Source organism: Paralichthys olivaceus, chromosome 5 (genome assembly GCF_024713975.1).
Source record: "Paralichthys olivaceus isolate ysfri-2021 chromosome 5, ASM2471397v2, whole genome shotgun sequence".
NCBI classification, from domain to species: Eukaryota; Metazoa; Chordata; class Actinopteri; order Pleuronectiformes; family Paralichthyidae; genus Paralichthys; species Paralichthys olivaceus.
In genome coordinates, this window is record NC_091097.1 from 18,512,995 (window position 1) to 18,652,703 (window position 139,709).

Genomic DNA, 139,709 nt, shown 5'->3' on the forward strand with positions numbered 1-139,709 from the left:
TGTTTACATCTTATTTCTCAATATGTGTGATTTTATTCACTTGTATCCTAATGTCTGCTTGTACCAGATTTTTCTATTTATTCTTGTACTTATATTATTACTATTTTTTTAATTTGAGATATTTTTAATACCTTGTTACGGCCCCAGCCCATGCCTGTGTCCTGTCTGTGTATGGTGTGTATGCTGTGTGGGTGTGTCTTGCAGGAAACATAGCATTAATAATTACATCTGTGAGCTGGATGCAATGTAATTTAATTCTACTGGGTCTTGTTTGAATGAAATTAGACTTGAAATTGACATTTTCTGATTATTTTACCTTTTCTATTTCAATGGCTGTGCTGTTGTCTGCCCCCATATGATGCAAACACTGCTCATTTACTGGTGCAGTTTAAATACAAATCTTACGTTTTTTCTTTATGTGATATTTTAGCAACTTTCTTTTCCAACTTAAAATAATTCAAACGAGGCTGTGCTCAGTGCTGCCCCTTCCTGCTGAAAGGCAGAACTGCATGCACACTGTGAATTCACCTCAGCCATCTTTGTTCTTCAGACCTGGAGGAAACTGAGTTCATTTTTCTTTCTTCTGCAGTTAGAATTGACTCCATGTTGATGATCCACACGTCCGGTGATGTTTCCAACCAATCCACTCTGCAAGGGTGAGTTAGAATCTGAAGTTAGGACATCAGGGAGCGAGGATACGATGTGTTTCCACCACAGAAGGCTCAGTTCATTCAAACATTGTAGAAGGACGTCACTGAACAACTGCTTCAAGGGACATTTGACATTTTAGGACACACATGCTACATTGATGAGAGTTAGATGAAAGTGAACTGGAGACAATATGTGTTTTTGTCTTCGAATCTTCACAAGCAGCCTCTGAAGGAGGCTGAAGATTGCATCACAGCACCGTAACTGAGCTGTCCCGTTTAGAAGCCTCCTCTGAATGATCCGTGTGATGAAGAATCCAACAGGTGGATCCTTCCCAGACACAACCTGTCCCAGGATTCAGTGCGCTTCGGGTTTTTCTAAGAAATAATGGTGACGAAAAGCAACTAGACCAAAACTATGTTTACACTTTTAAAGTATCAGACTTCAACTCAACCCAACAGCTCACGATTGACACGTTAAAAAAAAACAAGGGGCATTAAAACTTTCCCGCTGTCCAATTGCAGCTCTGTTGCTAGGCGACGGCAGTCAGAGCAGGACAAGCTGGTGACTCAGATCAAATCCTCCTTAGACCAGACCGTCTCAGTTCGGTTGAGCCTTCACGATCTCCGCAGCTCGTGAAGGTCGCCACCTTCTTGGGCCTCGTCGACCGAGAGGCGGCCCCTGAAGTGGGATGCAGCAGTAACTCAGTTTCTGCTGGTTGCCTGGCAACACGTCTCTTACATAAAAAAATGATGTCTTTTACACTTTGGGTTTTTTAAACGTATGAAACCAGGTGGAAATAATCATAAGGTGGATTTTGTTGCCTGTGGGCAGAGCCAGGCTAACTATTCCCCTCTGTTTCCAGTCTTTGTGCTAAGCTAACTAGCTGTCTGCCTGTAGCTTCATATTTGCTGCAGGTCACCAACAAATCCTCTGTTTTATGAGTTATGAGACTTAGTGTAGTGCAGTCATCCATAATGTGTGATTCTATTTTATAATCACAGGCCCAGCAGCTCAACAGAACCTTTCACATGATGAAGTTTCTCTGTGCTGTTCTCACATTATATAACTTCACCAAAAAGCTTTTTGTCCTTAATTGTTTGTGAGTTCCTCAAGTAGAAACTGCAGCCTGAAAATGTATAGGATCCTCTTACACACCCAGTGGAGCAGTGAGGGGGAGGATAGAGTCCAGGGAATTTTCTCAATGCAAGTTTTACTTTATAATTTATTCAAACAGCAATTTACTGCCCCCATCCCCCTCCCCGAGTTTTACTTATGAAGTTATACAAATGTATATTTCAGTAGTTCCCACAATGCACCTGAACGCAACATTCACATGTCACTAGTTTGTACATGGTGATTTGAAATGAGGTCAGACTAAGGAGGGGGAATAAAAGCCAGGACACACAAATACAAACACACACAGTCGATGTGTTCCTCTTCCTCTCAGCAACAATGATGTCTCTTAACACACACACACACACACACAATACAGACACAAGCACATGTTTTGGTGCGACTAACCTAGTTATCCGTGTGTTACCAAAGAAACAAGACAGTAATGGGACCGCTGCTTACTTTGTACTTTGTAACACACACACACACACACACACACACACACACACAGTGGCTCTCAGGGTGTCTCCTATCCCTTATGTAACAGCTGGGTAGCATGTTCCTGGTCATCATCTTACAATCAGATGAGCCAGAAAAGGCGGAACACCTCCTCCACTATCCTCCTCTCCCTTCTTCCACCTCAGCCTCCCCCTGTTGTCCTGTCGGCCTTTTGTCCACAGAGGTGTGTGTCAATCAATGGACAGAGAGGAGGAGGAGGAGAATCTAGAGTTAATGATTGAGGGATTAACGACGGGTCTGTGACTTAAAAGTCTCCTTAAAAGGCCAAAGAGTCGAGGAGATTACCTGCAGCCCTCGACCAATGAGTGAGCAGCAGGTTATCTCTACCTGCGAAAGTCCAAATCCTCTGTTCTGTTTTCTGAGCGAGCTCCGACACACGCACTGAATATCACAGGTGTTTGTGCAGAGATGGAAGGACATAGCTGCAAGTGAAGGTTTCATGAAGAACGTATATGTTGTGTCTTCCCTGCACATCAGCCGAGAAACAGCTAATGTTGTGTATCTTGGTTGCTTGGAAACCGAACTACACAAAAAACGTGTGTGTGTGCGTGCATGGTTATGCAACAGTGCAAGGAAAATACTGTGCCTCTTGACCTACATTTCAGAGTCTGGCTGTATCCCACCGCTCAGGGAATCCCACATGATTGGTCGTAACACATTTGCACAAATGCACACAGAATCACACTTTCACATACTCATGCACTCGCACACAGACACACAATATAGCTTCTTTTTACTTGTGCTTTCTTTTCTTTTAACTTCTTTTCCCCGCCCGTCTCCTCTTCCAACAGATGAAACCTTGAGCCCGCTCTGTAAAACAGCTGCTTCCACTTTAATCCCATGACAGGAAGTGAATGTGTGCACACTGCGAGGAGGGAAGCGGGAAGCGGGAGTGCAAATAGGCCTCAGCTTTGTGCAAATGGTCAGTGTGACAGAGCAGAGGGAGAGGGGATGGTCTGCAGAGAGGGATGAAGCTCGGAGGTCATGCTCAGAGAAACGACGAGGCCTAAAGTAGAAACTGTTTCTGAATTCCCTGTGGTGCAGTAGTGTGCAGCACATTCCTCAACATCAGATGACCCGTGGTTGAGGTTCAGAAAAAAACTCAACTGGTTTCATTCAGAGTTTTACGTCCACTTCCTGTCTCACCGCCGCAAATGAAGTCGTGTTTGTTGAGCCTGTGACATTAAACAAAGAACGAAGGCACCAGTTAACAAGATAAGGACGTAACAGTGAAGTGTGTGAGGAAATCTGTTCGATGAGGCAGACACAGCAGAGCTTTACTTCAAGGCTGTTGAGACGTCTCACTCATAAGCACAGTCGCACAGGAGCTGAGGAGGAGGAGCGGGTCAACCACTAAACAGAAGGGTGGTGGTTCGATCCCCGGCTCCTCCAGTCTTCATTACGCAGCAAGATACAGAACCCCAAATTACCTATGTGCCAGCAATGTGCAGCTAATAGTGTCTCTGTGTGTGAATGTGACTTGTACTGTGAAGAGCTTTGAGTGATGTAAATATATGTGTGTATGTAAGTCTCATGGTGGCACTGAAGGGAAGGTCGGGATCACTAAAGTCAGTACGGCTCGTCCTCTGTCCACACAGTCCATCCAGTAGTTATTGAGACAGTCTGCGTCAAAGTCTGTCGACATTAAAATTCCTAGAGCTTCACTGTTGATGCAGCTACAAAAAGAAACATTTATGCAGCTCTGATGAAAATTCTCAACTCAGAAAAAGTTAAAATTATGTGAAAAAGGGGAACGTTTTTCTGCTGTTGATCCAGTCTGGAAAAAACAGAAGTGATGTGCTGATGACAGCTGAACAGCGCAAAATTTTCTGATGACTAACACACACACACGCTGACAGTGCCACTAATAAAAAAGGAAAATATGGTTCCCCTGCTCCACCATTGCCAGCTTCTTGACTCGTGCAGACACACTGGTGTCTGTGTCTATACCTGTCAAATGTTAACCTTATATGGTCCCTCATAGTGAACCAAGAGGAAGTCCCTTTCTGCGTGCAACAACAAAAAAGTGACATCCTCGTGGTTTCAGTAGACGGGTGGCAGCTGCAGGAGGCAGCACCGAGCACCGGCCCACACACCGGCCGCAGCTTTAGGAAGTGGTGTAAGTGCTGATTTTCATTTCTACAGAAACACACACACACATATTTAGTACTGTTTCATGCTTAGCACCACGCAGGGCTGTGAAATAGACCAACGTGAATTAGGGTCTTTTATTTTGAAATAATTCCTTTTTGGGGTTATCTATTCAAAGCGTGAAGCCTCACTGACACACACACACACACACAAACACACACACACACACATACACACACACACACACACACACACACACACACACACACACACACAAACACACACACACACAAACACAGAGAGAGAGAGGAGGAAAATTAAATGTCCTCCTCTGCAGTTTCCAGTTACTGAAACATGACGGGAAGAGAAGTGAAATCTTTTGAGTTGTGAATTCCCCTATTTAGTCACAAACACACACACTGATAGGACACACATTTAAACCCCACAATACTTCTCAGTTCATCACTGACACATAGATGTAAGGTGCTGTCCTGTCACTGGCTGCTATTATGAAGACATGAGCACAAACACGCATCTATATCCACAAACACACACACACACACATAATTTCACAGTCCTTGGGGGGTGAAGCTGATTTCCTTGAGACTGCATCCCATGTGACCTGACTTGCATTCCTCAGATTGTTGTCATGTGACAAACTTAAAGATCTCCTTTTATGGATGTCAGTGTTAACAGGAGGATGTGGCCTCACTAATGCACACCCAGGTCCCCCCCCACACAATCACACACACATACACACACAGACACACACAAATGAAGAATGCACGTAAATACACACCTCACACTTTCCTGCCAACTCAAACACAAATAGTCATAGAGACACATAACAGTGAGGGAGTGGTGAAATGACTGGCAGCGATGTCACCCTCCTGGGCGTCACTGCTGCATCGAATCCTGATCACAACTCTGCTATGAAAATAAAACTTCAATTATCAATTCATGTCTTTGTTAAAATGTAAAATGGGGATAGGAATGAAGTCCCTGTGGTTAATATGTTAAGAACAGCATATTTCTCTTCTGTCAGTGTCAGACTTTTTCTCTCAGGTCTCCAGGTTCCACTTCCCTCTCTCTATCCTCAAGATATGTAGTGTAGACAATAAAATATCTGGGGTGGGGTTTGACCTGTGACCCAGCTGTTCCCCTCCCCTATGTTCCACCACATGGAGAATGCGAGGTTTATCAGATTTGCAGCCAAAACTTCCAGAAAGGAATCCTACAGGTTTTCAGGTTCACTGTAATTTACAGCCGAATGAACAACATAAATAAACCTAAACGTGACTCCTAGGAGGTTGCGGTTTTCTGATCGCACACCTGACCCTAAAGCTGCTTTCAGACATCAATCGACCTCCAGATGATCTCCTCACGTTCTCCAGATTCACCACAAGTGATTGAGCGTGTTGATGATGTTTCTAACACACAAAACACAAAAACACTTGAACACTCATCCTGATCCTTCTCCCCGGAGGATCCTTAAGTGTTCCCAGTGTTGTGGTTCTTCCCCGTGGCATCCTTACAGCTGGATGTGCAGGGAACACTGGGATATGTCTTAATCATCTAATAAAAGTTTACAGCAGGAGCACAGAGACCTTTATACTGATTGCCCCAAAAGAATGTAACTGTTTTAAATCCCACAACCTGCCCCTGAAACACCCAGCACATACATGATGTTAGCTCTTTGACCTTCTGTCTGCAATGGTAACCAGTGATCACCATCCCTCATAATGATTCATAAAGAAAGTAAAAGACTTGATGACACCAAGAAACTTTCTATGTCCACTTCTCTGTTAATAGGTTCCTTTTCGTTCTCTGCGAGTGAAAGCAAGTCTCACAGATGGACAGAGAGTCTCACACTGACACATTACATCACACTGCACTCATATAACAATCTGCTGCCGCGTAGCCCTGAGCGGACTTTGTCCTCTCTCCTCCTGTAAAGCAAAGCTACTCTGCTGCACTAAGCTGAAAGATCAGTGCTGCCATGAGTGATTAAGAGACTTCCAGTCACACACATTTTTGAATATGCTCGTGGGGGAAAGGATGCTAAGTCATGAGAGGGTGGAGGGGAGGAAAACAGGAGGAGAGAGAAGGAAAAGAGAGGGTGATGGATGTGAATAGTGTGGAGCAGATGATAGTGGCAGATATAAAGTGGTGGCAGAGAAAAGATGTATCGGAGGAAAAGGTGTGGCAGTTTTTTATTTTTTTATTTATTCTCTGCTGCTGGTCTCCAGGAGCCGGCTCGCTACTTCCTCTTTACCCCATTTCCTGCCTCTGCTGCTGCCCTATGTCCTTATATGGCAGCCACCCGCAGCCAATCAGAGCGGACCAGGCAGCTCATTCAAACAGCGAGTGTGAGAGAAGAGAAGGGTGGGAACTGCAAACAGAAAAGAACAGTGCCGCACCATACAAAACAATATAGCACACACACACACACACACATTATGCCTGCTGGCTTTGGAACAAAACAGGAGGTGTTACAATACAACAAAGCAAAGCAACGCATGCAAACTTTACTCAGCAATTCAGGCCACTGGGTGCAGGCTGCAGCACCGCATTAAAGTTGTTCTTTGGTGGAAAACAGAGAGGGTGGGCCTGGTTACTATGCAGAGGAGAAGGGAGGAGAGGAGAGGAGAGGAGAGGGGAGGAGAAGAGATTTCTAGAGCCGAGAGGGGGGTTTGGACAGAGGGATGACTCTGCACCCTTTTGAAATTCCTGTGCATGTGCTTATCTTTAACACCTAATTCAGTGGTTCACACCTGACTGATGTTTGTCGTGGTTAAACACGGGAAGAAAAGAGACAGAAAAATGTCACAGAGATATGAAAAGATACTGACAGGAGGAGAGGAGAAAGCAAGGAGGCATGACGGGCTGCACATTACGTAAGGAACGTTCAAACAGAGCTGAGTGCCAGGGACTATGCAGACCAAAGTGCATGGGCGTGTGTGTGGGTGGCTGACCTCCCTCGCTGCACAGTTGAGGTGGGGGCAGCGGCGGAGGAAGGAAAGTCAGGAAGTAAGAGCAGAGCCTTTGCCAGTCAAGAGGCTCGCTGCTACCAGACGAGCCAATCGAAAGGCTGGCTGCATGTGAAGTGAGCCAATCTGAGAGGAGCGAGCCCTCCCACTGAACAGAGACAGATGGCAGAGGAAAGATAAGCCTCCCTGGGTTCACCACCATGCAGGGGTCCGTGTGTGTGTGTGTGTGTGTGTGTGTGTGTGTGTGTGTGTGTGTGTGTGTGTGTGTGTGTGTGTGTGCATGAATGCGCGTGTGTGTGTCTGTGTGTGTGTGTGTCTGTGTGTGTGTGTCTGTGTGTGTGTGTCTGTGTAAGTCAGAGACTAGAATTAGATACAGAGATAGATAAGTCTTCTTAGCCTGACTGAGCAGTAAAGATAGATTAACTTCACATGTTAAATTAGTATAAAACTCTATACAAAAACACACTGTAACATAACACGGCGTCATATCGAGCTCACTCCATATGTACGCTGTGTGTCTCTACGTGGGTTCCGTTCTGAAATGTTACCATTAATGGTTAAGACCAGACACCTGAATTTCACCTCACGGCCTTAAAAGGCACCTCAGTCTCTACTTTGAGCCAATAGGAGGCCGGAACGCTGTGAGCGAATGAGGATGCTGCACAGGAAGGAGAAGAAGAAGTGCGGACAGTGGTCCTGGTGTGTGTTCACGAGGAGGATAAATAAAAAAAACATTTCTGAGAAGCCCCCTACCTCGAGCGCTGCATGTGGTTATTACATCAGTTTGGTCGTTATAGAGAAGCTCCCTTTGTCTGAGAGATTGAAAGTCTGGAAACTGGGTTAAAAACCTCAAGCTTCTGATCAGATAACCCAAATAACCACAGGGTTTTCAAAGAGCATGTTCCGATCCATTACCAGCTGAAGACCTTACACAGTAGTTTTAAAGCCGGCGCTAACAAGTCGCATTTGTTTCAGAGCTCCACACCAGGAACTGGAGTGAAACCAACATGAGTTGTGACACAGATCTGAAAGAGGAAGTGCAAAGCCTGAAAAACAACATAAATGTGTTGGGATCCTCAGAACAATATGTGCTTTGTGTTCTGAACGACTTGTTGTTCTGCTGTGGATGAACTCAAACACACAAAAGTTGAGTGGATTCAAAGGACTTTATGTTTTGTAAGGTTTGATAAATGATGTATGATGCTGCTCATGATACCGTGGCGGGCGTGGCCGATAAAGTGTGTGTGTGCAGAAGTGTGTGTGGGTAAAGAAGTGGGGGGTTGGAGTTAAGGATCCATTTGGGCCGTAAATGGGAAGCTAATCCAGTGTGAGCACAAACAGGCCAGCTGGCAGGCAAGACACAACACACACACACACACTCACACACAGCTGGTAACTGGCCTGTGCCTCGGAGTCAGACTTATCACCACGGTGACCCATGGATCAATGACGCTGCAGTCTAGCAATCTATTGGCTGTATCAGGTTGGGGGTGGTTGGTGGAGGGAGGAAGGAGGGGGTGAGGCAGGATGGGGTGAGGGAAGAGTGGTGAATAGTTCTTCCCTCTCTGAAACTACGAGCACTCACAGATGGCAAACAATTGGTCAGCCGGTCACTTTTCAACAGGCTGCATGGCTGGATGGAAGTGCCTCCTTGATGGGGGGGATGGACGAATGGAGGAAAGAAAGAAAGATGCTGACAGACGCAACATTTCAAAGCGAAAGTTTGACATTAAAGCACAAAAGTCCACAGTTTATGGATTTATTGTAGTTTGATGACGAGATACATGTAAAGATTAAAACCACAAAGCTGAATAACTTAGCTGAACACAAAGAGAGGAGGTCACAGCTGGCTCCGAACAAACCAGCCCTCTGGTCAGGAACGTAGACTCTAAATAAAGATGGACGACACTCACAGTGCGAATACGAATATCTTGCACATTTGTGGTTTGTCTTGGTTCGATTCCCGGCTCATCCAGTCTCCACAAGGGTCTTGGGCTAAATACTGAGCCTTCTACACACCAGTGATATACCAGTTATTGTGTGTTAGAGAAGGAGTGTATGTTACTTGGCTACTAAGCTAACGCAGAGAGCCACGCCTCAGCTTTATATTGACTGTGTTACATGAATGTGAAATCTGTCTCATCCGACAAACACGTGTTTCAATACAGAAAGTGTGAAACTAACCTAAGCATTAAATTCCCAACATTGCTTCATTCAGTTTGACATTATCACACATATTACTACACACGGCAGTGAAGCAAGAGTTAAACTCCAGAGGAGACAAGTGTGAAGCTTTTCCAAGATGACAGTAAATACTTCTCGTCATCTCCCTCATACTAATACACACACACACACACACACACACACACTAATACATCCGATGGGTTTCATCTCTTGTTTTATCCCGACACACACTTCTTGTTTTCCAGCCCCTCAGTTCCAGCACAAAGCTTTCAACTTCACTTAAGACTAATTGCAACTAATGTTCTTTGTATTGAACTGCAGTCCTGCAGTCTCGCAGTTAAAGGCTGCAGATGTTTAACTCCTTGTGTGTGTGTGTGTGTGCGTGCGTGTGTGTGCGTGATAGGTTGAGGGTTAGGTCAGTAGTGGTAAGTCCAGGGTTGCAAAGAGTTTTCATGAAATCATTGCAAGTCTATGAAATGTCCTCACACATGTTTGAGTTTGTTAACCTCGGTGTGGGAGGTTGCGTTTTCATCTGCGTTTGTGTGTTTGCTTGTTTATCTGTTTGTTCGCAGGATTAAACAAGAAACACAGGACGAATTACCATGAAAATTAGTGGAAGGATGTGGTCACTTTACTTAACATTCTTGGTGGAGGTATGGGCTGAGTGCTTTAGTATTCATATCCACCCCCCACAATAGACGGCTTTATCCATTAGCAACAGTTGTTTTTTGGATTCTCTGCCTCCCCCCCATTCAAATATGCCCACACACAAACCAAAATGAACCAGACTTGAGCCTCAGCTGAACACAACACGTGCACAAAATATACAATTCTCTTTGTGATACCAGTGACACAAAGAGGAAGAAGAGGAGACGCCGTAAATGAAGATGGAGAGCAGTTAATGGAAGTGAGTTGGACAACAATGGCCTTCTTAGGGTCGAGAGCGAAGAGAAACCTGTGGCATCTTTACTCATTAGAGGAACAGGAAGTCATGGTGGGGAGGGGTGTAGTAACGCAGGGAGGGGCGGTGCTGCAGAACAGACTGTTTCTTCTGTGGGGCTGCTGCTAACCGGCTGCTCGGTTGCCTTATTTGAAGAGAAAAACCCGAGCCGGTGACGTCACGCCAGGGCGTCACAACAGCTTCAATTCATTAGTAAACATTGAGACTACACAGGCACACATGCCTGCTCGAAGGCACACACGTATGAATGGTTTGTAAGGTTGTGTGTGTGTTTGGGCTTTTAAATGGTTAAAATCTGTTTCATATAGTTGAGTTGACTGGGTGGTGATATGTCAGCTAAGTGTCAAGCGTGTAGCCTGACCCTCACACAGACAGCCCCACACGTGTGCGCTCACTCAGATCACACAGCAGAACTTAGCGCTGAGCTCTGAATTACTCATACACACCTCCATCTTCATCGAAGATGGCATTTGGTTACGATTAGCTGCTGCCATTTCAGGTTTTTTGACATTTGAATCACACACACACACTGACACACACACTGACACACATATTAACTCACGTGTTACAGTGGCCGCTGAGTTACTGATTAACTTATCACATGGCCGTGGTGATTCCTGACTTCAGCAGGACAAAGGCAAAACATTCATGAGATCACTTGTCATTTATGCTGCGCACATGATATAACTCAAAGTGACTAAACACATGATTGCATAACAGTAAAAAAAAAAAAATAGATGTTTCAATAGATTTATTAGATTCGATTAAAAAGTTGTTATTTAAATAGAATAGTTTATTTTGGGGAATTACAGTTTTATGCATATTGAAGCTTTAGAGGAGACGACAGTACGTCAGTATGCTCAGAAGGAAGGAAATATGTTCAGTTGTTTTGGTGCATTGTTGCTTACAAACCAACCAATGAACAAATGGACAGGAGTGAAAACACAACTCTGGGGCTGACTCTGACAAAAATGTGATAAAGTTACATGGATATTTTAGGCACAAAACCCAACAATTCACCTGCTTGAAACCCTTCGTTCCACCTGACTCTGCCTCAGGTGAGCTGCTGAACACTCATTACGTAGAACCTGAGGCTCCAGGTGTTTTTAACAGCACTTTCACAGCGAAATTACAGTTATTTTCAGTTGCTCGCTGACTCTCCCTGACCACAAAGGACAGGTTTAAACTCCAAGCTCGCACTCGCTGCTGTTGTTAAAGTGTCACTTAGCTTGACAAGTGGTCTATTTGGAGAACTAACGATCAACATCTCAAGTGCATGTGTATAAACTCTTGTATGGAAGAGATCAAGATCCACAGAAAAATTCATTAGGTGGCTTCATGGCACTAAGGACCTTGGCAGCGAGGTCCGGCTAAAAACAGTTTGTGTCTCGTTGGCACCCAGGACATAAACACACACACACACTGTTATGATACATGAGAGGAGTCTTTCCAGGACAGTATTCCAAGCACTTGTCGTGTAAATTCCCCCTGATGAGTGTTGACAACACACCACTTAACCAGAGTCCTCTCACTTACTACTAGTGGACCACACACACACACATGTATGTAAATACATGCATGTCCAAAGTCCTGCTTACCTAAAATGACTGGAAACTGATTTAACACAATGAAACATATTTGAATTTTATTCTTTATTCAGTATAGACCACAAGTCCAGGAGTAAAGTAGGCTGGGCCGGAATAATGATTCACTCACCCTTGTATGTGCAAACAGATAGTTAGAGCCACACATACGTGCACACACCCTTGAGGCTGGATTAAACATTTCCCAGCCAATCCCTGCTCATGCCTTCACAGCGTTAACACAGAGAAAGTGTCCTCTCAGTGTGTTTCTGTTCAAATCTCTGTTAACAGCATCACCTGGGCGCACCTGTACTTTCCACATCATTATCACCAAATCTGACTGAACACAGGCTCACAGGTCACACAGAGACGACTGGGTGTGAGATCTGACTGTGAACAATGGGACTTGAGGCCTGTAAATCAATAAGTGAGCCCAGTGGACCTTCGACCATCTCAAGTGCTTTCCCTCCCGTCTGTAAACCCTCTAACGACGCAGGGTGTGTCACAAGAATCCTAGCTCTGATTTTTACCTTTCATTCGAATCTTTGTTTTCGTTTGGGACTGCGGTGAGATTGAACTGCATTTGGAAAGAACGGTTCTGTGGGATCTGAAATGTGCAACTTAACTTAATCAAAATCTGGAAGGTTAGAGCAATGAAAAGAGCCCTGTCTCACGCTGGAGAGTCACTGAGCTGCAGCTAAATCAAAGGGGTCATATGAGTCATGTGGGGACGACTATAATGTCCATTTAAAGCCAATTCTACGGAATGAATGAAGACAAGGAAGAGAGGAAGAGGCCCAAAAAAACAGATACACAGAATGTGATAGGAGAGAGAGAGAGAGGAAGAGGAAGTGGTAAAGGAGGAAGAGAAGAACTTGCTGCGTCCTCAGCGGCCACATGCAGTCATAACTTGAAGCGGCACTGAGGCCGTCCTGTCGTTCTACTAATGCAAACGCAAATGAATAAAAGCGAGTTCCAGGTGGTGTATATTAAAGAGGAGATAGATGAGAGGGGGATGTGGGGGATAGGGGAGAGAGAGAGAGAGAGAGAAATGAGAAGAGGTGAAGAAGTGTTAGAGAGAAGAGGAGCGGAGTAATTTATGATAAGACCACGGCCTGGTTGGCTGTGGAATGTTAATATGGTGAATCAGGGATGGAAATGTTACTGTCCTGCAGGCCCGAGGACCAAAAACCCTGAAATCTCAGTCTGAGAATGTGTCACATGGGCCTCATCAGTCTGGACATGAAAGAGGCGACTGCAGAAAGAAAGAAGGCCCCGAAATTTAACAAGTTCAGCCGCAAGTGGAAAATAAGACGATGTGTGTGTGTGTGTGTGTGTGTTTTATTTGATGAAGGTGAATGAAAACTGTGATTTTAAGGCACTTCCTGCTTCATAGTGACGAGTAGTTAGTCAACCCTCCCTTTAAACATTTCAGTGTGTGTGCTTGTCTTTCTATAGTTATTAGGGGTTGTCTGAGGGTTAAGACTTTACGGTTAGATTTAGGATAAGGGTTAGGGTTGAGCATTTACTTCCCAAATGTCCCCACTGTGGGACCGGTGAAGGATTATCTCATCTTATCTCATCCTAGTTGTGAAGGTTAGGGGCTGAGGAATGCATTATGTCAATGACTGGCCTCACAACTATAGAGAGACGTGTGTGTGTGAGAGAGAGATTTAGGTGGAGCCGTGTCTTCAGAGACCACGAATACTTGATCGATCCCTGCACATTATCAGCAGGCGTTGGCAGCACATGTGGAAGAGGAGGAGGAGGAGGCAGCACATACAATCGGTGGTCTCCCCCCCCACCGGTGTGTGTTTGTCATGTGTCATGTGTGTGTGTGTGTGTGTGTGTTGTGTGTGACCAGGTCGGTGGCTGCAGCTGCCTTGCAACGACAACACCGGCCATCGTCTGAGATATCAAACAGCGTCGGGAGGACTCCATGAAAAAGTGGAGAAAAACAGTCCTGGGCCTCTGCAGCCTTCACAGGGAGGAGCCCTGCAGCTGAGCTCTGCTGACAATCACAAGAATCACAATAATGTGAAAACCCGTTACAAAGAGCAGGTGCAGGGAGTTTCTCCTCACACGTTTAAACACTATTACACATCTGTATAAAACCCTACATTCAGACATTATCCTCACTAGGCCTCACTACGCTGACTCCCCCCCCACACACCCCCACCACCACCCCCCCTCCTCTCTTTATTCTCTCCCTCACTATCATCGCCGCCTGAAACTCGCGAGCGCCCAGTGCACCGCGGCGTGCGCGCGTCGTGCCCCAGTGTGTGACGCTGGACCAATGGGAGCGCGCCATTCCGAAAGTTTACCTTTTATGGCTCGAGCCGGCCGACTGACGCGGTATAAAGGCCGCGCGCCCGCAGCTAACGGATTCACTCTGAGCGCCGTCACACGCAGCTCGTGCGGGATATCACTTGCCTGGAACCGGTTCCCTTAAAGCGAAAAGCCCCCCCACCCAAAAAAGGTAAGAGGACCACCGCCAGAAAACAAATTGAGAGGAAGGGGAAAAAAAAGAGCGACTGTTTCCGTGTGTTGTGTTTCTGTGAACGTTTCACCGTCGACTCGGCTGCTTTGAATTTCTGCCCGTTTGCTGGTTTTTAATGTAAAAAGATGGCACCGACCACGAGGTTCTTTGTCCCGGTGTCACAAACAAATCCGCGTTAATTGTGCCGCACCGGTGGTTCGATTCTCCGGGTGGAAGTTGAGGTGATGCCCGGGGACCGTTAGGAAGTACAGGTGCACTTTCTTTTCTTTCTTTTTTTTTTTTACAGGAAGCCGGCTCCGAGGTTCTTGTGCGCTGCGGTCTTTGTCTCGCCCTCTTCCTGGTTGTGTGGCGTTTGCGTTTTCAGTGATGCGGGGGTTTTAGTCCCTGGACCCCGGGCACGTTGGTCTGAGAGACACCCCGGGTTCTGTGAGTCCAGATCCCGGCTGCTCCCTTTGTGCTCCCGATGCGGCGGGGTGTGACCTACTTTAGCTGACTAGCTTAGCCGCAGCAATGCTAACACACAGACTGGGATCGACTGCAGTTTAAAAAAAAAAAAAATCAAGATAAAAATGAATTCCCTCGATTCTTACGTGCACTTTAAGGGCGTGTCTATTATTTTTTTTTTAATCTGATTAATTACTAGACTTTAATTAACGCAGCACGAGGCCTACAGATAAAAGAGTCTAAATCTATTTTAAAGGCTTTGAGTTCCTCAGATTTCTCTTATAATCGCAGTATTCGTCGATGTGAACGTGACGTGAAGTGCGAATGACAAATCCGCTAATCCCAGAAAAGGCGTGGCCTCCAGGAAATGGAGTAACGGTCCACGACTCGAACATGACGTCGTTATGCAACTACGTCTTTTTTTTTTTGTGTTAACGTATTAAAAACGCGACGTTGTGCGGTGACTGCGTGAAAGAGTCTCGCGTGCGACGAATTGATGAATGAATGAGAAGGATGTGACGCAGTGACACTGAGGCAAAGGTTCTCTGATGGCGGACTCAAACTGGTGACCGCAGTGGACCAGCGGAGGGAGTGGTCCCGTCGCTCGGGGTGCGATCGTGTCGAATGTTGCGTGGTTTTTTTTTTTTTTCCTCGCTCTGGCCTCGCGCCATGACGCCGGTAACCGCAAAGCTGCTGAAAACCGAACCATGTCCTTATATGGTAATAACAGAGCGCAGCGCCACTTCCTTTTGTCTGGCGGGGTCGGAATGTGCAGGGCGAGGAGCTCCACCTACCGGCCAACGTGGCGAACTGCAGCTGGAGCGGTAACAGGAAGTGACAGCAGCGCGTCATCGGTGCTGCTGGGAAGTGGATGAATGACTTGAGAAACTAACTTTTTCTTTTCTTCTTCTTCTCTCTTCTCTGCAGTTCAGCCATGGAAGATGAAATCGCCGCACTGGTTGTTGACAACGGATCCGGTATGTGCAAAGCCGGATTCGCCGGAGACGACGCCCCTCGTGCTGTCTTTCCCTCCATTGTTGGTCGCCCCAGGCATCAGGTGAGCGACGTCAAACTAACTTTTGATTAAAAAAAATGCATTTTAATTTTTTTCATGCAGGTATAAGTCTTTATTGTGGCATTGTGAACTAATCTTATTTTCTGATCTGGTCTTCAGGGAGTGATGGTGGGTATGGGCCAGAAGGACAGCTACGTAGGTGATGAAGCCCAGAGCAAGAGGGGTATCCTGACCCTGAAGTACCCCATCGAGCACGGTATTGTGACCAACTGGGATGACATGGAGAAGATCTGGCATCACACCTTCTACAACGAGCTGAGAGTCGCCCCAGAGGAGCACCCTGTCCTGCTCACAGAGGCCCCCCTGAACCCTAAAGCCAACAGGGAGAAGATGACCCAGGTATAAACCCTTACATGTGCACACATAGTCATTCATTTGTACTTCAGCCAGACTACATTAGTGACCTCATTGATTTCCTCCTTGGTTTCCTCTTCTATTCCATTCTCACTTGCTCCTTCCTCCCCCCTCTCCTCCAGGACCTCTCTCCTATAAGATGAGCTATCATCAACAGGTCTCTCTTGACTGTGTGCCTTATCTGCACTTGTGTCTAATGTGTTAGCTCAGCCAGTAGATTGGCACCTAATGGGCATCTGACATGCACTAGTGTGAAGGAATGTTGACTTTCTACACCTTTTTTCTACTAACTTCAGTCTGAGCCTCACTCTATTGCATGTATTTGGTGCAGTGGCCACAAAAGCTGAACCCTTCTGATATTGGAAAACACTAAAATGTTCTCTTCTCCCCTTACAGATCATGTTTGAGACCTTCAACACCCCCGCCATGTACGTTGCCATCCAAGCTGTGCTGTCCCTGTACGCCTCTGGTCGTACCACTGGTATCGTCATGGACTCCGGTGATGGTGTGACCCACACAGTGCCCATCTACGAGGGCTACGCCCTGCCCCACGCCATCCTGCGTCTGGACTTGGCCGGCCGCGACCTCACAGACTACCTCATGAAGATCCTGACAGAGCGTGGCTACTCCTTCACCACCACAGCCGAGAGGGAAATCGTGCGTGACATTAAGGAGAAGCTGTGCTACGTCGCCCTGGACTTCGAGCAGGAGATGGGCACTGCTGCCTCCTCCTCCTCCCTGGAGAAGAGCTATGAGCTGCCTGACGGACAGGTCATCACCATCGGCAATGAGAGGTTCCGTTGTCCAGAGGCCCTCTTCCAGCCTTCCTTCCTCGGTAGGTTTCCAAACTGATGCCCAACATCATTACATGCTTTAAAAAAAAACATATTTTACCTTTGATGGGTGTTCTGCACTTCCACTAATGAAGTATTTCAAATCTTCTCTCAGGTATGGAGTCCTGTGGAATCCACGAGACCACCTACAACAGCATCATGAAGTGTGACGTCGACATCCGTAAGGATCTGTACGCCAACACTGTGCTGTCTGGAGGTACCACCATGTACCCCGGCATCGCCGACAGGATGCAGAAGGAGATCACAGCCCTGGCCCCATCCACCATGAAGATCAAGGTGAGCTGACCTGCTGCACAACCAGCAGAGTCTCCTGCTGCTTGCATCAAATTAGCAGAAAGTCTTAAATCAGAACGAAATGCTCTGGTATCCTAATGTTTGGTTCTGTCTCCCTGCAGATCATTGCCCCACCTGAGCGTAAATACTCTGTCTGGATCGGAGGCTCCATCCTGGCTTCCCTGTCCACCTTCCAGCAGATGTGGATCAGCAAGCAGGAGTACGATGAGTCCGGCCCCTCCATCGTCCACCGCAAATGCTTCTAAACAGACTGTTCCTCCTCTCCCTCCCCAACCAAACGCCCAACAACTTCAGCTCTGTGCAAAACAACCACACCACACATCTCTCATACACACTCAGGCGCAGAGCCTTGATGACCAACTCATTGGCATGGCTTCAGTTATTTTTGGCGCTTGACTCAGGATTTTAAAACTGGAACGATGGAGACAGTAATGTTTGGCTAGGTTTAAAACAAAAAGCACCCCAAGGTTCTGCAGTTGCATCTGGGGACTTAAAAATGTACATTTGTTTTTTTCTTTAGTTTTATTTTTTTCGAGTCATTCCAAATGTTTGTTAACTGCATTGTTCAGACACATGGTTCCAAATGTTAACTGCATTGTTCAGACACGTATTCGCCTCTGTGAAGGCTGCCCAGTGGTTGGCGCATACTTAAACATGGTTGTAGTATCGCTTGTATGTAAATTATGTCTGGGGTTTTTTGTACTTTCAGCCTTAAAAATATCTTGGTCCTGTTAATTTTCTTGTTTTTTGTTATGCAAAACCCAATCGTGACCTCTTCTTCCCCCTGTTGGAGGTTTCATCCCCGGGGTGGTGGGGCAAGGGGTCTCGAAGTGATGGGGTAACATGGGGTGCCAGACCGGTGGGGCCAACCTGTACACTGACTAAACAATCCCAATAAAGTGCACATGTGTTCCGACATGATGTTTGACTCTTGTCTGTCTTTTGAAATATTTTAAAGCTGCTGAAATGAGAATCTTTGAACTTTGCCAGAACAACACTCAAACATGACAGGAGGTTTTAAATAGGAGAATGGTTTAGTATTAATATGAAAATACTTTACTGTTGGTACTTCCAACACAATTATAAAATATGAATATATAAAAACTTTCACAAGCTAAGAAGGTATATTTCAGATAAAACAACCATTCCTTTCTTATTAACCTTTGGTAGTTTTCCTGAGGAGGTTAATGAACATTATGAAGAACTCTCTATTAGAAGGGGGGGAATCCTGGATTCACCCCCCCTGATATATATCAATAAATTAACAGGCTCTTCCCTGGTTGACCACAAACTTCATGAGTGGTCTTTGTGTAATCCTGCTAACAAACACAGATGAAACCTGGTATTAATGAGCTACTGTCTAATACTGTTCACACCACATGTGAATATAAACCATGGTCATATATAGCTTTAGGACTTCATAGACACTGCTGACCCCTGCAGCACTTTCTGAAGCGATATGACTTTTCCAGTCAGAAACAGGATGACATAACCCACTGTAACACAGGGGAGAGGTGATGAGTCCAGAGGTGTCATCCTGGATGACACGGGGATCTCAGAAATATGTCACAAGTTGAAATTTATACATGAATCAGTGACTTAAGGTTAAGTTATTCACAGAACATAGTTATGTGAAACCTCAGATTACACACAGTGTCAAAGTCAACTTTACAGTCAGTCCTGCCACAGTCAAAAGGCTCAGGGTAGATAAGATAAGAACAGTGCAAGAAACGTACATCCACAGGGTGAGTAGAACAGCAGCCGCTGTAGCATAATAGGATCAGATGCTGACGATAGCTTTTATCTTTTATTCTGTACCACAGTGTTTCTGTAAAGTGCTGGTTCCGTTTCAGGAATCAATATGTTTCCAATGCAAGTAGCAGACATACAAAGATTTCCAGCCTGATCAAATCAAATCTATATCTGCTGACCTGTTTGCTCTCAGCTGTAAAGTGAAGCAGTGAGAAGGTCAGGACAGGCCCTGAAGAGTCAGATCTCAGAACAGTCTCTGATTGTCACATACAAAAAATAATTTTATTCCCACCCTCGGGCCTCTTGTCATGACAGCACGAGATGGGCTGATCACGCTGTGTTTGTGGGGTCATGAGATCACAGGTTGTTTATCAGCTCGAAAAATTTCGACAGTCATGCATCTCCACTTTTCATAATTGCTTCAGTATTCTTTCAACTTTGCTCTGACTTGTAGCTACACAAAAGAATTCCTCTTCATAACCCGATGGTGAATTCACAGCAGTTGCACAGTGTAGACAGGAGATGGCGATGAAGGCCTGTGTTTGATTTCCATTCAAAGTGAACTGAGCGTTAACAACTCAGCTTCAGATATTTATATTGTGTGAGATTCTCTGTCTTTGAATAATAAAGTAACATTTACTCAGGGAATTCTGGGTATTATTGGTCTGACAGTGCAATGGGACATAGCAGAGTGCAGGAGTTTGTGTTCAATGCAGCAGCAAAGGAGCATGGGTAAAGGTTATAGCACAATCCTGATGCTGACATTTTATTCCAGCTTCCCGGGAATGGTGGAAGTAGATTCACATTTCCCCACCACATCTGCAAACAGATGTTTCTCACATTTGCATATTACAGAGATGATGGAGGATAAGATGGATGGTGCTGCTCCACCCTCATGTTCTATGCATCATATCCTGTTTCTGTGTATGACACCATCAGGTCCAGTAATAACCAAAGTCCTGCAGCGTCCATTAGTCTGGATGTCCCACTTCCATGCTGCATTCTGGAGGCTCCTCGTGATGTATGATGATGCTGGCCGGCTGTGCACATGCATACAGAAGTGTATGTTTGCACAGATATGAATTCATATATGCGTCCATTAAGTCAGGCTGCACACACACTTCCAGCTGCACGCATACACACAATGGAGATCAAGTGTGTTTGGTATTGGAAATTTATTCAATCTCACCGCAGCCCCCTGTGATTCTGCTGAGACTGCTTCCCTGTGATATCCATTTACTGCCAAGCCAGCAAAACACTCACTGCCAGAGTGTGTGGGTGTCTGTGTGTGTGTGTCTGTGCTGTAGCCTACTGTTTGTAACCAGGATCGAGGTTATCATGCATGTGTGTGTGTGAGAGAGAGAGAGAGAGGAAGAAAGAGAGATTGAGTGGGTGTTTTTGCTTATTGAGGTTATTGTGCATGTGTGTGTGTGTGTGTGTGTGTGTGTTGCTTGTCCAGGTGGGAGCACTGCAGGTGTTTGTGAATGAGCCACTCCAGCTCATCGGTTCAGAAATGTCTATAACAGCACATCGTCTTCCCCTGAGAGAGAGAGAGAGAGAGACATTGAGACAGAGCGGACACAGAGGGAGACCAGTTTGTCAGAGAATGATGCTCACTGTGTTCCTCCACTCACAACAGCAGAGCAGCTTCTCAGCAGCTCCATCACTCAGGTCACTGATCCACCAACAGATGGGGCTGCTGGGCTGCGAGGGGCTTGTAAAGTAGGTGAAAGGCAAACAGAAGGCTACTACAGCTGACAGAAGGAGGCCAGGGCAGAATAATAGATCATATTCTAATATTGCGGCTCATCCTTTTGCAGTCCGCAGAGTGATTTACATTCGACTGAGGGTGACATGTGCACTGAGGGTACGGCGCACCCACTCTGCTCTGTTATGGCAGTGAATAATATTCTGTTTGATTGACTCACTGCAGGTGGCGGGTGCCGACTGAGAGGAGGAGATAATAACTGATCACTCGGGTCATTGTTTAAAGTAGGTAGCAGGTTTTACATATCTCAGTCAGATCATATTTACTCTGGCCCCAGGATGGACGCTGCAGAAAGACAGTGTCATGGGTGCAAGGAGCTGCAGGGTGGAGGCCCTCACTGGGGCTTCAGTGGCCTCGACACATCAACACTGTACTTGGAATCTGTTGCATCAGTTTCTTTTAAGGTTGAGGTGTTTTTTTTGTCTTTGTCTCAAGAAAAACCTCATGATTTCATGAGTCATTTCACTACAGGAAGAAAGACACCAAAAAATTACAAACCCAGTGCATTCCAAGTTTACCCATGCACCCTACACACACAGTTGACTCCCCTCCCCATCCCCCATCGGGGGTTTGGAGCAGTGGCAGATGGGAACCTCTTTTTGGTTTTACTTCCTAGTGTGTCCTCGTCTCAGAGCAGTTTACCATAAGTAAGTTATTTGCATTTGAATCAACTTAAACTGCAGTTCACCTCCACCAAGAAGGGTATGTTTTCACTCCTGTCCATTTGTTTGTTCAAAACCTAATGGACGGATGTGGTGTGGGTCAGAATTACTTCTAGCTAAAGTTTTGCATGGTCGGTGGATAAGTATGAGGGCTATGGCTCAGGAGGAGGGGCGGGTCGTCTACTAACCAGAATGTAGGTGGTTTGATCCCCGGCTTCTCCATTCCATGCCAAAACCCCAAACGGCTGTGCAGGCAGTGTGTGAGTGATGTGTGATAGGAAGTGCTGCATATTGATGCACTGTATGAATGGACTGTTCTGCTATAGTATTAACCTACTGTGTGTAATGTATGGTAAGCACATGTATGATCGTATACATATATTTCTTTGCATCTCATTAACATATCTCACTATATTGAAACGACAGTAATGACCAGAAATGAGCAGCATCACCCAATTATAAAATCATAGTATTTTCAGTGACAGATAATCATGTGCAAACCAACAGACAGATTTTCTTTGTGCATTGGTGTCATCTGACTGCTGCACATTCAGCTGTATGACTGTCAGGGCGCTGAGCGCCTGTGGCCGGCTGTTTGTCCTCCAGCAGAAGGCTCCAACCCCCCACCTCCACCAGCCCTCCCTGCAAGGCACTGTCTGATGATTGGCAGGTACCCCATGAGGGCTGTGTGTGTACATGTGTGTGCCTGCTTCAAGTGGGGGGTTGATGTGTGTGTGGTACGTGCTCTTTCAGAGTCAGCTGCATGTTCATCACATGTGTGTTTGTCGCTGTTGCACGTTTGTTTCAGTCCAGCAGATAACATGACACTGCAATTAGCTTTCTTCAGCATCGTGTTATGGATTTGTGTTGCTGCAGTGCAGCAGCTTCCACAACAACGCAGTGCTTGTGTGGAGCATTGGACAAGGTATGATGAATGATTCAGCCCTGTGGCCATGCAGGCACCGTGTGGGAGGGGGCCCATAAAATATCTGGTTATTTATTACTGTTTGTCATTTATGGAGTATTGTAGAAAGTAGGTGTTATTGGGAACGTGGCCATGCATTCATGCTTTAATAACACTCCCAGTGTGAGGTGCTCAGGAAAGGGCTGCTATTGAAGGGTGGGTGCTTATGCAGGACCACATCATCCTGTATTTATTTATTTATGTATTTCTTTACCAGAGAAGAGTGGAAACTCCCCCTCCAGCTGAATTAATCAATGCTGTCTCTGAGCTGTGTCCCCTGTGGGTTAATGCAGCCACATGCCTGCCCGGGGAAAATCAGATAGTCTGGCCTCCAAATCAAATCATTTACTTGATCCTTCAGCTGATACATGGGACAGAAAGAGCAGCAAAAATATTTGGGCAGCCATGCACACGGCTGGTTGATGTGAGATATGGTGTTCGGACGAAGAAGGAAAAATAGATGGTGGAAAAATTTAAAACACAACTGCAGCCTAAACATGATCTCATTGTGCAATCTTCAGTTCAGTGAATTGGTGCAGTGACTAATTGGTGGTGGTATTATGTTGCGTTTCTTGGATGACAAATCGTGGTTTTCAGTACTTTTCCACTGCAGCTCCACATGAAGCCTGGATGCTTTAGACTGGACCGTCCTCAGAGAACCCAGTTGGTGTGTACAGGCTATAAAAAAACATAATCTACCAACTGGTCCCATCTGTTCCTGCAGGAAAGCGTCACAGCGAGATGCTCTAACCTAGAAATAAACAGATAGTAGGCAGATCTGTTATTACAGTTACAATGATGGAGGTGAGGGCCCCGCACACATTGTTCCACTCATAAACTGGTGGCTGTTATATGAGATTTTAAACGGAGAAATTTACTAAGATTCATTTCAGCAACAATAATTCAGAACTGATGCATTTTGTCATAAATTATTTAAATTAGATTACATTTTATTTAGCACAGATTAAAAATATACAAACAATAATAAAGTGAAGAATGAGGCATATAACTCAGTGGGCCTTACATTTATTTCATTTAATAATCTGTCTGATTTATTCCGTGCATTATGCTGCACATACGAAAGAGAAAATGCATAGTGCTCCTTGTTATCATGACTGAGCTGTTTCTATCAAATTGTATGAAAACCACCAGGACGCTCCACGACCCATTCATCCGCCACATACCCACCTCTGAGTGGAGATAACCCCCCCACCAGCACGGCGGTATCTGACATGAGACAACAACAACCTGAAGCTGAAACCTGCCTCCTGCTCCCCGGGTGAGGAGGCGGCTACAATGGGGCCTTAATCTGAAGCCATTGTCTGAATTCCCAGCCGGAGCGATTTGGAGAACAAAGGCCGGGGACAGCGCTCTGATCTCCGCCTGGTAATTCCCTTCCCGGGTCCCTTCAGAGGTGACAGCCGCCGCGAGCAGACAGGTCAGCGGGGTGAGGGCTGTCGCTGAGCGGCCACTTCTCTTCCAGCTCGGTGGTGAAAAATCTAATACACTCGCACATCGACGTGTCGCGACTTCACCCGGAACCGCCATGCTGCAGCGGGGCCTCCTCTGCGCTGCCGCATGGAGCTCATGCACCCGGCGGCGGCCGCAGCTCGGAGTACGGTCCCCCTGCTCCCTCCGCTCTCCCTCGGTGGTTTGAGCTGCAGCGCCGTCTCTCCCCCTACCGGAGCCGGAGGGCCGCCTTGAAACCGGCCCCCCGTCAGGAGGAGGGGTTGGAGGAGTGGAGGGGGCGGGAGAGGAGGAGGAGGAGGGGGGGGGCAGCTTGAAACAGCCTCGGATTTTTTTAATCAACATTTTTTGCAACTATGTAACACAGGGCGGGTCAGATCAAAGAAACAGATCCTGATCATAAAAGAGCAGGAGCACGGGGCAGGAGCAGGAGCAGGAGGTCAGAGCCCCAGATATTACCCACCACCCTCCTCCTGGAGCTCAACAGAATGGCTCTGACTGAACACCCCACTTTCCCTCCTCTTCTAATGCAAATCCACGTGTTTTCCTCGCTCGGCCTCGGCCACTTTATTGCACGGTGGACACATCCAGTGTTTCTGCACCTACAAGGGCAAACGAAGGCCCGGCCGGTGCTGCGAATCAAAAATGGAGGTGCGGCAATGAAAAGACTCCGTAACGTTCATGGCTTCTATGAGAGAGGGTCCAGGATAATTCCTGGTCCACAACGTATGTGGAGGTCCATTTATAAAATGGGGGTTAGGCCTGTATTTTATGGAATGAAGATTATTCATCCTGTCTCACCCTCTAAAAACTTGTTAGACTCAAAAGATACGACACGATGATCCTTTAACTGATGGAAGAAATTCCATATTACAGACTTGGTCCAGAGTTGTTCACATATGAAGAACACAGCAGGAGATCTGTTGCATATTATAGTTCCATTACATCTCTGAGCTCAGGATTACAAACCTCCACCTAATGCACGATGTGTTATTATGAACTGGTTTAGCTAACAGTGACTTGCTGGCTAACGTAAACATTGTTCCTGTGACACTGGGACAATATTAACTCAGGTAATTTGGGTGTGATGTCATTCCGAGTGTCGAGCTCCGAGGTGTACACCTCTTTTTGCCGCCCACCTCTCCTCTCTTCCCCATTTTTCTCCGCTCAGCCCAGCCGGTCGAGGCAGATGTGGCCCACACTGAGTCTGGTTCTGGAGGTTTCTTCCCGTTAATGAGGAGTTTTGTTCTCTCCACAGTTGCTGCTCCTTGTGGGAGCTGTCGGATTCCTCTATAAATTTTGAGGTCTGGACCTTATAATGCAATGGTTTGATGATTAGAGCTGAATACCTTTTATTTTAGTTCACTACTTTGTAAGATAAGTGTTTATAGATGTTTAGATAAGTGCTATACAAATAAAGTTATCATCAAAATAAAAGTTATTGTAACTCACCCACACCCTCGTGGTGAATCCTCTGGAGAATCTCCTCCCCTGTTTGCAGGCGGACTCCATCGGACATCGTGCATGAGAAACCAAAGAACCGGGAGAACGTCAGGAGATTCTCCGGAGTTCAGTGCTCATCTAACAGCTTTAAACTTCACAACAACAAAAAAAATAACAAGTGCAACATTCCTGCGGGGTAACAACTCGCCCACACTTTGTGCTCCCCCAATTACTGAGCGTCTGTGATAATCATCGTGGTGCTGGGTGGGGCGGTGGGCCGGAGCTTGTTGTCCCCTCTCGGTCTTGCAGGAGGAGAGGGGACCTTGAAACGGATCAAGCTTCTTGCTCCATAATTGGTTTTATTCTTCTGGCGAGGGGCCAGTGTTGTTTTTTCCTCTAACCACTAGGGACTCTTGATGGACACTCCGGGCAGCCAATCAGGGAGCAGCACCGTGACTCTCACAGGGCTGGGCGGTAAGTGGGAGAGTGAGGGGGGAGGGGGGCGGGGCGTGAGAAACAATGCTGGGCTTCATCTCTGAGTTTTCACGGACGCGTCGCGAGCTTTTCTCTCCCCCCCAACTTCTCCCCCACTTTACCTCCGGACCAGCCTGTGATGGGTCGCTCCGCTGCTCCACGCAACCTGCGCCCATTTTAACAAGCGTTTGCGTGTTTTTGTTGTTTTAACCTCCCCCCCCCCCCCCTCTTTGGTTTTCTCCATTCTCAAGTAAGCACTTCGACACGGTCGCTTTCTTCTTGTTGCCATTTTTCCAGCTAACTTGTTGTTTCCACACATGCTCCAGGTTGTAAATGTGCGTGAAAAGGGCGCGGAAGGTTCGCTTTGTAGTTTACAAAAAAAAAATTGCGTGAAGAAAGAAAAACACGCACTTCCGAGACGTTTCCTCTGCGAAAGTTTTGCAGCGTCGAGAGCGGAACCGTGTAAAAGTTTGAAACGTGGCTGAGACGCGGAGCTCCTTCCTCCGCCAACACCACCACCACTACCACCACCGCCGCATGGAGCTCCGCCGACCAGCCGCCTGGATCACTGCCCCGCCGGAGAGTCCCCCACCGCGGCCACAGGCGACACTAGCGTCCGGAGTGTTTTTATAATGGAGGAAAAAGGAAAGAAGGGTTTATTGTGATTTTGTTACCGAGGCTTTCTCCAGCTCCCGCCCGCCTGGATATCACGAGTCCCCGCTGTAACGCGCTCGCTCGCAGCCTCTCGGAGGTTAACTCGCATTTTCTCTTGTTTTTAAACTTAAAACTCATTTTGACTCACTTGTGTTGATTTTTTTTTTCTCGCGAAAATGCGTAAAAATCACTAAACCACTTGGATTCATCTCGACACACAACCTTCATCTCTTTGGATAAACTGGATGTTTTTCTTCCATAAAAGTTTCATTCTTGTGTTTTTCAATGTTGCTCGTGTTTCCCAGGATTTTATTTCTTTTTATCTGAAAACGACTTTTAAAAAAAAAAATCGACCTTTAAACAGATTCGATAAACCGAACCATCCGTCGATTAATGCTGTAAATCGTATTTAATCTTAACACCAGTTCACATCTTGGTGGATTATCTTGATTAAAAACGAGGTTCTCGGTTTTTAAACTCGAGTGTTTACGGGTTTGGTTTCTGGTTTCTGTCCCTGGGCAGCACCCATGTCCACTGGCGAACTAACCCGGACTAAATTCGCCTCTGCGGGCAACAAAACACCGCTAACCCCGCTGATTAATGATGCAGGTTTTTGCGACCTTATTTATTTTTAACCTGTTTGAAATTTATATGCGATGCGCCTCCAGTATTTATGGTGTATTGGTTTACAGCTCGGCCCATAGCCTCCATTGCTGGTTTACGGTTTGGGATAAAAATAATTTGATGATCAGAAATAATATAATAAAAGGTTGTTGTTGTTTTTTTTTCTCTCTCCACTTTATGCGGTTTTCATTGCGGGGTCGCTGGGTGTTTTGTTGCCGGGGCAGAGCAGCCTGCTCGCCGCCCCTCTCCTGCGTGTTTTCCCCGGGAAGCGGAGCCCCGGAGCTGCCGCCTTTGGTCGCTGTGCAGCCGGGGAGGAGGAGCGGTGCGAGTCCGCTGAAACACACTCGCCATAATATTGTGGCTTTAAGTTAAAAGCTGCATCGAGACCCGCGGTTTTGATGCATCGGGGGGAAACTCGCATGTTCTTAATATCGAGCAGATCAGACTCAGGTTTAGTTTTTGAAGTGGTTTTCCAAACTGCGTCATTGCGCGCACTGGGCCGCCTGTTCGCTGGAAACACGAGAAATCCTCCAAGTGTTCACAACAGTTTTCTGCGCCTCACGCTGAGATTCAACCCGTTTTGCTCTTGTGTTTTTCAGGTCAGCAGGATGGCTGAGAGGGAGCCCGGGTCGCCTGGAAAACTAAAGACATTATTATAGCCGCCACTGTCTTTTTTTTGGAATAGGGGGGGACAATTTCTTTTTATAACTTTCCCCTGTGTGGATAATGGATGGCAGAGATTTCGGACCTCCCCGATCCGTCCACGTACCACCTCCGTTGTTGGCGGGGCTCGCAATGGAGTCTCACCGACTCGGAGCAGCAGCGGCAGCCGGGAGGATCCCTCCCTCGCCCGGTCACTTAGGCGCGAGTCATCCGCCGCCTCTCCACTCTGGAAAATTCTTGCCATCGGCCATTAACCTACATCCACACCACAGTGAGTACAACACCTCACACCACACCGCTCCACAGACACAGACACCGAAGCACAACCCCCAGTTTATCAATGATTAACTTGGAATAACGCTGCGCCTAAAATGCGCACGGTTCGCGGCACAGTGTGCGGTCATCATGTCGATGTTGTTCTGCGGGAACCGAGCCTCGGTGCAGGAGGAGGAGGAGGAGGAGGAGCGGCTGCTCCTGTGGAGCGGTGACAAGTTTCACATGTGAAAAGTATGGCACCGAAATAAAGATCCTCGGCCTCAGCGAGGGGCACCAGCGGAAAATTACCAGGCAGTTTCCAACAACACACGTCGCCTGGTTGTCGGACACAACAGAGGGCTGAGTGTGGATGTTGTTGCGGCAGGTCAGGGTGCAGTGGTTTTGGATTGCATGTGGAGCATTACACCGTCAGTGCGGGTTGTGTTGTGTGTGTTGTGTGCCTGTGTTTGGGAGAGTGGGGGTGGTGATGTTGTGACCTTGATGACGGACCACTTCTTCCCCTGCTGGGGTAATTTGCTGGAGTGTTTGTACGAGTGAGGAATGGCTGTGGCTCCGGTATCTGGAGTGATAAACCTGCTCTTATGGAACATTTGGCAAATGCTCGGTGCTGTTTTTCGTCCCCCTGCGTTTATGAAAATTCAGTTGAACATTCACTGCTGCTTCAGGTGGATCGAGGGGATGTGTGTGTGTTTAAATGAGCAGATTATGTGCAAGGTGGATGACTTTGATATGTTTGGCCATTAAAGAAAAGGTGTGGCATAAAACATGCACTGGCTCCCTTAAGAAAACCCCCCATCTGTTTGTTTACATCACTCCACCTACACTTTGTGTGTGTGTGTCTGTGTGTATCAGCACATTAGGTGCAAGGTGGATGACTTTATTTGGCCATTAAAGAAAAGGTGCAACATAAAAAGGCAGAGGGGAAAACCCCCCATGTGTTTGTTTACATCACTCCCTACCTGAGTGTGCAGTCAGTAGATCATCCAGTAAATGTTATTCCCCGCAGAGCTGGTGATTTCTCTTTTACTCTACTGCCTGCACAGTGAGCTCTGCTCCTTTTTAGTAATGGAAGTCTTAAAATAACACTGTGCTGAAAAGATAACACTGAATGTTTGCATTCAGTTTTGTGGTCAGTCAGAGGGAAAGTCAGAACTTGTCACAGTTCAAATATGCTGTTTGCCGGCCGCCTCTTTTAGAAAATGGAAAGTCTGACAAACACCATCATCGAGTTACTTACATCCCAGTGAAGCTGCAGACAGGAATAAAATGACAAGATGATAATGTATCCAGCTCAGCTGTGTTCCCCGTCCTCACTGTCGAGCGTGGGTTCAATGCTGTACTTGTCGTTTGGAGCTTGGGGTACAAGAGGTCTAGTAAAAGGGAAGTGGTGCATGCAGGGCAGGGCTCTGATGAAGCGTTAATTTGACACACCGGCGGAGCCTTATACACACTCAACTCACACGTGCACATGAAAAGCTGTCAGAGATGAAAATCAACTCGCAGCAGGGAGTGTGAGGATGACTGACTGATGTTCCAGGGAAGAGACGTGAGAGGGCACCGTTCGTTGAAGCGGATTTTTGTGCCTTCAGAATAACATGGAGTCGTTTTCAGGTGAAGTGATGAGACGTTTGGGTTTCACCATGCAAACACCATTTGCTGGTAAAAAAAAATGCTTTGCAGCAGCTCTTCCATTCTCCCTCCTGCGGTTCTGAAACGGGCTGAAAACTGTGTGTGTGTGCGTGCAGACATTCATGTGTGGGACAAGTTGGTGCTGCGGGGGGAGTTGGTGAAGTGGAATTGACCCGGCCACTGTTCTGGCCCAGATTGGCAGTTTAAACACTCCTTTAAAAACGGGATGCATTTTATTCTGCCCACACACTGACCTTCTCACTCCCTGACTCCCATCGCCCCTACGCACACTCGCAGCCTCCACACACTGTACGACACAGGTCATTTAGCTTTATGGCGCTCCTCAATATCAAATCCCCACACATTACATTCATCAAACCCGGCTGAGATCTCGGTCCCATGCTTGTAATAACACTATGCAGGCCTTTTACATGATAATTACTCAGCAACCGCAAATGTTCATAATGTTCCGATTTAATTGCAATAAGCAGCACGATTCCAACGCTCAAGGAGCCAGTGTGCAACCAGAGGAGCTGAGACCGCCCTGCTGCTGCTGCTGCTGCTGCTGTTGTTTACATGTGTTCTAAAAGATCCAGACATTCTCTGCACAGTGGTGTTTGGCTGAGCTCTTGATAGCAGGGTTCACCATTAAAAGCTGCCAGCACACACCTATTTCCCAGGGCTCTCCCTTATTTTCTTTTTTTAGTTCAGTTTTAATAAGATTTCCACCTGATTTTAATGAAGTGAAGTCTCTCTTCTTATTTCCGCACCTCCAGATGTGTGTGAGAGAGAAAGATTAACATTTTTTTAAAAAGCCATTGTGAAGTTGCAAATAGATTGTGGACGTTTGTGCTGCTTGTGCAGTTTTCATATCCTCTGTTTAGCAAAGGTTATATATTAACACACAATAAGGTCTGAGTCTCAGTTTAGGGATGTAAAACAGCTATGAATGGTCGTCTGTCTACTGGAGGTCTGCCGGTGTCTCCATCACCAGATTGAGGCCATCTGTCCTCTTCCCTCCCTCTCACATCCTAGAGCAGCAGAGGAGACGAGGCCACAGATGCTTTTTATTTTTAAAACTGTACTCCTCCTATAAAAGGATGATGTGGTTGTACTTTTTTGAAACTGTGTATATGGATCTGGGTGGACAAGGAGTTTTTGCAAAATACTGCGTTACTTAGTTATCACTTGACGATCAAACTGTGTGCAACATCTCTTTCAAAGGATTTTGGACAATTAACTAAGTTGTTATTTCTGCAGGAAAAAGTAAAACACATAATTTCCTCCGTGCTGACAGATTTTTTCCGGGCGTTCAGAGCAGAAATGTGTGTGGGAGCACGCACAGACTGGCTGCACGTTGAATCCCAGTTGTGTTATATCCATTTGGGAATTGTTCTATGTGATTGCTTTAAATGTATATAATGACCATACAGGTTTGCAAGTGCAGTTTGGAACAAATGCATGCTTAATGAGGCAAAGGTGACGTCCGGGGTGGTGCCCCTCATCTGTGTGGCTTAAGGGATAAATGTGCCTGAACCAGCAACTTTTCTGCTCTTTTGTCTCATACACACCCACATGTGCACACAAGCATGCACCCAGAAGATGGGAGTGAGATGGGTGAGGCAAATGCAGGGGTCGTGGGGAGGGCAGAGAAGAGGAGTCAGCAGATAGAGATGAAGCTCGCTCAAGACAAATGGAAAAGGAGAAATAAATGGGCACAGTCCCAAAGGTGGAAAGCAGGGGTTTGTTTTCAAAGGATAAGCGCTGAGGTGTGTGTGTGTGTGTCTGTGTGTGTGTGTAGATGAGAGGATTGAGCTCTTGTGTGTGGGAATAGAAGCATGTGATTGTGCTTAGTGCAGTTAGAGCTGGGATTTCCCCCTGGGAGTCTCTGCACAGGGAAAGGAGGAGATGTATCCTGACCACAACACATTCAAACACTGCTAGATGAATGTGGTGGCCCTTCAAATGCAAACACACACACATATGCACACACTCACAGGAACAGGGGTGTATAATTCATGCAGTGTGCGGGGCAGGCCAGGGTCGTCTTGCCCGATCCCCATTTGTCTTCCACTCTACTTGGTTAATGTGTCTGTTTATGTTTACATTAATGTGGTTAGTGTGTGTTTATATCTATTCAAGACACAGACTCTTACGTGTGTGTGTGTGAGAGATGTGGCTCGGACGCATCGCCTCTCAGTTTAATTGAATCTTTCAGGAGAGAAAGCGGGTTCCTTTAAGAGAAGGCACCACTGCCCTGCTACAATAAACCTGTCAGAGGCAGACAAATGACACGCACAGTCACTCACACGCATGCACACAAACAATGTACACACACGCAGCTGTCAAACATAAGAGTGACAGATGTGTGTGTGTGGAAGAGCGTGCTGTGGCATGTTGAAATACCTAAAGCATTAGCCAAGTCGTTCACTCTGCCAGAACCTTCCTTTGACTCAAACAACACCCTCCGACACACAAAGGTCACACACTGCGTTGTCGGTTTGGCTGCACATCGCACTCGCTACGTGTCCCGTTACATAAGGTTTATAATATTCCTCCCCGGAGACTCGCATTTCAAATGCGCAGTGACACGAAAGACACACAGAGAGCAGGTTCGACGTGTGAGAGAAGTCACATTCGACTGTTTCTTAATTATGTGCGGGAGCCAGCCGAGCCGCCCGGGCGACCTGCACCTCTGACCGTTAACTGACATCTGCCATTTAGTTTTAAATCATCCTGAGATTAACTCGGCCGAATAATTTGCTCACTTAATTGTCCTTGCTGTGCTTTTTTCCTCTCAGCATGAACACCCCAGGAACAGTCTCACTGTTATTACTTATTTCTACACTTTTCTTTCCTCTGAATAGTTGATCGTCTTCATCACGTACTTCTTAAACCAGATTATAAATGTAACCAGAAAACTAGACACTAAAAAAAAATAAGCGACAGAACATGAAATGAAACGATAGATATTTATAATTATATATCACGCTGCAGTGTCCTGTGCTACAGGTTTAACTGGTACTTGTCACATGTTTACAAGTACATATGTGTGTGTTTCGGTGCACCTGTGCATACCGTCCTGTATGTGTGACACTGCATGATTGTGTGTGGGCTCTTCCAATTTGCTGGTATCGGTGTGTGTTAAAATAACAACTGCAGTCCTCACAGGAGATTTCAGAGAACATTAGGTGCATCCAACTGTCAGGACAAACCTTTGCACAAAGCTGAAACAGTTTAAACGTTACATGAAGTTTTAAACGTTGGTATCGTTAAGATTTTAATGGTCGTGCAACACTCGCTCTCCTTCTCTTGTTCTGTAGTTATAAATGTTTATGTTACCTGCTCCAACCATTTCAGACTGAAGTTATAAAAACACCCACAACAGTCATTTGGCTAATCGTTACTTTTAATCAGTAACCAGTGTTTGTATAGTTTAGTTCACTGTGTGTGTGGTCTCCAGGCTGTGAGCACACACAACAGAGCGGGGACAGTGACGGATGAACTTTCCGGTTAAACTGTACTTCTCCACATGTATGTGCTGGACTGATTCTGCATGTTTTCCAGAGACGTCTCGAGTTTCCACCCACCACAGAAGACCTGTTGCACCTGAAGCAACAAGCATTGTTAGCATTGACAACTAAGTCTCACTAAAAGCAGCACGGTGTGTGTGTGTTAGTACAGCGGCATGTGAGAAAGGCAGAGAGAGCCCCGCCCCTCGCAGAGAGAGAGAGAAAGATTGGAAACAGTGAAAATGCAGAATAGACAAATGTTTTAATCAGAAGAGTTGGAGAGATAACATCTGCAAGATAACGTTTATGTCGCTTTAATAAATAGAAAATCTATTTTAAGTACTGAGAGCAGAACTGATAAAGTTGGAGCTTATGATATGGTCTTAAATAATTCAGCACCAGGGCCCATTTAATAACAGGTTTCAGTCGCGGTCCCCGAACTTACATCTCGGCTCGTTTTTTTTCCTTGAGTAGTTTTCCACTTACCTTAGTGTTGCTGTTTAACTGCTGATATTTCAACGTGAACTCGACAAAATTGGGTGTTTTTAAAACCTTTGACTGGTTGTGTATGTGTGCGTGTGTTTGAAACCTAAGCATTTGTATTTGTTTTGGCAAAAATCATTTTATTATTCCAATAATTTAATGTAGGAAAATATTTTTTTATCATGCACCGCTTATTACTCGTCATTACAGCCATGATGTGCTTATTTGTATATACGATGGGAAAACATATGTTCTCCCTCTACAATCTTTATTGGCATGCGTGTTTATTTATCTAACACATTTCAGACACAGCGGCAGTTCATAGCTTTACATAAACATACAAGATGCATAAGACAGAGAACATGTAGAAAAGAAAGGAAAACAAACATTTGTCTCGATATGATTCAATTTTTTCCATTTTGACTCGTGTGTAGTTTCTGTTTTTCTTAGAAGATACAAAAGTTCAGAAGTTAAAAGCCTTCGCCCCGTTTGTCGGAGCGATGGTTATTTCCCCACAAGCTTTTCAAAATTGCCATTTATGCAGGCCTGTCTATTTTTCGCCTGTGTATTTCCAAATTACGAAACTGCTTCATCAACAAAACTGTACTTTATAGAAAGAGACTCATTTGAGAAACCACCTTTACACCAAAATTAGCAGGTAAAGATAGTTTATTTAAATGTGAGTAAAAAAGTCGATTGGCTGCTTTCCTGTTGTGAGTAGAAAAGTTTGCCTCCAAGGGTTTTGAAACGCACTGAAAACTGAGGCGCTCACTCACCGCGCTGTCTCACCAAAATCAGCACGTTCACCTGGGTGTCTCGTTTCTGTCACTGCTGATAGGAGCCAATTAAAAACCTGTCTACTGTCATAATACCCAGGAACGAATGCAGATTATATCCGTTCCCAGTCCAGACAAAAGCCAGATGTTAGTGGGTGTTTTCACCAGTGGAAAAAGGGGCTTTATTAACATGTTGCTCTGTGATATGCAAAACTAAATAGCTGACAATGTCGTAACTTGAGCTCATCGTAAAGCCGAGGCATTTGTGAACTTGCGAAACCGCTTGTGTTCAGCTTGAGCTCACAAACACACAAGCAAAATAGTTTCCTCTAAACAGCCCAGAACGCAGGAAAACCAGACTTGTACATTTTGAAATCATTAACACACTTAAAGCCACATGCTGGCTGAACACACACACACACAGTTGACACACGTTCACCCCCGTGTTTGTGTGGGGAGCGCTTCCTCTGCTTCACAGTCAGGATTAATGGTTACCAGTGTCAGTGTGCCAGTTATAGCTGTGGCAGAGACGGACAACCCTGCACAGTTTTACTGTTTGGATGTTTTTCTTGCCGGGAATAAAAAAACAGAGATCAATAGAAATTCCCCCCAAGCTAACCCAGCTCTGAGTACCACTGATGGGTAACAGATGGGTTCACAGTGTGTGTGTGTCTGTGCGTGTGCATGTGTGCGTCAGACATTTATACTAGAGTTGTGTTTTTGTACGTGTTCCAGTATTGTTGTTTTTGGTTTTAGTTTTGTTTGGTCCATCTTAGATTGATTTTAGATGACTCAAGCTTAATTTCACAGATTTCGTGTGTGTGTGTGTATGTGTGTGTGTGTGTGTGTGTGTGTGTTGTGTGATGTGTGATGTGTGTGTGTGTGTGTGTGTGTGATGTGCAGCAGCGTCTCTATCAGAATTCATCTCCAGCAGAACTCTTCCTCCTCTGATTCCGAGATACGCTTCTTATGAGGATCTGAAAATGGAGGCTCAGAACGTGTTGGGAGTCAGAGAGCGTGTTTCTTGGCAACTCTCTTATCCCAATATGGCAAACTAACTGTCTTGTGAAGTGAGAGCCAACTGGTGTGTGTGTATGTGTGTGTATCCATGGTGGGAACGTGGGATGGAGTTGTAAAGGGATAGAGAGAGGAAGGAAGGAAAGGGCAGAGCGAAAAAAAGAGAGGGAGGTAATGAAAGAGTAATTTCAAAACATTTAAAGAAACGTTTCCCTCTCAGCTACCATTTGGATGTTGTTTCTGGAGCGAAGAGCATAAATGTTTTCCCTCGTTCTTCTCCTCCCTCCTTTTCCTCCTTTACACTGTTCAGGAAGGGGAAATGGGAATATGGGTTTTTTGTTGTTTTTTTTACTGAACACTGGCATGAAACAATAAGTGTGAGTGTGAGTGTGTGTGTGTGTGTGTGTGTGTGTGTGTGTGTGTGTGTGTGTGTGTACACATGAATAAATGGCCTGTAGGCAGCTGAGATGCTGAGATTGATCTGCACTCTAGTGGGGCATCTTTGTGTGTGAGAGAGAGACCCTGGTGTTTGTCCTGAAGGAATGGAAACTGCTGACATCCTACAGGCCTTCAACATCCTTGACAGGTGGTGCAGTTGTGAATGTATTCTCTGTGTGTGTGTGTGTGTCAAGGGGCTACATCTACATTTTGTTCCTCACACACCAGGTAACAATTAGGAAATGGATTTTAGGTGAGAATGATTTGTTATAACAACACTGCTGGCACGTAGCCTGACACACATGCACGCACTGGAGTGAAGGGTGGAAAGGTGGCGGTTAAAAAAAGAGTTCTTTGCATTTTTAATAAACGACCTGTGTCCATACGAGCGCTTCAATCTCCGTCTTTACTAACTCGCCTGAAAACGCATCTCGCACTCCCACTCACGTACCCTGGGCCTGCTCGTACTTTTGTAAAGGAGGAGGACATGAATAAGGTGCAGCCACTGTGTTGATAGATGAAGTGTGAAAAGCTACTTGCATTTAGCGTTTGCAAGTAACCAGGTCACAGTTGTTCAAATTCTCAATTTTGGAGACAAATGCTTTTCAAATCATTTGAATTGTGTTTATGAACGGGATATACTGGATGATGGCAGTGACACAGATGGGCTGTAATCACTTCTGTGTATGAGTAATGCTACGCTATAATGAATAACACGTTGTAACCCAGTAACTTCTGTCTGTCTGGAAGTGAAACCATGTCACTGTGCTGCTCCGCACAGGACAACGGGGTTTGTTTTCCAGCTGAGTTTACGTTCTGAGACTAACTGAAGACAGTACACACACGTGTGAAAAGGACCCACACATACATGCAAACATGAAGAAGCTTGAATAAATCTGGGCCTACACGCCTGTTGTTTGTGATTAATTGGAAAGCTGCATTTGCTATTGATTTAAGGTGTGTGTGTGTGTGTGTGTGTGTGTTTGAGTGTGTGCACAGGCGCTGACTGACTGTGGTTTTAATGTACTGATTTAGATGCAGGGGAAAACTCAGCAAGCACAGCATGTCTCTCAGATTCCCACAGGACTAATACAGAATCACTCACACACACTCACTCAGCCCCTTCCCCCCTCACCCTCGTACAGACTACGTCCTTTCCCCTACACACATGGTTAGTTTTATCAGGGTAATGGCTGAGCAGTGCGTTCAGTAATGGGCAGGGTGGAGGGGAAACCTCAGCTAAACATGAAACCGTTTCCAGCTCAGAGAAGGTTGTGATTGAAAGAGGGAGTAAAGGTTCAAAGTTTACAAGTGGTCAGTGGTGCACACACACACACACACACACACACACACACACACACACACATGAACGTGGGGGTGGACTCTAATAAAAACAAGTGTAATAAAAACAATCGATAGCTGCTATCATGTTGAGCTATGAAATGTTTTATGAGGATTCACTCTGCTGGTGTGAAGGTGATGGATCTGGTTTTAATGGTGAGGTGTGTGACGTCAACGTGTTTTGTACACAAGTGGCTGCTTTTCTTACAATCATAATTAAGTTAGCGCCAACTAGCCCTGATATGAATCTGCTGCGGTGATTTCTCCCACAGAACATCGATACCTGCGTCGACTCTTATCACCGTAACCTCTCTTGCCACGTTTTACGTGTTCGGCTCCGTTTGTTCATTTGGAGATATTTTGTTAGTTCCTTTTTTTTTTTTCATCTGTCGCATGTTAGAAACCCCCCACCCCCTTGGTACTTTCTGTGGACTTTATATGAGAGTGCTGACAGGAAACTCTGGATTTCAGTGCATTTGTCGTAAATTGGTCAAAAACAGGATGAGTGTTAAATAGAAAATAAAGTTTTTTTTTCTTGAGTTACACATCAGTGGTTTATAGATGAGAATAACTATAACGTAGTTGACTCCGTAAGTGGAAACTTGAACGGATCTGTATTTGAAGAGTGTGTGTCAGTGTGATGCCCTTAATGCCCCCGTCACATCACAGCTTCCTCCCAGATGAAGAAGCCTCAACACCACACGACGAGTCCAGTGCTGTTGTGACGACTGTGGTTTCAGTCGGTGGTTAAATTAACTGTCGTCTTCTTTGGACTACAGTCTGTCTGTGGTCTCTTTCGTTGAAATGGAGTATGCGGTGGCTCGGTAACAATGTGATTACAACAGACTGCTTGGGCATAGACACATCAGCGTGTATTGATTGTGCACACACACACACACACACACACACACACACACACACTGGGGGAAGTGATAGAATGTAAAGTAAAAATCGATCGTCTTCGTCTGTTATTAGTTTGGTTCTTGTGGTACGAGGGTGACTGACGGTCTTCCTCCTCTTTTTCCTAGGCGATGCCTTCCCGACAGGCTCCAGTCCCTTCCTGTCTGGTTATCCAGGCCCCTCCCCCCTGACCTCTGAACCTGCGTACAGATCGGCCAATCCCAGCAGCCTGCAGATGGCTCAGCTCTGGGCATCACACGCTCATGAAGGTAAATTCACTTCTACAAACATTTAATTTTCTCTCCATCTCTCCCTCTCTTTGCTGTTGACCTCCTTTCCGTCTCCGTACATAATTGAAATGCTAGAAGACACATGACATCACAGTCTGCTCCCGTCCAATGCCCAGGAGGCTTGTTCCTCTTCTGCTCCTCATTGCTTACACCAGTGGGATCCTGTTCCATTTCTGTCTCTGCTGTTAGCTCCACTCCTGGCTCTGTCCTAAATGCGTCTCGCTCCCTATGTCCGCAACTGGTCTCTGTCTTTCGCCTGTCATGCGTTTCTGTAATCTATCTTTCTCTCACTTGTTCTTTTTTTGAACTTCCTGTGCAGTAAGTACTTTGTCTCCATCTCTATCGCTCCTGCCCTAGTTTCCTACACGTCTTTCCTGACCTAGCTCATGAGCACGCGACACAGATGTACATAAAAATATATATATGTGTGTGTATGTATATAAATATACACACCCCCGAAGGACTGAGAGTATCTTTTGTGTGTTTCGTCCTCCCCTCTGGTCTCTCTCCATGTGCTCCTCCTCTGGCCTGCTCAGTGTGCGATTGAATCTCTGTCCCCTCCTCGTTCCCTCATGTCCTTCTGTGTCTCCTTATCAAATCTCGCTGGAGTAGAAGGTCAGATAGGAGGAGACACATTTCACAGTGCGTTTAGGCAAGGTAAAGCGAGAAGGACGAATGGATTCCATTTTTAAAGCCGATTGCATCACCTACGCGACAGATCTTGTTCGGTGCTTTTCCAAACACAGCAAATCAGATTATATGTGATTAGTTTTTTTTCTTTGAGATGTTTGTCTGGAGTTTACTCTCTGCTATTCAGGGACACTTCAAGGGGACGGCCCGGGCACGTGATTACAACTGAAGCACATTCAGAGCCAGGAAATACTCATTACCCTTTTTTGTTTCTTTGTGCTGAACTAAGTAAATCTAATACCTCGTTTACACAACAGGTTTTTTTATACATGGGTAAACCTGAATCTAAAGTGCATCATGTTTGACGTCAGGAACGCCAACATGAGATGCTCTCTTCCCTCACTGTGTTGCATCTTGCACAATATGAAGAAAAAGCCCCTATTGCATGTTGTTTTTATCTGTATCTACTGCAGAGTCATTTGACCCTGGAGTAAATATTATACATCTTTTACACCAAAATTACAGAGTTAGTTTTCCAGCAGTTGGTAAACCTGCTAAAAATGTGATTGACTCATTTCCCATCGCCAGTGGAGGCGTTTACCTCACTGTTATTTCCCCGGTGCATCATGTTCGATATCCCACGCTGTCAACGGAGGAGCTCTCTCACCTTGCTGTCTTGACAAGTTAGCAAGTTCACCCAGGTGTAATGTTTCCATCACCGTTGAGCGGAGACGATAAAATCCCGTCCTTTGTTCTGGGAGTGAATTCCGATTGCAGACAAACGTCACACAAGTTATCTGTGTTGGTGAATTTTTTGACCAGTGGAAAAGGGGCTTAATGTCGGCTTCAACCTGAACTCTCCTCTCGGTCGCAAACAGGAGAAGGATGACTTTTAATGACGCTCAGGTCAGCCGCTCGTTTCCTGCCAAGACGCAGCCTGTTTGTCATCCCATGAAGCCAGAGAAGGGAGGCGTGAAGCACGTATGGACTTTAGATGTTTGAATTAAAGTTGAGCCTGAGCTGAAGCTTGAGTATATAGAGCTAAAGAAGATAAAACCCCCTGCTGACATAAGCAGCCGTGCAGGCTTGACTTGCTCTGATATGAATAGAATCCTTCACTGGGTCAAAGAGACTCTTAATACCTGGTGAGTGGCTTTAATAGCAGCTAAAGTTACTAAAAGCTGGAGACGTTTTTTTTTCCAGGCAGCAGTTACTTTGGATATGGCTGCGATGCACCGTAGCAGCACAGGAATGGCCGTATCAAAGCTGTCGGAGATCAAGGTTAGCTGTTAGCTGTGGTTAAAGGAAGCTTTGCAAGAAACCTATCCCACATTCCTCTGCACTCGTCACATCATTCCTCTTATATTTCCGTCTCTGTGCGCCGTCCTCTCACCGCTGACTCCCCCCACCACCCGCCTTCCCGTGCTGTCTCCATTTCTGCCCGTCTCAAAACGGACAGGAGACAGATTTATACTTCAGCTTTGCTCCCCGACACTTAGCGGCGAAACACTGAGCGGCGCTTTGATACTTCTGGGAATGGCTGGAGTGTGGGAACAGGGAATGTCTCACTCATTCTGGGTGGTGGTCTTTTTTTTTCTTTTTTTTTTTTTTACTTGTGGTTCAACTCGGTGTCATCAGCCAGCGTCCGAGTAGCAGCCAGCTCTGCCCTGACATCCAGAGCATTACACCAGAGTGCAAGGCTTTGTCTATATTAAGATCTGGTCTCTGAGAGCAGCAGCTGGCTGACGGGCAGACTCTTGCCCAACACTCACAGACAAAATGAATTGTTGTAGGTGACGAGGGGTTAAACTACTGAGTCAGTGTAGAAAGATTAACACGATTAAAGTGTTAAGCAGCAGAAAGTCAATCTAACTAATGTGATGACTGTGTATAAATAGGCAAACATTTAAAAAAATCATGCAAAGAAAACAGCTAATCTGTTTCTCAGATGTATTAAAGCAGCACATCCTCAGAAAAAGACTGAAACTATGAATAAGATATCAAAGAAGATGCCAATTAATTTCCTGCTAATGAAATAATTGATTGAAGAGCTTATTATTTCAATTGTTGTGTGTGTCAATAGAATCATGTGCTATTAATTCAGGATGAGTCATTGTGCTTTACAAAGAAGATATATTAGATTTTATTGTCCAGGAGTTGTTGCTGCACCATTACATTCTGTGAAACTGAATGTTACTACCTGACTGGTCATCGTAGTGTCTGCTTATAAATAACTTTCCTACCATACAGGTCCATGTGTGGACGGCAGCTAATGGTCACAACCTAATACCGCAGAATAAATCAAATGTTGACCAAAAAAAACCGAGAGAAGACAGATTTTTTGCGTCTTTAAAGAAACTTTAATCAAAAATCTTTCACCACCGAACCAAACATTTAATTTTATCCAACATGTTCCTGCAACAAGTTGAGTTCCAAAGCTTTCACAGACTTTCTTAGCTGCTTAGACTTACTGTGGAGTATTTCAACCATATTGAAGAAAACATTTTTTTTAATTTGACATGATTTGTCATAATTTAATTAGAAAAAAAGTCCAAATATTTTGAGAAAAAGAAAAAAACTTTTTGTAGGAGTTGAGTAGCAAGAAGAACCTGTTTCGCCGGAGTTCCACATACCAAGTTCATTGTTTATTGAGAAAATACCAAACGCCTTTGAATGAAACACAGCTCACGTCCGACATTTCCTCCTCCACAAAAGAGGCAAGTCTGTGTGGTTCTTTCCTCGCAAAATCTTTCCAAGTCCTGATACTTTGAAGATCAAGTTAACTGAAGTTGAATAAGATACTCCATATATTTAAAAAAATCTCTTTTTACCCTTTAATTAGCCATAATTCTCCATCGTACTGACTTTGAGGGGGCAGGAACACATTTTTCCAACACGACGTGAATGCACTATTAATCTATATTTGTTAGTTAACAACAGTAGATGCTTTTATCCACATCCTCCAGGGGTGGTCCTAATCCTCCAACGCTTAAAACATCAAGGAGGCCAAGATATTTACATTTCTGATATATCATTGATGTAATAAGTTGAACCTACAGTGTGTGACATGTTCTCTGTGTGTGTGTGTGTGTGTGTGTTCAGGCTACCCCCCGCTGCCCAGCAGCCTGTACTCCAGCCCCTACCTGTCCCTGGGGCACCTTGAACCTCCCTCGCTGTCCCAGAACCCTCTCTACGACTCACATAAAGGTCAGTCACTGTCACCAAAGTTTAGAGAACATATCCTGTGAGCAGACCTGCAGCCAGAGTCGTCATTCTTTTAGTTTCTTGCATTGACTTATTTTTACCTTTTCCTTCTCCCTGAATAAGGCTGTTGCATATCTGCTATATGTCTCTGCTATTTTTACATTTTCTCAGCAAGTTGACATATTAATATTCATTATGTTCACCTCTGTGCTGCACTCTGCATAAATCTCCATCATCTGTTTGTTTTTAGACTCATGTGTTTTAATGTTTTGTTTGTTGCAGAGAGTTTCTACCTGCCAGCCTCCTTGAGCCAGTCTCCTCTCCATCCTCCGGCTGCGCCCCCGTCCGCCCTGTCCAACTCCACGCCCCCTCAGAGGACGTCCCGGGACTGCGGTAGGGACCGGCTCTACCGGGCGGAGAGGGAGAGAGAGAGGGACAGGGAGCGCGAGCGGTCAAGAGAGGAGCAGCGACCTCACAGTGTGGTGGACCTGACGCAAGATGGGCGGAGCGAGGAGGAGCGCCGGGCGAGGAGCGGTGACCGGGAGCGCGAGAAAGAAAGGGACCGGGACACGGAGAGAGACAGAGATGGTTGGTCTTTTCATTCTCACCTCCACCAGCAGAAATCACACTCTCATCCCTCCACAGTGGAGGCCAGATCCAGGCCTTCTCCTCTACAGCCCTCCTTCCCTTCAGCTGGGGGTGGGGGCAGGTTCCATGTACCAGAAACGGACAGGAGGAGTCGGGATGAAGAGGGCGGCTCTCGACCCCATCACAACCATAACTCAAACTCTCAATCCGACAGACTGAGACGGAGCGATTCTGTGGCCACTTCAGCTGCGAACCTCCAAATCTCCTACGCCCTTCCCCCTGTGCTTGCTGGTCTGCCTCACCCCTCCACGCCCAGAGACCCTAACAGAGAACAGCGAGTCACCGCACCGACATATGTGCCTTCTGTGGAGGTTTACGACGAGCGGGCCGGGCCTATCCAGATCGCCTCACAGGCCCGCGACAAACACAGAGAGCGTGAGCGGGAGAGAGAAAGGGAGCGTGAGCGGGAGAGAGAAAGGGAGCGTGAGCGGGAGAGAGACAGGGAGCGTGAACGGGAGAGAGACAGAGAGCGTGAACGGGAGAGCTACAGGTTTCCTGAGAGGAGCCTGATGGATCATCCTCGACTCTCCCAGTCCGGCGATTCAAACAATCAAAGAGAGGAAGGTTCAGTCATTTGTTCCAATGGTTCCATTGGTAAACGAGGCCAGGACACATCGTACTCCTCCAGTCAATCAAGGTTCAGCCCAGAAACCAGGGACACCTCCAAACACTCAATCCGATTGGGTATAGAGCGTGCAGGGGCGGAGCCTAAGTGGAATAACATCAGCCCATTGGCTAATTATGCCACGACTCACATGGCTGCTCTGGCAGCTCAGCACGGACACACACTCTCCTCCCCCCACAGCCAACCAACACAAACAAATGTCAAACAAATGTCCCCACACACAAGTCACCGTCCCAACAACAACCCACACCCCCACAGCCATTCTCCCCAGACTCACACCTCCCAACATGGACATGGGCGTTCAGGTGAGGAGGGGAGTCAGAGACGCTACCTGGACCCATCAGCTCTCTACCGACCCGGGGGGTCACTGGTAGGAGGGTCCAGTGGGGGCGAGCGAGTTGTGGGGGCCGAATCAGACCCCCCGGAGGTTTCAGCCATGCAGAGTCTGATCAAATACAGTGGAAACTTTGCTGCTGAAGGTCCTGGGTCATCCAGGCTTGCCGCGGATGGCCGAGGGCCGTTTGGGGGTCTGGGTAACATTGGCATGGATGGTGAAAGAGAGAGGGACCGGGAAAAAGAGCGAGACCGGGAAAGAGAAAGAGAGAGGGAAAGGGTATTGGTCGGATCTGGGGGTTCAGGGGCGTTGAGGGTTCCCCCCCAGCTGAAGAGGGAGCAGGAGCGGCCGGACAGCGCTCGCTCTTTTGGCCGGGAAGGGGAGGGCGAGGTGCGGCACCCTCCGGTTGGCATCGCTGTCGCTGTGGCCCGACAGAGGGACAGTGGGAGCAGCAGTAAACCAACCAGTGGACCCTCAGACACACAGAGACCCCACCTGCAAACAGCTATTAAAGGTAATTATGTCTCTTTATCTACGATGTCTTGACTCAGGTGCACATTCAGCAAACAACTCAAGTAAAACTTTGTTGTCTGTGTTTCACATGTGATTAAATGCATAAACGTGAATCATTTAATTGTTGAAAGGACTTTGACACGTGGTGAGGGTCACTCAGCTGATCTTTAGATTTTTCTCTCTGCCAACTTAAACCAAGTGTATTTAATATATTTGAAAACATTTTCTTATGTTCTTTCTTCTGCTTCTGCTTTGGACTCTGGGCTGTACTTCTGCAGGGAACATGGATCCGTTTAGTTAAATGAACCAAGAAGAAATGATTCCTCAGTTCCATGAATAATAGAGGATTCATTTTCTTTTAGATTAAAGTCATATTTCCTCAGCCCCTGTTTGACTTTGAGGTGTTCATGCGTGTAACGTGACCGTAATAGTCAAAAGAACTTTTCACTAATCGTGTCGTGGGATGTATTTTTTTGAAAGGCTCCCCTTGGCGAGTCAGCTCTCTGTGCTGCATAGCAATTCCTGCCATAGTACTCTCTATTCTTGGACATCAAGGTCATTCAGCGACAGTGCTCCCACTCCATCTCTCTGTTTCCCCCAGTTTCTTTTTCTCTCTCAGCTCCATGCTTATTCTGTCCATCCACAGTTCAGCCTCTCTCCCTCCCTGAGAAAATCTTTGCAGGGGCCGTCCCTCCTGGTCCCACCTCAGGCTCCCTTCCCTTCCTCTTTTCTTCAGCTCCACCTCCACTCTCTCTGCATTAAACATTTCATTACACAGTGAAACTAAAAGCTACAAACAAGCCTTGAATAACAATAGGACCATGATAGCGTTGCTAAGCAATGGATTAGTCTTGAGAGTGACGGCTGTGTGTGTGTGAGTGTACATGAGGAATTGTGTGCATTACAGTGAAGATGTTTATGTATCTGCATGTGTGTGCGTGCATGCACATGCATCCCTGTCGGGGGTTTATTCATTTCCTTGCTTGAGCAGAGTGATTGGTTTAATGGCGTCAGTCCCTTGTGTTAAGAATGAAGTGCTCTAAATAAACGGTGGAGGATTTACAGTGAAAATCCAAATAGAAGGATGGATGAGTGACAGATGGAGGCAGGCAGAAAGCAGAGGAGGGAGAGGCTAAAGATGAGAGGTGGACAGACGGACGTTGGTCGATAGGTTGATGGACGGGAAGAGAGAGGAATGTTGGGAAGTGAAGAAGTTAAGAGTGTGAGATGGAGAGAGGAGCAGCGGTGGAGAGAAAGAGGGGGCGTGCAGCGCTAATCGCTGGTTTTCTGATGCAGGGAGGATAGCATGTGGGACAGGCTCCCCGTAACCTTGGTAACAGTCATGAAACCTTTCCTGCGGAGCATGTCAGGGATTGTTAAGGTCTCTTGTCCCTTTTGCAGGCCACACACACACACATACATTTTTTCACACACTTCTGGAGCAGAACTGAAGGATTGTGCTCACTTGTATAAAACCTTTCTGCTGCTCAGGGACCTTCAGTCAGCATTGATGAGATGGAAGAGGGTTAAATGGAAAGTGCGAGGAGGAGATCCTCATGTTTATTCTGGGTGGCTTGGTTGAGTGCTGCTGCCGCTGCTGCTTTCCTTCTTCTTTTTTCTCTCTCCACTCTCTGTCTCAGCCGTTTGCCGCTGGCCCTCATAGTAAAGCAGCATGGGCTTAAGACTGTGTGAATATCAAAGCAGCAGAGGAGGCTAGTAACTGATGAGAGCTGACACTCTGAGTGAGAGCTGTCAGTGTGTGTGTGTGTGTGCGTGTGCGTGTGCGTGCGCGTGCGTGTGCGTGCGCGTGCACATGGTATTTGTGTCCAGGCTGCAGCCAAACATCTGATTTCTAACTGCTCTTGTTTTTAACGTGTCGTTTCACCATTACCGAGACTGCATGTGTATTATATAATACATGTGGATAATCTCGGTGATGCAGCACTTGTGATGCAAATTATTGCTGAATAGTAGCCTGGTCTTTCAGTTTGAGAGCAGGACTTATTGATCTCATGTTCCGATTTTGTAATGCTCTCATTTAAAAGCCTGCGCTCGCTCTCAGATACAACCAGCTTGTGCTTAGATTTCTTGTGCCCCAGCTTTAGCTCTGCCCCTCATGCTGCTCCTTTGCATGCGTGAGCGCCAAATTCTGTCTAAATCACTCCCACAACATTTACTCTACTTTACGTTTGCACATCGATCTGTGTCAGGTGACACACTGAGGTGAGAGAGTGAAGAAAGGTAAAGTCCCAGCTTCTCAAACTCCAATCTTCCCATGATCCATCTCAGTCTGGCCTTGGCCACCACAGATAACAAATAAGGACTTTTATGTGCAGATAACAAATAATGAGAATAACAAATAACATGGTTTTATGTGGGGAGGAGAATTCTAACCAGCCAGCCTTCCAGCCAGTGGGGCTGTGTCAGCAAACTTAGGGACATAAAGTCACCCAGTGTAATAAGTGTAAGTCACACAGTAAATATAGGAATCCCTCCAACAGTCACTAAACAACCCTGTCTAATCATTCTCGCTTCCCCTGTGCCCGAACCCGTCGTAGATGAGGAGCGAGGGGAGGAGCGCGCTCGTCACCACGAAGAGAGACTGCTGGCCGGCCGACTGGAGCGTGAGCAGGAGAAAGTGCTCAGGTGAGCGGCTGTGACTGATGTGACAAAGTGATGACGTCATCAAAATCTACTTCTGAGCACGCGTTTAGTAATAATGTGTCACGTTTCCTTTCAGAGAGTCCAAAGAGCTGGCGGAGTTTACTCAGATGCATCCTCCTCCTTTGTCTGGCGGCCTGACGCCCAGTATGATGGCACCCAGTCTCATGAACCCCAACCTTATGGTGACAGGAGGGGCCGCCCTGACAGGGGCAGGGCGTTGGCCTCCAGACCACTCGACTCTGACCTCCCACCCGTGGATGCCCCGGCCAGGAGCCCCCCCAGTCTGGCTCTCCAGCTCCCCATACAGTATGTATATGATGTGCACGTGACTGAGGACACTTGCCATCTGCTACAAGCACATGTGTAGATGTTCTCAAAAGTAGCACTTAACATTCCATTTCAACTTATCGTCATATAATTTTTAATTTAATCTGGAGTTTCGACATGAGTTTCTTTTCTTGGAGACAAAGGGTCTGTTGTAGACTGTCTGAGCATTAGCAGTACAGTAGGTTTCAATATGGCCTCTTCAGAAGGTGTGAGTGTCATCAGAGTCGTCCACCCTGGTGCTAAAGACAGAGTGTAAATCCGCCCAACACCAACACATGGCACGCTTGCGTCTTCGGAGCCCTCTTCTGATTGGTGCAGCCGACCAGGGAGGTGTCTGACGAGTGGCCGTCTAGCAACAGCCTCCAGGGGTCAAGCACCACAGACATTCCTGATCTTTGCAGGACATTCCAGACCTCCTCCTACTCCTTCTCTGTTGCTCCCTGTCCAGGAATAACAGCATCAGGACACATATACTCAAATACTTCAACATACCATCTGAAAACAGGGAGACGCACGCACAGGCACAAACACTCACATGCACACAGAGCTCCCTAAGGTTCTGAGTTAATCTTGACTTTTCTCTCCATATTCATCCATATTATTTTCCTCCCCAGGCCTCGGTCCCTCCTCACTCCACCAGACTCTCCCTCCAGGTTACCCACCCTCTCTGCCAGGCTCCTTACCTCCATCGTACCAGTTTGCCAGGGACCCACAGTCTGGACAGCTAATAGTCATTCCTACTGAGCACCTGCAACACTACGGTATGAAGGCCGCTCTCTATGTGGGTGTTTGTTTGTATGCAAGTGCTGCATCTCAAATCACAGTGAGCAAGATGTTGTTTTGCCTATTTTGTTACTTATAAAAATACTATTTATGCATTTTAGCAAAATAAATTAGTAAGTTTACCGTCTTCCTCACGCCTCCCTTCACTGATCTGCAGGAGGCGATGTACTGGAGCGTGGAGCCCCGGTGTGGTCGGGGGTGTACGGTACGGGCAGCTCGCTGCAGCACGCGGCCCAGCTCCAGCTCCTCTCCCAGCACCAGATGCTGCGGCAACAGGAGCTGCTCATGATCCAGCAGCACACAGCTCAGGTCCTGGAGCTGCAGAGAAGCGCACAGTTTGTCGTAAGTGGACATCAATTAACTGCACAACCCTGGACAACACTGAAATATGTTAATTTGAAAAAATACAAACACCCCAATGTTTTGAGAACCAGACAGATATTGTTTACCTTCCCCGTCACAAGCCCATTGGTCCCTAGTAAAGAAATCTTTATTTTCAAAAACAGGTCGGTCATTTCTTCAAAGTAATTAGAGCATGAATTACATGCAATTTTCAGTGTGGGTAAAATATATATTCAGTGCTGTGGTGCAGCAGGAGAATAACTGTCATGGAGATCTGAACAGTGCAAACACAAACTGCTATTTTTACCCTGCAACACACACACACACACACACACACACACACACACACACACACACACACACACTTCTAAGTCCTCTCTTGTGTTTCAGGAGCGTTTAAAGGCCAGCGAGCACCGGTCAGACATAGAAGACAAGGCAGACAAGCGGAACACAGACCCCAAACCCAGACCCTCCTCAATATCCTCCCCATCGCCTTCACCCGTCCTGCATCCTCGCAAACCTCCCCGCCCCTCTCGCTCGCCAACACCTTCTACGTCCTCCCTCACCCCGCTGCCTCTGCTCCCCTCACCTGTGACCACGCTCAAGTCAGAGGAGGCGGGGCAGAGAGTGTTGGTGCACTCGCCGACCCCACTGCCGCACCCACCTTCCCCCCGCTCTGCTTCGCCGCCCCCGTCTTCGCCACGGCGGCCTAAACAGGAGGCGGCTGAGGAGGAGGTGGGACGGAGGGAGCAGAGGGAGAGACAGAAACCGGGCTCTGCCCCCTTTCAGGGCATCTATCCTGGTGAGTTTCTTTTATCAGCTTCATAGCACTAATGTAAAGTTGTGTAGATGAGTTGATGGTTTCATATTGATTAAAACCTGTCTTTGCTCTACAGATCTCCCTCCAGGTTACCCTTACCAGTCTGTCACCGCCCCATTTGGCTCCCCTTTCCCTTCTTATCACATCCCAGCACCCACAGGGACAAACACAGAGCTAGTCCCAGCCCACCGCTCCCGCTCTCCACCCTCAGCTGCCCCTTTGCCCTTAGCACACCTCCATTCAAGGCTACTGGACACAGACATTAAGCCACAGAAACTAGAGCGATCAAAGACCGGATCATTCCTCAAACAGGAACCCGGTGTGGAGCGGCCTCTGCTGGATGTGGCGCCAGAACCTCTGGGTCCCCTTCGCTGCAGCTCTGTGCGAGCCAGTCAAGACAGAGAGACTGATGTGGAAGTATCTAAGCCCCGGCCTCAGCCGCAACCTCTGCACGTCCCCAGTCCTCCACTGCAACAAGGTGAAAGGCTGGAAGACGTCAGGGAGGAAGAGAAGGAACAAATCAAGATCGAGGTTTCATCTTACTCATGCCAGGCAACGTATCCTCCACCCCCTCCACTCACAGAAGCTGAGCCCAATCAAAAGGCCATGAAGGATCCAGAGCAAACACGACACCCACCGTGCATCACTGCAGATTCAGACTGTGAGGAATCTGCTCAGAAGACTGTTCTTCTGCAGCAGACCGCCAGCGCTGCGTGTGAACAAGAACGACCAGACACTCCAATCGACTCACACACTCCCCATCAGAAAGAAATTGTTCCAGAGACCCCTGTTTATCCGCCTGCCACTTCCAACTCTCCGCTCCCGCTGGTCTTCGGCCCTGAGGATCCCATGGCAGGGATGCTCGCCCTGCTGACAGCCAGCGAGATGGCCAATCAGACCCGCCCTGACACCCCACCCGCCCCAATACTCCTACCGCAGATAGAAATCCTTCCTGTGGGCGCTGACTGCAGCAGTGCGGGGCCTCTGGAGATGGTGGCGCTTGAGGGGATGGCCCTGCTCAGCCAAATGGCCCAGAGAGAGATGGAGCACATCCGCCAGGACCAAGGTGAGTGTGTATGAGAAAGTGAAGGAACATAAAGGGGGAGAAAAATCATTAGAAATGATAATAAGTTAAAAAACTGGAGTCTAACACTTAAAATCATGTCTTTACATCCACTCCAGATCTGACATTAGAGGGTCTGGATTGTCTTCTCGAGGCCAGCAGACAGATCCTGTTGGAGGCCATAGAGAAACAGTCCCACATCGATCTGCCCAGAACTCTGGACCCCAATAAGAAGTACAGCTGGAGGCAGAGGAAAGAGGAGCCGGTAAAATGATGAAAACATTTCATGGTCACCCACTGATGAAAGTCTTATCAGTTTCTTCCCTAATCTTTTTCCTCTCTTCCCTGCAGCTGTACAGTAAGATGTCAGTTGACATGATGGACGCGGTGGAAGTGGAATACCGTGTCCGCCTGGCTGAGCTGCAGAAGACGTACAAGGAGAAGCAGCGGGAGATGAGCAAGCTCCAGAGACGCAGAGACAAGCAGTGAGTGCTGCTGCACACGGGTCACACGTGTGGGAGCATGTTGAAAATGACTGAATCACACTGTGGCTTTTAATACACGGAAAAGGTTCCAGCATGTCGTACCCAGACAAACACACTGACTTTTTTTATGTTTACGTCAGTGAGCGGCTGCAGCAGGAGGACGAGAGGCGGAGTCTCACCAGACGGGGCAGAGGACGACCCAGGAAGAGAAAACTTCTGGCCACACCTCCCAAACTGGACAGCAGGCCTGGAAAGTGAGTCAACATATGACCTGCAGCAAAAATAATGATTTTCTTTTAAATTGGTATGTTCAGGTTTTTGCTTCATACAGTGCAAACTTTCTTCTTATCTCAGGGTGGGAAGGACAGTGCAATACTCTGAGGACTCTGAAGCAGGGGAAGGACAGAGGAAGAGGTTCCGTGTGTCCAGGGAAGAGGAAGAGACGGAGGCAGGAAGTGGAGGAGTGAAGGTGAAAAAGAAGAAAAAGAAGAAGAAGAGCTGGACGGACCAGGAGCCATCCACCAGTCACGCTCTGGAGGTAACACACCTGGAAGTGCATGTTTAGATTTCAGCAACATCTTAATGGAATTGTTCTGTTTAATTAATGTCGCTGGTTTTTGTGTGTCGCTCTCAGGTGTTGAAGGCAAAGCGCGGCCATGTGTGTGAGCAGGAGCAGCTGGCGTCGGACCTCGACAGAGCGCTCTCGCTCTCGCAGCTCAGCTCGCTCAGCGCATCCCGCAAACTCGTCTCCAACGCGAAACTAGACAAGTCGAAGGGCAAGTCTGCTGACGGCCGGATGAAAGAGCACGCCATTCACTCCGCTGCCAAAGGAGGGAAACACAAGATGGCCGCCAAGGCTTCCACTTCAGAGACCATCCAGAAGGTGAAAGGTCAGAAGAAGACGGCTTTGTTCTCTCCCATGAGATCAGAGCTCAGCAGCTGCTCCAACAGTGAGTACCTGAGGACGGACACATGATCTGATCTGAATGTTTTTACATGACATCATCCAAACACTGAGTTTTATAGACAGCAGAGGGTGAGTGACTGGTTTCTGCAGGTTTACCATTTCATTTACATTCAGGGTGAGAATACTTTGATTTCTGCTGAGCTGGAGTTTCTGTCGTCAAAGTCCATGAAAAGCCAACAAACCAACAACGCTGCTACTAACAAGTGTTGTCTGTGGATACATCTTTATTCCTCTGGGCCAAAGAGACTCGCTGTTGTTTGAAAACTATTTAAATCACGTTACATAATGAACCAAACTGTTGCTCTGTGTGAGCTGACGGAGAATAGCCACCAACAAATGCCTTTAGCCTTTTTTAGAGAGGAAAGAAGATTTTACATTTAGAGAAAGAACAAACAAACCCAAATGAGAGAGTGAGGGAAAGAAAACATTCAGAGATGGACGAAGTCTTTGCTGGTCTTAGATTTTTCAAACCAGATTAATTTCAGGTTTAGTTTGAGGAATTTGAGGTCAAACAGAAATCCTCTTTGACTCCATGTTTTTGTCCTTGTGACCTCATCAATCATTAACCGCACTCTCTCCGCACCAGACTCCGATTCAGAGGAGCACAATTCTGCCCGAGGGGGCTGGCCCCCTCTCTCAGGAACGCGTTCCCATGGCAACCTGACCAGGAAGAGGCGGCCTGCGTCGTCGCCGACGTCCCTGCTGTCCAGTCAGAAGTCTCAGAAGAAGAAACACAAGCACTTATCCCTGCTGCTGGAGGAAGCGGGCCTCAGCTCCTCAGACGACTCCTTCGACCAAGGTTACTGACCAAATCTTACAGCCCCCTCGCTGTCGAGTCAGGCGATATTGTGTCTTTGAGCCTCGTTGTAGCTCGAGTCTTTGTGTGCTTGTCCCTCAGACGGCTGTTTTTCAGACTGTGCTTTAGCTCGACGAACCCCCTACCTCTCTCGCTGCTGGCTTCTCTGCAAAGTTGCCTTTTTAAAAAAAAGATTTTAAAACTATTTCTATGGTGTTTTTTTATTGCCTGGATTGCAAACCGTTTTTGTAGCATTTGTACATTTGAAAACTTGTGTGAATTTGTGAGATTTTGTTGTATTACAGTTTTGGTACGTATAAGCTTTATTAAAGGTGTTGATTTGAATGGTACAGAAAGCGAAGCGCTGTGGTCCTTGTGTCTGCTTCATCTGTCTGTCTGTCCGTCTCTGTCCCGTCTGTCCAGCTGCCACTGAACCTCACACATCCTCCAGTGCTCTCTTCGTCAAATATCCCTCTAGTTTTCCTGGACAGGGTCTGACAGCGCTGTTTATCTCGAGGTTTAACCAAAACACTAATTGAAAGATTGGACGGAGATGATTCTTCCTGGTCAGCATAAATAAAGAGAAATTTAAAGACAGGTTGCTTTTGTTTTGTTTTGTGGAAAGGTTAGCTCCATTTTTCTCAGAATAAATGTTTGGTTGATGATGTGGCCTGGTGTTGGATGTTGTGGGGAAGTTAATGCTCAAAAGAGTGATTGAATTAGAAGTTGGGGATATTTGGACAATAGAGCTCCTGTGTCTGTGTCTACTAAACCTTCAAATAACCCTTCTCCCTTTACGTTGCTCTCTCAGACACCTTGCTCTGTCCTCTTGCCTTTCCTTCCTCACCTCTCACCCCCTCTCCCCTGTCCTACCCATGATGCTTTGAGTGTCTCTCAGCCTGTTCCATGTGCTTGTGCTGCTGCCACTGCGACATTACAGAAGCTTGGCGAGGACTAGCGCAGCCCCGAGCCCACGCTACCCTCGCTGCGGCTAGTGTGGCGAAAGCTTTGCTTGAGCTAGACTTAGCTAAGGCCAGGCTACGCTACGGCGAGGCTGCGCTCTCGCCGCTGCCGCCGCGCTGCCCCGCCCTGCCTGAGGCCACACCCCTGTCACCTGCTCTGTAAGTAGGAAGTGCCCCTCCCTCTATTTTTGTTCACCGCTAACATGGACTATGCTGAAATTGAACTCCACATACAGAACATTAACTTTTCCATTTATTTTTTAAAAAATTTTGTTCTCACAAATTAAAGCTCTTAAACGAGAGCCATGGTTACCTCCACTTGAGGGCTTGCAAAGGTTACCATGGTTACTCGAACTTCATATGGCGATTATACCAAGGGGCCTCACAGGGCTGTCCTCTCAGTGCCTGCTTGTTGTTTTGTCTGCCTGCTACTGTTAACACATGGTGGATTCACAGTACAACACATGCATCCAGATTTTGCTTCTGAAACAAATTAACTATGGCTCAAAATTATTCTTCAAAATTTATTTCAATTGTCTGGAATCAAATGAGCCACGCAAATATTCAAATATTCAAAGATTCAAACTTAACCCCAGAGGAAAACCTTGTTATTGCTGATTTCCAGGGGTTTAACTTCCATGTACTCCGGTACACTGTGATATCACTACTGGGTGTGAACAAGTTAAACTTTGAGCCAGAAAAAAAAAGTTTTCAGTTAAGTTAAACACCAGTAATGTTCATTTTCATTAGTCTGATAACTTCATACTTTAGTGTCATGGAGACAGATGTCGTCTGTGGTGATTTAAAACATCTTGTACTGTGCATCCAGCCTCAGTGTTAACACTCTTAACCCCTGAGGAGACGCTCCTGCTGTTCATCTGTTGCCGTGGACCTTAACTGCTAACGTCCAGTGATTCACAGCTAACCAGCTGAATGCTACGGTGTCTGTACCGACGGGTGACAAATTAAAACCAACGCGTTAGAAAGGTGTCGAGTCAAGTTTTCAAAGTGTCTCTGAACTAAATCATTCTTGCCAAAATATTCCCCCATTTGTTGTTTTGATGATGATGAGCGCCGTTTAACACGTCTGTCCAAAATGTCCCTTAGGTGTTGAATTGGGTTGAAGTCTGATGAAGGTCAAATTAAATACATTTTTAATATCCATCCAAGCATTCAATGACCCCTGTTGCCCTGGAAGAGACCACTCCCATCAGATGTGTTTTATCATCGGATAAAGACGATCACTCAGAGCAACTTCCTATTGATTAGCGGTGACCCTCCCTCTAAGTGGACAAGCGGCATCGAATGTCCCCACAGCTGATCAGCTCTTTGTGTGCGCCACACGTGGCACTTTCCCCACTTGTTGAGACACGTATCAACCACTGTGTAGGATGACTCATCCGTCTTTGGTTGCTGCACTTTCCAATAGATGCGGACGTCAGTGGTTCCATTGAAACATCAACCACAGATCAGTGTTTCTGACTGAACCCTCTTTCAAAGTCACTTAGATCTTTCCCTCCTGTCGTCTTTATATAAAATCAGAATCCACTGGGCCGGATCAGTGTTGTGCTACCTGCCACAGAGCGTAATTGTACCATGCAATGAAGCAGCTGCGGCCTCTGCATTCCTGATACTTCTCCATTCAATTACTCAGGGTTTTAATTTGTCACCCGCGTGTGTGTGTGTGTGTGTTCGTGTGTGTGTGTTTGTGCTCTACTGGCCCGTCAGTGGAAGAATATTTTCACCTCTCACTCTGTCACGTTCTCTCAAGGGTTTTTAATAATGAATTATGAGACAGTTTCCTCACGTGGTTTCACTGTTTGTGTGTGTGTGTGTGTGTATGTTTGTGTGTGTGTGTGAGCCTCATGCATGTGGTAAATCACATTTTCCTGCTTTAACTTGCTTACACAGCGTAACAGTCAAGGTCAGCTGCAGTGGTTTGGTCTCTCTCTCTCTCTCTACTGTTATTTCTGATCAGCTGACATGTCGAGACCTGTGATTTTGTGTGTGTGTGTGTGATGTGTGTGTGTGTGTGTAAGATCCAGACGGCTGTTTCCTTTTCACACAGGGATTATCCCGGTCTTTGTCTGAGGAGAAGTTGGCTGTGTTTCGTTTGTTGATGTATCTCCTCTTTGGGTCCTGCACTCAGCAGAAGCAACAGGATATGATTTGAATTTGACCCAAATCTTCTCTTTGAAACAGGAACCTCAGACGACGAAGATGACGAGGAGGAGTCCGATTCAGATGATGGCGGCTGCGAGGAGAGCGGGCTGGGTATGCTGGCCAGGTTTGCAGCGAACGCGATCCCCGTCAGCTCGGCCCCGTTGAGCCTCCTCCATGACGGCAAACACCGCAGCAGGCAAAGCACTCTGGGTAAAAACATGATAGACACAAATGAGTTGTGTGTGGCTGAGCATCACAGCAGGGTTTGTGCAAAAGTACAAAAAGGGATATGGACTTCTCACTTTATTACGTGAAAATTGGTTCAGCAGGTTCACCATCTGAGCATTTGTTGAGGATTATGTTATTGATTCATGGTTAAATATTCATTAATTTGTAATTGTCACATCAGGGTGCATGTAATGATTCAGACTTAAATTATGTATTAGTTTCAATTTGATCAATAGTCCTATTTACTGTGTTATTGATTTGAGAAAATCTAACACCTCAGTTTATTACTGGCTGCATGTTTATGGGACCAGCTGGGTTTTATCCCTAGGATCTGTGTTTGTGTGTGTCCTATCTTTGTGAGGACCAGTTTGACTTGTGGAGTGAGGTCTCCAGTGACCCTCTCCTCTTCACTCCGTCAGGTTCCTCAGAGTACGAGTGGTCAGACTCTGGCTCAGACTTGCGTTTGAGGAAGTTCCCCTCTCTGCTCCACGGAAAACGCTCCGCCCCAGAGCTGCCGCTGTTGCCCCCTGCAACCCGGCGCACTGACCAGACCAGCCCCACCAAGCGAGATGAAGCGCCAGTCAAACGCAAGCCCCTGCCCAAACCCCGCCCCTCGCCGAGATCGCCCCGAAGATTTAGCTTCGACCTCGGCAGCAGCCACGGGTTCGGAGGCTTCAGCGAGGACGAGGCCTGGAGCCGACGACGCAGCGAGAGGATTTTCCTCCATGACGCCACCACCTCAGCGACTCAGATGTCTGTGTCAGGCCCTGGATCCGTCAGTCAGAGCTCCTCCTCCTCCTCATCCTCCAGCTCAGGCCCACCTCTGACCCCAAAGCCCGCCCCCAGACCCAAACCCACTCCGCCCAGCAAAGACGTGGTGAAAGTACGTCAATAATTTATCTTTAATTGTTTTTCACCAAGTGAGTCAAATCTTTCCCAGCTCCCTGTGCTCTCACTTCTACTTTAAACTCTGGTTCCATCGCTTTCTTTTTTCTCCTCTGACATCTGTGAGATAGAGATAGAGAATGTTTAAGTGTTTGTGTCAAAGTGCCAGCAGGGTTTCCCAGTACTTCAGTCACTGCAGCACTCCCCTGCTGTCTGTGTCGTGTAGCTGACAAGGACGGACAAATGCAGGCAGCCTGGCAAAATCCCACCAGTGTGTGTGTGTGTGTGTGTGTGTGTGTGTGTGTGTGTGTGTGTGTGTGAGTGTGTGTGAGTGAATCTGTCCAGCACATCTTTAATGTGCCCATTAATTCATATGCACGTTTTGTGACTTTTTAAAAACCAGAAAAAGAAGCTGAAGGACTCTCCTCTGCCTGTGAGCCCGTCCGCCCTGTGCAGTCCAATCACAGACGTCCCCGTGCCGCTGGGCCTCAGCCCGACGCGCAAGAGCCAACCAAAAGCCAAGAGCAAGACCAGAGAGGTCAGTGTGATGATGGATCAGCTGCGGAGCCATTATGGGTGTGAACCTAATTATCCTGGGAAAGACGAAGCAACAGAACATTTTAGTTATTAGACCTTAATGTGCACAAACACACACTCAAGACAGGAACACAAAATTCTGGAGAGATGAACTGACTCCTGTAATCAAAGCTGTTCTGTTTTATTGTCAAACCTCTTTTATTGTGTGATTTCTGCCAAAGTGTTGCATGGCTCTCCATCTGCCACCGGCCACAACTCCGGTTTGTTTTGAAAACAGCTGAAGTGTGTGCAGGGCTCTTTGTGGTGGTGAAACAGCAGGAAAAAAAAATGTGTGTAATGCAACAGCGTAAGTGTTGTAATATGTCGCTGTGTCCTTTTGAAAAGTCGATACGTGGCGTGTCGACCTGGCAGCTTGGTGTTCTGCCGCAAATGAAACCGAAGTAGCAGCATCAGTCATGCAGAATGTCAGGTTCAGGCCTCAGGCAGGTGACAGATTTCACTTACAGGCCATGTTTGCTTTTTGAAGATAAACTAATATTTATCAGATTTTTCCTTCCTTTCTATAGAGTCTTGGTTGTGAGGGAAATTCAAGCCCTAATTTTATTTTTTTGCAGCCTTCCAGAGGAGCGGTGAGCCGGCTGATGGAGAGCATGGCGGCAGACGAAGACTTCGAGCCCAACCAGGACAGCAGCTTCAGCGAAGACGAACTTGTCCCTCCGCGCAGCCACGGTGTATCAGAGAGGTCCTCCGAACCCGGTCAGCACACACACACACACACAGACACTGCCTGTGCTTACACACACGCAAGTTATTATGTGCGTTCTTATCATGCATGTTGTTGTGTTCAGCTCCGGTGCAGTGTGTGTTGGATAAGGATTCTTTGGTGGATGGACTCAGAGTTCTGATCCCGATGGACGACCAGCTGCTGTACGCCGGACACGTGAACACGGTGCACTCCCCTGACATGTGAGTACAGACGCTGAACCTTTATATCGGAGCACCGTGATTGATTTGCAGCCTTTAATAGAGGAAAGTCACATCTGTTTACTCTATTAAAAGCTGCAAATCAATCAGCGTGCTCCAGTTCTGCGTCCTGCAAAGTTTGCTGTCCTCGATTTGTGAAGTAGCCAGGTGCATTTTAGCAGATAAAAAAAACAAAAACTGGTTTGCTGCCAGTCCTGTTCAGTTTTTCATATGCACAGCTCATCAATAAGGATTTTAACAGGTCGCTGCACAGGTCGTACATGTGGGGAAGCTCAAGTTACTCTTGGGGATAGTTTGATTCACGTCACAGAACTCAGAAGTGACTTTAGGTTCTATCATAAAAAGCATGAGCTCTTTCACACTGACCCCAGACGTTTGGCCCTTACTCTTCTCGGATGATTCCTCCCTGCAGATACAGCGTGGTGGTGGAGGGAGAGAGAGGAAACCGACCACACATCTACTGCTTGGAACAACTGCTGCAGGAAGCTGTGAGTGAACTACATGTCTCTCACATATTCTTCTGCGTCCTCCTCATCTCTCTTTGTTTCCGCTGAGCCACTTCAAGCAGTTAGAAAAATGTTGTGTGTCATGTGGAAGAATGTGTGCGCACGAGTGTTCGATGCCGTGCTGCGCTGACATTTATGAGCTCTTCATTCCTTGCGTGCAGATCATCGATGTGAAGCCTCCGTCCGTGCGCTATCTCCCAGAGGGCACTCGAATCGCTGCGTACTGGAGCCAGCAATACCGCTGCCTGTACCCCGGGACTGTTGTCAATGGTACAGCAACAACATCACACAAAACAAACACACCCACGACTTTCATGATATGATTCATAATCCACTCACATGGACAATTTGATTGTAACTCGCAGCCCAGACAAAGGAAAATATCTTATCAGTGTGTAATGCAGCAGAGGCTCTTATTTTGAAGAGGCGCATGCTAATGGAACTTATTGAACACTTTGAGTTGAGTGAACTCTGCTGCAGTGACCACGAATAACTGGGTGTGAAAAATCAAAACACATTATGGACACAAGGTGTTTTATTTGCCAAGTGTGTCAAAAATCAAACGCTCGCTGCTTGACTGCTCATTTTCTTTGCACCCAAAACAGGAAGTTCAGATATTGACGAGAATGACGATCTGATCACGGTGGAGTTTGACGATGGCGACACAGGCCGCATCCCCCTCTCACACATCAGGCTGCTGCCGCCCGACTACAAGATCCACTGTGAGCACACGATCATACATTTTATAGATTTCATTTTACCGCCACCGCTGGGTTTTAAATCACGCAATGAACACTGTGAGCGTGTGTGTGTCTGTGTGTGTGTATTGATGGTTTTAGCATAAGTGTTTTCCCAGTAGAGTGCTACTAACGTGCAGCTATTCGAGTGCATTACCTTGGTGTGTGTGTGTGTGTGTGTGTCTCTGAAATGCTTCCTAAGTGGGTGTGTAGATGTTTACCCGAACTTAAACCTTGTTCAGGCTTCACGAGTGTCCATTTCAACACACTGAGTTTCCAAAAGTAGAGAAACAACATGAAGTACTTTACTCTCTAAGATAAAAATATGTATTGAGTTCAAAACACCTCGCTGTGTTTTTAGATTCTGTTGTTGATTTCTGAACATTACAAGTTGATTTTTTAAATGGAACTAAGGTGATTCCAAAACACTTCCAATCTTTAAGAGGAAATGAGCTCTGTCAAACAGACGTTGATTTAGTTTTTTCCTTGCTAAGAAACTTGAATTCCTCAGTCTCTAAGCATGTAGGTAAGATTCTCGAGCTAAACCATAAAAGCTGCCGGCTCTCTGCTTCGGTCCAGGTGCTGAGCCGTCCCCCGCGCTGCTCGTGACCAGCTGCTCCAGGAGGAGAGTCCGCAAATGCAGCAAAGAGGGAAAAGAAGCCGGAACGAAGCCAGAGGAGACGGCTCCGAAGATCAGAGGGAAACCTGGTCGCAAACCCAAACCCAAACCAGGTGAGTCGAGAACCGGAGTTAGATATGGACGACATGGGCAGCGGCCAGTTTTCTATTACTCATTAGTACATCATGTCAGTGATATGTCACCATGTGGGTCAATCAACGTTGTTACAGTGGGCGTCCTAGTTCTAGTTTGAGTAGTGATGAGAATTTAGGCTCTTTTAATGCAGCTTAAAAACCAGTACTGATTCATAACATCTAAATATAACAAAATAAAATACAGATCATACAAATATTCAACTTTAATACAGGTTATATATTATTGTAGAAGAGAAAACTGGTGTTTTATAGGTGTTTCTTACAAAGGTAGATGTAGATTGTGAATTGTTATAGCATCTAGAATAATGAGGTAAATCTTCCTTTTTGCATCTCATTTGAAAAACAAATGTGCAGATTTAGAAAAACATACAGAAATAGTCGACAGCTGCCATTTACGAAAAGACTTGGGTGCACTTGGTGAGTTGGTAGAGGAAGCAAGTTTCACAGAAATGACTGAAGTGTCATTTCTCTTAGAATTATTGGCAGAGAAACCTTAATGTTTCCCACAGGAGGTAAAAATAATGGAGGTGGTGCTTAAAGTAGAACTAATCCACCCTGTGTTAAGTGCTGCCATCACTTCTGCCTTTATTTGCCTTTTCTCTTCTCTGAGTGATTCCATGGGATCAATAAAGGACGTCTGCAGCCACAGCTGTCATAAAAAGATAGATTTCATCTTGCTTCTCTCCCAAGTGCTTTACTTATCCATTTAAGGCAGTTTGAAATTTACTTCATTTCTACTTTTATTGTTATTACATGTGGTTTGTTGCCGTCCTTACGTGAACGTGTTTATCGTAGAGACCATTAAAGAGCAAAAGTACTTTTGTCACTCTCGTCTTTCTGATGAGTCTTTTTTAAAACAGGAGCAACAAAAATAGCTCAAAGCTCAGAAACGTCTTTCATCAAACATGTCATATTTGACCATGGCTGTCATCTCCTGTGTCAGTTTAATAGATTTGCTCAAACAGTATCATTGTCGTCCCGTGAGATTAGAGTGTGTTAGCTCTGGCTGTAGTACACGGTATGTTGCATGTCTGATTTGCTGACTCTGGCTTTGTTTCCACTGCGTAAGCAGTTCTTAAATGTAGTGTTTTCATTGCAGGATTGTTTCCTTGCCGATATTGTTCTCAGCATGTGATGCTGCAGACCACAAAAATCATGAGGCCACACAATAGAAACGTCAGCACATCCAGTGTAGTTGGGCCAAAAAATAGATTTGTTTAACTTTTCCTTGTGTTTTCTTTTTATCCTCAGAAACCTCCATGACCGCGGATGGCCGAGAGAAAACTGATCCTCCACCTTCCTCCACCCAGCCGGCAGAGAGACCCCAGGCTCCGGCTAAACCTGCCCAGGAGAGGACCTCCTCCGTTCAGAAGGCGGGTCAAGAGAAGCCGCGCCCTGCATCCCGGCCGACAATGGGGACGCAGTCAAAACCAGGCCGCAAAAGCTCCACCACGTCCCCCACAAGTAGCCCGACCCTCCCCAGCCCGGTGCCCAGGAAGATCAGCTCGGCGCCTGCTTCTAAACCAGCTCGCGCTCTCCCTCCCTCCCTCTACCCGTCCACTTACGGAAAAGTGCTGACGGTAGACCTGTACAGTGAACCCAACCTCAGCTCGTACAACAACCAGCGCAGAGAAAGAGAAAATATCAGCACAGTCAGTCCCACCACCAACAGACCCACGTCCAGACCCATGGCCACGTCTTCTGGGACCAAGCCCGGTGTCTTATCTGCGGCCAGACCCACTTCTGCCTCCACACCCAAAACCAAACCCTCCTCGGAACATCACGGCAGCTGCAGACCCAGCCTCAACTCTGGACTCCTTCCCAGCCCCATCTCCAGGCTACCAACATCCAAACCCAGCTCTTCTCTGGCTCCTAGACCTTCATCATCCTCATTGTCTTCATCGTCGGCCCCCAGACCCAAACTAAAGATGCCGTCAGACCAGCTGTCCTCCAGCTCCAGACCCAGGCCCAAGCCCAGCCCGGGGCAAAGTGACGGCGGAGGCTCGGCAGTGAGGCGAAAGCCTGTGTCTGCAGAGCCCCTCGTGAAACTGGACCACGAAGGTGTGACCTCGCCCAAGACCAAGAAAACCAAGGCTTTGATGTTGCTCGAGGGTCGAGGCATCAGACGAGATCACGCCCCCATCACCACGGCCTCGCCCAATCAAAAACCGCTGAAAGCAAAGCTGAGAGCTCCAGATAGAGACACGGGTCTGCCTGAGAAAGACTCCACCTACAAAGCACCAATGCTGGCTAAGGAGAAGGCAGACAGTCGGGGAGGTGGTGGAAGAGGACAGGAGGTGGACACCAGAGAGGAGAAAGTTAAAAAAGAAGAACGAAAGGAGGTGGAGAAAAGAAAGGAGAGAAAGATGAAAGAAGAGTCTCACAGTAGCAGCAGCTCAGAGTCAGAAGAAGAAGGTGACAAAGGGAAGATGAAGAAAAAGAAGAAATGCACCTCAAGCTGCTCGTCCTCCTCTTCATCCTGCTCTGGTTCCTCCTCATCTTCTTCATCATCTTCATCCTCTTCCTCTTCTTCCTCCACTGATGACTCTTCCTGCAGCTCTGATGAAGAGAGGACGACTTCACCTCCACCAGGCCCTGTCTCCCCACCTCCAGCACAGGACAAGTCAAAGGAGGAGACTAAAGAAGAGGAAGAAGAAGAAGAGGAGGAGGAGGAGGAGGAGGAGGAAGAGGAGGTAAAGGAGGAGGCAGAGATAAAAATGGAGGAAGAGGAGGAACTATCACCTCCCTCAGAGTCTCCCTCCCCGTCAACCTCTCCGTCTCCTGCTGCTCCCGCTCCCTCTAAACCCGGTAAACCAGCCACCGGGAAGGGCTCCGGCCAAAGGGGTCGTCCTCCGAAACCGAAGCCCATTGGAGGAGAGGGGAAAGTGGGGAGACCAAAGCGGAGAGAGGGGGTCCACCTCCCTACCACCAAGGAGCTGGCAAAACGTCAGAGGCTTCCCAGTGTCGAGAACAGGCCCAAAATCTCTGCTTTTCTTCCAGCCAGACAACTCTGGAAGTGGTTTGGGAAACCCACTCAGGTGAGGAGAGGCATCGCTCACGAAATTGTAAAGTAACGTCCTCAGATGTTTCACTCTGTGACCAGTTTGTCCTCTCACGACCTCCTGCAGAGACGCGGTATGAAGGGCAAGGCGAAGAAGCTCTTCTATAAGGCCATTGTTCGTGGTCGAGAGATGATCCGCATCGGTGACTGCGCCGTGTTCCTGTCGGCCGGACGGCCCAACCTGCCCTTCATCGGCCGCATCCAGAGCATGTGGGAGTCCTGGGGCAGCAACATGGTGGTCAGGGTCAACTGGTTCTATCATCCAGAGGAGACGAATCCTGGAAAGAAACTCACTGACAAGAAGGTAGAGTGTGAATTTTACTTGTATATATTTATGAATAATACGTGATTTTACCTCCGACGCTCGTTTGAATCTATCGGTTACTTCAATCACAGGGTCACAGCTCAGTTTCTTCAGAAAAGTGTTTTCACTCTGCAAACAAACCCTGGATCAGTCCGAGGTACGGACTAAACTGAAAAAGCCATCAGGAAACAAAGAGTGAATTATGACACTTCTAAGTCTGGTTCAAAGAATAAACTCTCACCTGACTGAATGTGTTTCTTTAATTTAAAGCTTTTTCCTGAATGTAAGACTTGTTTCTTCTCCAGAACTGGGATCAGATGTGTGGTCAGTCTTTACCCGCAGCTCTGCACTCTTCTATCCAGAGGAAAGACTTCATGGAGGTGAGAGGAAAAACTAGTTATTGTGCCAACTCCTCAGCTTTTCCTCAGAATGCAGTAAATTGTCCGCTTGAGTGTTTTACGATACAATAAAAGCGTCCGTGTCTCCTCCGCAGCGCGCCCTGTACCAGTCGTCTCACAGCGATGAGAACGACGTGCAGACGGTCAGCCACAAGTGCCTGGTGGTGAGCGTGGACGAGTACGAGCAGATGACCCACACGCGCCGCTACGCCGACAGTGAAGACCTCTACTACCTGGCCGGCACTTACGAACCCACCACTGGCATGATCTTCAACACTGACGGAGTCCCGGTCATCTGCTAAAATAAAAAACACTCGGATGAGTCGCTGAAACGAAATTGTGACCCGACTTACCGACCTTGGACCCGACCCCCCCGGTCTAATCACTGATGTCCATTCACGGTTGATGTTTTGGCTGCAGTGACTCGACGAGCGCAACCACTCCAGCACCATGACGCACTTCAACCTGACTGTCGGCTACCACCACCACGGAGACGGGAGACACTACAGACAGTATTAAAAAGGAACAAGTCTCCTGAAACATTTGCACACACAGACTCCATCGTCACAAACTGCTTTTACTCGTTGTCGTGTTCACGGGAACGTTTCAGAACACGCACGAGTACTTCAGTCACCTTCTACGTGTAAATATACTCTGCATAAACACACTTACACTCACATGCACAGACACATGTAAATACTCACCTCATGTAACACAAACACACACACAAAGTTATATAGAGGAGAATATGAGTGTTTTATTTTCATGTATCAGATTTATGTCAGAGTACTTTTTTCTAAAAGAGGTAAACCGTCGAGAAGCTTTAATGAACTGTGAATGGTGATACAGGAGAGAGGTGTCCGTCCGTCCGCCCGCCTGTCTTCCTCCGCCCCTGCAGGACGGGCAGACAGACGGGCGGGCGGACGCACACACACGTGGTGTGACGTTGTGATTATGATGTTGCCGTGGTGATGTTACAGTCATGTTACAGTCATATTAATGTATCTACAGAACAGCAGGAGCGACGGACTGATGCAAAAAGGGGAGAGAGATGCACAGAAAGAGAGAGAGGTAGAGTTGCAATCCAAAAGAGAGCACTTATAAAAAACACTTAAAGTCTAACCTCCTTTAATTTAACCCCTTCGATTTCCCCTGTGACAATCCTAACTCGAGCAGGAAGATCCGTCCTCGCGAGACTAAAACTTCTGACTCCCTCAGAGACTGAAGAGAGAGGAAGGAACCGTGTACTATAAAAAAAAAAAAAGAAAAGAAAAGCACTTCTCATTTTAATCTTTGAGTTTCTCACGTTAAAGGAAAAATCCACCCAGGAATAATTTAAACACTATGACACAACAACAGCTGCTGATTTTCACATTTCGTTGTCTCGCCTCTTTTGCACTGAGGTCGAACAACAGCAAAGGGAAAAGTGGATGTTTAGAGGAGGCTCCAGTTTTCTGCTTCTGGGGCGTAGAAAAAAAAAAATATTTCGAGAAAGAGAAATGGGGTAAACTCCATGAATGTACGGAACAAGACGAGCTGGTACATTAACAGTGTACGAGTCCCTGACGGTGGATTCTTCCTTTTCTTTAAGGTGTTTTCAGGGTTGCAAACACTCGCAGCCTTTCCGAGATGCATCAAGGTCGTGGCACTGATGTTCAGTATAAAGCTGCCAGCACTGATTTGATCAACACAATTAAATTTTTACCGCTCATCCTCTGCAGTGCCGCCTCATGCGGTCGGTTTGGCTACGGTGTTTGCGACCTCTGAATGTCCCGTGTTGGATGTGTTTTATATTTCTTTTGCTTCTGCTGTTTTACGGACGTCCATCTGACCCTCTTACGATCACATTTCGCCCTCCAAGCTCCTATTTGACATGAGTGCACTTTGAATTAGCTCTGCTGCAGTGGAGTGTTGTATACGTCTTCCCAGAGTATTTGCGAAACCCCCCCCTTCTCCCCTTTTTCCTCCACACACACACACACACACGTCCACATCCCCTCCTACACTTTGTTCTTTTTCGGCTCTCTCAGCTGCTTATGAATTTTTTTCTACGTGCCTAGTTTAACCGTTTTTTTAGGGTGAGACCGTTGAATGTTGTGCTCAGGGTCGTGAGCGTTCGGGTGGCCTTCACTCTCCCAGGCCTTGTGATGACGAGTCACCAAATCCCTCGTAGGTTCCGCCCCCGTTCTCCCGCCGTTCCCCTCGGCCCCTCGAGGTGCTGGGGGACAAATCAGACTGGTATTTTCTCCAGTCTGCTGACGAAGGGAAAAACAGTTGATGATTTCGAGTTGAAACAACCCTCCGTTCCTGAGCTCTTAACCCACGTGGCTACACTATTGTGTACAGAGTGTATCAGATATATGAGTATACAGTAAATGCTGTATATACGGTTTATATCTGTGGGTATCATGTTGATTTTCTTGTATGTTTCTTACCACGTTGCCGTCTCTCTGCGTCACTGCAGAGACTGAAGATTGTCTTGTTGATATTCAATAGGTTTAATATTTTCTACTCTCGAGATCCTTTGGTTTTTGTCTGGATTTGTCTGATTTTATTTTAGGATATATCATAGTTTTATTCACGCTGAGACGGCTGCGTGGCGTCTGGAGGACGACCCAAGATGTCGCTAATTGGACATTTTCGCAGATATAATGACAAACGATGTCCTCCAGCGTTTCAGCACATTTATGTAGAATCCTGCCACGATGGCGACCCAGTAAAAATAAGGTTGGTGATCTGCTGACTCTTAGAGCTGAAAGTGGTTGAGCAGGTACAGAGTCGCTTTCTGTTTTCTGACATTACACGATGCCAGAAAATCTTATCCGCTAAAGCCCCAGCTGCTCCTCCAGCTGCTGCTCGTATTTCGCACACAGAAGTCGTCTGTTTGAAACCCGTGTTTCTGCCGACAGTGGATCTCCGGCCGGTTCCTCAGCTGTGGGAGTGAAACCGATAGACACGTCGTACCTGTGTTTGCAGAGTGAACAAGTTAAAGTGCCCAGTTATGAATCTTTGTTTACCCCTGGAGCTGCTAAAGCACTTTTTTCTCAGTGTGTGAGAGACACACACACACATCACACTCTTATCCCCTTATATTACACACACACACACACACACACAAACACACACACAGGGTGAATTTGGGTGATCTGGTACATTGAGGGATTTGAGACACAGGATGTTTAGTGTGTTTATTTCCTGATCTAACAAAATATAATCAACACGAGTTTTACTGTAGATTTGACTCAGACGTCTGTGACAAGAAATGTGAAGTCATAAATAAGATAATGTTCCACTTTGTTATCAGGTTGTTTTTCATCGTCCATTCAAGCAAATACATAATAATAATAATTCATTTTATTTTCAGGCACCTTTCAAGGACACTTTAAATACATCAGAAATAAACACATGAAGAATTAAATTAAAGCCAAGAGTTAAAATTGGGTTAGATGACGCCCATCAACACTACATGTATGACACAAAAATAGTAAGTGTCCTATTTTTATAAAATGTATACAAGCAATGATTATTTAAGTTCTCTTCTCGTTTTTAATATGAATTAGTGATAATCATGTGAATAATTTTAATCTTATTCTGTCTTTAGCAGTTTTTCGTGATGTTTTTTAAAATGTGTTGATGCAGAACTCTGGCCTGGATTAAGTTCCACATCACCCAAACTCTCCGTACACGTCTTTATAACCCTCTAAAGTGAGTTATTGCCTTCCAATGTCTATGAGCCCACGATCTCCATCCAAAGTCCAGCCTTAGGCCTTCAAACAGGGTCCAACACACACACACACACACACACACACACACACACACACACACACACACACACACACACACACACACACACACACACACTTATTCCCCACATCGCCTTCATTTTTATTTGGTGTCATAAGTTTTTAGAGCCTGACGTCATATATGTTCTGTCTGTCACCGTTAATATGTTTGACTTTTGTTCTGATTTATTTTCTCATCTCCTTTTTGTTTTTTTGATTTTTTTTCGCTTCCCCTCTCTGAACAATCGTCCAGGCCTCTCCAGCTAATTCTGCTGACAGGCACCGGGAGCTAGCTGCTAGAGAGAGAGAGAGAGATAGAGAAGAATGAGAGAGAGAGAGAGAGAGAGGTGGACTGGAGGCTGGTTCTTCGTCTGCTGTTCCTTCAGTATCGTTATCGTCCTGTTACAGAAAAAATAAAGATTATTTTGAAAATAAATAGAAAAATCATCTAAGTTTTGTAAATGATCCTTCAGTGTTGAGGGGAGAAAAAGCAGAATATACTTTGTACACGTCTAATCTTGTAAAAATGCAAAAAGAAAACATTTTAGAGATGAACCTGAAACCAGATATTTTCTGTTGCTCTATACTGTACGTGTAAGTATTTTTTTTTTTTTTTTTTTTTTTACAGACAGCAACTATGTTTATCAGTGTTTCTTTTAAATTGTTTTAGTAACTCAGTATTTTATAGTTAATCAATAAACAGATGGAACTGTACTGTGGCCTTATCTCTGAGTCTCTTTTTAAAAACGCTTCCTTTTAAACTGCACTTTTCTTTTTCATCCCCCACTTTGACTCTCCTTGTTCACCCCGCTGATAAATCTGCAGGAAGAACTTTCACCTGCTAACTTTTTTACTTGGTCTGACATCTTGACGAGGCGGCTGAGGTATTTTAAAGGAACAGTTTGGTAATTGGACAGTGTGGTTGAACACGACTTCAGAGGAAAAACAAACATGGAGGATGAACGATTCTGACCGAGAAGATCGCAACGGGACATCTGGCAAAAAGGTACATTTTTGTTTTTACACTAGGACAGAGCTAGGCTAGCTGTTTCCACCTGTTTCCTGTGTTTATGCTAAGCTAGGCTCACTGAAGTGTTCTTTAATGTTTTTGTGCCTGTTTCAGTTTGCGTGGTCTGTCCCTTTAATCAACTGTGGACTCCATCAGGCCTCCATTTTGGCAGCCCAGTAATGAAGCTGCTGGTTGTAATAAAATGGAGGAAAGTTCAGCTTCCTCTGCAGAGCTGACCGCGGGAGACACATTTTCCACCGCTGACCGTTCATGACTCTGCACTCTGAAAGTGCCAAGGGTGTGTGTACGTGTTTGTGTGTGTGTGTGTCTGTGTCTGTCTGTGTGTGTTTCCTAGATTCCTGTGTGTCCACGTGTAATTAAATCTTTGCTGACGTGAACTGAGTGTGTTCCTGTTTCATGGTGAGAGCAGCAGTCTGGGGTTCGGCCGCCGCGTTTCCCCCAAAGGACCAAAATCAGCCCAACATCACAACCTGCAGGGAGCTTCCTCTAACACACACACACACACACACACACACACACACACACACACACACACCCCTTCCTGCCTCAGCAGCTCACACACCCTCTAGTGGGTGTGTGAGCATGCAGTGCTCTGATTGGCTGACACCACACGAACACAGGTTTTCTATTGGCTGAGCTTTCATTACAGTTTGAGCAGAGGGAGTAAAGAGAGTGTGTGTGTGTGTGTGTGTCTACACACACACATTTATCTCGATGAGGACCATTTTGAGCAGAGACCCTTCAGAGTGAGGACACTTTTGACGACCTTCACTTTATCAAAGGGCTGTTTTTGGTATTCAGGGTTAGAATCAGGTTTAGGAATGTGTGTGTGTGTGTGAATGTGTGTGTTTTGTGTGTTGTTGCACACACACCAGTTTCCCAGGAGACAGGTCTCTAAGTGAGGGGGCGTTAAACGCACAATGAGCACAAACAGTTTGAAAGGATTGTTATTTCAGTCTGGAGTCTGCTCACTAACTCTCAACTTCAAGTATGTTTTATCACAAAGAAAGAACGTTCTTCGGTTTTATTATATTTCCAACAAACTCTTTATTTCTTTATCAAGAGAGAAAGAGAGAAGAAATATTGTATTTCTTTCTTCAATAAACTTTATGACACATTCAAAAGTATCTGACAGTAATAGATTATCTTTCTTTAGTAGCCGGAGATTTTTCTACAATTTGTACTTTTTCCATACGTTATTTATAGTGAAGAGAAGAAGCTTCTCAGTTACAGAGGTTAGGAATATTTGATATTATTCTACACCCTCCACATTTGATTGTGTGTGTTTCTGTCCTTTTCCGCAGCTTTTGATCTCTTCACAATCTGTTCTTTTGCCTCTTGTGATGAATGTGAATGTGAAATGACAACTGAGCCTCACAAATATTAGTTCAGAGTGCGATACCGTGTGTGTGTGTGTGCGTGCGTGTGTGTGTGTGTGTGTTGTACTGCATATCAATTAGATATCTATTATTCATGCTGACAACATAATGAATGAAACATCACAGTCTTTGTATTTCAGGCATGTTTACTTGTCTTTCTCTCTCTCTCTCTCTCTCTCTCTCTCTCTCACACACACACTCACACACACACACACACACACACACACACACACAGGCATGCAGCTGCCGTTGTGGGCTCACAGGCAGGAGTGACAGTGTGAATGAAATCCCATTATAACTGTGAAGACGAGGCGATGCCCAGTGAATACCTGTCGGCTGAATCCAGCAGCAGCAGCTCGTCCTAATGAGGGAGCGAGGACTTAATTTACTCTGAGGATGAAGGAAACAGTTTCCTCTGACTGACCAGCTGCCAAAAACCAGAGAAGAAGAAGAGTTGGTGACGACGACAGTGAGAGACTCATCTGGTTTGTTTTCATTTGTAAAAACTCAAATATTTTTCTATGAATCAGTTTGATAGACTGTGTAAGAAAATGGACACATCACTTCTCCCCAAACGTGAAGCCAAAGCCTCCTGACTGCCCCCTGGTGGCTATGTTATAAATCCAGCATCCTCCATGTAAGTGGACGGGACATGGAACAAACTAAAACGTTAGTTATTTTCACTCTGATGTTGCTCCGTTTCCGAAGCTATAAAGAGGGGGGTGAAACATCGTGATTGACAGCTTGGCTGAGCGCGTTTATTGGTGTGACCTCGCCACCACGGCTCCATCCCCCGATCGCTACTGCACAGACTCCAAATCCAGGATATTCTCTTTATTTACAGTCTCGGTGCAGTAGCACTTTAACCATGGGTCTGTCTTTCAGTCGTCACAGCTTCTACGGTGCAATAAACTGTCAAAATGCAATAATTACATATTCAGTCAAAGCTGAGAACAGAATCTGACTGATCTCTTTTCTGACATGATTTTATAAATGTGTAATTTAAAGGGCATCGATACAGCTACTTTTCCCCACAGATGAAAATATATCAACTTTGATAAATTAAGATTCATTATCTCAGATATATGCTCGGCAGGTAAATTCGGTAAAGGAGAACAGATCCACTAGTAGCTTAGCTTAGCAGAGTAGTAGCATAATGCTAACTAACATCTTAGCTTTGGATGAAAGAGGAATACATGATGAATGACTTTTAAATTTACATAATTAAATTGTGAATTCATTCATCACATTAATTTTAATGTAATCATTAATAAATGTTGAGCTGAAAGAGTTTTTGTCGTCTTCTCATTTTCCCTCTTTTTTATTATGTAATTATTATGATAATGTGTACAAATAAATAAAATGATGTCTTTTTTTAAATATAACTATTATTTACAAATATTTTTATTGTTGTAAAACAGAGAATAAATGACACGAGGGAGATCAAGGCTGCCCCCTGTAGGTGAAGGCCGTCACTCACCGCTCGGGAAGTTTACTGTCGTTTTTCATTTTTATTTCCTGTTGCACATTTTTTTCTGTCCTCTATCCATCCCACTCATGAGACGTATCTGAGCATCGTGTCACTTCTCATGGCGCCTCTGTCTCTCCTTCTAACCAATCCCTTCTTCTCTGACTTCTTCTCTTTACTCATCCATCACCGCTCGCTCCTTCTCTCGCCTCATCCCTCCAACCCTTCATGTTTCAGCCATTTTTCTTCATCCCTCTCTCCCTTGCCCTCTTTCACCTTGGTTACATTACCTTTCCTTTGTCTTTGTCTCCTCTCTCTGTCGCTCCTCTGCTGTTTGTCATCCATCTCCACCCTCCTCCGCCCCTTGAACTCCAAATATAACCTGTGTTTATCTTCCTCTGTCTTTCTCTCTTTGTTTTTTTTTAGCTTTGCTCCTCTGTTGAGTCAAGTTTTATTTATGAAATGTAAAAACTGAAGAAGAGCAAGAAACCTTGGGAAGAGAAATCCCTTCTTCTCTGAGGAACAGATGATGATGCATTGATGTTATATTCAGAAGTAACAGATTTACGACGTGGAGAGACATCGTTACTTATTCATCTTATTGAGTGTTAACTCTTATTTTGGACAAAAGGAAAAAGACAACACACTTTGTCAATGCAACCAGAAAACACTGAACCTCTGAAGCTACTGACTGACATTTACAAAGATTTAAGAGGAAGAAATGTGTAAAATCATGACAAGCTGCAGGGTGGCATGGTGGAGCAGTGGTGGCCATGCAGCAAGAAGGTTCCTGGTTCGAATCCCATCTTGCCCAGGGTCTTTCTGTGTGGAGTTTAATGTTGTCTTTGTGTGGGTTTTCTCTGCTTCTAAATTGTCTGTAGTTGTGAATGAGAGCGTGAGTGGCTGGCATCCTGTCCAGGTGAACTCCACCTCTCACCCAAAGTCAGCTGGGACTGGACGGACGGACGGATGGATGGACGGATGGATGGATGTCCCATAAGTGAGTATCTTTCCTCAGAAATGTCTCCTTCTGTACTTTAACTGTGTTCGACCCAAACCACAGAAACAGCAACAATTCAACTTGAAGCTTCAAATGAATAAACTTCTTCAACTATTCAAACAGGCTGAGAAAAGATTGACTCTGCATTTCGTATCTCTTGGTCTAAAGTGATGCTGATTAATGGAACAACAAGGAGGAGGATACAGGTAGATGATCCCCATGTGGGAGGAAGCAGCGCGTTTATAACTTTAAAACACGGAGCGGAGAACAGAGCACCAGACCTCCGTTACCCTTCAACTCTCTTTCTACCTTATTCTGTCTCCTCCATCTTTCCCCTCCTCCTCCTCCTCTCTTCCTCACTGTATGTGGAGCATGAATGACTAATGATCAGATGCACTGTCACACGCCAGAGACTTTCTTTCCCTGCGTGACATCCTGAATTAACACACACACACACACACACACTTATACATTCATGTGACGAGTTCACACACAGTCAACCAGAACTCTTTGACCTGTGAACACCATGAACACAAGTTGCAGCAGAAGATTTGGATATTGTCTGATCCAGGTTTGCGAAAGTGATTGTGTGTCTTCTGCAGCTGAAAGATCAGAGGTCAAGAAAATATGGGAGGATTTCACACCGTAAAGTTTTTACTTTAATTTTCTGACACAGAAATTAATTAGAAGCTAATTAAAGACTCAACCTCTGATCTGTCATTCACACTCTCCTCAGGTTTCTGTTTGCACTGCACTTACCCTTCTCTGCACAGCGGCGCTCTCTGCTGGAGAAAAGCAGCGAACACAGATTTCTTTCACGCCCTACAGCTTCATTTCCTTCATTGATCCTTACAGGGGAGAATTTTTGCTCAAGGGCACTTCAGCAGGGTTGATGAAGACGTTTCTCTGAGAATAACCAAGCAACGTTTCTCCCTTCTAGTGACACATTTATCAAACCTGTCACACAAACCCAGACACTTCTCAGAAATAGAACTGACATATGCATGTGTTTGCAAAAGCTGAACGGAAGGAATATCTTGTGAGGTTGTGTGGTGCAGACCTGTTGTTGTGCTCACAGCTGTTTAAACAGGAAAATAATATCCACATGGAGGTCACTTCCTGTTTTGACCGACACAGAGAAGCTGTGAACTGAACCCGACTGAGTGAAAATGTCTTTTCTGCTTCCATCTTAATATGAAACAACACACAAAGACACAAGAGATGTTTATTTAGCTGCTGATGGTAAAACGTCGGGCATGTTAAAGTGAATTCATGAAGCTCAGGTACAACAGAGTTACAGGAGTCATTTTTCACCTGCTCTGAAACTTTCAAGATTAACCAAAAAATATTTGGATTTAAATTTTGAGAGTTAAATCTACATCCAGTCCTGTTTCACCTCATGAGAGAATTTCTCAGCTCACTGCTGCCACTTCTTCTCACTTTAAAAAACTTAAAACATGCTCATGAACATCGTGTGATTCACAGTCATAACGCCTCCTGTAAATGCAACACCATTCTCTCTGCACCACACTGATATTTCACAGTGTGCAGTCTAAAATAGTCAGCATCTGTAGAAACTCTTGAATGTGAGAAACATGGGCGTTATCCCACTGATAAAAATAGGCGGCGGTGGCAAGCTGACAAATATTCGACCTTGGGGACGAGATAAAAAGCAGAATAATAAGTTGTTGTCCACTTTTTTTTTTTACCCGGCCTGGTGTGTGTGCTCGAGACAGCTCAGTCACCTCAGCTGTGGAGGGAATGTTGTTCACCCACAGCAGTGAAACAACCTCCAGACTCCAGTCGCCTCTTCAACAGCCTCTTCAAATTCAAGCTGCCCATAATTACACACCCATAGATATCAGTACTTTACATATGTCAGATTTATTTCATCCTGATCCTGAATTGTTCCCTAGAAAATGTAAAAAATAAATAAAACTAATGTCAAAGAAAGAGACTAAATATTCCTGGATCCTGGTTTCATTCAGTTGTTTTTGCGTAATGTTGCAAACAACCAAACCTACATTACTCGGTGGTAATGAGCTTCTCTTTGCACTGGGAACTTCGTGTCTGTTGATAAACTCTTGATCAGTCACTGTGGTGAAACATGTCAGAATGTTATTAACGGGATTTTAAAGTGGCTGTTTGCTGTTTTAAACAAAGCGTCATTATTTCCACTGAACAGTTTAAAGTCAAACTGGTTTTTATCACGAGCTACCATGCTAATCTAAAGAAACCTACACCTGCCATTTTATGTTCAAATCAATTCTCCACAGATGGAGAGAAACGGGAGCGAGGAGACTTTTTCATGTCCTTCAAAGAGACACTGGACCAAAAATACCTGAAAAACACCTTGAAACCGAGGAGCTCAGCGAGAGCAGAGGGGCCCCGGGGCAGAGGGGCCCCGTCAGCACAGCAGGAACAAACACGCCGCAATGAGGTTAGCTCCCCAACGCCACCCTCCCATTCTTCAAACAGCGCTAACTGTCGCATCCATTCAGGCCGTCACCTACATAATGAAGTGCACTTTGTGGCCTGTTTTCTTCATAATGTATAAAGAGTGAGTCTCTTATCGCTGAAATATTCATCAAATCCAACGGGAACTAAGAAGCTGATTTGGTTCCTGCGTCTGTGTTGGGAGGAAAAAAAGGAAACAGGTGCTTCTCCTGATACTCTAACTAATCCTGGATCCACACCAAACTTTAATGGCTTCTTCTCTGACCCCTGCGACATCTTTCCACCGAGTTTCCAGACAATCCGTTCAGTAGTTTCTGAGTGATCCTGTTCAAACACCAACAAACTGACAAACAAGCGGACAGGGGTGAAAACATAACCTCCTTGGCGAAGGTGAAATAAAAGCTCTTCACTTCCTCCAGTGCATTTTATTCTGTAAATGTACAACTTCACATTCGCTCTTTACTCGGCTACCGACACTGATCAGAAACCTTTTTTGGCACGAATCGTCTTTTCCCCCAATAATCATCACATGGACGTTAAACACAGACACAGTTCAGAGGGACAAAGACAAAAACAAAAACTTATACCAATGTTTTGTTCTCGTCTCAGGGCGAGGCGACGCTCTCTGGACAGAAATCTGCTTCCTCTTCTTTTAGCGTTATTCATTTAAGCAGCTATTTTTTTTTTAGATATACAACATAAGGCTGAAAAGAATCAAAAAACATTTTCATTTCAGATTAGACAAACAAGCAGATGGAGGATTTCAGCACATTGTTTTTGTTAGTTAAAGATCCGTAGTGATACACCGGTGTTAGAAACACAGCATCGGGTCTGACATGTACATTGTTACAGATAAACTGTAACTGTACAAGTTCTAATTCTGTGTTTTCTCTGCCGAATGTCTTTTTATATGAAATTCTTATTGTTTTTCTCTTCCTGTAAAATATAATAACACGTCCGATGACTCATCCTGAGCTCAGGAGTGTTTACATACATTCATGTGAGGCTGTAAATTAACCTTAATGTCCTTTATGTCACTTTTTATGTCTCTGCACCGGAAACTTGTCCTTGTGAACAGGATATATACAGAACCCCTTGAGAGAATTTCTTCAAATATTTGGTAAAAATGTTCAGTTGGACTCAACGATGAATTTATTTGATTTTAGGAGTCAAAGGTCAAATTGTGTGTAGACTGAAACTGCACTGGTTGATGGAGCCACACAACCACAGGGCAGTAGCTCTAGTTTGTTTTTAGATGGTGAAGTACGAGGATTTCGATCACATTAACCAAATCAAATCACCATGGATGTGGTCGGTGTCAGAAAACTTCTGTCTTATTTTCAACTGAGGAGAGTATAATGAGGAAACAGGTGGAAAAACATTGCCTCTCTTTTTCACACAGCGGTTTGTGAAATGCAACATTTGTGACCCAAGACACAAGGTCCCGATGAAAAACTGTGAGATGTTCATTCCCTCGCTGTGAGACACCACCTGACCTGACACTGTGCGACGTGTTCGCATGCAGACGGTAATTACGCTGTGAGACATTCGAGGGGCTGAGTTCCTGTTCTTCGCCTCCGACGGTAAAAAGTTCATCACGGCGGAACATGTGAAGGTCACTGGATCACCGGGCTGGAGAGTGAGTGAGTGAGTGAGTTCACTAATCTGCTACATTTCACTGTTTAACATCATTTCACTGCGACGCTACATTTCACTCTTTGTCTCTTTATCCCACTTCATTTAGCAAATGAGCCGAATCCAAGCATGATTTGAAAAGAGGACATCCGTCAGTCTGGGCTGCTTCTCCCTCCAGGATCTCATGTGAGTAAATGGCTGTGATATATGTGTGTGTACATGTATATGTGTGTTTTGTTTAATATGACATTCAGTAGCCTGTACCATTGGCAGACATGTGTATGTTGAGCGTGGAGAGGCGTGTTCCTGCTCCTGGAGCGGTGAAGCTGTAAGCTGCGTACGCCACCGCGGAGCCCACCATCAGGCCGGTCATATAAGAGACTGTCATGGTGTTTCCTGCAGAGACACGCAGAGAGCACAGCGATGTAGAAACAGAGAAATAGATTTTCCAGCATATGATGTGTGAAGGGGGAAAGCGGGTGACAGCAGATACCGTCATCAACCTCATACTCTCCGTGTTTTGAAACACAGGACCTCGGGTGAAAGAGCGTTACGGGTCAAACGTGTTCTTATGATGTTTTTCCAATAAATCTAAGATTAAACAAGGTGAACAACTCACCTGCCAGCTCCCTCTGCTCGGGCGGCACTTTGCCAGCAGCCTGGATCATGGGCACAGATCCAAAGTATCCATTGGTGACCCCCATGAGGAGGGAGAAGAGACAGGGCCAGGCGGGATGGGACAGGGTGGGCGCACGGGCCGGGTACACGCACATGACGAACAGAGGGATGAAGACCACCCTGAGGCAGGAGAAGAAGAGCAGGCGGCCTCCAGACCAATCGTACGGCAGTGCTGCCAAGATCTGAGGAGCAGGGGATGTTTCAGTGGAACGTCACACTAAGGGAGAGAAAAATCCATATTCCCCCCAGACCAGACTCTTGGGAAGTGTGGAATGAAAAAGGATCACTCCCATACTGTTTGAGGAATATATGAATATAACCAGATCCATCACACACCTTTAATGGTTCCAAGAGAAATAATGAATATAGACGTGATAGAACAAACACAAACACACTGGATTCAAAAGTCAGCTCACACAAACCTCATCTTAAAATTAGTTTTTTTCTTTTGTGACTTTGAACCTGTGGTGATAAACGTCTAAATAACACGAGTATGGGTTGAGTTTTATTTTGGCTTTAACTTGTAATAACTTCAATAACCGTCTTGGCCACATGGGGGCACTAGACACATTCAGTGAACACTAAACTTGCCCGTGTGTGTGTTTACAGCTTCTTTGTGAGGACCAGTCTTCGCCTTTAACCTGCGGAGTGAGGACATTTTTATCAAAGTGAGGACCGGTCCTCACTCTGTCTTGGGGGGTTAGAATTAGGTTTAAGTTTAGGTTTGGGTTAAGGGTAGGTTAAGTTAAGTTAGGGGTTAGGGTTAGGCATTTAGTTTGGATGGTTAGGGTAAGGGGCTGGGGAATGCATTATGCCAATGAGTGTCCTCACTAAGACAGCTGTACAAACATGTGTGTGTGTGTGTCCTATTATTCTACCCCTTCATCTCCTAAAATTAGCGTCTGTGTAATGTGGTGCAACATGTGACACTTCAAAACACAGAAAAATTAACTGTCCTTGAAAATGTGGCCTTCGATCATTCTTTAAGAAACTGTGACTCCTGGTCAGTTGCACAAACTTAAAATAGAGTTCAAAAGTGTAAAATAAATTTCTCTCTTCATGCATTAGTTGCAATGGTTTTTAGAATCTGTTCATTCATTCAGTGACAGTTATATTAAATGATTAGAGATGAGGTCTATATACAAACAGTCTTAAAGCTACACGTCTACGATACGTCACCTTGCCGACAAAGTCCGACATGTTGAAGGTGGCCATGATGAGGATGGGGAGCCACTCCCCTAAGGTGGGGTTTCGTATCTCTGACTCCAGCCCGGGGAACAGGCACAGAGTGATGCTGTAGGTCACTGCGATCGACAGCATGTACGCCCAGATCACACGGGACACCACGTAACGATGCACGATCATGTCTGATGGAGAAGACGCACAAACACAGGACAACATAAAACTCTTCACAGCAACCTCTGGAGGATTCTAATTGAGCTGTGAGGAAAAAGAAAAGGAGAGTACCGCGGACTCCAGGCCAGCTCCTCCTTATCTTGGCTTTTGGGGCATCAAATCTCACATAGGTTCCACCCACAAATTCCTCAACACCTTCTTCTGTAGAGGACGGAGCCGTTCCACCATTTCCCTAAAAACAACAGAGAGAGAGAGAGAGAGACATATTGAAGCACAGAGCTTCTTCTTTTTTTAAAATAAAGCTTCCACATGAGGGACAACAACATGACGTCATCTCCTCAAATTCAAATCTTAACACTTTTACAATGGGTGAGCGGTTTGTGTGTTCAGCTTTCCCTCCAAACTTTCTCCAAACAAGGATCTCTGCCATCTGTATTTCTTATCATTTTATTTTTGATGATAAATATATATTTTTTACTTTCCAAACCCTTATTTTGAAATCCAGGATCATATGCCACCAGAAATATAACCAAAGACGAAAGGAGGAGGAGGAGTAAGAATAGGAATTGGAATAGAAAGAAGAGGAGAAAGAGGAGGAGGAAGAGGAAGGGGTAGTGGAAGTGGAGGAGGAGAAGAAGAAGAAATAAACATCTTGAAAATATTATTTGAATTATCAAATGATCGATTGTCACATGGGGGAATCTGATGAGAGTATTTGAAGGATATAAACAGTTCATGAAGACGACACTAGAGGCAGACGTCACACAGTCAATACACAACAGTGTGTTCTCCAGCAGGGGTTTGATTTCCGTCCTTTCTAACGGCTGCATGACATCAGCTTTTTATGGCAGCGGCTATTAGAGAGGACGACTGTGAGAGGCTGCAGGTTGATGCAATCATGTTAGAGCAACTGCAGAGTGGACACACACACACACACACACACACGCACACACACGCACACGCACACACGCATGCACACACGCACGGACGCACGCACACACACACACACACGCACAAGCAGAGGGAGATAAGGCCATAAACACACATTTAAATTTTTATCCAAACATACAGACAACTCCCTCTACTGCTTATTTCTAAACACTGCAGATGAACATCACACAGGTGTGCAAGCAATTATACACACACAAACACATATACAAACACTCACACACACACTCACACTCACACTCACACACTCACACACACACACACACACACACACACACACACACACTCACACACAGGAAGAGAGATCCATTAGCTGATTGGAGGAGCTCGAGGGCCAGAAGGCACCACTCTTCTTGATTATCCCATGATATAGTGCGCCACCTTGGTTTCCCCCGGCAACCAGAACAAAGAGCTGCCTGAAACAGCCCCAGATGAAAAACACATCTCTCTCACACACTCACACACACACACACACACACACACACACACACACACACACACACACACACACCACTGTAACACACAAGAGGGACCTCCCTCATGCACTTGTAATACAAACTGTAACATGCACATATGAGAAGACGACAGCCTGAGGTGCTGTGTTTTCTTTTGAGGTCTCTGATCACACACACACACACACACACACACACACACACACACACACACACACACACACACACACACACACACACACACACACACACACACACACACAGCCAGATGGTGCTATGAGAAATATTAGCTCCATGTCTGAAAGCGTGACTACGAAGTGGTGTTTCCTCCTCTCGTGTCATGTCTTTCTGTGTCCTCCTCCTTGTCCTCACACTCCTCTCTTTTACTTTCTCTCAGTTTTCTTATTTATGTCATCATCCCTCCCTTTTTCTCTTTCCTGGCAATCTGCCCACGTTCTCTCTCTATTCGCAGGAGACCTCCACCCCTCCTTTTCTCTCTAAAACTGTCTCCATCTATTTTTCTGCATCACCCGCATCAGTCTCCATCCCTGCATACGTCACCACCCCCCAAAAAAACCTCATCCTCTCCTCAATGTTCCCTTCAGTGAGTGGCAGCCAAAAAGCAAAACCAAGATTTAAATAAATGATTCTGCATTTTTAACACACACACACACACACACACACAGCTCTTCTTCTTCTTCTTCACGTAGAAAACAACAACATTGTTGTGTGAAACAACAGTTTAGCGCGCTGATGTTTTCTGTTGTTTGTTGTTGCAACATTTATATCGTGTTCAGTTTATGAAACAAGTACAAGGAAGTTTAATGAAAGATTGATGATACACTGCCCCCCCCAGAAACGACTGTCACCATCACCTTTAGAGCCAGAGTCTGCACTGTAGCGACCAGGGGCAAAGCGGTCCCCTCGTTACACACTTGCAACCAATCATGAGTCAGTCTAAGGGTCCACATGGGCGTACATCAGTGTGATGTATGACAGAAACCATCTCTGTATTTGATGAGTACTTTGACTTTTTAATTTGGTCCATGTCCCATCCACTAACATGGAGGAGGCAGGGTTTATGACATTTGCTGCAGCAAACCACCAGGTGGCGATTGAGACACTTTGGCTTCACTTCATGTCGTCCATCTTTGTATACAGTCACTTTCTCAATGTCATTTAAAAAGACTTGAGAAAACGTTGAATCACCTAAAGTCACATTAATAAAAGATTAAGTTGTAAAACATGAAGTTAATCACAACAACTACTACTTACATATTGAGTGTGTGCATACACAACACACACACAACACAGTATAGTCAAGATAGTGTCCATAGACTTACAAATCTTACTTCCTCTGCAGTGACGTCATGATGGACCCTGTATCCAGTCCCGTTGTCTCGTGGGTCGTGACCTTTGGCCGGGCCTTTGCCCTGGGCGTGGTCGGTGTAGTAGCGGACAAATCTGGAGCGCCGGACCAGCAGGTGGAGCAGGAAGCAGAGCATCTCCATGCTGATGGAGACGAGGAAGAAGATGAGCGTGTTCCTTCTTTCGTCCTTGATCAGCAGCTTGGTGAAGATGCGAGACAGGGAGATGATCACTCCGGCTGTACCTGGACATCCAGGAGACAGAGAGACAGGTAAGAACAGAGGACAAATACACGAGGTGGAGATCTTAGTCTGTGTCTGTGTGGACTTACTCTCTCCAGTCATCACTCCCTGTGTGTACCTCTTGGGCAGCATCCCCATGTAACCATAGAAACTGGACTGCTGCACTGGGGCGGAGGAAGTGGACAACAGTGTAAACAGTGGCTTGATATTCAACAACACTTTATTTAGAGTCACGACTTCCTGAACCTCCAGAAAAGACTGGAGAGAAGCTGCTCTGACCTCCAGACCTGCACCATTAAACTCTCTGACATCTTTCACCCCAAACTCAATTTACATTGATTTTATATCAAACTTCACAGTTGGTGATGAATCGGGTCAACTGCAGCGACATATCTGTTATTTTTGGGTTATTGAACAATCACCTGCTCCAGAGCCGAACCACCAATCAGTGTGTTGCTCCAGATCATCTGATTTACCACCAAGACGTGACGACAGTTGTACTAAAGCAGTTGTTTGAGTCTGCAGGTGAAGGTTTTTGCAAAAGGTTTATTTCGGTAAATTCACGAGACAGATAGAAAAGCTTTGGTAGTACCTGTACATCCGAAGGCTACTACTCCCACTGATACAAGGTTGACGATGTAAGCCTGCCTGGTGGTGAACTTTGCCAGCCAGACGTCAAAGACGCTGACGAAGACCAGAGGCCCCAGAGCTAAGATGTAACCTGAAGACAGACGGACGGTGAGACAGTGAGGACACATCACCGAACTGGGTCATGTTGTGATTGCATAGAACACATATCGACAGGGCCGGGCGAGTAGACAGCTTCGCTTTCAACTAAAGTCCGACCCTCTCCAGAGACGAGCTCTTGCGTTGACAACACACTTCAAAAGACCCTTCCTCACGGATGCAGGCGGAGTTATTTTAAGCTGCAGAAGGTTCAGCGGTGGAATCTCGCTCTTCCCAACACGGAACACGTGCAGAGATATGCAACTTCTCCTGAGGGAACATGCATTTTTAAAGAACCACGGGTAGGCTGAAAAAAAGAAGTAGTAGCTCCGTTGGTCACCAATATTAGTGTTTTACCGCAGATTAGAAATTACATATTTGCTTTAATCCGTCCAGTATCAGACCTGATGTAAGATATGCTCAGATGTGCCTGCTCTCTGTAAACTGAGCCATCGTCTGCAAAGTTTGTTTGAATCAGTTTATGAATAAAAAAAAAACGACAGGAGAATTATTGCAGATTGTTTTTTCTTTCTCTTTTCTCTTTATTCAGCTTTGCTCCGCGCTGACAGGCCCTGAGGTTCCCGCAGCGCCATTCAGAAACTTATAATGAGAAGTATATCACAATTAGAGATTTGCGTGTGTGTTACTCACCCACAGTGATTCTGGTGTGCAAGCTGAGTCTCTCCACCAGCACGTTGTTGAGGATAACGGCCAACAGAGCCACGATGATGTACGTGAGACTCATGTCGAACACGATGGACGTGCCTGCAACACACACACACCAGAGCCGTGACCCCTGGGAGCTAAACATGAACTCTGCAGGTGTGTACTCGTGTTTGTATGCATCCTCTATATACATGTGTGGGGTTATTTGTGCTCATGTGTATTTGCACCTTTAAACTTCTGGTGCAGGTAGTCCACATCTGTGATGAAGCTGTTGTAGGGAAGCAGGAAACCCACTCCAGCCAATAACATTGCAAAGTAGATGCCATGGTAACGGTCGTCAGGGATCTGCTCCTCACAGTCTGCACGGGAAACGATGGAGTCAAAGGTTGGAGAATTAATATGGACGACATCATGCTGGGGATAGAAATGAGTTTAAAACATCTGAAGTAGGTCTGAATCCGTCGCTGTGCGTTTCATCGCAGCTGATCGGGATGAACGTGGCTGTGGCTCAGCTGACAGCGCTGCTCACGCTGGAGAAGACCTCGCTCCTGTTGTGCTGATGAAAGATTGATCAGAGGAATTGCTGATGAATCGTGGGACTTGCTGCTCAACGAGTGTCAGTTAAAACCTGAACTTTTTATGTTTTGCAGCTGATTCAGTGAAAGTGTGATGTGCAGGATCTTTATGTAAATGTTTATAATCCTTCTCTAATCCTCTGAATCCATGTTAAATGGCTCCAAACGTTTTCTGAGCATTTTTTGATTTTGCAGCACGCTAAAGGGGAAAACATCTTAATGATGCATTTAATTAATTATAAAAGTATCTGGGGCTGATTTTTATTTCCCCACGTATCTGTTGAACGACAATAATCTGCATTTAGCTCCTCAGCAATCCACTTTCTTCCACTGTTCAGAGAAGGAGCTGAAATATCCTGGATACAAAAGGTGCCATCGAACACATTTGGAGTCTGCACAAAAGCTTGGTCCAAACGCTGCACAACCTTCATCAAATCATGATGTTTCACCCAATTTTCATCAAATAACTAATTAAAACCAAACCAAACCAAACAAAAATCTGCACCAGAACAAACATCATTTTGATAAGAACGACCTAAAATAATGTCTTTAATGGCTTTGCTTTTATTTTTTGGGAGATATCATTAGATCCATCCTGAAACATTGACACATAAGCTGAACAATAATGGAAGAGGAGCAAAGCCACGATCCCATCACAGTGTCTCGCACCCTGGAATCACTTTCTCACAGTTCCTTGACAGAACCACAGATTGAAGTGAAGACTATAGTTGATAAATTCAGTCTCCTGAGTTCGCCCTCACACACGTCTGATTTTTTTCTTTCTGCAGAAGGCAGATTGGTTTTCTGTGCAGATTGTATACTTCTGTTTTGTCGTCAGCAGAACTGACGGCTGCAGGAGAAAGAAAGACGGAAGCAAAGGATAAAGGGATGGAGAGCATCGAGGGGGGGGGTTTCTGAAAATCTCTGCATCTAGCTGTGTGTCCCTGGTCGCTTCTGATTTGATTAAAGTGCCCTTTGTTCAACCTGTGTAACCAGGCAACACAGACCGTCTGTGTTTTACATACACTTCCTTTATTTTCTCTCTCTCCTGATGCTGAACACATTCATAACACTACACTGACATGTTCAGCTCTGCATCAATGATTGATGTTTGTTCATTGTGTTCATTTATCTGGTAAGTTTGGTTTCAACTGGTTATTCGATATTTAAAAAGCAGCTGGATCAAACTTAGTCATAACAGAAACTCTCTCACCAGGTTCGGACAGAGCCAGGACTCCTCGCTCGGGGACGTCTTTGCTGATCTCCTCCTCCTCCAGCTGGTACGAATCGAAGCTGTAGCTCTGCACCACGCTGCTCTCCCTCCCCTCCCTCCAGCCCTCCCTCCCAACATCCCTCCATCCAGCTCTCCCTCCATCCCGCCACACGTCCCTCTCTTCGGGCGTCTGGGCCGGCGTGGGCCTGCGGCGTTCTGCTCCCACAGAACCCATCTCTTCACGTCAAGTATGCACACATATATAAACACCCACGCACACACACAGACACACTGGCTCTGCAGGCTACACACTGTTGAGCGTGTGCATATTAAACACAATCCCAGAGACTGGAGGGGGGGTGGGAGGCCGTCAGATGATGGAGGACCTGCAGGAATCAACAGGAAACAGAATCCGGAGCAGAATTAAAATGATGAAGAAGATGCAGAGGTAGAAACATAGATTTCTGTGTTTGTGTGTGAACGTGTGAGAAGCATCTTAAATGAGAGAAACAGACAAGGTCGGTGAAAAGGCAGCTCTGCATTCAAATAACAGCCATCACATTTTCTATCACTGCAAGAGGCAGAAGAGATGATCTGTTAGTTGTTTGTTTATTATGTGAAATATCTGATCTTTGTTCCAGCTCCTCAGATATGAGGATTTTATCAAACAATAATTTGGAAACAAGCATCATGAAGTCAAGGTGTCATGTTGTCCTGCAGGGAACAATAGTAATAAAGATAAATAGATGAAACAACTGATTAAAAGAGAAATTAATAGACTTGTTCTGTGCCCATTAATAATGAATGAATCACTTATCAAAACTAAAACCAGAACAACACTGTTTAAATTTTCTCTCCTCCACTTTTTTCATTCACTCCATTCAACAGGAAATGATATTGTGACAAGCTCGATCAATACAGACGGACATTGACACGGTTCCATTTGCAAACACTGTGCAAACACACAATAAAAAAAAAACTCCACAAAGACTCATCTAGTGTGTTCACACAAACACGTGATGACGTACAAAGCCGCACAATCAGCCCTGTGGTGATGGGGCTGCTGCTGCCGTCTCTCCTCTGTCACCTGTGAGGCCCTGAGCTGTTGGATTTCTGCTCCGGCCTCCGGCTGCTTTGTTATTGTGCTGAAATCCTCCGTCTATTTTAAAAAGCCAGCTGTCTGGCAGGACGAGATGATGTAAGAAGGTTTTTAACTGTGTAACGTGGGCTCGTCCTGCATGGCCTCCGTGTGGAGGCAGAGGAACAGGAAGGCAGGTGGTTAAATAAAGGATGTAACCGTAGGATGGATATTATTATTATAATTATAATTTCAAATGTAAAAACAATACGGTGAGGTATTTATAGCCAATGAAGAGAAGCTGCAGTTGTGTAGATAAATGATGAGCAAGAGACAAACATGAGACTGTGTTACCTTCCTAATGCAATCTATATACATTATGTAGATTGCACTTTGATAGATAGATAGATAGATAGATATTTGTATTCATTATATATTGCATAGTTTTGTTATGTGGTATGTTGTGCCTGATACCTTGCAGCGGTAACACAGGAATTAAAATTTAATTAAAAATCTATAAAGTACATATACTTCAGCTTTTACTTTTATACTAAAAACACTTTTATTGGCACTCAAAACCTAAATGCACATCTGACTGAATGTTTGTTGCATCTGGCTCAGCAAGCAGAGATAAATGATATCAAATTAATTATGAGTAAATTAGTAAATTGCTCACATAACACTGTAAAATATGATGCACATGAGAATCTCTATCATCTCTCTATCTATCCATCTATCACAATTAGTCATAAATAAAATCAACAGTTAATAGTAAAGTTCAAATTAGTGGAGTCGTTTTTTCTTGTATAGATTGAATTCATCATGAGAGACACTGGCTCCGTCCTGCTCATCATAAAGTGGAAGCACCGGTTGCATTGAGATCGTGTGGTTGTTTTAAATCTAATAATAAAACCAATTCAGTGGCACGTTTTCTTCCATTTGAAGACTGGAGGCGGCGCTCTCGGCCCTTCCTCCCCCAAATGGAAATCTCCAGTCAGGGACTGTAATTGATTTGTTATCACGCTGCAGTCTCTATTGTTTACTGAGGACGAAATGAGCAGAAACACTGAGTAAGAAAAAACCCACGGAGGAACATGACGGTGCGCTTTACGCGCGTTAACCGATCTGGGTTTATTGAAGCACTTTAACTCCACGTCAGTTATGAGCTCCAGAGTCTGGCTCGTTATTCGCGTGGAAATTAAAGATCGAACTCAAAGGTTTAGAAAACACGACGGTAGAAGAGTGACGCACAGAGAATCACCTCAGTTCTTCTTCTTAAAGCCTCTTTGAAATCATCCTGATGATGCACAAGCAGCTTCAGGTTCCTGTCGCTTCCAGAGCCGAGCATCTTTGTGTTTTTGTCTGACACCACTGCGCGTTCACCCCCAGAAAAAACACACAACAGGTTATTAATGGTTTACCTGGATGTGTATCCCCCTCCACTCGTGTCGGCTGCTGCCCGGGGTTTTAGACGCAGAAGGACCGTCGAGGTGGACTCTGCTGCCGGCCGGACCCGCTCCCTCCTCAGCCCGTATCCATCCGACTGATTGAAGGGAAGCCCCGGCTCCGTGCGTCCTGAATGCGCTCCTGTAACGCACCATCCAGCAGAGAGGAGGAGAGGGATGGAGGATGAGAGGAGCGAGAGTGTGTGTGTGTGTGTGTGCAAGGAGAGGATAGGGGAGGAGGGGGGAGGAGGAGGAGAGGGCACTGTTGCCTCGAGCTGTTCATCTTTTGCAATCAGTCTTTGTAAAAAAAAAAAAAAACCTGGAGGTTAAAAGCTTCTGAACACATGCGTAAAAACGTCTTATTTTATTTAACAGTGGCTTCTTTTCCTAGAAAGTAGTCGACTATGAAACTGGGATTAAACATTTATCATTTGGAGGTAAAAGAACAAATGCATTCAAATTGCAGAGCTCAGCTGTTATTGTTTTACAAAACACCAACCAGCAGTAAGTCACTGACTTCACAGTTGACCACACAAAGGAAGATATATATTATATATGTATAGAAACATTACAGTGTGTTTTTAGTGAGAAATTCTCTTCTGTCAATCGGTTTCTTATGATTTATTCAGCTTCACTTATCTTCAGGATGATATGTGAGGTGCTGCCAAATATGAAAAAAGTAAATGTGGGGGGAAAAGATCTGTATCGCTTTTTTCTACCTTAGACAGGACTTTGCATTGATTCTATTCATTGCAGCCTTAACCACAGGTCACATAATAAACCTAAACCAGGCTCTGGTCCCTATGAGGTGTACTGGTCCTGATAAAGTCACCGTTCATGTTGGAAAAAGGTCTTTAGGAGGTGATAAAAACATGTGTAGACACACACACACACACACACTGGTTCAGTGCTGGCACCGGAGCCTCTGTGTGATTGACATTATATCAGTTCGCTTCAATAGCTTATGCTAATTCTTTATTATTGGCAGGGGCTCTTTGTCATATTGCAAACCCCCGCTGCCGTCATGGAGGAGCGGAGCCAGAATGGAATTAGCTAAAATGGTGAAGATGTGTTTATGTGTCCTCCGTCAGTGCGGCACAGCAGATTCAGGATGTGCGGCTACGTTGCAGGTTGTGGGTTTGAATCCCACTTGATACAAAATTCAGTTCATAACACGTTTGACTCAACATCACAGACGGCGTCGAAGGCCGACTGGTTCAAGTGATGGAGTGCTTCGTGCTAAAGGTTCATCTTAACTCAGCATCCATGATTCATGTGGTGGTTATACACTCTGGGTATCAACAGGCTAACTGAATATTAACACAAACACTAAACTGAGTTATTTTCCTTTATTTACAGTAACAGCGACAAAAAGATCCAAAACTCCAACTCTGAGATCCAGAGAGAGACTTTCTTTGAGATGGCAGCTTTTCTTTCAGCTCAGACAGGGAAACAACTCTAATCTGTGATTTATCAACTTCTTCTTTATGAGACGTACAATCATATCTGTTAAAGCACAGCAGGGTTCTGATGCAGCTCCAGAAACACGTTCTTCAGATGAGTCTAATCTGTGAAATCCTGCATGGGAATGATGAGGCTGTTGTTTTCTCACTCTTCATCTGTGTGTCTGTCTGCCTCTCTCTCTCTCTACCTGTCTGTCTGAGCTGTCATCTTTCTATCATCCTGTCTGTCTCCCTCTCCATTTGGCTGCCTGCCTGCCTGCCTGCCTCTCTCTCTCTCTATTATCTTTCTGTCTGTGTCTCTCTGCTCAGCCTGTGGAACGACTCACAGCTCTGGATTTATGCTGTGCGTTGAATAGTAATGGTTTGTCATGTTGTTTTAGCCCAGAGCAACCTGTCCAGAAGAGAATGAGCTTTTGTCAATCTGTGTGTGTGTGTGTGTGTGTGTGTGTGTGTGTGTGTGAGAGAGAGAGAGAGAGAGTGAGTGTTTAATAAATGTTTTTCTCAGCAGCTCTTTGTTATGAATGTATAAAAAGGTCGGTACGTGTTACGCCTCCTTCACTCAAATGGAATTATTTCCCTGCAGGACTGTACCGACTGTAGTGTCTGTAAGTCTGTCCATCCCTCTATCTGTATGTGTGTGTATCCCTCCATCCACTCATCCATCATCCCTTCATCCAGCCTGGTAAAGATGCTGAGCCTCAACTGTGTCTATATTTAGCTGCCGGTCCAATCAATGACGGCAGAGCCACAGCGCCATGACTCTGCATACTGATAGTACTACGCCACCTCCATCACCACCTCCGCTCACCTCTGGAGGAACAGATAATGAAAGACGGAGAGAGGAGAGAAATATATAAGGAGAAATGCTGGGAAATTAGCAAATTAAAGACATGATAGGAAGAAAATGAGAGCGAAGCCAGCAAAAATGAAAAGAATTTAAAAAAGAGAGAGACAAACGAGGCCTTAATCCTATGACACAGTTAGAGGAAGACGGAAAAGAGCATGAGACACAGGCATCAGGAGGAGGAAGGAGAAGTAGAGGAGGGATGAAAGCGAAGAGACAGGTGTAAATGCAGAGGTATCGAGGGAGGGAGACAGATGGAGAGAGAGAGAGGAGGGTGCATGAAGAAGAAGGAGAAAGAGTTCACACATGCAGGCAGAGATGAAGATACAGAGAAGAAAGTGAGGGAGGGGAGAGTCGAGCTGCAGCGTCTGAAGGAAAGAGAAGCGGAGAGAAACGAGTTCCTGGGAGACGGAGAGACTCAGTGAAGGAAAAGAAGAGTTCACACGAGAGCAAGTAGAGACGGCTGCAGAGTGAGAGAGCAGAGTGAGAGAGCAGAGTGAGAGAACAGAGTGAGAGAGCAGAGAGAGAGAGCAGAGTGAGAGAGCAGAGTGAGAGAGCAGAGTGAGAGAGCAGAGTGAGAGAGCAGAGTGAGAGAGCAGAGAGAGAGAACAGAGTGAGAGAGCAGAGAGAGAGAGCAGAGTGAGAGAACAGAGTGAGAGAGCAGAGTGTAGAGGAGGAAGGAACAGGTACATCGAGGAGGAAAGAGGCTGGAACAGTTATTTTATTGTAAAATACAGAATTTAGCTGAACAACACTGTCGGCAAAGACAACAGCGTCAGCAACGCTTGTCATCAGATCATTTGATACTTTATTGATTTCCGAAAGAAAATCCGGATTCAAAGATTTCAGGATTTACTTGATGTCACGTTCTGCACTGGAGGCGGAGGTTAATACGTTTGTTTTCATGTGACAGGAGCCGGATGAATGAGTGAATGCAGCAGTTGTGATGCTTTTTAAGATTCTTCATTTTAATGGTTTTTATCAACTCTGAGCAGGAAACATTTTCATACAAAGGATCGTCACCACAATCAACTGTTCAGTGTGACGCTGCAGAGTTTAGCTGAGTGAATGTATTTGACGTGTGTTTTGACATTTTTGAGAAAGTTTATTAAATCAAACACAAAAGCAAGTGTAACACTGTGAGTATGACTATAGGACCAGAGTCTAGGTTCAGGTGAGTGATTGATACTAGTACTCAGGAATAACAGACCACAGACCAGTGTATAAATGAAAATAAAGTCCTAGCACTGAAATACAGGTTAACTATCAGTTTAAATTCAAACCGCGACCTGAAATGGCGGCTCGTCTCTCTCCGCTGTGAGGCAACTTGACCGTGTCCACGCTCCTTTTCAGCTTTTAGCTACACATTGCACAATTGAAAAACACAAAATACACAGTTTAACACTCGTTCAGATTGCCTCAGCTTAGCTGCTAGTAATTTCATCTTCACATTGAGCTTATACAACAAAGGAATAACTTGCTAATACACACTAATACAAAAGAACTTTTTGACTCACCAAATCCTCGGTCAAAACTCCAATAAAACAGCAGGCGAACACAAAATCTTCCCAAAAATGTAAGAAAACAAGATATAAAACCTCAAAACACACTCTTACTCTTACTCACTTCCTCTTTCCCTCTCTTTTTTAACTCTTTCCTCCATCGTCTCTAACGTTGTGCTCCTTTGCTCTGATTGTCCTCCCTCCAAGGCTTCTTGTTACCTTAAACACAATTGTTATTTTATTTGCTTACATTTAGTATTTTAGGCTTTTATTAGATTGTTGTCATATTCACCTAGGTTACACAAGCGCAGGAATACACACACACACACACACACACACACACACACACACACACAAACAAGCAGTTGTCTTCTTCCAAGCTTTGTATTATGCAACACACACTCGCCACTATCTTGTTTCCTCATGGGATGTGTATGGAGAAAATGCACCTACACACACACACACAATCATACACACACACAATCACACACACACACAATCACACACACACACAATCCCAATTTACGAAGCTGTGAGAACTGGAAAGCGCCTCGTGCCCTCGCTGTAAATCCACACTATTGTTATGTATGTCTGTGATCTGTGCTGGGGAGGAATTACATGACAACAAAGTACAGCATCTCTGACTCATACACACACACACACACACACACACACACCAATATCCACAACAAATCTCAACAAACGTCATGTCACCAAAGCTCAGAGGAGCAGAGTTCAATCACAGCTCTCTCACTCTGAGTCTCATTATCGCTGCCTCCATCTTACAGCTGATGTTTATTAAGGGTTGCTATGTAACAACCAGCCCCTTTACCATTTCAATTACACAGCTCTGCTTTGTGTGTGTTCCCATTCCTGTCCTCACTGTGTGTGTGTGTGTGTGTGTGCGCGTGTGTGTGCGTGTGTGTGTGCGTGTGCATGCACCGTAATCGCATTTCTCTCTGTTCTCAGCTGCAGTATTTCACAGTAAAGCAAAAGCACCAATCTGTGTCTAATCTGCTGCAGAGCTTCAGAACAAGTTGGCTTCACCACTGCACCAGTTCATTCAGGGATCCACATCAATATCTACATTAACCTCTGTAAAGAAAATCATGAGAATATTTTGTATTTGTTCATATTTCAGGTATTTTATTTGTAATATTGTAAGATATGTTCCAGAAGTACCAGATTCTTAAAAATTAACATATCTACTCACCTCCTGGCTTCAGCTCTAGACTGAAAACACACATACATATTTCCAAATCTAAAAAAAAGGAAGTCAAGAAGAAATCATTGGCGGATTTTGGCTACAAAGGTAGAAAAAGAAAATAAAGTATCGCAGCTTCTTTATCTGACAACACAGTGAAACTAATTTAGATAAAATCATGAGGCTGTTGGTTTTCAAATGTTTTCAAGGTTGATTGAGGATTAAACTGGGTTAGTGTTTGATGAAGAAACCACCATCCTCACTTATTTTCAGGCTGCAGCTCCCAGAAAAAATAAACTGACAATTTAAAAATACTGAAAGCACCTCTTCTATCTTTTCCTGCAAATACTAACTCCAGCTCTAATTCTCCTTCCAAGAGTTTGAGGCTCAAGTGCAGCTTCGATTAGTCCGCGTATCGTTAGCGGCCATTACGTTTTAAGCGTGTGAGTGAATGTGAAAGGGAAAGTTTGATTTAGTGGCTGAAGCCATTATCGCTGCGATTAATAAAACGGTCCCTGTGGAGCGTTTCTACAAATCTCTCTCTCTCTCTCTCTCTCTCTCTATCCACTGTATTACTATCTTAAACACACAGAGACACATGCTCGTACTTTGTGAGGACACTCCTCGCCCCTTATTCTACCCTCATCATCACAACTAGATGCCTAACTCCAGGCCTACCACTGACCTGAACACGTTCAGGTCTTCTGTCTTGTGGGGACCGGCTATAATGTCCTCACTCTATCAGGTCTGTAACTGGTCCCCACAAGGGCAGAAAGTGCAGTTACACACAAACACGCATGTTCCTCTGAGAGGACGAGCTCCTTTTAACAGCTCCCCGGTGATCTGCATATTCCTAATGAGATTAATGGACTAATAGGGAGGCTAATAAACCCTGGGCCTGTCTGTCTGCCTGTCTGTCTGTCTGTCTGTCTGTCTGTCTGTCTGTCTGTCTGTCTGTCTGTCTGTCTGCCTGTCTGTCTGTCTGTCTGTCTGTCTGTCTGTCTGTCTGTCTGTCTGTCTGCCTGCCTGCCTGCCTGTCTGCCTGTCTGCCTGTCTGTCTGCCTGTCTGTCTGTCTGTCTGTCTGTCTGTCTGTCTGTCTGTCTGTCTGCCTGCCTGCCTGCCTGTCTGCCTGTCTGCCTGTCTGTCTGCCTGTCTGCCTGTCTGTCTGTCTGTCTGTCTGTCTGCCTGTCTGCCTGTCTGTCTGTCTGTCTGTCTGTCTGTCTGTCTGTCTGCCTGTCTGTCTGTCTGTCTGTCTGCCTGTCTGTCTGCCTGTCTGTCTGTCTGCCTGTCTGCCTGTATGTCTGCCTGTCTGCCTGTCTGTCTGTCTGTCTGTCTAGCAGGACAGAGATGAGGAAGAGGAAACAAAAGGTCACGGAGAGGAGGAGGGGGAGAGGGAAGCTACATTTCAAACAGGGAGCGAGTCGAGGAAAAAGACAAAGGGCAGAGGTGAAAAGTAAAAATGTTGATGTGGGAGGAAAAGGAAACGTTAGATAGAGACGATGAGAGAAGTCGTGTTTTTTAAGGAAAAACACAGAGCGAAGCCTGGAAACTGGAAGCAGAGAGGATGTAGGGCGTGAAGCTTGGCTGAACAGGGAGCGACTGGCTGCTTAAAGGTCGTGTGTGTTACGGAGCCGTGTGCAGAGACATGGGCTCAGTTCTTTTCTCTCCTTTATCCTTCATCTCCCTCCATCATTCTCTCTCCGCTGCCAGTTTATCCTTTTGTATTTAAAGTCTTCATCTTTTCTTTCCTCGTCCTCTTTTATAAGCTTCTTTCTATTCTTTGCACAGACCGACTCCCTCCCTCCCTTCCTCCCTCCCTCCCTCCCTGGCTCGGTCTTTCTCCCTCTATCTCTCTCCATCAGCTTCAAAGAGCCGTCTCTGTGGCCGACCTCGGGGGCACCTGCCTCTTGAGGTGGAATAAAATCGTCCGTCCCCCCCAGTGCTGGTGTGTTCAGCTGTGGCTGGTGCAGACTCCTCTGAAGTGCACTGAGGCCGCAGGCGAGGCACAGACAAACAAAACCAATTAACAAGCAGCTGAACCTGGACCACAGGTTATTTCTGCTCAGGAGTTCAGTCTATATATGAGATTATGTTACACTGCTGTTGGTGACCTTTACCGCCCAAATGAAATGAGTGTGTGTGTGTGTGTGTGTTTGAGAGTCTGCCACCTCTGGAGGCGTGTGCTGGCTTCTCAAAGGCAGCGAGTGAGATTGGATTAGAGGTTCTGACCGAGCTGTGTGTAAATCAGACAGATGCAATGTGTTGGTACAACATAGTTTGACTTTAATGAGAGGAGAGGAGGAGGAGGAGGAGAGGAGGGGACAGGAGATGAGAGGAGGAGAGGAGGGGACAGGAGATGAGAGGAGGAGAGGAGGGGACAGGAGAGATTGTTTTACAGATGTTTTCATCACTAAAATTATTTAGTCTCAAAGTTACAGCTCTGTAATGAAAGTCTTTTAAAAACTTGATTCTCAAGCAATAACAGAAGACGATTTCTTTACATGTATCTAATCTAAGATAATCATTTTCCAGTTGTTTAGATTTTACCTAAAAGACTCAAATAGAACAGAAGACATGTGCTCTTTTTGCTCCAAATGATTTATTCATATAAATATTTTTTTATTTTTTTTTATTAAACATCTTTACTTTAAAGTTTAAAAAACAGGAGCACTTTTGGAACGAGGTCGAGGCTCTGATTGGACTGTTTGATGTGAGCTGAATCATCAACATCAAAGATGGAACCTGGTGAGGATTCAACACACACACACACACACACACACACACACACACACACACACACACACACACACACACATCTTGTATTCATGAAGCCACCTATGAGAAGGGGAAACAGATAAAGAGTGGTGTGTGTTGGACATCTATACGAGTCATCAGTCCACTGAGAGTCGTTAAATGGAAGCAGAGAAATCAGGCTAATAAAGGAAAGAGGTTTCTGCTCAGTCTTGGATGAAGGCCAAAACCACCATGCACCCTAATTCACTTTCTCTGTGTGTGTGTGTGTGTGTGTGTGTGTGTGTGTGTGTGTGTGTGTGTGTGTGTGTGTGTGTGTGTCTGTGTATTGATCCATGTTCTTGCTGAGAAGGGACCTGAACCACCACAGCTCCACCTCTGCCACTCACAGACAAACACAAACCTTTAACTACGACTGCTGCTCATTGGTAAGAACTCTTCAGGTCACTAAGTCAAAATGCTCCATGTGGTTCACAGACATGAGCTGAGATGTTTGGTCTGTGACTGAGGATCTACATCATCATCATCAAGAGCAAAAACTCACGGAGAAGAGAAAAATTATATTTAATTAATGAAACTTAAAGTAATGTACATGCACGGGATGTAGTAAATAGTAAATAACACCCACACATGTATGAACTCCTTCTATATGAACTCCTTCTATATGAACTCTTTCTGTATGAACTGTTTCTATATGAACTGTTTCTACACAAACTGTTTCTACACAAACTGTTTCTATATAATCTGTTTCTACTTGAACTGTTTCTACACAAACTGTTTCTTTATAATCTTTTTCTATACAAACTCTTTCTACGTGAACTGTTTCTACGTGAACTGTTTCTACGTGAACTGTTTCTACTTGAGATGTTTCTACACAAACTGTTTCTATACGAACTCTCTCTACATGAACTCTTTCTATATTAACTCTTTCTACATGAACTGTTTCTATACGAACTGTTTCTATACGAACTGTTTCTATACGAACTCTTTCTACGTGAACTGTTTCTATATGAACTATTTCTACATGAACAGTTTCTATATGAACTCTTTCTACGTGAACTCGTTCTACATTAACTGTTTCTATATTAACCATTTCTACGTGAACTCGTTCTATATGAACTCTTTCTACATGAACTGTTTCTACTTGAACTTGTTCTATATAAACTCTTGTTCTATATGAACTGTTTCTATATGAACTCGTTCTATACGAACTGTTTCTACATGAACTCGTTCTATATGAACTGTTTCTACATTAACTGTTTCTACATGAACTGTTTCTACGTGAACTGTTTCTATATGAACTGTTTCTATACGAACTGTTTCTATATGAACTGTTTCTACATGAACTGTTTCTACTTGAACTTGTTCTATATAAACTCTTGTTCTATATGAACTGTTTCTATATGAACTCGTTCTATACGAACTGTTTCTACATGAACTCGTTCTATATGAACTGTTTCTACATTAACTGTTTCTACATGAACTGTTTCTACGTGAACTGTTTCTATACGAACTGTTTCTATATGAACTGTTTCTACATGAACTGTTTCTACATGAACTGTTTCTATATGAACTGTTTCTACTTGAACTCGTTCTATATGAACTGTTACTATATGAACTGTTTCTATATGAACTGTTTCTACATGAACTGTTTCTACGTGAACTCATTCTACATGAACTGTTTCTACGTGAACTCATTCTATATGAACTGTTTCTACGTGAACTCGTTCTATATGAACTGTTTCTATACGAACTGTTTCTATATGAACTGTTTCTATATGAACTGTTTCTACTTGAACTCGTTCTATATGAACTGTTACTATATGAACTGTTTCTATATGAACTGTTTCTATATGAACTGTTTCTACGTGAACTCGTTCTATATGAACTGTTACTATATGAACTGTTTCTATATGAACTGTTTCTACATGAACTGTTTCTACGTGAACTCATTCTATATGAACTGTTTCTACTTGAACTCGTTCTATATGAACTGTTTCTATACGAACTGTTTCTACATGAACTGTTTCTATATGAACTGTTTCTACATGAACTCATTCTATATGAACTGTTTCTACGTGAACTGTTTCTATATGAACTGTTTCTACATTAACTGTTTCTACGTGAACTCATTCTATATGAACTGTTTATACATGAACTGTTTCTATATGAACTGTTTCTACATGAACTGTTTCTACGTGAACTCATTCTATATGAACTGTTTCTACATGAACTGTTTCTATATGAACTGTTTCTATATGAACTGTTTCTATACGAACTGTTTCTATATGAACTCATTCTATATGAACTGTTTCTATGCGAACTGTTTCTACATGAACTGTTTCTATATGAACTGTTTCTATACGAACTGTTTCTATATGAACTCATTCTATATGAACTGTTTCTACTTGAACTCGTTCTATATGAACTGTTTCTATATGAACTCATTCTATATGAACTGTTTCTACGTGAACTCATTCTATATGAACTGTTTCTACGTGAACTCGTTCTATACGAACTGTTTCTATATTACTTCTTCTGTTTTCATCGAGACTGGTGACGTTTCCTTTGCTGCCCCCCGGTGGACACTTTATAAAACTACATCCTTTCCCACAATGCACTGCCTCATTTTATTCCCGTCGGTCCCTGCGCCGAGTCCCTCGCACCAGTCAAGATGGCGGACAAACCAGGTAGAGTATCGTGTCCTCTGCAGAAATAATAACAGACAGTCTGTGTTTTGTGTCCGCTTGTCAGTTGTGTGTCGGTGTATGTAAGAGCTGTGTGTGAGTGTGTGTCTGTGTGCGTGTGTTTGTGGGTCCGTGAAGCTGCGCGTGCCCCTGAAGGCCGCACTCACTCCTCAAGGACTTTACGTGTCATTGGCAGATTTGCAGTTAAAATGAACGAGCGAGACTTTTACAGACATGAAACAGTTTTAATTCAGTCACCAGAGAACTTGACTGTGATCCTCACTGTGTTTTGAGTCTCTACACTCGAGCTGCGGTTTTATATTTAAGTTTTATAATCGATTCTTGCAGCTAGCATGCTAACAGTGCTAACCCGGTGTCCTCTCCTAAACGTTCCTCTTGATTTAAACCAACAAAAACAACTAAACACAAAGAAACGAACAATCTGCACTTTTTTTAAACACCTGTCTAATAATACTTTATTGATTTATACCTGATCCTGAGCTGCACTCGCCTTCTAAATGTCAAAAGCTTCCACACAGTTTAAATTTGTCTTCAGTGTCTTTACACAACAGATGTAATGAATCTGTGACATCCAGTCACGTTCAGCTTCACGTGTGGATTTGGACACTTTGGTTTTGCTCCTGTCCAAAGTGCAAAGTTGTGTAGTTGAGAGAATTACAGGCTGTGACCACCGTGCAGGAAAAGGGACATTGATTTGTGAAGGAAATTATTATACCAATGATAAAAATAAATGTGAAGATCAAAGCATTTAACCAAATATTTAAAGGGTTAAACATTTTCATACAGCTGCTCTGTATGTTTGCACTGTTCAAGAAGTGTATTAAAAACTAAAGCAAATAAATAGTACAACTGGTAAATGCAGGACTTGTAGAAGACACCGGAAAGTCGAGCAGTTTTTAACTTAACATTTTTACCTGGTCTTCACATAATTTTCCAAAGTAAAACATGTCTTGTTGTCAGAGTTGTGATGAATACAAATAAAAACAAAGATCCAATATATATATATCGTATTATTTATGTAATGTATTTTATTATTCATTGTGTGAGCACAGTGTGGAGTTGTAATATGTAATTGATCCGGAGAAAGTTTTGCAGTTTGACAATAAACATGTGCTGATAAATACAAAAAACAAAAACAAAGGAACTATCAGATGATCAGAGCTGTTTTTTTAATTGTTGGACTCCCAAAGAAATGGATGTTCACCGGAGAGCAGATTTTAATTGAATTGTTTCTGCTGTGTCTCTTTGACCAGTTCCCGTAGCTGAGATGCGTCTGATGGACGTGAAGCTGGGTCAGCTCGGCAGCTGGCTCGGAGGTCGGGACTTCACTCCCAATGGTATCATCTCATCCATCCGCAGGGGTGAGTAAACCTGTTCTGACTGAAACTTCATTCAGGATCAAAAATAAAAACCTTTGTCCTCTAGAGTCGACTTTGCAGTTTAACAAACACTTTCAGGTTTTGGGCAAATCAAAGGATTCAAACCAGTGACTCTTGGTCACAAGTAAATATTAGACACACTCTTTCTGCTGTGTGTTACCCCTCAATTTCTGTTTCTCCTCCGTCTCCTCCAGGCCACGACAGATACTACAACAAGTACATTAATGTGAAGAAAGGAGGCATCGGAGGTGTCGCTATTCTGCTGGCTGGCTATGTCGCCCTCAGCTACCTGTGGGAATATGACCACATCAGTAAGTTATGAACTCTCACTTCTTTAATGTTTTCTTCTCCAGTATGAGTCTTTAGTCTCTCTTTCTGCAGTACATCACTGATATGAAGGGTTATTTTTTTAAATTATAAATCTCTTCTGTTTCTCTTTCCCAGAACACGATCGCTGGAGGAAGTACCATTGAGCCTCCTCAGCAGCTCTCAGACCTCCAGGGGTTGACGGTGGATCTCTTTACTCCTCCTGCTCTTTCTATTCAGCTCTTGTGTTAATATGTGACTGTTGTGACCAATAAACAATATAAAGATTCACACTTTTTGTTTCATGTTTGAATTTCTACATCTAAAGCGATTATTTCCTCAGCTATCTCCCTTAACACTTGAGAACAGTTGCTCTTCATACAACAGCACAAAAGGTAAATCAGTAACAAGAACATTTATTTGAACACATTGTACAGATTGTAAAAATGTTCACACTGTCGTCTCTGTCCAAACAAGTGACATTTATCCTTTCAACACAATTTGAGTTGAGTTCTTTACACCACACAGTTGAACTTTGAATGTGTTGAGATCTGACAACATAACAGTAAATTAACTATCAAGGATTTTAAATGTTTGCAAAAAGCCACAAATGTCACAGTTCGAAAGTAACATTTGACAGTGACATTATTTCTGGCAAATAGATTTGGACTCCAATGGGTCACAGTAGTTTTGAGTACAAAAATTCCTGCTGGTATTTAACACATTACCTTTTTTTTCTTTATAACGTCAACCAATTCTGATAGAGTTACCAGGCTCGTAGGTCTGCCGTCACAGATGTAGTCACATGACCTGAGGAAACGAAGATCGCCGACATGTCAGCGCAGTCCCTCCAGAGATGCACACCACTCTGGACCCTGGGTGTCATGTCTACTTTTTCAGAGTTGAGCCAAGTCGTCCAGCCACAGGTGTCACCTCAGCGTCAGAGTTTGTAAGAGGCAAAAAAAAGTTCATCTTTAGCCTGTTGAGCTGCTTCCTCTGGTCTCCTCTGCTCACATCTGGGGAGCTAGCTGCAGCGCTGTGATGTCAGGACCCCAAACTGAAGGTCACTGTCCACTAAGGAAGGCGAGGTGGCCTTTTGTGCATTTGTTTGCATAGTGGCCCTTCTCTCCACACTACACACACACACACACACACACAGGAGACAAAGGCATGAAGATGTTAATGGCACAGGATAGATGGGAGAGAGAAGGAGAATAACAAGTTTAAATAATATATTTTAAAAATAACATTCTGTGTGTTGGTCCATTACGATGAAATTAACAAATACTTACATCTAAGAAAAATGTAAGAGGAATTATCAAAGCCAGTCTAGATATAAACTTCACAGGGAGAGACTTAACTCTTATAAGACAAATCTCACCTTGTAGCATGTGACCTGGTCCAATGGACGAGGCCCTCTGTTGCTGGTCATGTTATTTTGCTGGTAACCGCCCATGACTGTGTTGTTCTGCGGCCGCTGGCTTGGACTGGAGTTGGTCAACTGGATAAGAGAGAGCGACGAGCGGCCGATGGTAGGCACTGGCTGCAGCAGGACACAGGACAAAGCAGGTAATTAACACGCAGAGGTGGAAGCTACGGGTCGTTTAATTTGAACCACACACAGCGCAAACATGAATGAATGACAATGTGTTATCGTATCCTCTCACCTTTGCTTGGTTCTGGACTTGTAGTGGTAGAGGAGGCTGTTCAGATGCTCCCATAGGCAACTCAAAACGAGGGCTGCGAACAACATCTCACTGTTAAATCTATAACCGTCGACTGATATCTCTTATTTTTTATCTTTTGTATGAATATCTTACTAAACAATTACCCATCATGCACTGGTGATAAGACAGAACTATTATGTAGGAGTCAAATAAAAAGGATTACATACTGCATAAATTTACAGGATTTTCCTTCTGGACAGAATCCGACCAGGTAATTCATACAGATCACTCTTCTTGTGTGTCTGTGTCTGCAGTCGGGACCTGAGACAGACAGATGGACACAAACGTCAGCCACTTGAATATAAACAACACAGAAAGGTAACAGGAAGAAGAGAGGCTGTTTTGCAGCTGATGAGCATTGGTTGGCGGCTAAAGCAGAGCGTTGAGGGACCCACCGTGTTTGCAGAAGCCTCGGTCGTACCAGGGACAATCCTTGATCTTGGACTCTGGATCGATGTGCAGGAACGGACATTCCTTGTTGCTGCACTCACCTGCAATCAAACGTAAACAGAGACCAACAGGGTCAAATCATTCACCAGCACAAGAAGAAGGAAGAAATACACTAAAGGTAATTTAACAACTGGATGCTGTCATTGAGCTCGATCTGTTCGATTATGAGAGAGTGGACCAACCAAACTTGGAGTAGAAGTAGCATTCAGGCATCTTGGTCATGTCGTATTCATGGAGAAACTCGCACTGGTCTCCCTTCTTACACAGTCCTCGGAGCCAGTGCTTACACACCACCGTCTTCTCTCCACTGATGTGACGGAAAGGACACATCCCACCTGAGAGCGGAGACAAAAACAAACATCAACAATCAACTCATGCCCGTGAACAGTCGTGGTAATTGATCACCTTTTTTAAAAAAAAAAGGTTTCATGTAATTTCTATTTCCTATACTAAGATCTGAAAAACTTGATCTACCGGCATGAAATTATTAAGCAATAGCTTAATAGCTGTAATTGAGGGTCTTCAGTTACTTTTAAGTTAAAGTGGTCACTTCCTGCTGCTCTTTTTTTCATAGTAAAAGCTTCCAACTGATAAAATTCATTACAAAAAAATGAAAATAAAGAAACATGAACATACAATGAATCACAGCACTTGTTTGGAAAGTTGGTCTCAATGTGAAGCTGAAGCTGCTGGTGTGAATACACATACAATTCAAATTCAACAGATCTATTTCTACATGTTCCACTTTATAATATATTTTAAATAATTTGATTTGCTTGTCAAAAGCACTTTGTTTATGTTGCACAGTCGTCGTGTTAAGCTGAAAGCTGCTCTTGGGAAGTACAGTAAAGTTTAAGCACAGTTCATTCTCTACATGCTGCACCTTAATGAATACTTATTTAATTTGCATTTATTGGAGAAAATGTACTGTTTGTTAGTAGATTAAAGCCAGTTGCAGCAGTATTAGACTTCACAGCAGCTAAAGTTTGTCCAGACAACAAATGTTTGATTTAAAAAAAGAGGGAAAACATAACAAGTTTGATGTTTGGTGAAATCAAACCGAGGTCTGTGACGAACAGTGCTTCCTGTTTCCATGGTGCAATAAAACTTCACGCAGATCGAACACAGGAAATGTTGTCATGTTGTGTTTTGTACCTTTCACACAAGCTGCTCTCATGAAGAACTCGCACACAGCGGATCCGGATTCTGCAGAAAACAAACAAACATTAACGACAGACACCAGCGGCGGACGGAAGAACCACACTCCACCTGCAGCGGCTAAAGCACCAGCTAGCAGCCGAGAACTTACTGTCCATGCCGGGGAAGGGCAGCGGCTGCGCCCCCAGCTGCTGCTCCACAGCGAGCTCCAGGTCGAACTTGATGTGTTCCGCGTTGGCCAGTAAGTCCTGCATGTCTGCGGGGGTTTGCTTTTGGTCGGAGAAATGTCTGTTAGCTAGCTCGAAGTTAAGCTAGTTAGCTAGGTACTTCTTCGTGAGCCAGCTAAAGTGGCTCACGAGGCTAGCCGGGCTAACCGACACTCCGACAACAACCGGCGGGCTCACCGACGATAAAGCGCCGCAGCCGCAGCTCCTGTTTGGCGTGAAGGGGGAAGTTTTAGACGAAAAACCCCGGACAGAGATCCGTGTTTCCCCGAGAAACTGTCACCGAGCGGCTCCTTGTTCTCCACAGCAGCCGTGAGGCGCGCACACTGACCTCTGACCCCGGACCAGGCGCCATTAAACGATCGTCGAGAGCTCGATCGCAGATGTCTCATGGGCTCGATTCACTCAAATCACATCTGGATGAGATCATAGACTATAAATAATATATATATATAATATAATAAATAATATATATATAATATAATAAATAATATAAATAAAAAGATGATTAGATATAATCATAGATTTTATATAAATGAAAAGATGATGAGATACAATGTAGAAATTATGGTTATAAAAGGAAAATACAACAACAGATTTACCAGAGATTAAAATCATATCTGGTCTGATTTCCCTTAAATTTTACTCCACTTAATTTCCCTTTTTTAATCTTTGATTTTATATATTTTATATTTATGTCTTTTTAAAACGTCATTGTATTATTATTATTATCATTATTATTATTATTTAGAGTAGTTTACAAAAGCTGCATTTTCCCTTTTCTTTCGGCTGTTGTTGGGAACCTCTAAATAAAATAATAATAATTTAATGAAATGTTCTTTTTTTTCTTTCCTTTTCTTTTAAAATACATTTTAACATGTTCTTATGTAATTCAAAACCAGTTCTCTTATATGAATTACATTTGAATATGTTTTTATTTTTCAAAAAAGGTTATATTTTATATTATTATATATAAATATGTTTTTGTATTTTCTGTGTATATATGTTCTTTATATCTTATGTAGTAATAAGTAGAGTTCATTCTACATTCTACATTACATATACATTTTGTAATTGTTTTATATGATTGTTTTACAGTTTGTTTTCTACAATAAATAAAGGAGGGAAAAACTTTTTCCCCCAAAAAGATTCAGAAATTTTTGGGAAAAAACACAAAAACTATAGTTTTTGCATTGTCGAAGTTTGAAAAAAAATATAATTTATTCTTCATTAAGTGTTAGATATTATTTTCCATAAATATGAGTTATATACATCGAAACATTTGCTTTGCTATCATGAGTAAGCTGGTGAAGAAATTATCTGTTACATAGACGAAGAAAAAGAAAATCAAGTAAATCATACTCTAAAATATAAAATATGCTTTTACCATACACACTAACACACCTCATGGTTCATGGTCATCATCACCATCTTGTCTCATGTTTACTCACTATGACTACAGCTGAGAATTTTTTTTAATGATCAATTAATTTATCGAACATCAATTATGTTTTTTTTGATTTTGGTTTGAAAACTTTCATGGTCTGGTGACATGTTCAGGCTGTATCCTGCTTCCCAATGTCAGCTGGGATTGGCCTCAGCTCCCCCAGTGATATAGCGATATAGAAAATGTGATATAGAAATATAAAAAATGGTTGGAAGTGATAAATACACGAAGTAACAACAGTGGTTTTACAATTAACAGATTTTATTGTCTGCTCATAAACAAGGATGATCATATATGAAGGCAGTGATCCTGTTTGCTGCTCAGATGTGCCGTTCTGCCTGCTGAATAAAAACTTTGGATTTATAAATGGAATACAAAAGAAAAAGGAGATTTTGACATGATCTAAGCTTCAATGAAATTGTAACAAGAAAGACTGAAGTCAGGTAAAGGCACTGTAGTAATACTGAATAGTTGCTACTACAGTTCCAAGCATTGGTATAATGTGTCCATGGCTGCAGTGATTCCATAAGAAGTGTCATGATTTGGAGAGACAGATTTAACACTTAAAGCAAACATACACACAATAGACAACATGAAAATTGGCAGAATAATGTTTGTCGTAATCATCAGCTGCCCTCAGAGTGTGAACTGCTGCCCCCTACAGCTCAGGGAGGCCGGGCATGGGGAAATGACCAGCGAAAGCTTCCACCTCAGCCTTGATCTCTGCCACCCGCTGCTGGAACTTTTCTTCCTGTGACAAAGCCTGAATGAACACCTTAAGAGTGGCTTTGGGATCCAGGCTTCTCTGCACCTCCAAGGTCAGCTCAACACCTGCAGAGGGAAAAGAAGAGCAGGGACTGAAATGATTGGCTTGGGTTTTTTTTTGTCATCATTTTGCTTATTTGAAACATCTCTTAGAGAACATCTTGAATATACTGCCTTTTTAAAAATGACGGCTTTAAGAGTTTACCTCGGTGGATGAACTCTGCCACCTTCTTGAAGTCATCCTGCTCAAAGCCTCTGGAGGTCAGAGCTGGAGAGCCAAACCTCAGACCACTCGGGCGCAAAGCACTTTTATCCCCTAAACAAAAGGAAAAATTAAGAATTGAACTCTGGGGAAAAAAGACATTTACATTTTAAAGGAGCTACATGCACAGAAATGTAGACTAAATTACACACACACTCATTTTTATAAAATCAAAGCCGTATATATCTTTTTAACTTCTATTTAACTGGTCTTTAGTCTGAACTTTCTCTCATGGTAACTTATGATAGAAACACAAACGCTACCTGGACAGGTGTTCTTATTACAAGCGATAGCACAGGCTTCCAGAACCTTCTCAGCTCGTCCTCCATCAGTTCCCTTGCTGCGCAGGTCCAGCAGGATCAGATGGTTGTCAGAGCCGCCTACACGAGAAGAGACACACAGCATGAGAGGACATTACATAGACAATAAAGCTGTAAAGTGCTTCTACAAATCTGATATAGAAAACTTTTCCTTTCACAGCTTTCACATTAACAAAAGAAAACATTGTGCTCGGTCTCTTACCAGTGACGATCTTGTAGCCGTAGTCAATGAGGGCAGTGGACAGAGCTTTGCAGTTAGCAAGAACCTGCGTCTGGTAGGCTTTGAACTCTGGGGTCATGGCTTGTTTGAGAGCTACAGCGACACCTGAGGACAACAGCCCGCAGACAAACATAAAATACATGCTGACATAATTAATTTACTGTTTATTTGAATGTCAAAGGGAGAAAAAGCATGATACCTGCAATAGCGTGGTTGTGTGGTCCTCCCTGCAGCCCAGGAAACACAGCCTGATTAATCAAAGACTCCAAGTTGTACAAAGTCTCCTTCCCCTTCGCATCGACACTCCGCACACCTGGAGGAGGGAAACACAGACGAGAGAAATTAAATGACCTGATAAATAACAAAGAACAAATACAGACAGAAATAAGTGTATGTGTGGTTTGTTTGGACAGAAGCATAATTTTCCATTTCTACCTTTCCTGTAGAAGATAAGTCCAGAGCGGCAGCCACGCAGCGTCTTGTGCGTTGTCGAGGAAACAATGTCAGAGAACTCAAAGGGTGAGGGCACCACACCGGCAGCCACCAAACCACTGATGTGAGCCATGTCTGCCATCAGGTATGCACCGTTCTCGTTGGCGATCTCCCTCAGACGAGCGTAGTCGAGGTTGCGGGAATAGCAGCTAGTTCCTAGTGAAGAAAAACCAGGAGGAGGTGAACGTTTAGCTTCTTAAACAATTATTTGGTTCAAATTTGTGAGTATGTGTGTGTGTGTGTGTGTGTGTGTGTGTGTGTACACTAAATAACCTGCAATGATGAGTCTGGGGTGGAACAGACGTGCGTTTTCTTGCAGCCTGTCATAGTCAATGTAGCCCGTCTCTTGATTCACCTAGAAATTATGAAAAATGTCACAAAAAATAAACACACAGACAGCCACATCTGACATCGACCTGAAACCGATTTGAATGAATACGATAAGCATTCTGTTATGTTTATTTATTTATTTATTAAATAAACATTATGAGAATGTATTTTGCTAAACTCAGAAATGAACTACTTCAAATCTAAGATGTGTTTCAGACAGCCACATTAACAACATTCTTTATTAACATGGGGAAAGTTCAAATATCAAATCTACAATACTCGAGTGTTAATAGAATCTATTTTCAGTGTGTCCTGCTACCAGTGCCTCCACAATAAAAGCATTGTGCCTTGATTCTCATGTATTTAACAATTATTATGGTAAAAGTTTTCAGAAACTACAAAGTTATTGTTCACATCTGTGAGATATTTGTATAAATGTTTCCTGACGGGTGTTTGTTGACAAAATGTGTTTGAGTGCTTTGTACCTTGTACGGCATTGACTCGAAAAAGATGGACGTTGCTGAGATTTTCTTCTTTTCGGTCATGAAGCCGTGCGTCAGGTGACCTCCATCAGGGAGGTCCAGTCCCATGATCCTGCCGTGGGGCTCCACGATGGCCGTGTAGACCGCGAAGTTAGCAGGCGAACCTGAACAAAGAAGAATCAACAACAGGGTGACAAGTCAGAGAGGTGAACAAGGACCAAGAGAAAGAGGAGAGGAGTTTGAAGAAAATAAAGTCACATCAGTAATTTTTGAATCAGTATTTGATACCTGAGTATGGCTGCACGTTGACACCCCATTTCTCTGAGTCCAGACCATAGGCCTCCAGCGCCCTCTTCTGACAAAGTCTCTCCAGTTCATCAACATGCTCGGTACCACCATAATACCTGATCACAGGGATCGTACTGATTATTACAGCTGTAGGTTTTATACAGTTTTTCTCATGTGTGGTGTCAGATTTCAAGTGTAGGATTTGACCAAACATTGTGTGTTTTTAAATTGATTTGACAAACTGAATGAATCCACGTACCTCTGTCCGGGGTATCCCTCAGAGTACTTGTTGTTCATACAGGAACCCAGAGCCTCAAGAACTGCTCTGCTAGCAAAGTTCTCAGATGCTATCAGCTCCAGACCGTACGTCTGCCTGTGCTTCTCTTTTTTTATGATAGAGAAAACCTGAAAACACAAACATACACAGGTGCTGTTTCATTGAGGGGTGCAGTGACAATTTATCACACAAGCTTGTAAATGGAAAAACTGTATAATTATAATAATAAGACTAAATTTGAAATGTTTTGATACTGATACCAGCAGTGGAAATGCCTGATACTGCAGAAAATGCTGGGTCGGTGTCTGGTGAGTAACTATCTGATATATTGCAGTTGTGTTTTCACAGAATCACTTCTCTTTTTCACTTCAACAAAACAGTAGAGCTGTATTTAAAACAACAAAGAAGAAGTGATTTCCTGTAGTGTAGCATTAACCAGAGTTAGCTCAAAAGTCAGCAATTTCACACTAGACAGTCCCACAAGTAAAACAGAGACGTGAGCAGTCTGCAAAACTTCAGTTTCAAGGGGAGGGATTAGTGTTAAGTTATTAAAAGGCTGTAAATGTTTTTTTTTAGTTAAGACTTTCAAACTACATAATAAAAGGAGTCCCATCTTATAAAGTGACATGTGATGAACCGATCCACTGAACACAAACCTCTGAGTCGTTGATGCCAAGGGGCTCCAGCATCATCTTGTTGTGCGAGTCCCACGTCTCCTTGCTCACACTTTGGCCGTTTGTTACAGACATGGCTGCTGATTCTTTGGTCACACGGAATATAAAAAATCTAAAAAGAGAAAGGTTGGGGTGTCTTTGTTTAGAGATCGATGAATTTCATTTGTATTGCACGTTAAGGAAACTGAAGCATGATCTGTCCCTGTCCATTGCCTGAAGTGGCCCACGTCCACATGCCATCTGAGAGGGGTCAGGCTGAGCGACCATCAGTGAGCAGAAATAAATCGGGGTAGTAATTCCTAGAAATCCAGTCTGAACTGTACCATGTCCTATAGTCCCAGACTCTGATGAGAACATATAATAATAAAACTATCCCAGTCATAAAGGTTTATATATAACTAGAGGACTCAATCAGTGCTGCGGACACACAGGCCTCTGCTCCACTGATCCACTATCTCCATCAGATTAGTTATTACAGTCCGGGACTCGGAACAAAGACATGTGATGCAACTGTGTGGATCTGTGGTCCCATCGGTTAAACTTCGACCCTTCAGGTCGGAGACAGTTCGATAACACAGTTCACAAAGAGCGAGGCGGCGGGGAGTTGACTCCAGGTCAGCCGAGCACATGACGTTTATTACCGCTGCGAGTTTCTGCTCAGCTCGGCTGCACCCACCAACTTCTGCAGCGAGGCGGAGAACAAACTGGGAAAACATTGAATAAACTTTCACAGATGAACTGACGCAAAGGAAATGAGGGTTTACTCGAATGTGAAGAGATCAAATAAGAGTTCAAACTACAGCCGAGCTTGTTATTGTGTCAGGAAATCACGTCAAACTCATGACAAGTCTTCAGTTATTTGTTTTAAAATCACTTCCCGTCACTAGAAACTAACTTGAACTCCACATGTGAGGTTCGGTGAGTCCGCAGCACGTGGAGGTCGCTCACCCGCCAGTGGAGAAGAAGCTCCGGGCGCTGGGAGATGGTTATCCGGTTGGAGTGACACCAGATCCCCGACGAACCTCCACCCACCGCTGCCTCCTCCATGGGGGGGGGGGGGGGGGGGGGGGGGGGGGGGGTAAAGTCCGCCAAACTCTCCACCAATCACAGCGCTCCGTCTTCTTCCTGTGCTCGGTACCTGTCACAGCGCCACCTGTGGTCGAGGTTGTTCATGTGTATTGTCCCCAAAATAAAATGAGATTCAAATAAAATTCCTCACGTGAGTGTTTATGATGAAGTGAAGATATTTTCTGAGTGATCTCTATTTATTTTTTTTCGGAATGAGGGACACTCATTACAATATTTTTGTTTTCATATATTTATTTAACTTCTCCCTTTAATTATATTTATTTTCTATGACTAAATATCTCTGTCTTAGTATTTGTTAAATTAAAAGTTTTGTTAGATAGCTGGTGTTCCTTTTTTTCCCTACCCTTTTTAAAACAATGAATGTCAGTTCAGTGGTGTCATTTATAAGCTCTAAACAGAATGGAGCATGTGATGTAGACCACTTTATAACTTAAATACAAAAAGGAGATGACTGAACTTCAATTGAAAATAAAATATACATTTTTTATAATATTCATAAGAAAAATCCTACACTCTACTCCTCTCTAGAGAATTATGGACACTAAGAGTTGAGACTTGACATTTAACAACATACTAGTATATAATATGTATATAATATATATATATATATATATATATATATAAAACTTTTTGTACGAGTATTTGAAAGATTTCTTTTTTATAGTTAAAGGATTCTCTGAACTGAAAATCTGTGATGTTGACTCGTTCATTTTTATATCAGTGGTCTCAACTTGGACTCTTTCGCCTGAGGTTGGGAAAGTCTGCTCCAAAACACGAGATGTTTTCTCACAGGGAGACACAGCACATAAAGAAATTAACAGACGCATTTTACTCGTTTCACCATATTAATCTGAAATATTTTCATGATTCAGTTATATACAATGTAACATCCCCCAAAATATAGTGGTAAAGCTCAGTTAGCAAAGTTGAAAATTGTACAGGGTTAAGTATAACCATTAATAATATCATGTACAAGCTAAATGGTTAGAAGGGATTCATTCCAAGTGTACGTGAAGCCTGATGTAATCTCATTTGTAGCTGTATTTCCTGGAGGGATCAACAAGGCCATTATTCCATGCCACAACATTCACAACCCCTCTCCACTGGTGTCTCCTCAACCATTTTCCAAATGGTCATTTTACAGTAAATATTCTTCATAGTTCTTCCTTTAAAAAATAGTCATATATATTGCACCAGTCCACAAACATGTGAAAATGCCTCTGATAAATACTCTGTATCATTTCAGTGCGAGGGAGTTTATTCCTCTGGCCGCTGCAGCCGCTGCTTCTTTTGCTGTGAAGAGAAAATAAAGAATTCACATGATCAGCTCTACACACAGACATGTAAACAGTGAGAGTACCAAGATTCAATCAAAAATTTTCTCTGGTCAAAAAAACAGATGACACCAAATGACTCTGCAATAAACGAGGTATTTACAGCCTACTGTTAAAAACATCACTATACAATTATCACCTCATTAAGAGGTTTTAACCAGCTCTAGGTTCTCACCCTTTTTCTCTTCATCTTTCTTTTTTGCAGCATCCTCTCTCTGCTTTCTGATGATGGCGAGGCGAGCGAGGTCCGCTTTGGCCTGGTCCGTCTTCCCTGCCAAGTGCATTTTCATGTAGCGCTCCTTCGCCTTCTGCTTCTCGATCTCTTCTCTGTGCAGGAGTTGGAGGTGGAGACAGTGACATACGGAATGTTAGTGAAAAAATTAAGTTCTCATGAAGCACTGATACGATGTGGCAGACTGACACACACCTTTCTCTCCTTGATAACTGCTTAGGCTCATCCAGCTCAATTTGCGTCACCTTCTTGGACTTCTGTGCCACTCTGTTGGGGTTGTCAATTTCTATCAAGCCTTCCACACCTGCTCTCTTTCTCTGCAAACACATCACAACAGCTCATACAGCATAAAGTGAATGAATGCATCATTACTGTACTATATGTCAAGGAAGCTGTATGTGTGAAACCACAGAGAAAGAGTGGCAGTTTTAGTGTGGCAGTACCAGGGAATCATCATCGCTGTCCTCTGATCCTGATGCTGGTAGCTTCCCCTCTGCCAATTCATTCGGAGCTGCACCCTCCGCCCCCTCTGCTTCCTGCTCTTGCTATAAAAAAACATTAATGAAAGACAAACAGGTAAACCAAAAACAGACCATTATCTAACAATGCTATCAGGTTAACACATGTAAGGAATACATACAACATCTATGTACACATGCAGGAATGTACTCATCAATACACTGATGTATTTCACTCAGTAGCTCCTTTGTTCTGCTGGTCTACGGCCTATGCAACCTGTACAGGAGGGCTGGGGGGGCAGTTTATTTCTTGTCTAACCCCATTGATCACTTCATGTATTCAGATAAATGAAGAATTGGTGGACTAATTAAACAATTCAAATCCAATCAATTTGTTAGTTATAACAATATATGTTTTTTCCTAATAGTTGGACTTGTCCTGAATGAGTCATATAAGACCCTTTAAAACTGAAGTTTTGCTTTTCAAGACTTTTTAGGGCCTATGTGTAGCTTCGCTTGTGAACAGCTGCTTGGGGTCCCCTCACAATGTGACCAGGGACTACATCCCCACCTACCCACCCTCTCTCTTAAAAAACCAATGGAGTATTCGCAATGACATCTAAGTAGGAAACCTCCCTATAAGAACCCCATGTCACTCCCACCGAGGCTACAGTTCTGTTTCATTCTCAAAGTTTAAATTGAAAATGAAAGTAAAGGAAAATGAAGAGGAGTTATCCACCTGGAAGTGAAAAAATAAATAGAAAAGTATGAGCACTGACAGCATTAAACTTCAAAACAATTAGCTCGGGTGACGTTGTCTCTGCCTTTCCTAGAAAATACTTTTTGCTCGTGGCCCCAACAGCTTCTAGAATGAACACTGTGTTGAGGACACGAGGGGACATCAGAGGCTGTGGAGCTTAAAACATCAGGATCAGTTCACTCAAGATGTTGCATGATGGGAACTGTAGGAAGGAGCATTTACTACCATCACCATATGTGGTGCACTGACCTTTTTCCTCTCCTTCTCAGCCTTCATCTGAGCGTCTATCTCCTCGGGGCTGGTGTACGTCCTCATGCGACCCTTGTGGCTTCCTCTCTTACCTGCGACGATGGAATAAAAGCAGGGAATGACCAGTCAACAGCAGCAGAGCTGGTTTCTAAACATGTTGTGTAGTATCACATCTATAAGAAGCAAACATCCTGTGGCGTAACGTGGCTAACAGCGGGCTAACACCGATGTCAACACAGTGAAGCTGGGTTTGAAATCACTCTTACCTCCTTTGGGCATTTTGACAAACGAGGCCTTTATTAAAAACTCATTTAAACGTGAACACGAGCAGAAAACACAAATGTTCAGGCGACAACACAAACTGACAGCTGACTAAACTCACAGCAGTGCTATGCGGAGGGGTCCGAGGATGTGCCTGTCCACAAATCTTAAAAACACGTATTTTTTAAAGCATTTAATGATGATATCTGTCGCTGTCAACTATTTTACACATACATTTAAATGCAATTTCCAGTTATTAAACTAAGTAACGTGTGTTATAAAATAAACTTAACCAACATTATGTTGTTTTTCTTAAGGCAATTTGCTAGAGCGCTAAAGTGATGCAATTCACCGAGAACATGAGAAAAACATCTGTTTTGGTTTTATCTCAGTTTACGTCCTTATATGGACAAAAATATTATTTTGATAAACAAATGTAGAGTTTTTGTCCGGAGGGAAATTTAATTTGTTTTTAAAAAGTTCCTAACAACTGTTTATTTTTTGCAGTGACGTCATCCGAGCGCGCTTAGAGGGAGAAGGGAGAACCCACCCCCTTCCTCCCTCAGTCGATGACGTCAAATTTCAGCACCCGAGTCAGGTTAGCATAATCAGAAACGAAAACAAGGAGGAAGCTTCTGTTGTATTTTCCCACAAAACACGACGAGATGCCGAAAGTGAAGAGAAGCAGGAAGCCTCCTCCAGACGGCTGGGAGCTCATCGAGCCCACTCTGGACGAGCTGGATCAGAAAATGAGAGAAGGTAAAGCCGTTGGATGGAGCTCGTCCCCGCGGCGGCTCCGCTGAACCCGCAGCGTGTAGCTCGGTGAAATGAGTTCATTCGTTTCTCTTGAAGTTCCCTCGCTGTCCCGTCTGGTTTAAACAATGACCATGGGGATGGTGACACGAGGGTTTTTGGTATCGGGTGCACCAAACGTCGATTAACACGATTGGGGGAGACCTCCGGGGGGGGGGGGGGAGGAGGGCCTGGGGGGAAAATGCTCCAAGCAACGTCCTGAATAAAAGCGTCCACCCCAACTCTCACTAGAAGTTGACTGACCACAGCCAACAAGTAGCAGTAGTTCCTTAACCGAGAGACACTCGTCTTGTTTTTGAAAACACTGTCTATCTGTTTTAATCCATATGTACTTGTTAAGTTTGATGAATTACTAATGTATCTACAATGACTCTTCTTTCTATAAGGATATACACCCACGAGTCTGTAATAGAGGCTGTTCACAACATCACATCAGCTCATCGCCATCCCACCAAGCATTTACATCATAAATGTATAAACTATTATTTCTAACTCCACCTTTTTTATTTCTGCCCTCCCTCTCGCAGCTGAAACAGAGCCTCACGAAGGAAAGCGAAAGGTCGAGTCCCTGTGGCCAATTTTCAGGCTTCACCATCAGCGGAGTCGTTACATCTTCGACCTCTTCTACAAACGCAAAGCCATCAGCAGAGGTGGGCGGGCTTAACTCTGTCCCACTGACGAACCACCTGACATCTATTGTTCTCCATTTCCTCTTCTGTATTTTACAAACCAAACTATCTCAACCAGACAACTCGTAAGACTTTAGTTTGGATGTTTATCTAAAGGTTTTGCCTCATCATTTTGTGCCGTTTTTAATGTGCACATGACCATACATACAGTATATTACCCATTTCTAGATTTATTTTATGTATGAGATGCTAAGCAATGATTGTCTTTGTACCCTGGCAGAGCTGTATGATTACTGTATAAAGGAAGGCTATGCAGACAAGAACCTGATTGCCAAGTGGAAGAAGCAGGGCTATGAGAACCTATGCTGTCTGCGTTGCATCCAAACGAGAGACACCAACTTTGGAACCAACTGTATCTGCAGAGTCCCCAAGGGAAAGCTGGAAGTTGTAAGTCTGACATCAAATAATTTAAAAGAAAATCTTGAAAGCATGAGTTTTGATTAAATATGCACTAAAGGCTTAAGTTGTTCATCAGCTTTACATTAATTCTGCTGATATCTGTACAGACACAACTCCACCACAGCAACAAATCACTTTATCACTAAACCTATAGCTGCAACAAAGACTCACATAGTTTAAAAGTTTAAAAGGCTTTTATAGATTAGACCAGACTCTCCCTGCCAGTCACTGTGTTGGTCAGTGTTCAATAATAATTGACATGCTTTGATTGGCCCTTATTGTAATATCAGTAAAAAAAAAAAAAAATTAAGACTTGTCTATTATTGATAACATAGTGAACTGAACATAGAAACAATAATTTGTGGGACAAATTACCTGATTTAACTCCTGAAGGATTAAATACAAAAATACACCAAAATCTTAAAGGGCTGTGTAAAAAACATGTACTTTGGGATTTCACTATTTCTTCTCAAGTTGTTGGATTTTCCTGCAGCCAGCTGGTCTGGCCAACAACATGCTGCGGCTGACATGATTGAGTGCGACTTCACAGTGAGAAAACGGGAACAAAGCCAAGATGTACATTGATAAATCTGAGCATATGGGACGGAGGTGTTTGAAAGGGCTAAATTTGTAGACAGCAATTTTTAGAGCTTGCTACATCCAGTTTGAGGTTGTTCACCATTAGCAGTACCCTTTTTCTCAGGTGTAGGGTTTGACAAACTAGATGTACATGAAACACATAAGTGAGGGCTATTATCCTTTACTCAACACAGAAAATATCACAATTCATTCTGTCTTGCAACTAATGCTTTTGTTTTATTTTCTTCTCTCTGCAGGGAAGGATCATTGAATGCACCCACTGTGGATGCAGAGGTTGTTCTGGCTAAGTGTTGTATTTGGAAATCCGTCTATTTTCTGTTGGACATCGGGGCTCATCAATCCTCCATCTGTGCACCCTCATAACCCTGAAGTCACATTTTGTTTAATTCAGTCGCCTGCTTTAGAAACAATTCTCTTACATCTTCACAACCAACTTCAGCGGACCTGATTGGGGATCAGTATTCAATATTCAGCTTTTAAATATAGGTGAGCAGTGGAGAAAGCATTGAGAGGGGCCATCTTGTCTTAAATACATTTGTTTTTCTGTTTTGTTGTTTTTAATATACACCAAACCGAAGCCCTGTTCTCACCTCTAGAGCCTGAGGTGAGAGGTTTCTGGTTCAGGCCTGTCATTCCACTGTGAAGGTCAAATTCAATTCTTCTGTGTTTCATTTCATTTAAAGAGAGCAGGGAGGAAATGATTTGTATTTGAATGTTGTTGTTTTAAACCTGAAAACCTTTTCTTCAACATTGTTACTGTAGTATAATTTTAAATAAAGCGATTCTGATTTACTTGCTCTCATGTTTTCTTCATCTCTATTTTAAAAAAAAATTTATGGCGTGAAGTTAATTATTGGCTGTAGTTACAGACGTCTACAAAGTTCTCAGTCAAAGGTTAAAGACCTGAGAGAATATGTTTTGACTGTGTTGTGCAATGTGTCTGTATTTGTTATGATACATTTGAGATGGGATTACTGTGCATTTTACCTCATAACATTTCTTTCACTGCTTACTACATAAATTATACATAAAACATTTACAGTATAATAAGCTTATACTATTTTCCCAGGTAATAAATAATTGATTTTGATGTGGAAAAAAACAGACACATTTAGGGAACTGATATCTGTAAGTGTGTGAAATTTAGTGCAGCTTGAATGAATTTAGACTATTGAGCCTTAGCGGAGGTACACGCTCTACTGAGTGACATTCTAATTATTTGTGTCATCTCATCTCAGGCATAAACATTGCAGGTGAAACTACCTCCTAATTAAATCCTCACCTGTCACTGTGCAAATGTTATTGATCCTTAGAGCAGCTGACAGGATTGTGTGTGTGTGTGTGTGAGAGAGAGAGAAAGAGAGAGAGAGCTCTCCCCCTGCTCAGCTCTGTGGAATAACAAAGACGCTAGATAAAACAGTATCAGTGGAAAAAGGTAGAGAATCACACCGGTTAACATAAAAACACACAGAGCTGCCCACACTCAGCTCCTGCATACTAATGATAATCACCTCTGAGCAGGACTGTATTGTATTTAAGTGTTTGTAAATCATTCATCCGCTGCTATTTTCCCTCCAGTCCATCACCTTTTCCTTCTGCCGCTCCAGCAGGGCAATTAGATGTGCTCACAGATAAGCATTTATTATTCATGACACCTCCAATGTTTGCACATCCGTCATCGCTAAAGCAAGTCACACAGACAAGAGTCTGTTGGGTATTGGATGTTTAATGTGAGAAATCTGCTCCTTCAGTATCTCACCATGAGATTCAGAAACATCAACAAGACCGCAAGCCTCCTGTGGGAACAGGCACTGCCGCAAAAATGATTTAAACTGTTCTTCAAAATCACATAAAAGCATCGGGACATTCACAACGTGCTTTATTAAAGTAAATGGCAACACCGCAGTCGCACAGGGCTGAAGGTAACAGTGGCCCCCTTCATGATGAGATACAAAAGGTAGATGTGATATGGCAACATAAGGACACTGAGTGACGACGTGTTAAGCACACTGTGGTATGGCTTATTAAAATTACATTCACCTTTTTGCATTAGAGGGACAATAGCTAAAAAAAAATTGTAATGTCTGAACAGACAAACTCAAGCATTAAAAAGACGTCACATGTGGCAAAAAATAAAAATAATACATTAGTTGGAATTAAAAGTGAGGTTGTTAGTAGTTAAAAGCATTTGCCTAAAAACTTTTTTTTTTTATCGTACCAGGAAGGACAGCAGCCATGATCCCATTGTTTGACCTTTCACATTAAAACTCTGACCATGCAGTCACAAGTACAGTTACCATCCTAGATACAGAATCAAAGCTTAATCTCCGACGCCAGAGAATTAGGAACAGTAAAATCTAAAATACTAACAAAGACGCTACATCAGTGTGATTTCACTGGCCGATGCGACAGAACTTCAGAGTTTTCTTCAATTTGCAATTCTTCCGCTTATTCCAAAACAGAAATTCTCAGCATAATGATCCAAATGTTGTCCTGAAGCAATAAATAATAGAACTGTTTGTTCATAGCACACATCCAGCAAGGATCGCTGGGAAAAACAATGATAGGCCACTACTGACCTAAATAAAGTGTCAAACTTCAGAGTTTTGCTTTTGATGGCACAGGAAATTCATAAAATCTATACAAACAGAACGTCACCATCACTCCCAGCAAACATCTCAAAATATTCAGCATCTCGTCGGTTCTTTCAAATGTAACAAAAACAGAAATATCATCAACACGGTGGTTCACCCTGGCACAAGACAGTCTCATGCTGACACCACAACACTCTCACACAACTTTAAGACAACAGTGAATTTCAATACATTTAGGTTAAGTAGCTTTAAAATGTTCCTGAACATTTGAGTAATATCGATGGAGATGCTCGTCAGCAGTGAATATTGACAGGTTTTGGCTGCCGCTGGCCTTACATTGGTGAGTATGTGCGCAATGACGGTTTTTTTCTCTGGACATGCAACATCACGTGGAAGCCGACTGGCTCCAGTTCACACGGCGAATACACTTCCTCATGCATCACAACCTGAAAGCAGCCTCTGGGAATGCTTACTTCATGCTCTCATAAGTCACATCTACTCCATTAAAACATCAATACTCCTGGAAACAAAACAGACATTCAACCACTACTGCAGAGATATGTGTTAAAATTACTTCACAAAACAGGAAAAAAGAAAGTATGGTCGAATGAAACTGAAATATGACGAGCGTAGGCTTCAGAAAAGCTTTGGCCTTTGGAAGCAATGTGGTGGTAGAGAGGCATGTCACAAACCAGCTGTAACAAACCATATCATGGACAGATTGGAGAGGGACATCTGTTCACCACAGGCAGAAAATGTCACAGTATTCCTGAAAAACATGTTTACATGTAGAGGAGATGATGTCATCACTGACAAACTGCTCAGTGGTGGATGGGTGTTAACACAGAGCTGTGATTGAACCTGTTAGTGAGTTGGCTGAGGTCAGAGAAGCACTTTAAACACACAGACAGCCATGTCGGATAAAACTTTGTAAAAGAAAACACCCACTCACACACACACACACACACACACACACACACACACACACACACACACACACACACACACACACACACACACACACACACACACACACACACACACACACACACACACAGTAAAAAAAGTGGCCCTGACCTCAGACAAGCACATAACACGGAAAAACCCACAAAAAGCTCAAAGGGTAGAACAGACATTTGTTTGTCATGGACATATTTTTGTGTGTCAAACTCCTCTGAACCAAAGTAAACAGCTCGCTGACATTCACAATTCACTCCGAGTCTCCTTTCCCCTGCACACAGAGGAAATATCCAGATCAAAGAAAGAGACAGCAAGGCAGAGAAAAATCAAAGCCAGCGCAGATTTTCCTGAAACTTAAATAACTTTAGACCTTGTAACGATCACCTTTGGTCCATTAAAAACCAAAGGATCACAGATAATATCTGATAAAACATGTGTGAGATCCTTTTCCCAGAAGGTAATTAGATTTTGTATAAAACGCTTGTGGTGTAGTTAAAACTAAAACAAGGTGCTAGTACGCTGCTCCCGGTGGCAGGCTTTAGGTACTGCTGAGTAATGAGCTGGCTGAGACAGAGCAGTATCTGGCTGTCCTCCTCGCCCAGCCCCAGCTGCTCCTGCAGAAAGCACCGGCGTCGGCCCTCAACGACCTCCGGCCCCTCCGTGGAGCTGACCGGCAGGTGGAGGTGGTGGGTGAAAGTAAACAGGAAGGCTTTGGCAGCCAGGCGGCACAGGGTGCTCTGTGCATGAAGGAAGTAGGTGGAGCCATGGCGGATGTAGGTTCGATGATCGGCTATGTTGGCAAGCAGCTGGCCGTGATACGGCGGGCAGCGCAAGGTCTTCTGGTCGGCATCAAGGATGGAGATATAGCGACTGTAGCGGGACAGCGAGTAAAGCATGCTGGAACCAACAGGGGACGCCACTCTGTGGGAGACAGAAAGACAGATGCCATATTTGTCAGTTGGTTAAAGCAGCTTTAAATTTTTTATTTATTATCATCATTTACTGTTCACTTCATCACAATAATTATAGGATATGGATCTGGTTGATATAACTCAACATCTATTGGACACATTGGCAGGACATCAGATACAGAGATTCATGGTTCAGAGGATGGATCCTGAAAAAATGACATTTGTGGTTTATAAGAGTAATAAATCAACTGGACTGTCATAAAATGATAAATGAAATTGATAATTATATTTGCAGCTTTGTATGTGCTTTGGTGACCTTTTCACTTTTCAACCAGTGCATGAATTTATGAAGCTATGGCGTTCTCTCTAAATGTAAAATACTTCAATTCAGTCGAGAGGCTGGAAATTGAATAGCTGTTCTGTGCGTCATCACAGACTGAGTCAGAGCAGATGAGTAATAGTAGAGTGAAGTGTGATACAACCTATGTTGAGGAATCTACCATCATCTTCATACTGATTAATATTTTTTATGGTTCTGTGAGCATCAAACTTGCTTTAGTAAATCTCTGTCATCAACATCATCTGTCTGGCTCTACTTGCCCTGAATACAAGCTTTTTATACCAGTGTTATTTAAAAGGCTAAAATGAAAATGCAAATTGTACTAACCTTTGCAAACCAATGAGTTTCCACCTCTGCAGGTCAGTAAGTGTGAAAGGACAGGACAGCCAGGCTTGAACCCTCTCGCCACACTTCCCTGGGCCAGGAACGAAGAGGGCCAGAGCAGCAACCAACCGTCGGACCCTCCCCTCATCTGCCCCAAGCACCACCAGCGTCCTACCACTCAGCAGGCACCAAAGAGCTTGTATGGCAAAGGGGTACTGCCGCACAAACCTCAGGGCTCCTTGTCCAGCCTTCTTCCTGTGACGCAGGGTCATCACCGCCCCATAGCCGAGAGGTGAGGCAGCACGATCAGATCCAGTAGAAGCACTCATAGTACAGTCTGACCCATCCTCTGCTGAGGTACGGGAAACTGCATCTCCAAGGCGCCCCACAGGCAGCTCCAGCCCAGTTGCTGGGTTTTCTAAGCATAGAGAGCCTACGCCGTAATAGTCCTGGAGAGGGAGAAGGGATTGAGGCTCCTGGTTGACCACCAGGGTTTGAGAGGACTGATGGTGGGAGCTTTGGTCCGGATGAGGGTCCTTTTCTGGGGCAGATGCCTCATAAAGGAATCCCTCTTGAGACATACAGCATGCTGTGTCAATTGGAACCAACAAGTCAGACTCAATTTCACTTTCTCTCTCACAGTCATCCTCCCTGCTGGCCTCCAGCTCTGACACCACTTCCAGCAAGGACACAGGTGTCTCGTCTCCACCGTCATCCTCCCCTGCAGTGGTTTCCATATCTTCACTGCTGCTCTCTCTCTCCAGGTCAGCGTTGTGGTCAGGGTCAGGGGTCAAGTCAGAGTCAGGATCAGCAGGTTCAGACCTCATACTAGCAAGACTTTGCTGCTTTTCTGCCGGGGCAATCCCGCTCTTATCGCTGCTAAAGCTTCCTTTGTTCTCCTCAGAGCTCTCCTGGGTCTCCAGAGTCTGGTCTGAGGGGGAGGAATCCAAATGGCTCTCCCCAAGCCCGAGCTCACTCTCCTGAGTATGACTGGTCTCAGAAGCTGGGTCTCGGGGATGTGGGGGCTCCAGTGAGTCTAGCTCTAGAGGTTCTGGTCCCATCACAATTGGAGGAGGATTTAAGAGTGTATAGTTGTTGACAGCATGGTTCACAGCACAGAAAGGTCTTAGTACCCCTCCCTCATCCTCAGCGTCATCACAAAGGTCCTCCTCAAACAGGAAGTTGGTAATTCTCTGTTTCCTACGTAGAGCCTTGTCCAGGCGGCGTGTGTGAAGGTAACACAGGTCGCCACGGAAACTCCTCTCTGTCTCCTTCAGGAGCTCCATGGTGGCCTCATAGAAAGTGTCGTCACACAGCTCCTGCATGGTTTTCAGGCGCTTGTCGAAACACTTGGCCGACTTAGCTTTGATCAGCTGTGGTGTGTAAGATGGCCTGCGTTTAACGCACTCATCGTCATCCACTTCCTCTTCGCCTGCTTCAGTATTGATCCGACCCTTCCCTTCCTCCTGCTTCTTTCCTTTGTCAGTGTACCCGAAGGGGTTGGCAAGCTTGGCGTATTTTTCCAACAGCGTTTCACACTCGCTCAAGCACTCTGTCACACAATTCTGACAGGTGACAGCGTGCGGGTCTCTGCGAGGGCGGGAATGGTAGGAGCTGATCTGCCTCAGCAGGTCCCTGTGTTCATAGATGCTCTTTTCAACGTTAGCGAGCTCATTGGCTTTCTCAACAGCGTGAGCGGAGTACATGCATTGAGGCCCCGCCTCCCTCTGCAGGCCCTCCTCTTTCTGCAGCACAGAGTGAGTGTACCTGAGGGGAAAACAACACGGGTTACTGATGCACGTGTTCATACAGGGAACGGGAATAATAGAGTTTGACATAATGACTTTTTCCTCAAGAGGAATGTCAAGAGTAACATGAGCCTTATTCAGACCTGGTATTAACGTCCATCCTGAGAGATCTGATCACAAAACACAGATCTATGTTCATCTCTTCACACCTGCCATTAAAATGTGTCCTGAATGTGTCGCCTGTGACCAGATCAGTTAAGATGGATGTTAGTACCAAGTCTGAACAGAGTCTGAGAAACTACTACACAAACAAAACAGGAAAAACATGCATGAACATTCATGAACTGTTAGATTATGGTTGGCCAGTTATTTATATATCCATTCTAATAGCACACATGGACATAGGCTTTGGTTGGTTGGTCAGTCCGCCACTTCAAACTGAAATGTATCAACAACGACTGGATAGATTGCCAAGAAATTCTCTTCAACATTCAAAGTCCCTAGTGGATGAATGCTAAAAACTTCTGTGGGCTCTGACTTTTCTTCTGGTGCAACCATGAAGTTCACATTATAGTTCTGGGTGAAATGTTGTAAGATCATCTGACTCTTCTCTGACGACGTCGTCAGGTCAAAATCACAATATTTTCTTATGACCAAACAACAAAGAAGGCCTAAGCTATACTTTGTGTTTTGTGCTACTTAACACGTGCTAAGCACTTGACCATAAAATAGTGAACATGGTCACTATTATACCTGCTTAAGATTAGTGTTAGTGGAATAGACATGAGGCTGAGGGATTAACAGGGGCCAAAAAGCAAAGTTTTGTTTACATATATAATTGAACACAGGGCTAATATTGAAATATCAGATTTGTATTATGACTTGTATTTGAATTCTAAGTTGGAAAGAAGTTAAAATGCAATGAAGGTCTTACTCCAGGTCCTGGAGTTTCCTCTGCAGTTCTTTGGCGAAGGCTCTCCTGTTCCCAGCCTTCAGACACTCAGACGCCTGCAGGAAGCGGAGGGACACCTCCTGAAACTGCAGCATGATTTTCCTCTCGTCGGCTGAAACGTATGCCATGCAGAACGGTCGCACGAAGCCCCTGGCCTCCAGGTCGTACAGCGTGAGGTGATGGACATAAGCGAATGCCCCCTCCTTTGAGTCGCCCAAGACCACCCTCGAGTCCTCCACAAAGCTGAGCCTTGGGTAGCCACTGCCTGGTGGATGCCCGACAAAGGAGGCCTGGTAGTCCACTGACATGATGCGCAGAGAGAAGTAGTTGAGATCGAACGTACCGCACACTTTGGGGTCAGCTGGGATGGTGAGGAGAGGCTGAGGGCCCACCTGCTCGGAGAACTCCGAGATGAGGATGAAGTCTTTAGTGAACTTTGCAAAGGAGGTTTTGGCCCAGGGGTTGGAGTCCGCCAAAGGATGGAGGGGGATGGAGAACTCCTCGGGGAGAGCCCAGGGGTCCGGGTTGTTCTGACCAAACTCATCCTCTTTAGTGAAAGCCACCACGTCAGGTGAGCCTATCATAGTGGTGTTGTCGAGAAAGGCATGAGAAACACAACACACGGTGCAGCACCACTCTCAGTCATAACCCAGCTGTCAGAGTGCAACAGACACATTGATCATTCTGCTCTCACACATTACAGGCAGCTCCTTTATATCGTTTAAAGAAAAAAGGAGCACAGCAGAGCAGGACGGGCCCCAGACTGAGCCCAGCAGGAGCCAGTCCCCAGAGCAGGATCCTGGATATGTGTCACACTGAATGAGAAGTAGAGCCCCTCCACAAAAACCAAAGGCTCTGTTAACAAAAGCAATGATCCGCGCCAACCACAGGGTCCGGGCAGGAATCAGAGTCTTCGCGCTGAGCACAGAGAGAATAAGACACGAAGCAGCATCAGTGAAGCGCTTCTGTCCTCCGGTCCCGCGTCTCTTCACGCGCCCTGTCCATCCACCCCGGTGAGACAGAAAGCCCGTTCACACACAGGAGCGCTGCATGTCATTTACATCCAGACACAGACGCCATGTTTACTCAGCTGGTTACAGTCCTGTCAGGTGATCGTCCCTCCTCCTCCTGCAGGGAGTACACCCTAAAACACAAAGTACACACAGGGACTGTCTGTGATGAATGGAAGTATTTGATTTGGCAATCCAAATAATTAAAGTAGTCCCGGCGTTTGTAGCAGGCTCTTATACCCATTCGTGTTATCGTGTTATGATGTTGATTATTCATTTATGTGTACTATTTGTAGCATCGTCTCGTTCACAGATATTTTCAACATTCCTGATTTACGGTGTACTATCCATTATCTGTGATATGAGATAATATTACTTGCATCATTATTGTTAAAAACGTTATTAATAAAAACGCAGCGCGTGTTACGGATGTAAACTGTGTTAGAATTAAAAGCTTTCACTTACTGTTGTAAAAACCTGGTCGTTGTCGTGTTCCGGAACGAGGCAGTTCCTGGATTTTACGACAGTTTTTACGACCTTGATTACGGCAGTGTTTGACAGGCGGACGCGGCAATTGTAAACAGAGTTAGCGGTTTCTTGTCAGACTTTGGTTTCCGCCGCTAACAAAGTTGGAACGTGTGTATTTGGTGTTTTAGTTTTATTCTGCGGGTGTCGTTATATTCTGGATCAAGGTGGACAACCAGTGTGGACAGTTTTAGCGCTTCTGTAACAGCTTCCAGGAGCGTAGACCATGGTCGTAGAGGTTAGCCGCAGCTAACATGCTAACAGCAGGAGCGGGGCTGCCCGGAGGAGCGGCTGCTTCATGTGAGGGACACCAGGCATGCTCACAGCGCATCTAGCCGGAAGATCCTTGCTTCGACCGGGACTGCAGCAGCTCGGGGTCCAGTGGAGGCGTCTCTGTGCGGCGCAGAGTGGCCGGGGTCCGGACACACTTCAGCAGGAAGACATGAACCGGAGCCGGGCTCAGATCAAGCGGGTCCTCTGCGTAGCCGAGAAGAACGATGCAGCCAAGGGCATCTCAGAGATCATGTCCGGCGGCAGAGCCCGGAGGGTCAGTGTCTGTGTTACTGAAACCACGGGTCGATGGACACAATGATTGGGCAAATAGTCTTTAATCAGTGTTATCTGTGTTTGTAAATGACGTGAGAATATGATTCTCCTCGGTTTCGTTTGTTGTTGAGCTCTATAAACTTGTTATGGACAGTTTCAACCTCTGTTTTGATCCAATCAGCAGGTTCATCAGAAATGCTGAAGCCCTAAATCAGTGGATGGTCATGGATCAGTCTCTGTGTTCTAGTGTCAGTCTGTGGTCCCTTCAAGACACAGTAACTTACAGTTACAGCTGATCTATTATACAACATCCAATTACATGACACGGCATGAAACTTTATCTTATGTTCGCTGAGTCTGGTGATCCACAAAGAGGATATAGAAAATCTGCTGTTTGTCTCAGTCCTCTCACTCTGTGGTAATGACCTGGATATCTTTTGGTTTTAGACAGTTGGTCAAACATCATGAACATTAAACTTGATGTTAAATTAGTCTTTAACTTTGGGAAACTTCAATTAAACATTTACAGACACTTTGTAGACAACAAAGTAAAGACATTTTTGGGGGGGCTATAAATTAGGAAGTTGTTTATGGATGCTTGATCTAGGTGGGAGTCTGTTTTGTATTGATTGGATTATTTCTTTTCAGAGGGAAGGAATGTCAAAGTTTAATAAAATCTACGAGTATGAATATCATCTCTTTGGTCAGGTAAGTGGATACACAGAAATAATTGATTATCCACACGTGTCTGTTCTTTAGTGTTTTTTCTGTTTTTGATTTTGTCGGTGTTGTTCTGTCTCCTACTCCAGAATGTCTCAGTATCAATGACTTCAGTATCTGGTCATTTACTGGGTCTGGAGTTTAAAGCGCCGTTCCAGAAATGGTAATTTAAACTTGAATTATTTTTGTACATTCAGCACCTAACAGTGTTTTAACAATTAATCATATTTTAATATTTTCTCTCCAAAGGCACAGTTGTAATCCCCAGCTGTTATTTGACGCTGAGGTAGAGAAGTACTGTCCAGATAACATGATACAAATCAAGGTATGGTCATTTGCTGTCTGGGTGATTATGTTTGAGCACTGGTACCTTTTGACATTTGAACAAGGCACATCTTTATTGTATTTCTTTGTAAATTTATACGCTACACATTTATTAATTTCAATTGTGTGATAGGCTCAGATAATTGTAATCTCTTTCACAAAGAAAGAAAACAACTTAAAATATTTTTAGGACTCATCTGTTCATCAAACCCCTTTTTTCTCTTCTCCCCTTTCGTCTGTCTCTTTCTGTCTCTGTAGCGGACTCTGGAGAAAGAGGTGAGGCAGTGCCAGGCCTTAGTCATCTGGACTGATTGTGACAGAGAGGGAGAAAACATTGGCTTTGAAATCATAGACGTCTGTAAAGCAGGTATGTCAATAACATGTCTGTTGTTTTTGTGTCATGATCTCTCCATGTTTCTGTGACTGTGTTTAAAGCCAGGGAATAACAGTTTCATTTGTTCATAACTATCCCCTGATGGTGTGTGTTTTTCAGTGAAACACAATTTACAAGTCTTTCGGGCAAAGTTTTCTGAGATTACCCCCAACTCCATTCAGAGAGCTTGTGAAACTCTGACAGAGCCGGATGCTAACATCAGTGATGCTGTTGATGTCCGTCAGGAGCTCGACCTGCGGATAGGTAAGGTAGTACTCCACACACAAGCGCATGAGACAAATATTCTTTCAGGTGTATGTGATGGCTCAACAGATTATGGTTTGTCAAACATAATCATTATTTTTTTGTCTTTGTCTGTGATTTCAGGAGAATGTCTGAAGTTCAGTTCATCTCTGAAAGTACGGTTAACATGATCCCATCCACTCTTGTGTGCTCATCTTCTGCAGGTGCATCCTTCACTAGATTCCAGACACTTCGCCTTCAGAAGATCTTTCCGGAGTCTCTTGCCAATCAGCTGATCTCATATGGCAGCTGTCAGTTTCCCACTCTGGGCTTCGTGGTGGAGCGTTTCAAAGCCATCCAGGCATTTATACCGGAGACGTTCTACAAAATCAAAGGTAGAAATGTATCCATACACAGGCCCTCAAATCAAATGCAGAGACAAGTGTTGAGGTTTTAACTGAGTTTTTTTTGTGTCAGTGCTCCATGAAGTTGAGGAGGACACTGTCGAGTTCAACTGGAAAAGAAACCGTCTCTTCAACCACACAGCTTGCCTGGTGCTTTACCAGATCTGCATGGAGGTACGGCTGTTTGCATGTGTATGATTCATACTGTGTACACTGACGTGTCCGACAGTGAATGTGTGCACAGTCATGGGCTCTCACGGAAGCTAGTAAGCTTTATAAGTCGGCTGATGTTGCTCATGTCGACTCTGTCTTTAGAATTTTTTAAGTGGCAAATTTGAGATTGTGTTGTTAACGACGAGGGTCCGTACTCTTGAAACTCATAAGTGTGGTAAACACAGTCCTGTTATTGACTTTGTCACATACCTGAATGTACCACTTGTACCACTTTCACTAGTGATCTGTTTTTCTGTTTCTCATCACTCATTCCTTTAGGGAGTTTTGGTTTATTCTCGTTATGCGTTAATGAGCTAATGTGAGTTTCCATTAGGCCTAGTTTTAAGTGACAGTCATTTTGCACATTGGTGTTTAGTTTTGGTCAGTGTCAGTGCAAGTTGTTTAATAATCGCTTGTTTGTTGGTCCATCTTTTGTCTCTGTTACTGGAAGCAGGACGGAGGTGTCGTCTGAATCTATGACTGTCACTGAAAAACATTTACACCCAGTGTTTGTTTGCCAAGATGCTCACAGTTATTCAGCTGGTAATTATCACTTAGCTAGTTGTTTGTTACCATATAAATGTAAAATGACATAAAACATGTGGAAGTAAAAAAAAAAACTTTGCCTAAATTTTGCTCTTACATAACAGGTGGAAAATATATTCACACTGAAACACAGCAACAGCAAAGCAACACAGGAGAAGTCATTTATAAACACTGATGTGGTCATCTGATCATACAAATGATTTATTTAATATAAAGCAAAAAGACTGATGATTGTTGTTTAGGGAGAAATGATTTGTGCACTTGAAAAACAGACAACTGTGTTTTGTGTGTTTGTATGTGTGTGTGTTTGTGGTCTGTGCTGAAAGTGCACACATGTGGAATCGTTCCTCTCCCCACAGCTGTTACCTCCGTAGGACACGGCAGAAAATTTAAATTCAAATGTGCTTTCAACCTGCCTGAATAAACTGGGCTGCAAACCACGTATGTGAAAAGCTACACACAAGAAAATAATCTTACTCATTTCCAGGATCCCATAGCAACAGTCACCTCAGTAACCAGCAAACCCAAGAGCAAGTGGAGACCGCTGCCTTTGGACACTGTGGTAAGAATATAACGCCATACACAAACATGTGCTGCATGTAAAGTGTATGTAGCTGTACTCAAGCATGAGAGACAGATCAAGTTTATTCAGCTCCAGTGTCCTGGGTCTCATCTCATCTCCTTTTATGAACCGACGTTAACATTTTATCTGACAGGAAATGGAGAAACTGGCGTCTCGGAAGTTAAGGATAAATGCCAAAGAGACCATGAAAATTGCAGAAAAACTCTATACTCAAGGGTGAGTGTAAGAGTTATCATAAGAGTTGAACAAGCATAATTTTTATGTAATGCACATTCGGCACATGGTGTCCTTAAGTGTAGTTCTGGTCCAACCATGTTAAATCCGGTGTTTCACTTGAACTTGTTTCAGTCAGGAAGCTGCCTTGAAGCCTCTTTTATTAAAGTGTCTGTGTGTCAGTGAAAAGGTCACTTGTACTTTTAGTTCAGCAGGTTTTAAAACCACCTTAAAGCCGTTCCTATTTCTGTACATCCATCTGGCAGTTGATGTGTTTAATAGATGCTTCACCAGCAATATCAAACTTCTTTGCGTGTTTACTCATGTGCTTTTCAGGTTTATCAGTTACCCCCGCACTGAGACAAACATTTTTCCTGCAAACCTGGATCTCAGCCCCCTGGTGGAGCTGCAGACACAGAGCCAAGCCTGGGGGACGTTCGCCCAGCGGGTGCTCGACCAGCCTGGGGGTCCCAACCCACGACAGGGCAAGAAATCTGACCAAGCCCACCCCCCCATACACCCTACCAAGTTCTCCCATACACTGCAGGTATGAAAATGGAGATCAGTTTGTGCATATATCATTCATGTGTCTGTGATGTTTATAGGCTTTCTATAAACGTCACATCAAGTAAGTTCCTTCTGTACGCAACCAGTCCCTGTACGATATGTACGGGAAACAATGGGCTCAAAAATATCAATTTAAGATTAATTCACCTTTCTCATAAGTAAAAGAAATGCGCCTTATTTAGACACACATAGACACAGACATTGAATCTGTGAAGTAACGATTTTCTCTTTCTTCTTGTGTCCAGGGCAACGAAGGACGTATTTATGAGTTCATTGTCCGGCACTTCCTTGCCTGTGTGTCCCAAGATGCTCAGGGGCAGGAGACAGTGGTGGACATAGATATAGCCCAGGAGAAGTTCTCCACCTCGGGACTCATGATCATTGCAAGGAACTACCTGGATGTTTACCCGTATGACAAGTGGAGTGCCAAGGTAGGATGTGTGTGTGTGTGTGTGTGTGTGTGTGTGTGTGTGTGTGTGTGTGTGTGTGTGTGTGTGTGTGTGTGTGTGTGCTCATTTTGACTTTGTTACAAAACAAGTAAAAAGAGGAGGTGAGTTCCAACTAGACAAACTTTTGTTACTGTTAAACATGCAACAATTATTTATTAAACATGAATAAAACTTTAATACATTACCTCGTTCGCTAAGACAACATTCCCATGATGCCTTTCTGCTTCACGATGTTATCAAACTACATCTTTCCAGCTGATTCCTGTGTTAAAGCTTTGTTGTACATCCACTTTGTGTGTTCCAGGTGATTCCGGTGTACGAGAACGGCTCCCAGTTCCAGCCCTCTGCTATTGAGATGGTGGACGGACAGACGAGTCCTCCGCAGCTCCTCTCTGAAGCCGACCTCATATCACTGATGGAGAAGCACGGCATTGGTAAACACACACACATTCAGTCTAGACACAACTTAGTCAACACAGACAGTTTGTTCAAGATGAACTGTTTTGTGTGTCATGGAAACTCAGATGTGTTAAACTGTGTATCACAGGCACAGATGCGACCCATGCAGATCACATTGAGACGATCAAGAGTCGCATGTACGTGGGTTTGACAGCTGACCAGAGGTTTCTCCCTGGAGAGCTCGGCATGGGGCTGGTGGAGGGTAAGTGCACACAACACAATACATTCTACAATATGCTCTGGGCTTTATACATAGTGTTATCAACTATAATGCAAGTATTTACGTGTGTTTGTTTGTTTAGGTTACAATTCCATGGGCTATGAGATGTCTAAACCAAACCTGCGTGCTGAGCTGGAGGCAGATCTCAAGCTGGTATCCGAGGGCACGAAGGACAAACGGGGCGTTCTGCTGCAACACATCCAGAAATACAAGACTGTCTTCATTGAGTCTGTCAGGAAGGCAAAGAAGTAAGTCGCACTCAATGAGATTTATTGAAATCATGTCATATACTGAATAGTTGCACCTCGGCTGTAATCATTTCAGACTGCTGGTAGGAAATTATTGTCTGTTGTCGCCTCAGGTTAGACGAAGCCCTGACGCCATATCTGGGTGCAGCTCAGGAGATCACTGAAGCCGAGCAGCAGGACATGGAGATCCCGCTCCCTGTCAGGAAATGCCCTCACTGTAGTCGGGACATGGTGCTGAAAAAGAAGAGGGAGGGAAACGGGTGAGGCGAGACATGTTGCTTAAAACCATATTACTGATTCTTTATAATAAATTGAGTTTTAGATGCTCTCTGTCTAAAACTCTGAAGTTTACAGAAGGTCTTACTTTCCCCTTTAACTCTTTCTGCGTCCTCTCTGCTGTCCCGTCCCTTCCTCTGTGTCTCCGTCCCCCTGCAGTAAGTACCTGTCCTGCGTGGGTTTCCCAGCCTGTAAGACAGCGGTGTGGTTCCCCGACACAGTGCTGGAGGTCAGCAGAGACGACAGCATTTGTCCCACCTGTCAGCCACGCCCCGTTCACATGTAAGTATTTCATTGGTTAATGCACAAATCTGAACATGGCGCCATTTTCTGAATGATAACGTCTCGTACAAAGAATGTGAGAGATTCCTTTTCTCCTTTGTTCCTCAGTAACTTCACCTCTTCTCAGTGCTCACTTTGTGAACACACACATTATACTTGTTATATTATTGATGAGCGTATGTGGGAGCTCCGAGGAAATCTGTGAGCTGTTTTACTGTCAGCTCTCCACCACGGATGAAGTTTCTTCATCAGCACAAGAAACTCGTCGAAGTACTTGTTTACACAAGTGGGCGTTAACCCCTTGAGCACGTGCCTCAGCTCAGTCCAAATATAGGGCGCGCTCACCAGCAGCGAGCCAAAGTGCCCCGTATCAGCATCCGTTACCATAGCTACCAGTCTTGTACAGGGCTCAAAGTTGAACTACAGCACTTACTCAAAAACAGCGTCTCTTTTCACATCAGTTAGTGCAGAGATAAACTGTTGCTTGCTGCTGCCATCTTGCTGGTCACCACGGCAACTTGATGTAATATCCCAGCGTTTATCTCACGGATTCCTGCATCCCTGTGTTTAATGATGGTACAGTTGTTTATTAGCCTTGTTCAAATAGTGATGTTTTGTTAACTAACAGTAAAGGAAGATATGGTGCCGAAAATAAAATCAGCATGAGGATGAAACATGTTTTGCAGCATCACATAGGATGTTCGTGGCTTATTCGGTTCAGTTAAATATCTTTTCTGTCAATTGATTTACTCTTTATTTTAACAAACAATGTGTGAAATAAGCGATCGGTGCCATCTCGGTCACAAAATGAGGGAAAAAAAGCTGTCATCTTACATTCAAGCCAATTGAAGGTCATGAGGGGGATTTTTTTCATGACAAATCTTTTGAATATGGACTGTTGAGGAACACAGAAGAGTTTCAGGGGGCGTGATAAACTACTAATATCACCTTAGATAGAAATGTGGGCTCCTTCATTCTATTCTATTCCTCACATCTTTGAGCCTCAGAGTCTTGAAGTGTCTTCCTTCAAGTTTTGGCAGTTACACTTTCATATGTTCCGGTGTTTCCCAGTTCTGTTCGGCTGATTCCGATGTATTTAGTCAGCCGTGTCTGCAGCTGTTGGTTCAGTTCTGATTGTGTTTGATTTGACCTCCTCAACATTCACCCTCTGTTTGTCCTTCATTCATCAGGTTGAGGCTTAAGTTCCGCAGAGGCAGCCTCCCTCCCATGATGCCTTTAGAATTTGTCGGCTGCATCGGTGGATGTGATGAGACGCTCAGAGAAGTGTTGGACTTGAAATACCTCAGAGCAGGAGGAGGAGGAGGAGGAGGAGATGGTGGAGTGATGGGAGGAGGCAGAGATGGTGGAGGGGTGGGAGGAGTTGGGAGACGAGGAGGTGGGGGTGGTGGCCGAGGGCCACCAGCTCCACGGCCTCCTCGACCAGATCAACCCAGACCCCCACGTTCCAATCCTCAACCTTCCTTTCCTCCTGCCCCCTCCTGGACCCCTCAGCCTCGATCTCCACCAGGTGGTGGCGGTAGTGGAGACCCCAACAGAGACGCCATTGTGTGCAACTGTGGTCAAGACGCACTTCTCCTCACTGTGCGTAAAGACGGCCCCAACCAAGGGCGTCAGTTCTACAAGTGCAACGCTGGGAGCTGCAACTTCTTTCTATGGGCAGATCAACCAAATCAGCCGGAGGCACTGCAGAGTCGAGGGCCTCCCCGCCCCCTGCCTGCACCGAACACCTCCCAGCCTCCGAGGCCCTCGATGGGTTTCAGGAACACATTTGGAGGAGGCCAAGAGCAGGAAGGGGGAGCTGGAGGACAAGTGGGACAGACGATGTGTAACTGTAATGAGACAGCGGTGACGCGTACAGTGCAGAAGGACGGTCCGAACAAGGGCCGGATGTTCCACACCTGTGGGAAACCAAGAGAGCAACAGTGTGGCTTCTTCCAATGGGCGGACGAGAACACACCCCCACCAGGTAAGGCTGACACTGTCTTGATGGGACGTCATTGACACAATGCTCTCAAGCCCATTACCCTGACCTCAACCATCACCAACGAATGCTGAACCTTTGCACCATTTACAAACTCTGACGTTAAATGGAGAAAACATTTGTTGTTCAATACTTTGTCCTCGTACTAGTGGACAGAACGTTCACACACACAAAAGGTAACGAATGGTTCTGTCAGTCCGTCTCTTTGCTGCTGGACGACTCAAGCCTCTTGATTTGTATAATTTTCTGGCTGAAGCTCATATTTGGGGGTAATTCTCCTCAAAGCTTCAGGAAGCTTGTATTTAGTTTTTTAATCATTGGATAGATTGAATTCAAATATTAGATTCTACAATGAATTCTAGACAAACATTTGAATTTTGTCAATCACAGTTCAGAGTCTTACATACATTACATAACATTCCCTCTTTAATCTTTTGCACCATGAGCCCCGTATCAGCTAATGTTTTCTGTATGCCATGTAAAATGTTTAGAAGTGTGTGAATGCGAGTGTTCAAACAGCGAAGATGTACAGTCGGATCAAACAAAAGAAAAAAGGAGAGAGAGACTAAAGAAAATCTGTCACGACTCTCAAACACTCCCACTGAGACCTTGAGGCATCCACTTATCAGACGGGCTCGCTGCTGTCAGTCTCGCTGCTCACAGAAACATCGTTATTGCTCCGTCTGTGGCTACATCTCACCGCCTCATGTTGTGTTTGACCTGTTCCCCCATGTCAGGTAGTTTTGGTGGTGGATTTAATGGTGGTGGAGACCGTGGAGATGGAGGGGAAAGGGGGAGGAAGAAAATGGGAGCGACCAACCCCAGCAAACCTCCTGCTGCTAAGAAACCCCGTTCCTGCGGCATCTGCCACATGCCAGGGCACACCCGAGTCACCTGTCCGCAGCGGTGACCGCTGTGCCGGGGTAAAGACTGTGAAGCTGCTCTGGAGCGTAACGGTGCGGAGTCAGGTTTTACTTGTTAAATATGCAGCTTCACGTGGGCTAGCACTCTCTTTCTGAGATTTACACACTTTACCCAAAGTTGTATTTCAAAACAGTTTCAAGAGGAAAGAAGAAAATGCAAAAACTGTGCCATGCGTTGAAAACTTGTAATAAAGAAAGAGGAATGTCGTAAAACGTTTGTATGCCAGGTCAGTAGAAACAGGAACTTTTCTCTGTTGTCATCACTTTGATTTTGTGATATTTTTTTTTTAATTGGAGGCTATTCTGGTAGAAAAACAGATAATGAGAGAGTTGCTCAGCTGGTCTTAGATCAGATTAATAACCCTGTCAGTCGTATGGACTCTGCCACAGAAGCAGTTCTATCTTTAATAAAGAAGTGTATTTTAAATAAAAACGTATTTGCACACAGTTTTTTAACAATAAATAATACAAATTATATGCAGATTTCCGGATTCGTCAAAGTGTTGTCGGGGGAAACACTGAAGTATGTAAATGTAACGAGTGGGTGGATTAAGCAACTGTCAGTACCACAATCATCACTTTTATCTGAACATTGAGTCTGATAAACTTTCTTGTGCTGTAAACCTGATAATATCTTTACAGTCATGACCGTTTGTTTCAAGTTTTGCTTTTAGTTTTATCCTAAGTAATTTGTGTCAGTTCACCTGGTTTTGGTTTCTGTTTTATCTTGAATCTTTCAGCCGCCTGAACGTCTTTGTTGCTGCCGTTCACAATAAACATAATGAGGAAGAATGAGATCTCAGCTTTGATTACACGTTTCTAAAAAATATTCAATTTCGTTTTCTCCTAACCTTCTGTTTAACCCGAGAAAAGCTTTTAAAATGTGCATTTGCAGTTCTATTTGTTCAAGCCTGTGCTAATTTCAACGGCTGATAGTCTTTAGCAAATCTTTTATATATAAAAGTGCAGCCTGCACTCAGCTGTCAGATGAATGAAGTGGAGTAAAAAGCACTTTACTTTTGAAATGTGCCGCAGTAGATTTAATCAAAGCAAACTACAAGTATCCGAGTTATAAATTACAAACTGGTTAATTAAAGGTGATTATCAGTACAGACAGGAAGTGAAACTGCTGTAAAGTTCTTGGGGATAAAACCATCCCATCATTTATCTTCTCTACACATCTGGTCCCAGCTGTTTGTCCTGCAGAAAACACACACACTGATGTGTGTGTGTGTGGTGATCACAACTGTAAACCTCCTCACAGTTACACTATAAACACAAAACTATCGACTCTCTTAACTGTGCAATATTCATTCTACATGGTCCATGAATTAAATCACAGCACACATTGTTCTTGTTCTTGTTTGTTATTCCATTCATATTTTTCTTTTTGTCTTTACTTCCTTACACTTAAGTGTTATTATCCTCCCACTCCCACAGCTGGATTTTTAATGGTTGTATTTTCCCAGATGTGCTGCTTTAATTCCCTCCCTTCACTGGGATGATAACGTGACTGTGGACAAAGGGGAATAAACGAGAAACGCGTGGATTCCCGGTATGAGGCTGTGATAAGTTACCCTAATGTTTCTCCTCTTCCGTGGAAGTGTGTGTGTGTGTGTGTATGTATGTGTGTGTGTCTCTCTCTCTCTCTCTTTTACTGGCACGTTTGGTGAGTCATGCGTGAGTCACAGCACGTGGGTGTGCGCGAGCTGCGATCGGCTCCTAAACTCCTCACTTGAGTTTCCAGGCAGATCCACCGGTCATGTGATCGCAGCGTTTGTTTTCTTTCTCGTCTCCTTCTTTACGGGAAAAGCGGCGCGTTCGTCCCGAGTCACGCTTCACCTCGTCCCCGCAGACTCACCTCTGCAGAACCCCGAACGACAAAACAAAAAAACCAACGAGACCAGCTCGAGTCTCCATTAAAACAAATAATAATCATTTATGTCGATATGTGTCTCACGCATCAGCCTCGTTGAGACGTTAAAACCCTCAATGCACAGTTAGATCATCACACTTTACGGTAAATGACTCACGGCAGCAGCAGAGGAGTCTCTTAAGATGATAAAAGATAGAATCTCAGTCATAGAGCTGCTTGTAATCATGCACCAGACTCCAGATCATCTCCGGACGTTCTCCAGAGGGGTTTAAATGTGAGAACACGCACGTTCAAGACTCTCCCTCCAGCCCCGGGTGCAAAAACTCTGGAGAATGTCTGACTGAGTCCAGAACACAGCAGGAGATTCTCCGGAGGATTCTCTGCCAGCCAGTGGGCGTGTCGATGACTTGTCTGACACAAAATTGAAAATAAACTTAAAATATGAGAAGTAGTTTGTACAATGTGAGTTTTAAAACCACCGTGTTCACGCTGGAGGTTAAGGCGACGCGAGGGAGGTTGTGTGCGACATTCACAGTGGTGAACTCAGTGGTTGACAAGGAAAGTGGCAGAAATACTGTAAAGTTTGATCCCAGGCTTCTTTCTCCCCTCAACACGTCCATCACGGCTCAAACTGGGTGTCACATGTCGTGTTGGTGGTTTTGGACAGTTACAGAAATGGTTTCTGACCAGTGACGAGCATAACTACTGGAGAGTAGAACCTCAGAGTGGCAGTGATGTCTCTGTTGTCGTGCGTTTGTGACGTCGAACATGACTCAACGAGGAAAAACAAAAAAGGCAAACTCCAGATTCTTTATTGTCGTCTGCAGAATGAAGACAGGTGTCGCACCGCACAATGAAAGTCGAACTTTTCTAGACCTGCAACAGAAACAAGACTAACTTCAAAAATACCATTTAACAAAAAAATAAAAATAAAAAAACGGGGAAGAACACACTTTTTTAACGGTATTTTAAAAAACTGCACATACTTTTTGTGTAAAAGTGTTTTTCACCTCTGCTGTTCTCTTTCTATCTTTCTTTCTTTCGCTCTCTCTCTCTCTCTCTCTTATCCATCTCTCTTCATCAGCTTCATCAATTTTAACACCAGTGAGGTCAACATCAGACACTGAGAGGCTTTTATTTTTAGAAAGATGGCGTCATCGTAACAGATGAAGCCTTTTGATTTAAGTCAGTGTGGGAACAATTGTCAGAAAACATATGATTGATTTGCAGATAATTGTAATATTTACAGTTTCACAGTTTTCATTTTAAACGACTATTAAATATAATCCGAGGTTTAATTGAAAATCATTTTTAGTCTCAGCATTAATTTAGATCCAACTTCCTTTGATTGAACGTCCTGGTGACGGGCTACGTTATATAAGAAGATGATTGTATTATTATGGGATTGTCGTGTTGGGCTGTTTATGTAACCTCAGAGCTGGGAGGTCAAAGGTCAACGTAGGGTCAGTATTGGTGTGGATCACTTTTCAGCCCTGAACTGTTCATCAACTCTTGCTGTCTCATCGCCATCATCCAGCTTTTCAGCAGTCGCTGTAGAAACAGTTGCCATGACACCCAATGCCCATAAGTGATGCAAGTGTTCCAGGTGCAGAGAGAGACCGCGGACCGTAGACCGTGTGTGTGTGTGTGTGTGGTTTCATAGAGTTTTATTGTAAACTGATCCACATCAGCCTCAGTGAAAGATAATAGGAATCTGGCTCCAGGCCTTTTTTCCACAGCCGTCACTTTACCTTTGTAAGATCTTCCTACACGGGGGCTGGATGTGTAGATGTTCAGGTATAAAATTAGATAAGTGTGTGATCAGTGGCTGTGATCTCACCGCTGAGTCGAGATTTAAAGTTATAAAGAAGAAATGTTGGCTTCAACATCAGGGATCATTATCGTCACTGAGATCTGTATCTGCGTCGTACTCAACCTTATTTCCAGCACTGGGCTCTGCAGCGAGGTTGCTTAGCATTCAGGGTAAAATTAAGACTTTCAGCAGTGTTTAGCTGTTTGGTTCCATATTTGGATCAAACGCAGCTGGAGGTGTGGAAATTTCTTCCAGAGAATCGAGCAAAGCTTTCATTTCCATTGCAGATTCTGATCTTTCCTGCCTTTGCTGCTGTTACATAAAGAGACACCAGTTCACTTTCTGTTTCACTGTCGGGCTGCAGTTCAGCGCTTTCAGTGTTTCCAATGATACAACCTCACCAGAGAAAAACCTTTAGATCAATTTCAGGAGTCATATTTGGGGACAATGACATGACTGACCTGTTGTCAACATTTGGGAAATACTTATTTTCCTTCTCCTTCAATGTAAAGCGTCCTTGGGTCCCCTGAAAGCTTCTGTAAGGTTATTATTATTTTAAAGGACACAAGTTGGAATAGTACAAGAAGTCAAGCATCTCGTTAAGTTATTCTCTATAATAAGAGTTTGAAATACTTTGTTTTCATCACAAAGCGTTCTAAATTCTTATATTATAACTTTGTTTTCGCAACATCACAACTTTATGCTCGTGACATTGTGATTTTTTTCATTAAATTACAACTTTTTTCACATAATTGTTCGATTTTGTTGTCGAAAACTCCGCTCGAAATGAAAAACAAGTAGACTTAGTGAATGTGCGTTTGCATCTTTATCTGAATGAAATTTAAGATTTGATATAAGAACATTTAATTGTTTTATTTAATTTGATTTAGAAATCATTACAACATCAGTGTTTTCTTAAGTTT

The 139,709-nt window shown here is 44.5% G+C and overlaps 10 protein-coding genes across 15 annotated transcripts; 5 read left to right on the plus strand and 5 right to left on the minus strand.

Moving 5' to 3' along the window:
- The first annotated feature begins 14,319 nt into the window (after positions 1 to 14,319).
- actb2 (actin, beta 2) lies at positions 14,320 to 18,534 on the plus strand. Of its 2 annotated transcripts, XM_069524822.1 has the most exons (7): positions 14,481 to 14,571; positions 15,964 to 16,093; positions 16,211 to 16,450; positions 16,588 to 16,622; positions 16,862 to 17,300; positions 17,414 to 17,595; positions 17,715 to 18,534. In XM_069524822.1, the coding sequence occupies exons 4-7, from the start codon at positions 16,605 to 16,607 to the stop codon at positions 17,856 to 17,858; spliced, it is 783 nt and encodes a 260-aa protein (XP_069380923.1). In that variant the 5' UTR covers positions 14,481 to 14,571; positions 15,964 to 16,093; positions 16,211 to 16,450; positions 16,588 to 16,604; the 3' UTR covers positions 17,859 to 18,534. The 2 variants fall into 2 exon arrangements, with proteins under 2 accessions (XP_069380922.1, XP_069380923.1); XM_069524821.1 differs by lacking the exon at positions 16,588 to 16,622 and having other exon boundaries at positions 14,320 to 14,571.
- Positions 18,535 to 26,227: 7,693 nt separating this feature from the next.
- Positions 26,228 to 68,982, plus strand: tnrc18 (trinucleotide repeat containing 18). 2 transcript variants are annotated; one of them, XM_069524819.1, is made up of 30 exons: positions 26,228 to 26,393; positions 28,021 to 28,355; positions 38,585 to 38,725; positions 42,479 to 42,583; positions 42,863 to 44,701; positions 47,259 to 47,346; positions 47,441 to 47,670; positions 48,306 to 48,452; positions 48,632 to 48,816; positions 49,207 to 49,618; positions 49,713 to 50,702; positions 50,819 to 50,964; positions 51,051 to 51,184; positions 51,325 to 51,438; positions 51,539 to 51,722; positions 51,819 to 52,134; positions 52,738 to 52,950; positions 56,112 to 56,282; positions 56,720 to 57,183; positions 57,589 to 57,723; positions 58,337 to 58,478; positions 58,571 to 58,688; positions 59,119 to 59,194; positions 59,374 to 59,482; positions 59,818 to 59,934; positions 60,529 to 60,681; positions 61,975 to 63,761; positions 63,852 to 64,088; positions 64,394 to 64,468; positions 64,582 to 68,982. In XM_069524819.1, exons 2-30 carry the CDS (start codon positions 28,148 to 28,150, stop codon positions 64,786 to 64,788), a joined length of 9,243 nt encoding a protein of 3,080 aa, XP_069380920.1. In that variant the 5' UTR covers positions 26,228 to 26,393; positions 28,021 to 28,147; the 3' UTR covers positions 64,789 to 68,982. The 2 variants fall into 2 exon arrangements, with proteins under 2 accessions (XP_069380920.1, XP_069380921.1); XM_069524820.1 differs by lacking the exon at positions 26,228 to 26,393 and having other exon boundaries at positions 27,962 to 28,355.
- Positions 68,983 to 76,012: 7,030 nt separating this feature from the next.
- Positions 76,013 to 91,948, minus strand: slc29a4a (solute carrier family 29 member 4a). Of its 3 annotated transcripts, XM_069525156.1 has the most exons (12): positions 91,809 to 91,948; positions 87,961 to 88,126; positions 85,462 to 85,847; positions 83,901 to 84,032; positions 83,659 to 83,772; positions 82,874 to 83,002; positions 82,371 to 82,445; positions 82,015 to 82,283; positions 79,383 to 79,503; positions 79,095 to 79,282; positions 77,857 to 78,097; positions 76,013 to 77,633 (listed from the first exon to the last, which is right to left on the minus strand). In XM_069525156.1, exons 3-12 carry the CDS (start codon positions 85,694 to 85,696, stop codon positions 77,488 to 77,490), a joined length of 1,650 nt encoding a protein of 549 aa, XP_069381257.1. In that variant the 5' UTR covers positions 85,697 to 85,847; positions 87,961 to 88,126; positions 91,809 to 91,948; the 3' UTR covers positions 76,013 to 77,487. The 3 variants fall into 3 exon arrangements, with proteins under 3 accessions (XP_069381257.1, XP_069381256.1, XP_069381258.1); XM_069525155.1 differs by lacking the exon at positions 91,809 to 91,948 and having other exon boundaries at positions 87,961 to 88,185; XM_069525157.1 differs by lacking the exons at positions 87,961 to 88,126; positions 91,809 to 91,948 and having other exon boundaries at positions 82,024 to 82,283; positions 85,462 to 85,832.
- A 6,348-nt stretch (positions 91,949 to 98,296) lies between these two features.
- On the plus strand, positions 98,297 to 100,435 carry atp5mf (ATP synthase membrane subunit f). Its single transcript, XM_020106044.2, has 4 exons — positions 98,297 to 98,439; positions 99,711 to 99,818; positions 100,031 to 100,147; positions 100,281 to 100,435. Exons 1-4 carry the CDS (start codon positions 98,424 to 98,426, stop codon positions 100,307 to 100,309), a joined length of 270 nt encoding a protein of 89 aa, XP_019961603.1. The 5' UTR covers positions 98,297 to 98,423; the 3' UTR covers positions 100,310 to 100,435.
- A 103-nt stretch (positions 100,436 to 100,538) lies between these two features.
- Positions 100,539 to 104,091, minus strand: cpsf4 (cleavage and polyadenylation specific factor 4). Its single transcript, XM_020106043.2, has 8 exons — positions 103,629 to 104,091; positions 103,475 to 103,525; positions 102,502 to 102,654; positions 102,265 to 102,360; positions 102,037 to 102,130; positions 101,810 to 101,882; positions 101,524 to 101,685; positions 100,539 to 101,275 (listed from the first exon to the last, which is right to left on the minus strand). The coding sequence occupies exons 1-8, from the start codon at positions 103,729 to 103,731 to the stop codon at positions 101,207 to 101,209; spliced, it is 801 nt and encodes a 266-aa protein (XP_019961602.1). The 5' UTR covers positions 103,732 to 104,091; the 3' UTR covers positions 100,539 to 101,206.
- A 1,300-nt stretch (positions 104,092 to 105,391) lies between these two features.
- On the minus strand, positions 105,392 to 110,343 carry shmt1 (serine hydroxymethyltransferase 1 (soluble)). 2 transcript variants are annotated; one of them, XM_020106040.2, is made up of 12 exons: positions 110,154 to 110,343; positions 109,241 to 109,370; positions 108,567 to 108,712; positions 108,308 to 108,423; positions 108,023 to 108,183; positions 107,481 to 107,562; positions 107,151 to 107,363; positions 106,915 to 107,028; positions 106,698 to 106,820; positions 106,439 to 106,555; positions 106,119 to 106,229; positions 105,392 to 105,979 (listed from the first exon to the last, which is right to left on the minus strand). In XM_020106040.2, the coding sequence occupies exons 1-12, from the start codon at positions 110,303 to 110,305 to the stop codon at positions 105,807 to 105,809; spliced, it is 1,638 nt and encodes a 545-aa protein (XP_019961599.2). In that variant the 5' UTR covers positions 110,306 to 110,343; the 3' UTR covers positions 105,392 to 105,806. The 2 variants fall into 2 exon arrangements, with proteins under 2 accessions (XP_019961599.2, XP_019961600.1); XM_020106041.2 differs by having other exon boundaries at positions 110,207 to 110,323.
- Positions 110,344 to 111,173: 830 nt separating this feature from the next.
- On the minus strand, positions 111,174 to 113,798 carry pdap1b (pdgfa associated protein 1b). Its single transcript, XM_020106045.2, has 6 exons — positions 113,647 to 113,798; positions 113,381 to 113,472; positions 112,357 to 112,458; positions 112,109 to 112,230; positions 111,857 to 112,008; positions 111,174 to 111,640 (listed from the first exon to the last, which is right to left on the minus strand). Exons 1-6 carry the CDS (start codon positions 113,657 to 113,659, stop codon positions 111,585 to 111,587), a joined length of 537 nt encoding a protein of 178 aa, XP_019961604.1. The 5' UTR covers positions 113,660 to 113,798; the 3' UTR covers positions 111,174 to 111,584.
- Positions 113,799 to 114,155: 357 nt separating this feature from the next.
- bud31 (BUD31 homolog) lies at positions 114,156 to 116,934 on the plus strand. Its single transcript, XM_020106046.2, has 4 exons — positions 114,156 to 114,400; positions 114,982 to 115,104; positions 115,364 to 115,530; positions 116,379 to 116,934. Exons 1-4 carry the CDS (start codon positions 114,307 to 114,309, stop codon positions 116,427 to 116,429), a joined length of 435 nt encoding a protein of 144 aa, XP_019961605.1. The 5' UTR covers positions 114,156 to 114,306; the 3' UTR covers positions 116,430 to 116,934.
- A 916-nt stretch (positions 116,935 to 117,850) lies between these two features.
- smcr8a (Smith-Magenis syndrome chromosome region, candidate 8a) lies at positions 117,851 to 125,514 on the minus strand. Its single transcript, XM_020105995.2, has 4 exons — positions 125,447 to 125,514; positions 123,954 to 125,115; positions 121,275 to 123,038; positions 117,851 to 120,617 (listed from the first exon to the last, which is right to left on the minus strand). Exons 2-4 carry the CDS (start codon positions 124,553 to 124,555, stop codon positions 120,158 to 120,160), a joined length of 2,826 nt encoding a protein of 941 aa, XP_019961554.2. The 5' UTR covers positions 124,556 to 125,115; positions 125,447 to 125,514; the 3' UTR covers positions 117,851 to 120,157.
- On the plus strand, positions 125,467 to 135,889 carry top3a (DNA topoisomerase III alpha). The gene is made up of 19 exons (XM_020105992.2): positions 125,467 to 126,053; positions 126,701 to 126,760; positions 126,862 to 126,935; positions 127,022 to 127,097; positions 127,355 to 127,463; positions 127,590 to 127,733; positions 127,937 to 128,107; positions 128,190 to 128,290; positions 129,363 to 129,437; positions 129,592 to 129,674; positions 130,008 to 130,218; positions 130,484 to 130,669; positions 130,992 to 131,121; positions 131,235 to 131,348; positions 131,449 to 131,614; positions 131,728 to 131,874; positions 132,050 to 132,172; positions 133,363 to 134,159; positions 134,912 to 135,889. The coding sequence occupies exons 1-19, from the start codon at positions 125,823 to 125,825 to the stop codon at positions 135,082 to 135,084; spliced, it is 3,171 nt and encodes a 1,056-aa protein (XP_019961551.2). The 5' UTR covers positions 125,467 to 125,822; the 3' UTR covers positions 135,085 to 135,889.
- Positions 135,890 to 139,709: the final 3,820 nt, after the last annotated feature.

Excerpts from the sequence above, each read along its gene's own strand:
- top3a (XM_020105992.2), top strand. The coding sequence starts at position 125,823 with ATGCTCACAGCGCATCTAGCCGGAAGATCCTTGCTTCGACCGGGACTG. Across the intron at positions 127,098-127,354 it reads ATAACATGATACAAATCAAG|CGGACTCTGGAGAAAGAGGT; the intron begins GTATGGTCATTT and ends CTGTCTCTGTAG. Across the intron at positions 134,160-134,911 it reads CGAGAACACACCCCCACCAG|GTAGTTTTGGTGGTGGATTT; the intron begins GTAAGGCTGACA and ends CCCCCATGTCAG.
- cpsf4 (XM_020106043.2), bottom strand. The coding sequence starts at position 103,731 with ATGCAGGACTTACTGGCCAACGCGGAACACATCAAGTTCGACCTGGAG. Across the intron at positions 102,361-102,501 it reads CTACTTCTACTCCAAGTTTG|GTGAGTGCAGCAACAAGGAA; the intron begins GTTGGTCCACTC and ends GTTTGATTGCAG. Across the intron at positions 101,276-101,523 it reads ACCAGGTCACATGCTACAAG|TGTGGAGAGAAGGGCCACTA; the intron begins GTGAGATTTGTC and ends GTGTGTGTGTAG.
- atp5mf (XM_020106044.2), top strand. Across the intron at positions 99,819-100,030 it reads CATCTCATCCATCCGCAGGG|GCCACGACAGATACTACAAC; the intron begins GTGAGTAAACCT and ends CGTCTCCTCCAG. Across the intron at positions 100,148-100,280 it reads GTGGGAATATGACCACATCA|AACACGATCGCTGGAGGAAG; the intron begins GTAAGTTATGAA and ends TCTCTTTCCCAG.
- shmt1 (XM_020106040.2), bottom strand. The coding sequence starts at position 110,305 with ATGGAGGAGGCAGCGGTGGGTGGAGGTTCGTCGGGGATCTGGTGTCAC. Across the intron at positions 108,184-108,307 it reads CAACGTGCAGCCATACTCAG|GTTCGCCTGCTAACTTCGCG; the intron begins GTATCAAATACT and ends TTCTTTGTTCAG. Across the intron at positions 106,230-106,438 it reads TAATAAGAACACCTGTCCAG|GGGATAAAAGTGCTTTGCGC; the intron begins GTAGCGTTTGTG and ends CCTTTTGTTTAG.
- actb2 (XM_069524821.1), top strand. The coding sequence starts at position 15,971 with ATGGAAGATGAAATCGCCGCACTGGTTGTTGACAACGGATCCGGTATG. Across the intron at positions 16,451-16,861 it reads ACAGGGAGAAGATGACCCAG|ATCATGTTTGAGACCTTCAA; the intron begins GTATAAACCCTT and ends CTCCCCTTACAG. Across the intron at positions 17,301-17,413 it reads CTTCCAGCCTTCCTTCCTCG|GTATGGAGTCCTGTGGAATC; the intron begins GTAGGTTTCCAA and ends ATCTTCTCTCAG.
- slc29a4a (XM_069525156.1), bottom strand. The coding sequence starts at position 85,696 with ATGGGTTCTGTGGGAGCAGAACGCCGCAGGCCCACGCCGGCCCAGACG. Across the intron at positions 83,003-83,658 it reads GCACACCAGAATCACTGTGG|GTTACATCTTAGCTCTGGGG; the intron begins GTGAGTAACACA and ends GTCTGTCTTCAG. Across the intron at positions 78,098-79,094 it reads TGTCGGACTTTGTCGGCAAG|ATCTTGGCAGCACTGCCGTA; the intron begins GTGACGTATCGT and ends CCTGCTCCTCAG.
- smcr8a (XM_020105995.2), bottom strand. The coding sequence starts at position 124,555 with ATGATAGGCTCACCTGACGTGGTGGCTTTCACTAAAGAGGATGAGTTT. Across the intron at positions 123,039-123,953 it reads AGGAAACTCCAGGACCTGGA|GTACACTCACTCTGTGCTGC; the intron begins GTAAGACCTTCA and ends TTTTCCCCTCAG. Across the intron at positions 120,618-121,274 it reads AAACTCATTGGTTTGCAAAG|AGTGGCGTCCCCTGTTGGTT; the intron begins GTTAGTACAATT and ends TGTCTCCCACAG.
- tnrc18 (XM_069524819.1), top strand. The coding sequence starts at position 28,148 with ATGGATGGCAGAGATTTCGGACCTCCCCGATCCGTCCACGTACCACCT. Across the intron at positions 58,689-59,118 it reads ACGGTGCACTCCCCTGACAT|ATACAGCGTGGTGGTGGAGG; the intron begins GTGAGTACAGAC and ends TCCTCCCTGCAG. Across the intron at positions 64,089-64,393 it reads AGAAACTCACTGACAAGAAG|AACTGGGATCAGATGTGTGG; the intron begins GTAGAGTGTGAA and ends TTTCTTCTCCAG.
- bud31 (XM_020106046.2), top strand. The coding sequence starts at position 114,307 with ATGCCGAAAGTGAAGAGAAGCAGGAAGCCTCCTCCAGACGGCTGGGAG. Across the intron at positions 115,105-115,363 it reads ACGCAAAGCCATCAGCAGAG|AGCTGTATGATTACTGTATA; the intron begins GTGGGCGGGCTT and ends GTACCCTGGCAG. Across the intron at positions 115,531-116,378 it reads CCAAGGGAAAGCTGGAAGTT|GGAAGGATCATTGAATGCAC; the intron begins GTAAGTCTGACA and ends TTCTCTCTGCAG.
- pdap1b (XM_020106045.2), bottom strand. Across the intron at positions 112,459-113,380 it reads CTGAGAAGGAGAGGAAAAAG|CAAGAGCAGGAAGCAGAGGG; the intron begins GTCAGTGCACCA and ends GTTTTTTTATAG. Across the intron at positions 111,641-111,856 it reads GAAAGATGAAGAGAAAAAGG|CAAAAGAAGCAGCGGCTGCA; the intron begins GTGAGAACCTAG and ends TTCTCTTCACAG.